Genomic DNA, 107,794 nt, shown 5'->3' on the forward strand with positions numbered 1-107,794 from the left:
GCGAATGTCAGGCATGACCCAAGGAAGACACGATTCAATTTTGGGAGTGATCCGTAATTCCCTAGCGATTCCGGAGCCGTTTATGTGTTTCGCTTAGTGGTGTAATGCCATGGTATGGCCACGTGGTGGCAATCTGAATAGTTTAGGTTCAAATGTATGACAACCTAGGAAGAACGGAGGCGGAGATCTGCGCTCTCGGAGTGCTTTTCTAGTTTTGTTATGTTTTATTCAGCTATGAATAAATTAAAGCATGCACATCCAAAACCTTAACCTGGTTGCTAGACCAAGGTTCAGGTCTCACAAGACTATATTGTGTGGCGGAATAATATTGGGAGCACTTAGACTCTGCGCAGTAAGACTCTGTGCAGTAATATCCTCACTCCAAAGTAAAACTGAAAGTGCAATAGTGAGGATATTACTGCGCCACACAATATAGTTACCCCTCTTACCTGCTTAGAAATGCACCACGTTTTATTTTGTCTCACCAAACTTGGTCGTGTGACTACTCGTGTAACTTTATTTTAATAGGGAAAACATGGAGGTGTTTGGTCGCTTCTAACTTCATCTCTGTTTGGATCCTAATGAATGGATTGGGTTAGCTAAGTGCTATCAAAGTTGCGCCGCGCGCCAGAGCCAGTGAGTGCACGCATTGAAATGGTGAGAGGTATGTATCAACTCGTCTTAATTAGGGGAATAACGTAGTTTATTATGAAAAAAACGGTGAAGTGTTCCTTTAAGGTTTACAATGACATACATCACAACAGAGATTCTGGTAAAACATCAGTCCTAGTGCTACTGGACCTTAGCGCAGCATTTGACACTGTTGATCACAATATTTTACTACACAGACTAGGTTGGATTTACAGGCATAGTTATCAACTGGCTCAAATCATATCTACAAGAGAGGAGCTTCTTTGTTGCCATCGGCTATTGTACCTCAACACCAACAACATCCTTGACCTGTGGTGGGGCCACTATTATTCAACCTCTATGCTCCCACTTGGACAAATCATCCAAAATGATTTGATTTCATATCATAGCTATGCAGTTGACACACAAATCTACTTAGCTCTGTCGCTGAACAACTAAGGTCCCCTTGATTCTCTATGTTAGTGTATAGAACAAATCAACACTTGCATGGCTCAAAATTGTCTTCAGCTGAACAAAGAAAAAACTGAAGTAATTATATTTGGTAAAAAGGAGGAAAGAATTAAGGTTGCCACTCTCCTTGACACAAAAGGATTGAAAGCAAAGGATACTGTTAAAAATCTCGGTGTATTAATCGACAGTGATCTAAATTTCAATAGCCACATGAAAATGATAACTAAATCAGCTTTTTATCACCTCAAAAATATTGCCAAACTGAAAGAGCTAATGTCAAACTAGAAAACGTAATTTCGAGGAAATTACCAGTGCATGCAAAAGCAAGACATAAGATAAAATGTGAAACAAACTTAAATTTACAAACAGTTGTGGACAGAGGAAGGTGAGGGAAGGGGGGGGGGGGGCAGTGTGTTGTATGTATGTGGCTTAGGGGCAAACCGTTGTGTTTCGGTTAATGTTCTAATGTCTGAATTGAAGTTGGTCAATAAAGCTTGACGGCTGGATCAGGATCGGCGATTGAATGATGATTTATTGTTGGTACAATAAGTGAATAACAGACACAGTCTAAGTCTCGCTCAGTAAAACTGACAGAGTCCTCGTAGTGTGAATTGCTATCAAGCGTGGCACATAGTATCTTGCGCGTGATGCTATGCGGTTGGCTTCTCGATCCGTCTCAGCGAGAAATACAATAAGGAAACATTATTATACTCCTAACATGAATCAAATGTAAACGTGGCACAAACTAAACGTGGCACAAACATGTGGAAAAACCCAGCTCTGACCCAGATACAATAGCTGCGTTTCCATTGACCATTAAATTGCGCAAATTAAGATTTGCGAAAAGAAATGTGGTGAATGGAAACACACACATTTCGAAAAAACTCACATTTTTCGATAAAAAGTTTTTGCGCTAGGGTGAGGTGGTATTTCGAGCGTATCGAAATTTGTATATTTCGCAAAACTGCAATGGAAACACTTTTTTCGCATCTAACGAGTCACGTGATCCAACAACCGGATGTTAGGAGGAACGAAACCGACGACGAAGACTGTCGACAGGAAGTGGCACCGGGAGAATAATGTAAAAAATATATTTTTTTATTCATTAAAAGTGTCTCGTGTCATTCTAAAATGTTGAATCCACACTCTGTGAACTCGCCAACACTTTCTCAAAAACGCTGCATACGCAACCGCTCAACTAGTTTTGTTTACCCATAGCAACAACGTTGCTATGCTTTGCTGGTTTAACGTGATGAGAACGGTGCTGAAAGACATCTAGATTTTAGATTCTAGTTCTAGAAACTAATCAACTGGGCTGATCTACGAAATATTCCACTGACATGGCTGTGACAATTTGAATGCATTTAGTGTAAATCTGGGTTAAATGTTGATAACCTAATGACTTACAGCACGCGAGAATACACGAGATTTTAATTAAGTTAGCCGAATGTAATGGAAACACCGCAATTGCGAAAATTTTGATTTTCGACATTAAGACAATATCGACAAAGTTTTTGCGCATATTTGTAATGGAAACGCAGCTAATGGCTCCGGCCCTCGGCCCATGCTATCACCCATATCTGGATGTTCTAAGCTACAAGGCCTTCTCTGACCTAAACATGGCCAACTGTGCAGCTAATATCAGAGCTTAAAGGATCCCATTCTATGGTGAACACATCAGAATACAGTCAGAATACCCCAGAATTCAACAAAAGTCCAACCAACCAGCTGATTCTCAGTAGTAACTCTTCAGCCAGGCAGAGCAGCTAATTGGTGAGATCACCTGTGTTTAAGTGCACAGATAGAACCAATACGTGATTGGACTTTTACTCTCTGAAGCTTGACTTTTCCACCTCTGAGTGTGAGTGCGTGTGAGTGTGCGTGCGTGCGTGCGTGTGTGAGTGGATGTAACAGGGTCCCCGCGGGTCCTTAAAAAGTCTTAAAAAGTCTTATTAATTTTTTTGGATTTTCAAGGTCTTAAAATGTCTTGAATTCTAGAATTTCCGATGAGGAGGTCTTAAATTTCATGTCGTGCCGAGTCCGTTTCGTCAGCTATGCGAATGTAGACACACTCAAATATTGTGGGTGTTAAAATATAACAACACAGTAAAAAGTAGCGTGTGCGTTCCTACAGACGGAGGTAGTGTTTCAGAGTGGCAGAGGCGAGCCAAGATTTTTAAGAATGCGACTGAAAAATATTCGAGGTTGCAATGGTGCACCTGACGCTTTTCGGGTGAGAGCATACATTTCTTTCGCCTGTTTTCATTGTAGACTATGCTTGCAACTTTACCAAACAATATAGAAGTAAACGTCCTCGGCTTGGCCCTCTCTCTTTCTCTTTCTCTCTCTCTCTCTCTCTCGTGCGCGCTCAATGGACAACCACCCCTCGACATGCACATTTAATCCAAATAAAACATTCACAATCGTGAAAAAAGCAATGACGACTAGCTAAATTATTATGAAATCCGGTTAGCATCATAGCATGCTGCACATTTTATTAAAACTCTTGCATTCAAGTTGAGTGATCATCTCATCGCCAATGTTTTCTAACTCCAAGACTAAAAGGACCTGTCCCAAGGAGAAAAAGTATACCTTGAACTTAAACACGTGGGGGAAACTGAACAGTCCAACCAGTAGACTATGATAAGCTAGCCAACTATGCTACTTTGTTTATAATATTTTGAGGCATCAATCCGACAGCTGAATTAAAGAAGTAGGCCTAGAGTTGTAATACAAATAGTAGGCTATATAATCTGCAAAGTGTGCAGTCATGAATATCAGAAATGTCAGTATATAGAAAGTAAAGGGGGGAAAAATGGGGGAGGGGGGGGGGGTCATTTAGTTTGAATGATTAAATATATAATGTGAATGATTTTTTATCAAATATTTTTATAAAAAAATCATTCACATTATATGAAAGGAGTGCGATAAAAATGTGACCTTTTGCTGTTAGAAAGCTATGCAATGAAAAATGTGGGTGCACCTAAATTTTGTGCTGGTGCACCTGAAAAAAAGTTAGGCGCACCAGTGCAACCAACGCAAAAAGTTAGTCGGGAGCCTTGTCAATTTTTTAACTGTTTAACTTGTAATTTGCAACTTGATTTGTTTACACACTGTTTGTACGTTATTTACAGCAGTGTTGTTGTAGTATTGAGAAGGCAGTTGCCTGACGTGCACTATTTGCACTGTCACTCAAATACAAATGCGCTTTGGTAAACTGAACAGCCTAGAGCGTACTTTTTATATATATATATATTTTTTTTGCCGTGGTAATGGTCTGAATTTTTATTCTTAGAGGTCTTAAAAAGGTCTTAAAAGTCATTAAATTTGTTGATAAAAAATGTGCAGATACCCTGTGTAAGGAGCATGGCTTTCTATGATGCAGTGAAATGGGAGAGTTAGGTTAAGGAATGTTGTGGAGTGCATGGAGAAGTGTGGTATATATGAAGTGCTGCAGTGAGGTGTGTGTGTGTGTGTGTGTGTGTGTGTGTGTGTGTGTGTGTGTGTGTGTGTGTGTGTGTGTGTGTGTGTGTGTGTGTGTGTGTGTGTGTGTGTGTGTGTGTGTGTGTGTGTGAGTGAATGGGTAGACAGAGAGAGCTGATAATGCAGGTTCAATTTAACTGGCTGTCAATTAAACTTGATAGGGCCTTTGAGCAGCTGGCTCTTGACACAGGTGCAAATCAGCTTAATCAGCAGTGCAGTGCGATAGACCTCTGAAGTTCGCCTACAAAAAAGCTTCCCATATATGGGCAGTTGGCTTCAATTAACTCCCGGATCTCCTTATATGGGCAACAGGGCAGCTTCAGAGGTCTATGAAAAGTCAATGGGGAAAAATATTTTGCTAATATTTCAAAAAGTATCGTTTACAGAACTGAAATATACATAGACTTAGTCTTATTTTCAAGACCTACGTAACAAAGTTTGAACCAAGTTTCTACGTTAAACGGTTGAAGCTGAATAGGACCTGGTTAGGAGAATAATAATAAGAAGAAGTAGAAGAAGATGCCCAGGAAGAACAGAACAGTGCATTTGCATGCACTGTAATTAATGTCTTTCATGCATTTATCTCTAGCAGGGTTAATTATTGCAATGGACTTTTCACAGGCCTGCCTAAAAAGACTATCAAACAGCTTCAGATGATTCAAAATGCAGCAGCTAGGGTTCTCACAAAAACAAAAAGAACTGAGCACATTACTCCAATTCTTAAATCTCTGCACTGGCTTCCAGTAAGTCACAGAATTGACTTTAAAGCACTACTGCTTGTTTATAAATCAGTAAATGGAGCAGGACCTAAATACCTATCAGACATGTTTCAGCAGTACACACCTTCTCATCCTCTCAGGTCTCAGGAGAAAAACCTCTGAGTAAAACCTGCTGTTAGAACTAAACATGGCGAAGCAGCTTTTAGCTGCTATGCGGCTCAGCTCTGGAACCAACTTTTGGATGACATTAAAAAGGCCCCAACTGCAACCTGTTTTAAATCTAGACTTAAGACTAAATTGTTCTCAGATGCTTTCTGCTAACTTTCTTTTAATTATTCCACCTTGAGTCTTTTATGTTAATTATTCTTTATTGATTTTATCTTGATTTATACTTTCTTTTTATTTTCTATTATGATCTTTTTATTATTATTATTATTATTATTATTATTATTATTATTATTGCTATTACTCTTTGCCCATCTATGCTTATTACTGTTTGGTTTTTGTTTATGTAAAGCACATTGAATGACCTCTGTGTATGAAATGTATAAATAAACTTGACTTGACTGTAGGGTGAGTCAGAGTCCGTTTACGAGGAGCCGGTTCACTCCCTATGAACTCCATTGTTCCTGCAATCTGTTGCAGTTCCGCTAGGGGCGACTGCGAGTAAGTGCAAAAACAATGGGGGCCTATGGAGCTACGTAGATGGCTAAATTCTCTACTTGTCTCTTCGCCTGATTGTTGTTGAAAAATTTAAGATTTAAAATTTTAAGATTTAATTGTAGTTTCTGCAAGCTCAATATGGATTATAGGTTGAAAGTTGAATTAATGATTACTTACAGTATGTCCTTTCAATTTCTTACAGGTTGGGTCATTGTTGCCTATAACACGCTAGCATTCTGTGAATGACGTCATTAACACGTTTGAAAGGCTTTTTAGCACAAATAAGTGATTTACAAAATATAATACTCTTTTCTCCGCTTTTTGAATGCAACATTTCCGAGAAAAGTAGATTTCGAGGGGTACAGCTCCATAGACCTCCATTCATTCTGCCCTTACACGCGAGTGCCCTCACATGGAATCAGAAGACGAATTGCAACCAGTTTAGAAACATAAAGTTTCCCCAGAGTGGATGTTCTCCCCTTCTAGACATTCTAGCTGAGTTGGACACAATGCATGCTGGATAGAAATTCTGATTGACTTTCTCCTGCAGGGCAGGACGTCACAAGGTGACAATAAACCCAACTTTGGAGATCTGTAAACTTTGGTCTGATTTTTTCATTCCATTTTTTATTCCAAAAGTGAAACGTATAAAAAATATGACAATACTACATAGCAGTACATATTAGCAAAAAAAAATAAAATCCATCTATCATTCATACCTGATTGAACTTTCTGTACTCATTGCAAGTAATTATCATAACAGTATAATGAAAATACCAATGTACAACAGAAAGATAGAAGAATGGCAATCTTGACTTTCAATGATATTTCAAAATAGCATAATTGCCTGTAGTCGCTTTTCTCAGCTATCCACTGGTCCTCTATAAAAACATACAGTATTTCACAACATTAAGCCAAGATTTGCCACTTTACAATGAATGGTATATAATGCAATAAATCCAACACAACATAAATGGCAGTGGAGATGTTGCATTCCACTTTGTATTCCTAAATATTGTGTCCACAGGTCATCTGTGGACCCTCAGTGTGATCTTAAACTCAGCGGTAGAAGAGCAGCACAGCAGCTTCTGTTATCTCTCTGGATGCACTCCATCCTGCTCCTGTTCCATAACCATTCCAGTCAAAGCCTGTGAAGTCCCCACACTGACGAGGAGCCGCTTCAGGAAAGTGTCCCCCACCACCAATGCAATACTGTTAAAAACATAAAGGGTTAGTAATGATGATGAAATTCTTAAACTGCAACTGTGCCAGATATAGCAGTCTCAAATTAGTTGGCCTCAAAGTTGGATGTGGTATACCATTTACCATGCACATTCATACATCAATGGAGGAGGCTGCCATACAAGCCATCAACCTACACATTAGGAGCTGATTGGTGTCCAGTGTCTGGTTTAATTACACCATGACAAGGTCAGAGGGAATCAGGCTGAAACTGAACCACTCCTCTACATCCTGCTGCCCAATGAGTATATTACAGATGTTGCATACTGTAGTAAATGCAACCTTGTCACTATCTATATTATCTAAGAGAAGTTGTGTTGTGGTCATCCTTACATGTTCAGTGTTGCATCCAGTTGGTTTGACTCCAGAACACATGGCCATGGCTGCCCTCTCACGGTTGAACACTCTGAAGGTGATGTAGCCAGGAATTAATTCATCTGGGAATAAAAACATTACATTATCATCAATAACCTGAATGTACACACAGACATACCCTTTACTCTATTTTGTGAAATGTTACAATTAAAACAGCTGGTCAATATAGACACCTTAAGTTGACTGTTTAGTTATAACATGAGTACTGTATACTTGAATAAACATAAACAATGCATTAAAAAAAAGATTCATACTTCTAGAATTTGGGCCATAAAAGTTCCTTGTAGTGGCAGCACTTCCATAATCATACACCACAGGAATAGATGGTCCATTGTTGGTGCCACACCTTCCAATGTTATACCTCACAGGGTACCGCTGGAAAACATATGTGAAAGAGGGACATTTAAAGGTGAACTACGCAAGTTTTTTTGTTGTTGCTCAATTCACCTTAGCTGAACAGCTTCAGAGTCATTGGAATGGTTATATGTCTTTTTTTCGGGTTGAATGGTGGCTGTTTCGCTTCTATCTAGCGACTGTGAGTGGAAAAAACACCCTTGTAACATTGGGTCGGCAGCACTGGCAAACAGAGCGTTTCGCATCCTCGTGATCATGCTCACGAAAAGACAGACTGACCGATTGATAGTGTTGTAAAATATACACACCAAAGCTGTAGGGGGAAGCTCTGCAGAAAAACCAAGCGTAAAACGAGAAAACAGCAAAGAAATCGCTGGTGTCTTTGTGAGCACAGGTGTGTGTGTGAACACATGATCTGTGGTGTTTTACGGACCTTGAAAAGGTGGTAGAGGTTTCCTCCATAGAGTGTCAGAAAACGTGTCTCTGTGTGGTATCGCAGTCTGGGAGCAATGCGCATGTGTTGCAGTGGAATATTGTTAGGAACATGCCAAACAGACACATCTTGTGCTATGATATCATAGTACCCGGGATTCTGTAAAGGACAGGTAAGTCAATTTGGACATGAGTGAAAGAAAATTTCAATTTCAATTTCAATTTCAATTTCAATTTGAACACATTTCCAACATTTTCTTTCTTTCTTTTTTCACTTCTGTCAAACATATAGCAATGTGAATGCTTTTGGCTTCAAAATCCGCTAAATATCACAAAAATGCTCATTTAAAAGATATGGGGATAGGAATGCATATGTTGCAGCGCTTGCTGACACATCTTCTGCTATATCATCAGCCAAGTACAGTACATTTTTGGACATTCCTGAAAATGTTATAGTGATCCTATACGTGGAATTTTGAGAGGTCGGTGAGATATTGTGTATAGGCCTATACTGAGAATTTGAAATGATAAGTGATGCTCCGCATCAACCTATACATGCATGCCCATTTTCATGTGCCCTGGTGTTCCAGTGTCTTGGGAATCATCGACCGAATGTCATGAAGCAATACAAATACTGATGAATGGTCAGCATTTATCATTTTAAGCTCTCAGTAAGCCTCATACAGGCTGCACGTAACTAGAGGTTACCGTTCATTTTACCTTGTAGTCATCACATGTTGCACCCTCTGGAGTCCCAAAGGTGTTCATGTTGGCCCATGTACCCTCTCCATCAGGGCGGTTGGGATTGCTTCCCTGTTCACTGGACCAGCGGTCCCCCACAGTGCATTTCCCATACATGTTGTTCTCGTGCACACTGGCTACCAGTGTCCATCCACCACCTGCAGTGGTCATGTCACAGTAGGTCTGGTACACGACCCCGTTGGAGGTGGTGAGATAATACAGACCATCTGAAATGAATTCATACAAAAACAATTAATACCCATATTGAAATGGCTAATATGTAGGTACACATTGTCTTGTGGATAAAGCTAAGGTGGAAGGTGTATTTTAATTAATAGCACAACATAAAGAGCTTGCCTTCATGAGCACCATATTTCTGTTGAATATCTCTGCAGCTACGTCCAACAAAGTTGAATTTGTCCATAATTTTCTGCAATTCATGATTTGTGTTGCTCTTGCTGATATTGACTCCCCGAGAATTTGGATTCTCAAGAAAGAAACCTGCCACAATAGAAATCACATGTGATCACTGTTGGTCAGCACTCTGTATGTTACAATTATATTCCACCAATCTGTGTGCAGGAACCAACAAACAAAACACAACTGTCATAGTCAGAAATAAGACACTGAATTATACATAACCACAAAAACTGCAGCATAAAAACCTCACAGATTGCTCAACACGATCAATGAGCTTTTTAAGCTTACCTGGCCGACACTCGATGGGTTGTGATGACAGCGTAAGCCATATCAACAGAAGAACACCTTGCAACATGTTTATGAGAAAAGTAAATTGTCCAAGAGAAGAGCAACTCGCTGTAAGATTGACAACAGTGTTGTTTGCTGCAATGTTTCCAAGGTTAACGCAGCAAAAAGGACAATGAGAGATGAAGTAAGATCTTGGTCTGAGGCTGGTGTTTAATACTCTGTGGTTAGCTATAAATAGACTCAGGAGCAATTAAAGCAGGACAATCTGATGTTTGCAAAATAAGTTATAAGGAAATAAGAAACACACACTGTACACGTGCTACACACAGATATTCACGTGTTGTAAACAACCATAAATAAAATGGCACAACTCATAGTCATAGTGATTTATGATAAGATATGCCACTCAAGAATTAGAAAATATGTGATAGCATTGCATTTGGGGTAGCGTTTTGTGTTTTATCAGCCAATTTATGTCCATTGTATGTCTATGGAGGAATATATTACAGGTGAATGCTAAAAAATTAAACAAATAGATATCCTCACCAAACTTCCCGAAAAGTTTGGAATGCTTTGGGTCTGGGTCACCCATTGTGCATGACTCATATGGTCTTATGACGTATGACTAGGTCTTATGATCATACATATCTGAAACCTATTTACAGTAACACTGGATTTCCCCTTCAAGATCTTTAGCCTATTCCCTTATAAACATATAATAAAAAGGCTGATAATGTCAGGACTCAAAAACATGACCCAAGAGCAAGACTCACTTTAACAAACAACACATTCATCTCTACAGACGTACAGATAAACTGACTCAAAGACTACGCAAACAAGAGACAAACCGACAAAGGAGGAACAGGGGGGTTCTAATACACAAATTAATTAACAGACGACAGGACTGGATCAGACTAACAAGACAATAACTGAGAACAGGTGTGAACAGAAACGGAGGGAGACTAACGAGACAGGAAGTGCAGGCCATATAAGGTAATGGGTGGGGATACACAAGACTGACGGGTAAACACAGAGCAAGTTCAAGTTAAGTTTATTGTTGCATCTCAGGTATATCTACATACAGTATATCAAAGAGCAAAAATCTTAGGTCCCCCCCCCCCCCCCCCCCCATGGCCTGCTATATGGCCTTAGAGGCTTTAAAATAGAACAATAAATAATCAGATAAATAATAATAATCATTAAAATCAGACTATAAATAAATTGCAAGGAGGATTACAATCTTAAAATCTTAAAACCAATAACTGATAAGGCTGAGTGAGAATATAATAGTTCACAGGGTGTTGAGCAGTCTGATCGCTTGGTGGAAAAAGGAGTCCCTGAGCCTGCTGGTCCTGGCTCGTAGACTGCGGTAGCGCCTGCCAGAGGGCAGGAGCTGAAACAGGGCATTATTGGGATGGCTGGGGTCCTTAATGATTTTGGCTGACTTTCTCCTGCATCTCTCATGATGGATCAAAAGGAAAAAACACACAGGACAATATACAAAATGGCCACCAGGGTGGCACAAAGTCACTCATGCAAGTCCTGACAGATAACGCACAAAAAAATACTATCAGTGCAATGCCATCACTTATTTTTAACTCTAGGGTGGTATACCTTGCCAAAGGTCACTATGAGACTTATTGCCCTCAGATGGTACCGACCAACCCTTCTGGCTCAAGAACAAGGACTCAAACCATGTGAGCAATTAAAGCAAGATAGTCTGGTGTCAGTAAGTAATTAAAGGAAAAGGAAGTTATAAACACACATGCACGTGCACACACACGTGCACCCCCCACACACACACACACACACGTGCACACACATACTCACAAATATCGTTTGTTGTTTTCCACGTTTTAATAACTCTCAGGTTGCAACAAAATTTCTCCAGAAGTAGGCTACTGCAATCGCACTTTTTCTCTCAGTCCCAACTGGGTAGTCGGCTGCAAATGTAGCATGCCTTCCCTGAAAATGTCTTTCTAAATGTCTCTTTTTGTTGTTCGCCAACTTCTCATTACAAAGCAAACATGCAGGCAATCCTTCCGCAATGGCAATGAAAGCAAATGATTCGGTCCATTCTGCCTTAAATTCTCTGATCTCATCGCCTATCTTTCTCTTTTTCCCTTTGGAATCAATGGCATGCATGGCCCGTGCTGACACCCGCCGGTTTGTTTACAACCAGGTTTACAGCCACCTGCCTGGCACAGCGCCGCCCTGAAACGTGTGTCGCAGGCTATCAAATCTTCGTTGACGGAAATGTTGAACTTTAATATTTATTATGCACATTTTTCCAACATTGGAAAACGTTAAGAATGTTTGTCCTCATACAGAAACCATATCAAAACAAACAAACAATTCATTTTCATAAATTTTTGAAGACGCTCCAGGGAGCCACCAGGGTTGCGCTAAAGAGCCGCAGGTTGCCGACCCCTGGTCTAGACGGTCTGTCTGTCTGTCTGTCTGTCTGTCTAGACGGTCTGTCCGTCCATCTGTCTGTCTGTCTAGACGGTCTGTCCATCCGTCTGTCTGTCTAGATGGTCTGTCCATCCGTCTGTGTAGACGGTCTGTCCGTCTGTCTGTCTGTCTGTCTAGACGTTCTGTCTGTCTGTCTGTCTATCTAGACAGTCTGTCCGTCTGTCTGTCTGTCTACACGGTTTGTCCGTCCGTCTGTCTGTCTAGACGGTCTGTCCGTCTGTCTGTCTAGACGGTCTATCCGTCCGTCAGTCTGTCTAGACGGTCTGTCCATCCGTCTGTCTTTCTAGACGGTGTGTCCGTCCGTCTGTCTGTCTGTCTAGACGGTCTGCTGTCCATCCGTCTGTCTGTCTGTCTAGACGGTCTGTCCGTCTGTCTGTCTGTCTGTCTGTCTAGACGGTCTGTCCGTCCGTCTGTCTGTCTGTCTAGACGGTCTGTCCGTCCGTCTTTCTGTCTGTCTGTCTAGACGGTCTGTCCCATATGGACTCATCAGATGACTCAGATCTGCCTGGCTGTGGAGAAGCAGGGGTCCATGATCGGCCAATACCACCAAGAGATCCAAGGGGTAAGCCAGACCCTCCAGACTCTGACTACCAGTGTGGATAGACTGAACATACAACTTCAACAGCTGCAATCATCAGACCATGCGGCCACTCCTCCACACTCAGCTCCTCGGGAGCCCAGACTTCCTCCTCCTGAACACTATGCTGGGGAACCCGGTACATGCCGATCTTTTCTATCTCAATGTTCATTAATTTTTTAGTTACAACCCCCAACCTTTCCCAGCGACCGCTCTAGGATAGCCTACATTATTACACTGCTGGTGGGCCGAGCACGTGAGTGGGGAACGGCGGTGTGGGACTCCCAGTCTCCAGTCTGCTTCAACGTGGATCGCTTTACCGAAGAAATGAAGCGGGTGTTCGATCAGTCTGTTATTGGTAGAGAAGCAGCCAGGGAGATTCTCCATCTTCACCAAGGTAATCGTCCAGTCTCCGATTATGCCATCCAATTCCGGACTCTGGCTGCTACCTGCTACTGGAACGATGACGCACTGTACGATGCCTTTTTACATGGACTGGCTGGGTCGGTGAAGGACGAGTTGGCCTCCTGTGAGCTGCCAGAGGATCTAAATGCTCTCATTGACCTGACGAGTCGCATTGACAAGAGGCTTCGCCAACGCTGGAAGGAGAGAGGCCTGGGCAGGCCCAGACGACCCAACTTCAGCACCTGCGCCAGCATTGCCAGAACCCATGCAAGTGGACCACACACGGCTGTCAAAGGAGGAGAGGCAACACAGAATCTCAGCCAATGCCTGCCTATACTGTGGCCAAGGTGGCCATTACCTCTCTTCCTGTCCGGTAAAAGCCAATGCTCACCAATAGTCCGGAGGGTACTGGTGAGCGCAACTTCTCAGCAGCAAGTTTCGACCCTCCGCACTCTCCTTCATGCTACCCTGGTCTGGAAGAGCAAGTCATTCACGGTCAGTGTCTTAATCGACTCGGGAGCTGATGAGAGTTTTATTGATCGTTCTCTTGCTAACCAGATTGGAACAACCATCATTCCCCTCCAGAGGCCTCTTGAAGCCAATGTGCTCAACGGCCAGGTGATCTCAAGAGTCTCTCACCTCACACCCGCAGTCAGGCTCAGATTCCTGTTGTTTTGGGCCGTCCATGGTTGGTCAGACATAACCCTCACATTGACTGGAGCCTAAATGCTATTGTGGGGTGGAGCCCTTTTTGCCATGCACATTGTCTGTCTTCTGCTCAATTTTCCGTTTTCCACAGCATCCCCAGTGGAGGAATTCCCTGATCTGTCAGTTGTTCCACCTGAGTACATGGATTTGAAGTCTGTGTTCAGCCAGTCCCGTGCCACTTCCCTGCCTCCTCACAGACCTTATGATTGTTCCATTGAATTATTGACTGGAACAGCACCACCCAAGGGGTGTTTGTACTCTCTTTCGGGCCCAGAGAGGGAGGCCATGGACAAGTATATCGGTGAGTCCCTGGCTAATGGCATAATCCGCCCTTCTTCTTCTCCTGCAGCAGCAGGGTTTTTCTTTGTTGGCAAGAAGGATGGTTCTCTTTGGCCGTGCATTGATTACAGAGGGCTTAACGACATTACCGTAAAGAATCAATACCCTCTTCCACTTATGTCTTCAGCTTTTGAGCTGTTGCTGGGAGCCACAATCTTTTCCAAGCTGGATTTACGGAATGCCTACCACCTGGTTCGGATCAAGGAGGGAGATGAGTGGAAGACTGCATTTAATACCCCTAATGGCCAGTACGAGTATTTGGTGCTTCCTTTTGGTCTAACTAACGCTCCAGCTGTTTTTCAATGTCTTGTTAATGATGAGCTCCGAGATAGAATAGAATAGAATAGAATGTATACTTTTTTGATCCCGTGAGGGAAATTCAGTTCTCTGCATTTAACCCAATTTAACCGAATTAGTGAACACACAGCACACAGTGAACACACAGTGAGGTGAATCACACAACCCAGAGCAGTGAGCTGTCTGCCCAACCAGCGGCGCTCGGGGAGCAGTGAGGGGTTAGGTGCCTTGCTCAAGGGCACTTCAGCCGTGGTGGACTAGTCGGGGATCGAACCAGCAACCCTCCGGTTACAAGGCCGAAGCCCTAACCAGTACACCACGGCTGCCCCTGATATGATAAACACATTTGTATTTGTTTACCTGGATGACATCCTAATTTTCTCAAAGACCACCCAGGAACATTCCAGGTTTATCCGTGAACTTGGTTCTATAGCTGCCCCTCTAACCAGTTTAACCTCAACCTTGGTCCCTTTCAGATGGAATCCAGAAGCTGAAAGGGCCCTTCAGAACCTCAAGGCTCGGTTCACTTCCTCTCCCATCCTGGTCCTTCCAGATCCTCGTCGGCAGTTTGTGGTTGAGGTAGATGCCTCAGAAACAGGAGTTGGGCTGTTTCTCTCCCAGCGCTCTCAAGAGGACAACAAGCTCCATCCCTGTGCTTTTTTTCTCACCACCTTTCCCCCACAGAGCGAAACTATGATGTTGGAAATCGTGAGCTTCTCGCTGTTAAGATGGCATTAGAGGAGTGGAGGCATTGGCTGGAGGGGGCAGAGGCTCCATTTTTGGTCCTAACTGACCACAAGAATTTGGAGTACCTTCACACTGCTAGGAGGCTCAATTCCCGCCAGGCACGCTGGGCTATATTCTTTTCACGTTTTAATTTCACTCTGTCCTATCGCCCAGGGTCGAGGAATGGCAAACCGGATGCTCTCTCAAGGCAGTTTTCTCCACCAGAGGCTAAGTCCGAGCCAGATCTAATCCTTCCCAGAAGGTGTTCATTTGCTGCCACCTTGTGGGAGATTGAGTCCATAGTTCAGCAAGCCCTGAACAGGCATCCAACCCCTGGTAATGTCCCTCAGGACTGTCTGTTTGTTCCTGCTCTGGTTTGTTCTCAGGTCCTTCAATGGGGCCGTGCCTCTAAGCTCACCTGCCATCCAGGAGTCCTGAGAACACTCGCTTTCCTGAGGCAACGGTTCTGGTGGCCAACGATGAGGTGTAACGTTCAGAGGTTTGTGGCCGCTTGCCCCACCTGTGCTCAGAATAAGTTGTCCAACAAGCCTCCTGCCGGGTTGCTCCAGCCTCTACATGTCCCCCAGAGACCCTGGTCACATGTCAGTGTGGATTTTGTGACCGGCCTTCCTACTTCTAAGGGTAACACGGTGATTCTTACCATAGTGGATAGATTCTCTAAGTCAGCCCATTTTGTGCCCTTACCCAAGCTACCCTCTGCCACTGAGACTGCACAGCTTTTGATAACCCATGTTTTCAGGTTACATGGTCTCCCAGTTAGAGTTGTCTCTGACCGAGGTCCTCAATTCACCTCAAGGTTCTGGAGGGCTTTCTGCAGACTGCTTGGTATCTCTGTCTGTTTAACATCTGGATTCCACCCTCAGGCAAATGGCCAAGCGGAGCGTGCTAATCAGTCCCTGGAGACATCCCTTCGCTGCATGGTGTCTCAGAATCCCTCCTCCTGGTGTCAACTGCTCCCGTGGGTTGAATATGCCCATAATTCTCTACCGGTTTCGTCCTTCGGCATGTCTCCTTTTAAATGCTGTTTTGGATACCAACCCCACCTCTTTCCATCCCAAGAGAAGGACGTGTGTGTTCCCTCAGCCCAGGAGTTTGTCAGTCGCTGTCACAGGACCTGGAGGAAGGCGAGGACCAAGCTCCTGCATTCTGCTGCTCAATACAAAGCCCATGCTGATCGCCGTCGCTCCAGAGCTCCCCGATACAGAGTGGGACAGAGGGTCTTGCTTTCCACCCGTGACCTGCCGTTGCGAGTGGAGTCTCGAAGTTGGCCCCTCGGTTCATTGGGCCCTATCCTATCTCCAAGTTAATAGGTCCTAATGCTGTTCGTCTGAGGTTGCCCAGTGTGTTCAAACGTATCCACCCAACTTTCCATGTTTCTAACCTGAAGCCTGTCAGTTCTTGTCATCTCACTCCTCCATCCAAGCCCCCTCCTCCACCCCGGCTGGTTGATGGATCTACAACCTACACTGTGAGGAGGCTGTTGAAGGCGCGTCGTCGTGGGAGAGGGTTCCAATATCTCGTCGATTGGCTGGGGTATGGTCCTGAGGAGCGGTGCTGGGTTGCTGCTAGAGACATCCTCGACCCTGCCCTCATCGCTGACTTCTGACGGCGGTACCCGGGGGCCACTGCTGGAATGCCTGGTGGCGTTCGTAGGGGGAGGGGTACTGTCAGACTCTCTGTTTTGTCTCTCTAGTGTTGTCTTTTTGTCTCCCTCTGCAGGAGCTGTAAGGTACTGCAGTCCTTCAAATACTCTGCCCTTCCCTTCTCAGCCCCTGGTTCTCACCTGCCTCCACCTGTGTGTGATCTGCCTGTCAACTGCAATCACCTCCACCTGTTTCCAATTTTGGCTTGCTTAAGAACCCCTCTGCCAGTCTGCCTCATTGTCAGAACGTTCCCGTCTTCTGGAGTGCGACGAACCTGCTGAGCTGAGCTAAGCTGTGAGTTTTTGCCTTTTGCCTGCCTGCCTGATTCTTGATCTAGTCCTGCTTCTCCTTTTTGCCCGTCTGAAGACTCGGTAACCTCTGCCTGGCTTTTTCTGTTTGCCTGCCTTTGTTTTTGCCGCCAGTGAATGAAGACTGGTCTGCTGCCCAGAAGAAGATTGGATCCTGTATTTTTTCCCCGCAACCTCCGGCGAGTCCAGTTGCCGTTTTTCAGTTTTTACTCAAGTGGACTATCTCCTGTGTTTTCGCTCTTTTTGTGGAAGCTGTTTCGGGACTATTTAATAAAGACCTTTCTGACTGTGTCATATCTGAACCTGAGTCCTTCCTGTGAAAACGTGACAGTCTAGGCTTAAAATGTATCTTTAATGTCCTAGATAGTTCTCTACATAGTGCTAGATCTTTCCTTTCACCTGTCACTGTATAGCCCTTAGAGTGTATAAGCAAAATGTGTATTAAAAATTTATCTAATTGCATTAATAAGATGTGTGGTTTTTCTAGCTTTTCTATAATTGTAGTCGAGTCGAGTCAAATCTAGTCGTGCATAGAGCCTACTGTATCAACATCCCATGGTTAGGGTTATGGTTATGGTTATTGGTATTTAGCAGACGCCTTTGTCCAAAGCGACATACAAATAAAAAACAATATGATCATTAATTTAACAGTGAACAATTTCAAAAAGTAAGGGAGAATAGCAATATAAACACAAACACACAATTTAATTTCAAGCAATAACATAATGAAAATAAACAATAAATATATAGGAGAATAGCAATGAAACAATAAAGTAATTCAATCAATCATGGTATGGTAAGGCTACATTAAGGAGAATACAAAAAACAACAATGTCAATTCAATCAATGGCCTAATAAAAACAAAAACAATGTAGATTAAAAAACTCATCAGTGTTGCATTGTTGTTAATGTGTTATTATATGACACAGCCTATATGGACACTGATCCAGAATATTGATTAGTGGTGGTGCTGCTGCTCTAGAGGTTAGAGTAGAGATCTGTCCTTTTGAAAGCACACAAGGTTGTGAGTTCAATCCAAGGGTCTGTGCCCCTGAGCAAGTTCCAGTAGTTCCCTGGTTAAGAGTGTCAGCTAAATTACATGTGTAACAGGGTGGTCAGGGCAACCACCCCAAATCTGTAGCCTGACTACGCCACCCTGGGGCCTAGCGCCTCAGGGAATCTTTAGGAGCTTGGGACCTTTACCAAACAGAGCTGCACAGGTTCTTTAAAGCATTTTGGAGACATGAATTCCTTAAATTAACGATTTATTGAACACAAAAGACAGACATTCAACAGAGACAGACAGAGCTTGCCGGAGGGGGCAGGCTAATATCAACGGTGACCAGTTTATACCAAAAACAGCAATTCTACAGTATGAAAGTGTTAAGTAGTGCAGCTCTCCACAGCAAGCAACTCTCAGTACACACACTCTAGTTCTCCAGCAGGTGACTAGGCCCCCCCCATTAACACTCTGCCTGCTCACAAAAGAAAGACAATGGACAAAAACGATCAAACCAAAAGTAACAGACAAAATAGTAAATCAAACATCAAACAAAACTAAATGAAGACAAGACAGCAGCCTGACCAACTGTAACAGTCCGGAGAGCAGGAAACATCACCACTGCTGTGGTCCGGACAGGCAGGGCACCCAGCTACAGTACATAAAATGATAAACATTAACCACAATGACAAAACTAATACAAACAGAAACACTTAAAAAGATGGCATACCTGGTGGAAGGCTCTGGTGTGCTCACACACCTTCTTGCAGCAGAGCCTACACTGTTGCTAGCCACCAAGTTCTTAAATAGGCTGCACTTGGGCCAGTTAACCAATTAAGGTCACTGCACCGCCCCTCGTTAGCCAATTGACAGGCCAGAGGGAAGACACAGGGGCAGCAGTCAGTCCATCCTACTACATTCTTCCCCCCCAAGATGTATCGTCGTCCCGACGATACACCATTTAAACGAGCACATAAGGGGTTGGTAAGGGCTCTCTCAGGCACAAGTGCACATACAATAAAATGAAGCAGGTATTGGCAGTAAGGTGAACCCCAGTGCTGCCACTCAACCCCATGACGGGGACGGGTCTGGTCACTGGACCAAACCCCAGATACAGGGGACCCCGCGGCCAGCGCGGCTACCCAAACACTCCAGCGGCATGCAGCCTGGCCTATGGGCCAGTTCTGCTACCCAGATTCAGGGGACCCAGTGTCTCAAGCACTGCTACCCAACCATTTTGGGGACCCAGTGTTTCAAGCACTGCTACCCAACACACAGAACAAGGACACACAGCATGGTCAGTAGGCCAATGCTGGAATAAGGAGAGCCAGGGGCCCCTCAGAAAACCCCGCTAATTGGACCCACCCCATGACCCAGTGATTCTCTGAGGGCATACCCCCGGTCACCTATTGAAATTGGTAAAATCATGACAAACGAATACCCTGACATCCCCCCATAAGTCCATAAGTCATGCTCATCCCACTCCAACATGAATCCTCCCGATCGTGGGTAATGGTCCTTCTATGGGTCGATCCTGACCAACCTACGGAGGCGCCGTCCGCCGGACTGGTCCAAAAGGAGGCACAGAGGATCACCACGGTGAGGGTAGGGACTTGGGATGTTGGAGGCTGGACTTCGGGGGTTCCTGGTACATGATCTTCTGGTCAGCTGCTGTCTTGTCTTGAAAATAAGGAAAACAAAGAAAACCAAGCACAACACAAATCTGCAAATCTAACAAAACAAAAGAAAAGGAATTCATGTCTTTTTGCTTGCTGCCGACTTACGCCAGAATGTAACAGGGTGGTCAGGGCAACCACCCCAAATCTGTAGCCTGACTACGCCACCCTGGGGCCTAGCGCCTCAGGGAATCTTTAAGAGATTGATACCTTTACTATACAGAGCTGCACAGGTTCTTTAAAGCATTTTGGAGACATGAATTCCTTAAATTAACGATTTATTGAACACAAAAGACAGACATTCAACAGAGACAGACAGAGCTTGCCGGAGGGGGCAGGCTAATATCAACGGTGACCAGTTTATACCAAAAACAGCAATTCTACAGTATGAAAGTGTTAAGTAGTGCAGCTCTCCACAGCAAGCAACTCTCAGTACACACACTCTAGTTCTCCAGCAGGTGACTAGGCCCCCCCCATTAACACTCTGCCTGCTCACAAAAGAAAGACAATGGACAAAAACGATCAAACCAAAAGTAACAGACAAAATAGTAAATCAAACATCAAACAAAACTAAATGAAGACAAGACAGCAGCCTGACCAACTGTAACAGTCCGGAGAGCAGGAAACATCACCACTGCTGTGGTCCGGACAGGCAGGGCACCCAGCTACAGTACATAAAATGATAAACATTAACCACAATGACAAAACTAATACAAACAGAAACACTTAAAAAGATGGCATACCTGGTGGAAGGCTCTGGTGTGCTCACACACCTTCTTGCAGCAGAGCCTACACTGTTGCTAGCCACCAAGTTCTTAAATAGGCTGCACTTGGGCCAGTTAACCAATTAAGGTCACTGCACCGCCCCTCGTTAGCCAATTGACAGGCCAGAGGGAAGACACAGGGGCAGCAGTCAGTCCATCCTACTACACATGTAATGTAATGTAATGTATAGTTTCCACCATGCTGTAACCAGTTTTGGTGACCACATGACCACATGATCAATGTGGTCAGAAAAGCTAAATTCAATGATTTGACTTTGGTCATGGAATTTAATTTCATGAATAATTTGAAACGTACTGTAATTGTGGGCAGCCGTGGTGTACTGGTTAGGGCTTCGGGCTTGTAACCGGAGGGTTGCCGGTTCGATCGCTGACCAGTCCACCACGGTTGAAGTGCCCTTGAGCAAGGCACCTAACCCCTCACTGCTCCCCGAGCGCCGCTGGTTGGGCAGGCAGCTCACTGCTCTGGGTTGTGTGATTCACCTCACTGTGTGTTCACTGTGTGCTGTGTGTTCACTAATTCGGTTAAATTGGGTTAAATGCAGAGAACTGAATTTCCCTCACGGGATCAAAAAAAGTATATATTCATTATTTAATCTGAAGATATCATGCTGTTAAGGGATGGTCTAGAGTAATTTCACTCTAGGGTCCTTTTTATTTGCACTATGACCTTGAGCCAAGCCCCCTCTCAGACGCTTTATTCCCTTGGTCTAACATTGGTCTAATTACTGCTATCAGGCGAATGGCTTAGTGCAGGCACTAAAGGAACCAATGGTATCTTGTAAATGACCCCACTAATAATGCCCGCAATGGTACCAAACTTCTACAGTACAAATAGGGTCTGTACTCATGAAACAAGGCATTGGAAAGCTTGTAAGCACACCAGGAGCTTATTTAAATAGCACTTGCCTGATGGCTTCTATTCTCTGCTGCTACCACTACTGCTGCGTCAACGTCACTCACACGTCACAACATCACGTATGTGTGTACATGTGTATGTGACCAACTGAAAAAAAGCATCTGAAGGGAGTTTGGCTCGAGGTCTTGGTGCAAAGGACCCTAGCATGAAATTACACCGAACCATCCCTTTAAGTAGGGTATTGACTTTGTGCATATTCATCATGGCAAATTATGTAATCCATCTGGTTTTGGTTATGTTTTCAGTCACACAAGGAATGTGACGATTATTAACACCCTACCTGACTTGGCACCAGGCTCTTAAATGTAGGCTACCAGCTACTCCTAAACTTGGTCATCAGATTTACGTTTTAAAAGCTGAGTACTGGATGCATTCACATTTAAACATCACATTGGTAAAGCAGGGTGTGATTTCTTTGAATGCAGCATGAATATACAGTATTTTTTATATATATGTATATTATTTTATTATTTTATGTTTTTTTTTTACTTTATTGCATACTTCTGACCCCATCAAACAGGAAGTGTTTCCAAATGCAACGGCTCAAACACCTATAATTGCACGGTAAGATAACTGCTGTTCAGTTCGATTTCTGTTATGAGTATCAATTCAAAAGTGCAATTAAACCATCATGCCTCCAGGAGGCACTCATGTGATAATACATAAATGAATTCCCTCCTTTGCCCATAAATGAATGATGTATCAACTAATTTCACCTCATTAATGGGCATATAGTCTCATAGCAGATGACAACATGACAGATTGTTCATTCTGGGGGTATGGGGGAGAAACATGTGTACCCTCGGCTATGACTTAAACCATGAATACTGTTGCAGCTGAAATGTAGTATATTAAAAGAATACATATACATTTATTGCACGGATCTTCATTATGCTACAGAATGGTAGCCTAGAATGGTCCATTCACTTCAATTTAACATTTGGTACTCTGATATTTCTTGATAACAGACCATTGCTAAGTATAACAGACCGCTACAAGGAAAATGGGTTTTGTGCTTCTTATTCACGTCTTTCATATCACTCCCAGTCCCCAAGTAGGCCTAGTGTTGTCAGAGAGGGTTAAAGCGGAGCGAGAGGCCCAAACGTAACGAAGGATCTTTAGTGTAGTAGTCCAGTCACTTCTCCCAATGGAACTTTCAAAAGTGAAAGCTGACGGTTGATCAGCTGGGTTCTAAAGATTGTTTAATTCAAGTTCAGCATGTGTTGTGAACTATTTGTTTCTCAGCAAAAGCCATGATGAAAAGGTAGCCCAACATTTAGCCTTAATGTAAAGAGTCGTATATTATGGAGTTAATTTTTTCATTTTGGCAAGTGGCCAGGCAATAAGCTGGACCATGTGTAGAATGGTGGTCATTGTTGGGACTGTCCTGCCCTGTCAGGACTTATTTTTCTGATAATGACCAGCGTTGTATACTTTATCCCTTCCATGTATTCTTTTTTATTGCCAGACTGCCAAAAGCCGAATGTGATGCGATCTAGGAAAATCCACCACATAGTGCACTAAAAAATGGTTGATTCTCTGAAATTTCACTAATTTAAAATTCTGATAGGCTACCATCTTAGCAACATTCTGGACTCTGTCTCCTAGCAAAATCCAGCACACCATCCTTCCGAAACCAACAACAACAACAACAAAAATCATAGACCTAAGTTTGTAAAACTGTACCATGTGGTGGGTTTTCCTAGATCACACCAAAAAAAGTTGATTTTATACAAATTTAATAGACAATAAAGCTGTCTTTACAGTCATTTTCAGATAATGTTTTATTCTCCGTTTTTCCCCCCCAAGGTTTGTCATGCATGTAGGCTACTGTGGTCTTCTCTCTTTGACTATAATATAGGCCTGTATTTCTTAACTGGTGGGACAGGACCCAAAAGTGGGCCGCATTTTATTTTTGATAGACTTTATTCTTATGTCAGTCATTGCCATGGACTTAGACAATGATTATGTGACTTAAATTCACTGACTGACTTTCATTTTTATTTTTATGTGCTGACTATAAGTTTAGCAACCTTTTTTGTTTGTGGAGTGACCTTGGGTGTCATGAAAGGCACCTTAAATGAAATGTATTATTTCATATTATTATTATTATTACAGTGCATGAAAATGCACTGTACTGTTCTTCCTCGGTCTTCTTCTTATTATTATTATTAGAGTGCATGAAAAATGCACTCTATTGTTCTTCCAACTATTCTTATTATTATTCTTCAACGCTTTTTGTGCTTTTAATGCGGCTTCAACGGTTTAACTTTGAAACTTCATTCAAACTGTGTCGCGTAGATCTTACTTCGGTGACTTGGGCTTTGTATTTTTCAACTTTGTAACTTTTATACTTTTTAAACTATTTAATTAAAACTATCAAAATTTCCCCATAGACTTAACATTATGATTATGACATCACCGATTAGAATCCTATGCCAGAAATCTCTCTCCCAGGCTTTTAGAATCCTATGCCAGAACTCTCAGGCTTCTAGAATCCTACTGTATGCCAGAACTCTCTTTCTCTCTCAGGCTGGCTCTGATAAGACTACAGGTCCTGTTCAACGGTTCCCTGTGCCCAAAACTGTTTCAAAATAAAAATCCTCACTACCATAATTCACTATCAAATCGTTCAACCATTTAAACTACTCAACTATTTAACTGTTCAGCCATTTTAACTGTCAGTTGTCATCAACTATTTAAACTACTCAACTATTTATACTCAACAGTTTAAAGGAGTCATAGAACGCATTTTTTGACCATTACAAATTGATCTTTGAGCCTAAATAATGTCATATGTAAATTTGTGGGGCTGAAAACGCTCCAGGAGCACTGCTAGATCGCCTGATACAAGGTCATAAATAAGCCTTGCAATGAAACAGTTTGTTTTTCCCGCCCACTCAGCAAGTTCATGAATATTCAAATGAGATGCGCGCTGATTGGTCTATTGGCCGACATGTCCTGAAAGTTGATTGGCTCAATCCACCGGTCTGAAGCTAGAGCAAAGTGAAACTACGTTTACTGCTGGTAAATAAAGCCAAAGTCTTTGATAAAGCTATCAACAATGGATTTAAATAAGGAATACAGCCGTACATGTATAAACCGAGTCAGAAGAAGGTTCTGACGAAGATGAAGTGCAGCAGATTTCCCAACAGAATGAATGTGTTAGATTGGTAAGTTTTATCAGTACATTTCTTAGTAGGCTATAGTAACTCTCCAAAGTTAGCTGTAATAACGCTAGCATTACAACGTCTCTGCCATAGACCACATATCTAGATATTAGCATCGTAAGAGCAGTTTAACAAGAATTATTAATCGAAGGTATGCAAATGAGAGGGGGTGTATCTAAAGGGGGATGGGCGCCTATTACGTGTTATCTGAGCTCTGTTCAGATTGGAGCATTTCAACACGGCTGTTTCTATTTCCCAATTTGCATACGAAAGCAGGCGTCGGACGCGGTAAAGTCTTTGGTGTTGTCCTTTAGACACTGCTCGCAGCCTAAATTCAACAGGAACAAGGTGAATGTGGTTTTGAATTCTAGGACTCCTTTAACTGTTGCTATTCCAACTGTCCGTTTTCATCAACTATGACTCCCTCCAACTTTTTCTGCTGCCTGAAACTAAATGCACTATTAATTAATTCAACTAAACTACTAAACTATTTAACTGTTTAGCTATTCCATCTGTCAGTTTCATCAACTATGACTCCCTCAAACTAAATTCACTATTAATTGATTCAACTATTTAAACTACTCAACTATTTAACTGTTTGGCTATTCCATCTGTCAGTTTTCATCAACTATGACTCCCTCCAACTGTTTCAAAATAATAAGACTACAGATCTTGTTCAACTGTTCCCTGTGCCTAAAACTGTTTCAAAATAAAAATCCTCACTACCATAATTCACTATCAAATCGTTTAACCATTTAAACTACTCAACTATTTAAATGTTCAGCCATTTTAACTGTCAGTTGTCATCAACTGTTTAAACTACTCAACTATTTAACTGTTTGGCTATTTCAACTGTCAGTTTTCATCAACTAGGACTCCCTCCAACTGTTTCTACTGCCTGAAACTAAATTCACTATTAATTAATTCAACTATTTAAACTACTCAACTATTTAACTGTTTGGCTATTCCAACTGTCAGTTTGCATCAACTATGACTCCCTTCAACTGTTTCTACTGCCTGAAACTGTTTCAAAATAAAAGTCTTCACTAAAATAATTCACTATTACTTAATTCAACTATTAAAACTATTCAACTATTTAACTGTTCAGCCATTCTAACTGTCAGTTGTCATCAACTTTGACTCCCTCCAACTGTTTCCTCTGCCCACAACTGTTTCAAAATAAGTCATCAGTGTCATAATTCCGTATTTCATAATGTAACTATTTAAACTATGCAACTATTTAACTCTTTAGCCATTCCGACAGTTGTCATCAGCTATGTATTCCACCAACAGTTTCCTCTGCCCACAACTGTTTCAAAGTAAAAGTCCTCACACAATTATTCTCTATTAAATAGCTCAACTATTTGAACTACTCAACTGTTTAACTTGTTGCTCATTCCAACTGTTAATTGTCAATAACTATGACTCCCCTCAACCTTTTCTCTACTTCACCTCTATCTTTGTCTCAATTTTCATGCACTCGTAATTCCCTGGAATTGCTTTCTCTAGTTACAGTGCATGAAAATGCACTGTACTGTTCTTCCTAGTATTCTTCTTATTATTACAGTGCATGAAAATGCACTGTACTGTTCTTCCTAGTATTCTTCTTATTATAGTGCATGAAAATGCACTATACTGTTATTCCAAGTTTTCTTATTATAGTGCATGAAAATGCACTATACTGTTATTCCAAGTTTTCTTATTATAGTGCATGAAAATGCACTATACTGTTATTCCAAGTTTTCTTATTCTTATTATTCTTCTTCTAACGTGTTTAATGCAGCTTCAACCGTTTAACGTAGAAACTTCACTCAAACGTTGTTGCGTAGGTCTTATTTAGGACATGTGTGCTTTGTATGTTTCAACTTTGTAACTTTTATACTTTTTAAACTATAAATTAAAAACTATTAAAATTTCCCCATAGACTTAACATTGGCCTCTATGACATCACAATCGGGTCGTTAAGCAATTAGAATCTTATGCCAGGTGGCCAGCCCCACCTGCAGCAGCTCTCTTTCTCTCTGGCTTTAAGCATACAGTCTCTCAGAAGACTACATATCCTGTTAACTGTTTCCTCTGTCCACAACTGTTTCAAAATAAAAGTCCTCACTGCAATAATACACTATTAAATCATTTAACCATTGAAATTACTCAACTATTGAACTGTTCAACCATTCCAACTGTCAGTTATCATCAACTATGCCTCCAGTCAACTACATGAAACCTCCATGTACCTGGCAACCAACATAGCAACCATTAAAATTAAGCGTTTATGACCGTTTCCATAGCAACCAACATGATTTTACTACAGTAACTTCTTTATTCCTGATAGTGGCCACCATGGATACCCTATCAACAAATGTTTCAAAATAAAAGTCCTCACTAGCAAGTTAGCTAGTTAGCATGGTTAGCATAGTTAGCATTGTTAGCATTTTTAGCATAACTGCAAAAAATCATCAACTAAGTTAGCTAATCAACCTGGTTAGCATTGTTAGCAAATTTAGCATTGTTAGCATAGTTAGCATTTTTAACATTACTGCTAGAAATCATCGGTTAAGTTAGCTAACCAACCTGGTTAGCATTGTTAGTAAAGTTAGCATTGCTAGCATAATTAACATTTTTAACGTAACTGCTAGAAATCATTAGTTAAAGGGATAGTTCGGATTTTAAGACACGAAGTTGTATGGGTTCCCTGTCAGCAACGTAGTGCATCAGCACTGACTTACCCCCGACAGCGTCCTGTGAGCCGAGATCCAGCCGGTTTTTGATCGTTTTTGATGCCGGACTATTTTCTTCAGCAAGTTTCTGGGGTCACGAAAGTAAAGTGTTTTTCTTCTCAAAACCATATGCGTTCAACAGAGTGATATATTTGCACCACAAAAACGTTGTCCAGCTGTCAGTAGCGCGCAGTGATAGGAATCGCGAAAAATAAGTAAGTGATAACGAGGTTTGAATTTTTCCTGGACAACGTTTTTGTGGTGCAAATATATCACTCTGTTGAACGCATATGGTTTTGAGAAGAAAAACACTTTACTTTCGTGACCCCAGAAACTTGCCGGACTACTTTCTTCAGCATCAAAAACGATCTAAAACCGGCTGGATCTCGGCTCACAGGACGCTGTCGGGGGTAAGTCAGTGCTGATGCACTACATTGCTGACAGGGAACCCATACAACTTCGTGTCTTAAAATCCGAACTATCCCTTTAAGTTAGAACTGGAATGTTTCATCTTTAAACTGTCTACCTTCACACTATCAACTCTCTGTAAACTATGCAACCACCATGTTTACCCTAGCTACACCTTAGTAACCATATCTACATTATCTATCTATTTTTGCATTTTCATGCACTGGTAATTCCTTGGAATTGCATTTCTAGTTCTTATTATTCTTCTTCTAACGTGTTTAATGCAGCTTCAACCGTTTAACGTAGAAACTTCATTCAAACGTTGTTGCGTAGGTCTTATTTAGGACATGTGTGCTTTATATGTTTCAACTTTGTAACTTTTATACTTTTTAAACTATAAATTAAAAACTATTAAAATTTCCCCATAGACTTAACATTGGCCTCTATGACATCACAATCGGGTCGTTAAGCAATTAGAATCTTATGCCAGGTGGCCAGCCCCACCTGCAGCAGCTCTCTTTCTCTCAGGCTTTAAGCATACAATCTCTCTGAAGACTACATATCCTGTTAACTGTTTCCTCTGTCCACAACTGTTTCAAAATAAAAGTCCTCACTGCAATAATACACTATTAAATCATTTAACCATTGAAACTACTCAACTATTTAACTGTTCAACCATTCCAACTGTCAGTTATCATCAACTATGCCTCCAGTCAACTACGTGAAACCTCCATGTACCTAGCAACCAACATAGCAACCATTAAAATTAAGCGTTTATGACCATTTCTATAGCAACCAACATGATTATACTGCAGTAACTTCTTGTTTCCTGATAGTGGCCACCATGGATACCCTAGCAACAAATGTTTCAAAATAAAAGTCCTCACTAGCAAGTTATCTAGTTAGCATGGTTAGCATAGTTAGCATGGCTAGCATTTTTAGCATAACTGCAAAAAATCATCAACTAAGTTAGCTAATCAACCTGGTTAGCATTGGTAGCAAATTTAGCATTGTTAGCATAAAGCATTTTTAGCATTACTGCTAGAAATCATCGGTTAAGTTAGCTAATCAACCTGGTTAGCATTGTTAGTAAAGTTAGCATTGCTAGCATAATTAGCATTTTTAGCGTAACTGCTAGAAATCATTAGCTAAGTTAGCTAATCAACATTTTAACATGAATATAAATCATTAGTTAAGTTAGAACTGGAATGTTTCATCTTTAAACTGTCTACCTTCACACTATCAACTCTCTGTAAACTATGCAACCACCATGTTTACCCTAGCTACACCTTAGTAACCATATCTACATTATCTATCTATTTTTGCATTTTCATGCACTGGTAATTCCTTGGAATTGCATTTCTAGTTATTTTTCTTCTTCTAACGCTCGCAATTCAGCTTGAACCGTTTAACGTAGAAACGTCATTCAAACTTTGTTGCGTAGGTCTTGCTTATGCCATATGTGCTTTGTATTTTTCAACTTTGTAACTTTTATACTTTTTAAACTATTAGTTAAAAACTATTACCATTTCTCCCATAGACTTAACATTGCTCATTATGACATCACGGCAGCAATTAGAATGTTACGCCAGGTGGCCAGTCCAGGTGCAGAAGCTCTCTCTCTCTCTCAGGCTCTTGAGACTACATTTTCTGTTCCCCTGTATCAACTGTATCAACATAAGTCTTCCTAATTCCATCCAACTTTCTATCCATTCATCTTCTTCAAACCATTCACTCATCCACCCATTCTAAACAGTCTGCCTATCAACATCAATTAGACGATCTACATTCAACTTTTAAACAATCTACTCTGTCTCAGGCTCAGGTATCTCTACACTCTGGCTCTCTTAAGACTAGCCAGTTAAATTGATTACACCTGTATCTGTATCAACTACTCTCAGTAGAGAGCTGTGTCTCTCCATTCTACAAGAATATAAGGCACATTCCATCCAACTTTCTATCCATTAATCTTCTTCAGACCATTCACTCATCCACCCATTAAACTGTCTATCAACATCCATTAAACTCTCTGTCTACATATCCTGTTAACTGTTTCCTCTGTCAACAACTGTTTCAAAATAAAAGTCCTCACTGCAATAATACACTATTAAATCATTTAACCATTGAAACTACTCAACTATTTAACTGTTCAACCATTCCAACTGTCAGTTATCATCAACTATGCCTCCAGTCAACTACATGAAACCTCCATGTACCTAGCAACCAACATAGCAACCATTAAAATTAAGTGTTTATGACCGTTTCCATAGCAACCAACATGATTATACTGCAGTAACTTCTTTATTCCTGATAGTGGCCACCATGGATACCCTAGCAACAAATGTTTCAAAATAAAAGTCCTCACTAGCAAGTTATCTAGTTAGCATGGTTAGCATTGTTAGCATAGCTAGCATTTTTAGCATAACTGCAAAAAATCATCAACTAAGTTAGCTAATCAACCTGGTTAGCATTGTTAGCAAATCTAGCATTGTTAGCATAGTTAGCATTTTTAGCATTACTGTTAGAAATCATCGGTTAAGTTAGCTTATCAACCTGGTTAGCATTGTTAATAAAGTTAGCATTGCTAGCATAATTAGCATTTTTAGCACAACTGCTAGAAATCATTAGCTAAGTTAGCTAATCAACATTTTAACATGAATAGAAATCATTAGTTAAGTTAGAACTGGAATGTTTCAACTTTAAACTGTCTACCTTCACACTATCAACTCTCTGTAAACTATGCAACCACCATGTTTACCCTAGCTACACCTTAGTAACCATATCTACATTATCTATCTTTTTTGCATTTTCATGCACTGGTAATTCCTTGGAATTGCATTTCTAGTTAGAGTGCATGCAAATGCACTCTACTGTTATCCGACATCTTCTTATCGATATTATTCTTCTTCAGACACTTTTTGTGCGTTCAATTCAGCTTCAACCGTTTAACGTAGAAACTTCATTCAAACTGCGCTGCGTAGGTCTTACTTAGGTGACTTCAGCTATGTATTTTTCAACTTTGAAAACTTTATCGTTGAATTTATATTAATTTTTTAAACCATTTTTTCTCCCATAGACTTAACATTGGATTATGACATCATAATAGGGCAATTAGAATCTTATGCCAGGTGGCCATCCCCACCTGCAGCAGCGCTCTCTCTCTCAGGCTATAAGCATACAATCTCTCTGAAGACTACACATATCCTGTTAAACTGTTTCCTCTGTCCACAACTGTTTCAAAATAAAAGTCCTCACTGCAATAATACACTATTAAATCATTTAACCATTGAAACTACTCAACTATTTAACTGTTCAACCATTCCAACTGTCAGTTATCATCAACTATGCCTCCAGTCAACTACATGAAACCTCCATGTACCTAGCAACCAACATAGCAACCATTAAAATTAAGCGTTTATGACCGTTTCCATAGCAACCAACATGATTTTACTACAGTAACTTCTTTATTCCTGATAGTGGCCACCATAGATACCCTATCAACAAATGTTTCAAAATAAAAGTCCTCACTAGCAAGTTAGCTAGTTAGCATGGTTAGCATTGTTAGCATAGTTAGCATTTTTAGCATAACTGCTAGAAATGGTTAGCTAAGTTAGCTAATCAACCTGGTTAGCATTGTTAGCATAGTTAGCATTGTTAGCATAGTTAGCATTTTTAGCATAACTGTTAGAAATGATTAGCTAAGTTAGCTAATCAGCCTGGTTAGCATTATTAGCATAGTTAGCATTGTTAGCATTTTTAACATAACTGCTAGAAATCATTAGTTCAGCTAGAACTGTAATGTTTAAGCTTTAAACTGTCTACCTTCACACTATCAGCTTTCTTTAAACTATGCAACCACCATGTTTACCCTAGCTACACCTTAGTAACTATATCTACTGTATCTATACATTTTTGCATTTTCATGCACTCGTAATTTCCCTGGAATTACATTCTCTAGTTATTATTCTTCTTCTAACGCACGCTATTCAGCTTCAACCGCTTAACGTAGAAACTCCATTCAAATTTTGTCGCGTAGGTCTTACTTATGCGATGTGGGCTTTGTATTTTTCAACTTTGTAACTTTTATACTTTTTAAACTATTAGTTAAAAACTATTACAATTTCCCCCATAGACTTAACATTGCTCATTATGACATCACGGCAGCAATTAGAATCTTACGCCAGGTGGCCGGCCACCTGGGCACCAACTGTCAGTTTCTCTGGCTTTAAGCATACAGTCTCTCAGAAGACTACACATATCCTGTTAAACTGTTTCCTCTGTCCACAACTGTTTCAAAATAAAAGTCCTCAATGCAATAATACACTATTAAATCATTTAACCATTGAAACTACTCAACTATTGAACTGTTCAACCATTCCAACTGTCAGTTATCATCTACTATGCCTCCAGTCAACTACATGAAACCTCCATGTACCTAGCAACCAACATAGCAACCATTAAAATTAAGTGTTTATGACCGTTTCCATAGCAACCAACATGATTATACTGCAGTAACTTCTTGTTTCTTGATAGTGGCCACCATGGATACCCTAGCAACAAATGTTTCAAAATAAAAGTCCTCACTAGCAAGTTAGCATGGTTAGCATAGTTAGCATAGTTAGCATTTTTAGCATAACTGCAAAAAATCATCAACTAAGTTAGCTAATCAACCTGGTTAGCATTGTTAGCAAATTTAGCATTGTTAGCATTGTTAGCATAGTTAGCATTTTTAGCATTACTGTTAGAAATCATCGGTTAAGTTAGCTAATCAACCTGGTTAGCATTGTTAGTAAAGTTAGCATTGCTAGCATAATTAGCATTTTTAGCGTAACTGCTAGAAATCATTAGCTAAGTTAGCTAATCAACATTTTAATATGAATAGAAATCATTAGTTAAGTTAGAACTGGAATGTTTCAGCTTTAAACTGTCTACCTTCACACTATCAACTCTCTGTAAACTACGCAACCACCATGTTTACCCTAGCTACACCTTAGTAACCATATCTACATTATCTATCTTTTTTTGCATTTTCATGCACTGGTAATTCCTTGGAATTGCATTTCTAGTTATTATTATTATTATTATTATTATTATTATCATCATTATTATTAAATTGAGAACAAAATGGGACAGAAACCCCTGTGTGCATTGTCCAATTAATTGCTGGCTCATGAAACCATCAAAACTGAAGTACCACATGGAAACAAAGTACCATTGTCAAAGACAAACCTGTCAAGTACTTTGAAAAGTGACATCAGGAGTTGAAGACATCACAAATGCCAAACATCAACATGTTCTAAACAAGTAGGCCCCTCGTAGTCCCGTGTCTGTGTGACGAGAACCATGTTGGCTTGGATGCTAAAAAGATACAAGGGTCGCGACTTAACGAACATGGGAAATTGCGGGTCCTAAAGCAAGACCTGTTAAGAGCCACTGATGTAGGCTATGGGTGCATTGTCTCTGTGTGGTTGTTTAGCCTGCTCTATATCTGGGGTAACAGTTGGGTCAGATGGTTCAAAGCTCTGCTCTCAGACCCCGACAAACCACACAGTGTAGCCTTGACACCCACAAGCCACAAGACACTGAGTGACCAAAAAAAAAGAAATGTATCTTGCAACCAGTCCAGCATGCTCCTTCGGGTTACAGTGTTACAGAACACAACTGTCATGTTGAAGTCACTGTAGTAACCAGCTGGGATGCAGGAAAAACTATCAGAACATGTTGGTCAGTCAGCGGGTCCTTTAGGACGGTCAAACACGCATGTCACATTTAACCCAAGTTTGTTACATTTCTGTCCCAGCTTGCGTGCACATCAAGCAATTACTCATGGAGACAATGGAAATAGTTTTGTGAGATTTATAAATGTATGTCCATCCATCACTTTTTGAGTTATCTTGCTAACAAACAGACAGACAGACAGACAGATGCCGGTCCCCGATGAAAACATATACCTCCTTGGCGGAGGTAAATTACTCATGGAGACAATGGAAATAGTTTTGTGACATAAATGTACATGCATGGGAGTTGTATCTCATATGGCCTATTGAAGGACATGAGGTCAAGTGGGCCTGTCCACACAGACTACAGCGAGTTGTGAAAAGCTTTGCATGGATTACATAAGGTGAGAATTACAAATGTACATGGGGGCTGCTTCTCACGTGACATTCTGGAGGATATGAAGTGAACCTCTAGTATGTAGTGCAGCAGAGTGTTGTGAAAGGGTTTGCATGAGTAGTAGGCTATGATTTGTAATGTGAAAAGCCTGCTTTTAACCATGAGACAAAGTAACATCGCTCCTCTTTGTCTCTCACACCTCACACACTCACAGACGTCATGCACTCTAACAGGTTCAAGTGTTCGCCTTGCATACATGCACATGCATACACATGCACACACATGCACACACATACACACACCTCTGCAAGCATGCTTGCATATAGGCCTACTGTATACACGCACTCACACAGACATCACATCACATAAGACATTATAACATACACTCAACCCATACAACCTTTGTGAATGTGTGTGTAAGCGACTGTTGTTCTGAGACAACACAGATAGGAGGGACACTTCCTGTTCTTGTTCTGGTGGTCGGAAATGGAAAATCTGAAGAAAAAAAAAAAAGTTGACTCTTGTCTCTCGTGTAAACACAAACTCAGACACCACAATACATTATGCTGCTAACTCACACCAAAGACATTGTAGATTGTATTGCATTTTCTGATGAATGGGCAAGACAGAAATAGCATCTGTCAATATTAACTATCAAAAAGGTCTGTTGCAATACATAAAAAACATAACTTTAACAAAAACATTTTTTAAAATCTGCTTGTCTGTGTATGAGTATGTCTGAACATGCCTACAACTGTTAACCTTTACCACAGCAAGAGTTCACAGACAGTAGCAAGAACACTATGGGGTGTGCAGGCTGCTCCATTTGTGAGGAATCATTCTGAAAGTCTGGAGCCTCAGCCTATATCAATTTATTGAAGTATTTCAATTTACTTACTTAATATCAATTTATTAAGTCATTTTTAAAAATGCAACACTGGCTGTATAACAGTTTCATCATTGTTTTGTTATGGCATACATTGCTAATTCAGAAACATGTGAACCACATGCACGAAAATGCTTCACTGGACAACAGTGTTGTTCATCAGCATCATCATTGGTGCAACATTGGATTGTTGCAGAAAATATATTGAAGTCTTACAATTTACGTATGTCCATGTTTAACATTTACAGATGCAGGATGCTATGAACATTAGCATTTCAATGTCAATGCGCTATAAATGTTTCAGTAATTCTTTGATGATTTACAAAGATGTATTTTATGTGTTGTACAATAACATTGGTCAAGATAAGTTTTGTCACTGTCAGATGATTCAACTTCATTTTAAAAGGAAATGTATATCTTTGTGATCAAGTACAAAGTACAAAGCTCACACATGCTATCTGTCTTTCCCCGAATTATTTTTCTGACATCCTTTGAAGCAGATACTATTTGTCATGCCAAATGAAAAAAAAGAAAAGAAAATCAAAGGTGTGATTCTGTCAGCAAAACTGAAGTCTTGCTTCGAAGGCGTCAATATGGTGCAGTGCCCCATTTGCCCCATTTTGTTACATAATCAGCTTTCCATTGTCTTTTTCCTTTAAGCTTTTTACCAATCAAGCCCTCTACCACTTATCTGTCTATTGCTGTGCAACATCTCTGCTGCTAATTGTGAAGTTATCGCTATCTATAGAGCACCCAAAATACATACAATGTAAGAAAGAGATTAATGGATATACTGTTTGTTAATAATTCAGCAAACACCTTTTGTGTATTTATTTTGAGGCATTTCCATGAGAACTGTGAGCATCTTTTTTTATTCAGATACAGCCGTATAAGTAGATATTATATCCATTGGGTTTATGGTAGTCTTCAAAGTGGACAAGAGACCGAAGTGCGTCAGCTGCAGATAAGAGTGATTCTTTTTCATTATTCAGGGCCTATTCTTACCACAGTTGGCTAACAGATCAGTTCAAAAATGATTATATCAACAGTCAACAGTGAAAGTGTCTAAGTGGAAAACCCAGGACTTACTTAATACCTACAAATGTTTTGTTTTTTTTCTGTTTCCTATTTGTCGTTGTTTCCACCCCTTTGAATGAACAAATTTGCCAATAAAAGAAGTCAGTGCAGCGCAAATATTTACATTTGAGTGAATCAATTACCCCAATATAGTTCATGGAAATGTTGATGCCATTTCTCTGGGGGAAATTATCATATCTTTCTTATTGTCTTATTCATCATATTATTCGTATACTGTCACAAATCTGTTCAATCATTTATTTCCACACAAGCTGCTGACATGGTTATTATTATCACAACTTCTATGTCTAACTATCTTGATGTTTCACATGATGTAGTGTAATAACCTATCTTTAGCCTCATGTCTGAAGCTCAAGCCGCACTCCAAGCAGGTCTCTCCTCATTACGAAGGCTTGCATAGAGACAAGGTAACGACCACATTTCCTGTTTGTAACTGAAAAAGACAAGTCACAGGGTAAAAATAGCAGATAGGTTGACAAAAACAACCCGGCAATGAAACAGCGGTGATACACCATGACCTGATCGAGGAGGCGAGATGGTGCCACATGTCCAAAACTAGCCCACTGCTAGCCGCATAATGACGGGTGAGATGTGAGATGCATTCTTAAGGCTTTTAAAGAAACCAACATTGATCTAGTTTTTCTTTAAAAAAAAAAAGCTTAATTTCCTTGTTAAATGGCAACTATTCAAGGGTTAAGAAACATACAAATTTATACTCTTACATGTATGAACAGATTTTCATTTTGTTGGCTGGTTAAAAATAATTTGCACGTATTCAGTATCTGACACTGAAAAAACATTATTTTTTAGAAATATAAATGATCCACAGTTCTTTGTAAAATGGAAAATACCAAGTGAGAAACCTACACATCTCAGACATTTTTAACATGATAATGTGCATTTATCAAATAACCAGCAGTACTTTCTAGCAGCAACAGTTTTCAGAGTTTGGATTAAAATACTTCGGATTTTGTGCCTGTTAATCAATTTGGATACTTATAGATGCTTTGAAAGACACATTTGTCTGAGTTATTATACTTCGGAGAAGAATGTCGATTGTTGGCCTATACATTATATTGCTATTTAACTGCAGCTTGCATTTCAGAAAATACTGTATATCTTATGGGGAAACAATTCTTCTGTATGATAATATTTTGTAAAGATTTCACATTGTTCACGCATGAAAACTGAAATTTGTATTGAATTTCTCCCCCATTTCAGAATGTACACAGGCCTATATAGGTCTATCTCTGACCGGGCTGGCCTTGATGATTTCAGTCTGTTTAAATGTTTTGTTATATTCACTGAGACGCAGAGACCAAAAAGTAAGAGGTATGTAGCAATCTCGCAAAAGACCAAATCAGACATTTAATTCACAACCAGTGCGCATATACAGTATGTCATCAGAATTTTAGAATTGTTTAAGTGTTCCAGTTTCTTTAAGGCAGCTAGTGATAGATCTTGCTTTATACTGTACAATAGGTCATGATATATGAAATAGATAAATTACTTGACATACAGATTTGCACAATAGAATATTCAAATACATATATTTCAGTGTTAGAGCTTAAAGTTATACTCTATATACAGTATGTGACAAAAGAAATCTTTAACTTTTTTTATCAGATGCTGAGGAGCAGCTTTATGACTATTCTGAGCACAGCGAGAACAGGTACAGTATGGTTGAAATCGATGTCAGAGGTCATATTGATGACAATAGATTAATGCACGCATTCAAGTCTTTGTAATACAACACTGGTCATGGATTTGACTGCTCGTGCAGTTTTATTAGATTTCACAAATATGCTTTTAGGTTTGAGGAGGAAGTGCAACAACAGGAAAATCCAATCTATGGAAATATATGCACAAATGGGGGAGGTGAGTTGTATTTTATGTGCATGCTTATGAAAAAGGGTCGAATTTAAGTGCCTGCCCTAATTTCTGTCTTGCTGAAGCATTCAAACAGTGTTTCTCAACCACTAGGCTGGGGCCCATTGATAGGCCGCGGAGCGCAATCTGATGTTTTCAAGCTAAAATATTTTTTTTTTAGTTGAGCACAACATCAAAGTAGTATATTATATGTTGCAACTTTAAACAATGTCATCAGTTTGAGGCGCTCAGTTTGACAGGCGTTATGCTGTGGTAAAATACATAGTGAAAAATGGAAAAGTTTCTAAAGTGAAGAAATGCCAACGCTAGTGATGGGCCTATATTTTACTAAACGCTACTAAGGTTCTGTGAAACACAATCCAGATCACATAAAATATGGTTTTGACAATGGAGGTGACGATGTTGAGGTCAAAGCCCAGTGTCAGTCCAAAGCCTTTCAAAACTGATGCGGCATCTGAAGACAACACACACGAACTTGGCTGCTTAGCCAGTTGACTAAAAGAAAAGAAAATGGACTTCAGCTGCAGAAAACATTTTGGGAAGCTTTTTTATAAATGTTATTCGTTACAAATATCAATACTGTAGGTGGGTCTTAAAGCAGAAAAGGTTGAGAACCCCTGGTATATTGTATATTAAAGTGATTCAATTTCATGTAAAACATCAATCTCTTCTAAATAAAGTCCTTGGTTAGGTCTAATTAGATCAGATTTGGAGGCTATTCTAATACACTTGACTCACATTCTAGTACATTTGACTCATCAGTATTTTTGTATCACTGAAGAATTTCTTTAACTTTTCTTTCTTTTTTTGATTTTTTTTTTTTTTTTAATTCTGTTCCTTACATTATTCCCATCCCTGCTTGTGCTCCAGAATCGGAGGCAGCAAATGAGATGTGCTACGAACCAATGACAGGCCGGGACCCCACACCAAGTCAAAGGGTTTGTCTATATTTTATGTATCAATCCTCATGGAAACACTTGATATAAACTGTGTTTTCCTGTAAAATGTAACAATATTCTGTTTATATATTTATTGCCGTTAAACTGTGAATAATAACACACAAGAACATGTGACATGACGTAACACGAACAGTTTAAAGAAAGCAATAGCTATCCCCTGCATGTTCATTATCTTGTGGATTAATTTTCACTCACAGGTTGTAAAAAAATGGCTTCAGTCTATGGATGCTAAGAGATGAGATGACCTAATAGCAAGAAAGAAGAAGCCTGAATAGTTAGTTTGAGGGAGAAATTTTACACAATATTACCTGCCTGTAATATACGTAGGCCTCACAACCATATCATGAACAACAATGTATCGTCAGACGTTTCTATACTCATATGAAGGATATGAACATCCCATAGAGCGTTGTTCTCCATCTGCTGTATGGGCCAATTGCTCTCTCAGATAAAGAGAGAAACATGTTGCCAAACATACCCAAGGTGATGTTGCTGCTTGTTTTATTTATTTTTATTTTTTTCCAAATGTGTTTAGTTCACTATAGCTGAATTACATGCCCCTGTCTCTTCAGTCAGTTTGGAAAAGTCCTGTAATTACCTACCTCTTCATTTTTCACACTATTCAAACAAACTATTAGATTTTTTTCAACCTGTTACTGACTCTGAACTCAAAGCCATAGGGCCATAATTTATTTAAATGACAGGTGAAGTGCAAAGTGATACATCAATTAGTGTCAATTATACCACAAGTAAGAGCCTGCGCACATATCCTCCTTTACATTACGGCTTTATGTCACATGGACGCTTCATGTCTGACCTTGAACTCCGCAGCGCGTCGGGGTTCTGTTCATCCTGTTGGGAATTATTTTCCGATAATGACCGGCGTTCTATACATTATCCCTTACTTACTTTTTCTGCCATATTTCTAGAAGTGCTGTCCATATCATATACTGTATGAAGCGTTGTTACATGAATCACATCAACAATTCCTTTGTACAGTTGTAGTGGGTGTAGCAATGTCTTGCCACATCAAAGGACAATGGACACTTCGATGTCCATCTTTTAGATATCATGTAAATATAATGGCTGATGAACAAACGGGATCTCTAGTATTGAAATGCAATTCTTATAAAATCACTACAAAACAATGTCACCTCATCAACTGCAGTTCAGTCTCGCGATATGGAGACCCAAATCAGAAAGTGAGTTATTTATCCCGTTCAAAATTGATTACAGCCATCAGATGTCTCCTATGCTTCTCTGGACCTGAGAAATGCCAAAAAGCACAAAAAGAAGCGCAAGTACCAGCAGAACCAGAACCAGAACCAGAGCCAGAGCCAGACCACTCAGACCCAGAAGGCCCAGTCGCACGCGGTGGCGGCGGCGCCGTCCCAGGGCTGTCTGGACGTGGCGGAAGGCGAGGAGGCCGTCGCCCTGCCCTCCAGGAGCAGCAGCCTCATGGTGTCCCGCCACAGCATCTACCTCAACAGCCAGCAGATCGCACAGGAGGCCCAGGAGCTGGACAGAGAGCGGGACAAGCCGACGCAAGACCTGGGAAATGGACAGGGCAACTGCACAGAGGAGTGGTGAGGGCAGGAGAGAGAAAAGAATTCCATTTTTTTTTATTTTACACTGTACCTAATTAAGTATGTAATAAATAACTCTTAAATAAATAAGCACATGTGAATGTACATCTTGTGTGTTTGAATATTCCTACACTAAAGTTTTAAACCTTCACTCAGAAATACAATATGTACAGACTCATTTATTTGTACATGATTCATATATTAAAGCATCACTCTGGAGTTTTGATCTACAACTATCAAGCCAAATGCCTGCAAAGCCACGACCAGCCAGAAGGCACTATATTGTTATGATAGCTTGCTATAACAATATAGTTTGTGTTTAGCTATGTATACTGTGGAAGCTTTTCTTGTATTTTCATAGGTTTAGTCCTGAACCACAGAACTGCCATCACAGCCTGGACAACTATAGTGGGAAAACCTTTTGGATGATGACTTGACTTAGCTGGATGATTGAAATAAATATTAGTTTTATTATTATATTATTACCTATGTCAGCATGATAACATTCAATCAAGTGAAATAATGAATGTGTACAATTAAAAATTGTACTGTAGCATATTTGTATTGTAGTCTAACTGTTTGCTGTCTTGTTGCTCAATCTTAATGCATACTGTTCGTAGTCATGCTCAGTACTTGGGAGTGCTTCTAGATGAGGCTATTGCTCTCTTTCTGTATGCTCTGTCACTGAAATACCTTGCTTAAAAGTCCAGCTTATCAGACGCAAACTAACGAAAGCGGTCGACAAGATGCTGAATAAAAAAGCACAACTTCTGGATGAAAGCGCACTGGCATACGAGGTAGCTTCAAGAAACGTCCTTCGCAAACACGTAACAGAGATCTAAGCGTGGACCATCAAGAGTGCCAAGACAGTGGATGGAAAAACTGCAATTATGTGCTTTTGTCTACTGCACACTTGCAACGACAATGACAACAATAGAAAGGGGTAGTAGCAAAATGGGGCTTTTCTCATGTACAAAAGAGAAAAGCCTTGTGGATACTATACCAACACTGCTCTCGCTGCAAAGGTGTAGCTGTATTTCAAAACCCACAAAGTAGAGAGTATAGGCCTCATGAAAAATCAATCAAAGACATTTAGATTCACCTGCAGGGAACATCATCAGTTATGTTGTTGTTTTCATAAGAATGACATCTGGTGGATCCATTCAACAAATCTATTATGGAGCATGTTGTTTATATATATATACAGTATATAAGATAACATTTCATTACAAGTGAAGGGCTATTGGAGAGCATGATGCTCTTCAGTTTGGGTGAGACTTTAGGTGACACTTGCATTACCTGATTTCCCCTGCACTGTGGCTCCCTCTACAGGCCTCTGCTCTTGGTGCGTTAGTCATTTTCACACAAAAGCAAACACATCCACAACTCCCCTCATAATTAGCCTTTGAGGGTTATGGATACAGATTAATCAGATTGTTCATTCGGGACCTTTGAAATGTGACAGAGACTTATGAGGACATTCATATTTCTAGGATATATTTTGTCCTTTCGCAAAAATAATTTAATAAAGTGGCAAAGGGAATTGAGTGTTTCAGTATTTTCATTAAGTTCAATGGTAAGTATCCCATTGAACTTCTTGAAGGATAGTTTTCAGTTAAATGTCTCTTATCAGGTGATCACTAGTCATCAGTTCACTGCTTCCAAATACTCTAGCTCGCATTCTTTTAAAGGCTCTGTGGTGGTGGGTCATGCACAGGCAGCAATGTTTGCACCAGACATAGCCAAGGGGCTGGCTCATCCAGTATCCCACAAACCCACAAATAGAATGACTTAAAGGTAGTTTGTGATTATGTCAAATCAGGCACCATACCAGTCACTGGGCATACTGACATGCCATTTTCCCATTATGACGGTGTACCATCACAATCATTTTGAAGCTGTTGCTTAAGGTAAACATTAAACTACCGCAATATTACTTGGCTTGAAACGGTCCAAATGTGGAGGTGATGATGAGAATTCATCTGTCTATTTCTCTACCAGCTGGCATGGTAACCACTAATCCAGTCCACTTTTAACCAATTACAAGAGTGAAAGTAGCTCTTCATCAGCAGTTCACATGACAGCACAAAGGGCCTCCATCTTGAAGATGTCAAAGGATCTCATTTAGCTTGGAACACAGAACAAGCCTTTCAGTGTTTGAGAGAGCAACGTTACATAAATGACCATCTGATATGCAAGGGATGAGGGCTTAATGTCATAAGCCTGAAGGGTTTTAGCAAGAGGCCTGTGTGTGATCACTGACACTGTGTAACAGAAGGTTGAATTTAAAAGTGGGAAGAGGACCAAAACCAAGCTGTCTGACAAGGCCAAACACCAGTGGCAAATAGTGGTTATACTTTAGTGACCTCTGTTATGTCTGTCCAACATGCCATGTTTGTAAGAGTATTTTATCAGATATAAAGAAAGCTTTGGATGACATTTTAGAATTGGCTCAATATGTAGATTTAAAGATGTTGGCTGTTGATTATGCCATTGAATATGTGCTTAGGTTGAACTTTCCTCCCCTCATCTTCCTACAGAAAATGTGCTATTTCTATTATAATCTGAAACCTAAAATGCAAAATGGTTACTTAAGTTTGAACTGTTGTAAACTCCTCACATTAATTCTGTTACACCATCCATTTTTGTTTCATGCTGTGTCTGCCTATTATGTTTCAATTATCATTTCAAGATTTCTCTCCAGCACTGAATCTTTTTAATAAAAAGGTTCACAGTCATTACATATATGTGCAATGTTTGAGCATTTAGTTATTTTCATTTAGTTAGCGCATTTTTGTATTTGATTAATCATTCTGTAACAACAAAAGAGAACAGTCTGTTTAACTCAAGATGAGGACTGGGAATCGCCTCCAGAGCCATTGGTGCTTGAAGTAGACATGCCTTTGGTCAGATCTGCAGCTTTAGGTTCAGGGACAGGAACAGGAGCAGGTGCAATGGCATCTGATGCGGCATTCATCAAACCAGGTACTGAGGCGCTAAACTCTGGTGGTGATGGTACAGTGACCGTGGGCAGGGCTGGCGTTACTGTGGACGGCAGCTCTAAGAGTGAAGGAGTCATCTTTTCCACAGAAACGCTGAGAGAAGGTATCTCGGTCACTACTGGTGGTATAGAAAAGGGTATCATTGGTCCTTCAACAGCTATGGGCAATGCTACCTTTGCTTCAGAGGATACAACAGGGGCTTCTGATATACCAGAGAGTAGGCCCACTGGACCTGACAGTTCTGGTGGAGCTGGTGACAGGACAAAGGCTGGTTCACCGTTCCCAGCACCGTTTGTGAAGGACGGTCCATTCATCACCGGCATGTCTGCAGCAGGTGGAACTACGCCAGATAGATCTGCCACTGCTGCTGTGGCTTCATGGACAAACACAGGTGGAGGTGGGGCATCTGTGGTGATGACGGGCGCTGCCATGTCTGGCGTGATGCCAACAGGCACATGTGTGGCTTCCAGGCCTGGCATCGCTGGCACCGCTGCCTGCTCCACTCCTGCACTGGCAGCCTGAGCCTCTGCTCGGTCCAGCTCAGCAGCCTTGCTCTCCATCTCCTGCATCCGCCGCTGCACCATTTCAGGCATTAGCTGCACGTAGGTGCCCATCAGGCGGTGGTTGGAGCGGATGAGCTTACCAGCGCAGCTATCAGTACAACGCTCCTAAAGGCAAACACAAATACCAGAAAGCAATAGGCTATAGGTCAGTATTTATATATGACATCTAGAGGACCAGAAACATCATCTATTACAGATTAATCTATTTACGATGTTCATAGGGCCTGCAGTGATACGTTGCCAAAAAAGATCACATTTGTACCTCGACCACCTAACAGATGCATAGCTGACCATAAAGCAAGGATGACTAATAGCCTAAGACTCATTGCTTCTTCAATTTCATATTAATCGCCTTACCTCGTCCATAGTAAGAGCTCTGTAATTGAAGTTGGTTGTGCATCGCTGAAAGCAGATCTCGGTCATCCGATTGTAAACTAACAGGAAATCCTTTAACTGAAAAAAATAATGTGTTTAGTTAAAACAGTAGGCTACAATTAAATGTATTCTACTGGACTTTCTAACGCATAGGCCTACGGTTAACTTACATTTCGTAGCTGCTGTTCTTGATCCATTTTAATACACCTGCAGTCCCCGATGAAATAGGTCTATGTATCTCGTTTAAATGCAATGTGGTGCCTAACGTCTTAATGTATCATTGATATAGTTGTAATTTGTAATACAATATCGCCCAAATGTCACGATAAACAACGGCAATTCTTCCCAGACGTGTGGCTCATGACTTTCACAAGTGCGACGCCATGTTTCTCTTAGACACGCCTACTTGGCTTCTTCTTAGTGTTACAGTCGGAACAACATTCTGTAAAATGTATGCATACAGCCTCCTACTGTGGTGGAGTGGGCCTACACCCACAGTAAAATAAAGTAGGCTTATTTTTTTTATAAAGTAGACAGTAAAAGAAACACATGTTTAGGCTGCTGTTGGTTAAATGCTGTTGTGCGTAAAAGAGCCCCAGTAAACTCAGTTTATGATCACATTTAAGTTTTAAGAAAGTGTGTACTAGGCCTACATGCATCAGTCTTGTTTTTATGACTAAATCACTTGGCTTCTCAAAAATACTTTCAACCAATTTCTCGAACATAAGGCTGGGATTATACTTGCCGTTAGACCAAGCGTAAGCGTATGCGCCCGTGTGCGACCTGCTGTGTCCTGTGTACAGACTCGCTGCAGCATTACGCACCTTACTGGAGGTCTTCACCAGGGGGAGACTATTAGCCTAATATCAGATGTGGATGTGGCCATGTGCCATTGTTTACTCTCATGATTGCCACCAGCTTTGATGTCGATAATGCATCTTGCAGTCACTTTCTTTTGGTAATGATCGCCCCCTACTTTCTTGTCAGTATTGCATCTCGCGGACGCGTCGTGTTCGCTTGCGACGACGTGCACGACCGACGCACCAAATGACCGCAAAATACGCGAGGCAGCCATGATGCGTACACGAACGCGTTGTCTACAGCAAGTCTAAACGTGCCTTAAGCCCTATAGGGCTATCAGTTCACTGAAAGTCTATGTCAGGGACAGGGTAGACATAGTAGTGTGCCTGTGACCTGTGTAATTTTACTGAGGGGCCCATCAGGGTGATACAGAACATATGTTTTTTGATGCATACCGGTAATATGGCTACAATATTCTGTAGTTTATTTTGACATTTCAAATTAGTGGTGTTTTGTTTATTTTAAAATAGGCTATTCTCTGATATATTTTTGCCCATCTCTGTTTGTACTGAACATAATCAAAATGTAACTATAATCTTAAATGAACAATGTAACTATAATCTTGAATTAACCAACTATCTGATTACACATTTTAATGTAATCTGGTCTGATTATAGTTACTTGGTTTTTGTAATCCAGTTACTATACAACCTTGTTAGCCACTGTAGGCCTAAGCCTACATAAAATCTGTCAGAAAGAGAGATGTAAATACCAGTTTCAAGAAGAAAAATATTTGTTTGTAAATTGTTTGTAATAAGTTGTCAGTGTAAGGGCTGGCTAGCTGGCCTGGGTCAAGATATGTACAGTACCTCATGCATAAGAGGCTTTTCAGGCAGCTCATTTGATTCCGGTGCCAGGTGTGTTTGAACCTGCCGCTATTGTTTATATAATTGGTGTCTACACAAACCTGGTTCTTTGCTGCAGTGAATCAGCATGTTACAATGCAAAAGGATTCATGTGTGTGTTAAAATTATCATTTTTGGGCTAACAAGATATTCAGTGTTGCACTGAACGTATAAGGAGCAGAATAGAAGATGCCGTTACAACACTGCTGCTAACGCTCCAAATGAATGAACTGCCTAAAGACCCTTTCGTCTCCTGTCCTCGCCTTCGCCAGGAAAGGAGCAGTGCCCTCAACACAGCTTTAGTCTCTGAACTCTGTCTTGCAGACAAACATCTAGATAGATAGATAGATAGATAGATAGATAGATAGAGAGATCTTTATTATTCACCCCAATATGCCTAGAATCAAGGAAACTCACATTCAGAAGAAAAAAAACCCAATAGGCCTACTGTAAGATCCAATAAAGAGACGAGGGAGTTGTAGGTAGTAAGAGAACTCTTTACTTCGAACTTGGCAACATCTTACACGGACATAGGTCTATCTTCTCCTGTTCAAAACCTAACTGAACATCCTGTTACTTCTTAGTCTCGCCTCGCGAGAGCACCCCCCAAGACTCACCAGAGAGCATGTACCTAAATAACATAACATAATATCAACATAAGTCCCAATACATTACAAATATGATGAAATGACAGCTATTGAATATTTACCAGAATTACTAAGGGAACTGACACCCGGAAGTAGTATATGCCAGAGCACATGCTGTCCTGCAACTCCTCATTTCCCCTTGGAAAGTCTAAACTCCAAGACTGATTTGGCTGTTTAGTGCTGCATTGGTGGGTTATTGTGGCACTTGGGAATTATTGTTTCTTATTTAACTTCCTATAATAGTGACAGTACCATAGGCCTACATCTGGTCAAAAGGAATATATTTGAATCAATATCTTGTAGTATATGCCTAGGATGAGGGAAACTCATTCACAAAAAAAAAAAAAAAAAAAAAAATTACAGCTGTGAAATGACATCTATTCACCAGAATTACTAGGGAACTGACACCTGAAAATAAAATGTCAGTAGAGCACGTGCTGTCCTGCAACTCCTCATTTCCCCTTGGAAAGTCTAAATAAACTCCAGGACTGGTTTGGCTTCTTGTTTAGTGCTGCATTGGGGGTTATTGCGGCACTTTGGAATTATTGTTCCTTATTTAACTTCCTATTTAGTGATAGTATTGTAGGCCTACTTGAATCTAGTCAAAAGGGAGTGGTAACTTTTATAAAGCTGGTTCAGGTGATAGGCTGCATTCTGTCTAGTTGTTGTTGTTGTTGTTGTTTGTTATTACAATGTAATGCAATAGATTTAAAGCAGCATTCTGTCTTAACTAGCATAATACCAGATTATACAATGATTGCAATATTTGATAACATTGTGGTGTGCCTGTGGCGAGCCCTAGCTGTTTGACCAGATAGAATACAGAGTGCACGGACTTGGTCAGGGTTAGATGTATGTCTTTCAGATGACCATCTCTAAAAGGTGTCACAACAAAGTGAAGTTGTTGTTGTTTGAAGTTGCTGAAGTTGTTGATTCTAGCAAATCCATATGCTAAGTTCACTAAACACTCAAAGAAAATGGCGGGTGTCATGCAGTAGGCTATAAATAACTTAATTTTAAATAAAATATGGTAAACTTGGTCATGCTTGATTCAATATAGGTCCTCCTGTAGCTTTGAAACGGCTCACGTGATAGGTCAGCTGACGATATGAACCGATCACAAGACCAGCTGTGACTTGTTGTTGTTGCTAATAAGGTCTGATTGTCCCAGATAATTACTGAAGTCGGAATATTTAACTTGTAGACGTTTTGGAACATCCGCGCGTTTAGTAGCTTTGTTGCTTCCTTCATTCAGCGAGCGGTCCACGAAATAAGTCAGCAGCCGGCCAGCCACCTTTCTGTCTTCCTTCCTGTTTTGTTGACGATTGCACCGCAAGAGCACATCCTTGAACTTATGTGTGACCTGCAGTAGGCTAGCCGCATGTTAGTCTTCTTTCAGCCGTGACTGTTCGCGATAGAGGGTGCGGATTTAGTGCAGCATTTTTGCGTAAACTACTGGAATAACAATCCGAAGAGAAGGAGCTTTCTGTATTTGTGCACTGTAGCACGTTGGTAGAGCTGCAACCCGTTTCACTTTATGGAGGTTTAAATGTTAGCCACCATGAATACGCTCAAAGTGTCCTTCTTTGGCTTTTCTTGTCTCTTCGTCACGGTCACCTTGATCAATTTCGGTTCATCAATCCCTCTGCAAGAGACGAATGTTGGTCAGGTGAGCTTTGTAGAGCAATTGGGTCGATTTGGTGTCGGATTCAACTGGCGCAACCTCACGTGTCCTCTGTGCAAGACACTTTTCACCGCCCTAGACATCGCATTGTTGGTAAGAACACATTTTAATCACACAACTTTTGTTTGTCAGCAGTTCTTTGTCTTAGCAACTTTGTTTGAAGTTTGAAAAACTGGAACATCGAGCTGGAAAGCCTATCCCAGTCAGCGAAGCAGGTTGAAAACAAAACTGGTAGCCTAAGTAATAAACCGCTCACAAAAAGTAAGGAAACTTGACTTTGGCCCATTATATCTCCACTTTAATAATACCAATCACTAAAGTGTTTTATGTCATTTTCATCGTTTATTAGTCACCTTTACAATGAGGTACAGCTTGTAAGCATTGGGCTCCCATGGAATGAGTAACACAAGCAAACGTGTAAGTAGTGCCAATGAAAAATGTGCCAAAATGGGCTGTCATGCTGTTTGAATTCACCTTTGTTACTTCAAGCATTGACGATTGCACTCTCCCATAGCAATGAGGAAAACAAAACATGTTAGGCATACATTCGTTCATTTTATACTCAGTGTCAGGGTCCTCAGTAGTGTGTAGAGGATCCATATGCAGCCAAAACAGCTTGGCACCTTCTTCTCATGCTGGTCACCAACCTGGCTATATTCTGCTGTGGGATGGCATTCCATTCCTCGATAAGGATCTGTTAAGTCAGCCAACCTGGTTCTGTTGGTGACTCTGGCACGTACAGCACGCCCAATCTGATCTCACAAGTGTTCAATTGGGTTGAGGTCTGGACTCACGTCACGGCAGGCCATTCTATCCTCTCCACTCCCACATTCTGGAGGTACTCTCTGATGATCCCAGCTCTATGGGGGCGAGAGTTGTCATCCTGGAGGATGGCATTTGGTCCCATATTCTGGAGATATGGAATTGCCACTGGCTCCAGAATCTCATCCCGGTATCTAAACTCACCTGGTAGCACTTGAAGCCAAAACGAGATGTCTGGCAGCTTACTGGCCATTTTGGCACATTTTTGGTTGGCACTACTCAGACATTTGGCTGTATTGCTCATTCCATGATTGCCCTATGCTTACAAGCTATACCTCATTGTAAAGGTGACAAATCAATGATAAAAATGAGATGAACCACTTTACTAGTTGGTATTACTAAAGGGGAGATATAATGGGCCAAAGTCAAGTTTCCTTACTTTTTGTGAGCAGTTTATATAAGTGGACTGCATCTTGACACCATGTAGCCTGTAACTTCATGGGAGGGGATAGATAGACTGTTTTCAGACCTTGTTAGTCACACATTGAGTCAGACTAAGACTTACAGAGAAATATAACACCATTGTGGCAAAACTGTCAGTGCATGCATGCATGCTCATGTACTGTGAAGAGGAGGGGGGGGGGGGGGGAGTGTTTAATTGTGTTAACCTCAGCTTCATGAACATTTGCATGTCCCCCACCACCACCCATCACCCATCACATCATCTTTCCTGTTCACAGAGTGACACAAATAAGGAGCGAGTGGCTCACGCCGTGAGTGAAGCTTGCATCCGCCTGCACCTGGCAGACGAGCATGTGTGCCGCGAGATCATCGAGCTGTTCAGCGACGACTTCATCACTACGCTGCAGAAGTCCATCCTGTGGCCGACGGAGGCCTGCGCCGTCCTCGTAGGCCCCAGCTGCGGCCACTTCGACATCTACGCGCCTTGGAACGTCACCCTGCCGGCGGTGCCCAAGCCGCCCATCACCCCGCCCATGCCACCCAAACCCGGTTCCCCCCAGAGCCGCGTGCTCTTCCTCACCGACATCCACTGGGACCGGGAGTACGCTGAGGGCAGCAACGCTGACTGCAAGGACCCGCTGTGCTGCCGCAACGGCTCGGGCCTGCCCAGCTGGAAGCACCATGGCGCCGGCTACTGGGGCACCTACAGCAAGTGCGACCTGCCCCTGCGCACCGTGGACAACCTCCTGGCGAACGTGGCCAAGGACGGGCCCTGGGACTGGGTCTACTGGACGGGCGACATCCCGGCGCACAACGTGTGGTCGCAGACGCGCGCGCAGCAGCTGATCGAGCTCACCACCATCTCGAGGCTCATTCACAAGCACCTGGGCCCCAACGTCGTCGTCTACCCGGCTGTGGGCAACCACGAGAGCACCCCGGTCAACAGCTTCCCACCGCCCTTCATCCACGGCAACCGTTCGTCCCACTGGCTCTATGACACCATGGCGGAGGAGTGGGCTGTGTGGCTGCCCCCTCAGGCCCTCCAAACCATCAGGTGACCAGACGACCCCCCTTTCATCCTCATTTTTATGTCTTGTCTTACGGTTGGAATGTCCCCTTCCAGTTGTTGGTCTCTGACAAATGTCAGAATCTTTCTGACAGTTGTACATTTTGTCTGTTGAAATTGTCAGCAGTTATAATTGATTGAACTCCTAGATTAACTTGGTGGAGTTGGTCCTTACTAATACAAGTGGATTTTCTTATTGTCAGTATTTGGATGTTCTTTGGATGTATTGTTTAATAGTTTTGTCACATTGTAAGAGAAAACCGTGTGTCCTCTAGTGCCTTGTGTTCAGTATCGAGTACGTCCTGTTTTGTGTTCCTCTTGTAACATGGCTACTGCTGATGTGTTCAGGCATGCTGGTTTCTACACGGTCCAGATCCAGCCAGGCTTGCGGCTGGTGTCCCTCAACATGAACTTCTGCGCCCGAGAGAACTACTGGCTCATGGTGAACTCCACGGACCCAGCGGACCAGCTGCAGTGGCTCGTCCACATCCTTCAGGATGCCGAGAACAAGGGCGAGAAGGTAGGCACTCGGCACAAGGCCATAGAACACTGAGAGAAAGAACATGGAGCCAGGAACATAGAATCAAAGAACCCTCATAAATAGAACACGGTTAGAAAGATAAACCATGGTCATCAGAGAATCCTGACAAAATGCAAACAGTAGCACATACCTCCTCAAAAGGCACTGGTTTTAATATTACACAGCCAGTCAAGAACCTTTATAGTCAAGAACCTTTATAGATGAATCATGGTCATCCAAAAGAACCATGTAAAGTTAACAAAAAAGCACTCTTTGCTTACAGTAGGCTCAATGTCTGCATGTCTGCTTGATGGTGCAATCATGCCATCTGTGTTTTGTCACTATAATGTTACAAGACAGTGGTTAGCTTTTCTGTTGCCTGAAAGGAGCCTTCAGTCTTAAAGTTAATTCCTGTTCTGACTTGCCAAAAAGGCCGTCGGGGATTAATTCAGTTGGATCAAAGCAATCTGCAAACGCCATAGCTTTACTTCTTAGTCTCCATGGTGTTAAGGCTAAATCAAAGTTTTTACTAAATCTGTGTATGATCCCTTTTATTTCAGAGTAATATGATTCAGTATTGCAGTTTTATTCTGGCTTTATTCTTTGCTGAGTTTGTGAGTTTAACAGCCTATTAAATGTTTCATTCAGTTGATGTTTTCTCCTTATTTCAGGTTCATATCATAGGACATATCCCACCTGGACTTTGTTTAGCCAGTTGGAGCTGGAACTATTATCACATAGTCAACAGGTCAGTGCCACACTAACCTCAGTTCATGGCCCTCTGCCCATTCCATTCCCATAATCCCCAAAAATATGCCTAGGAACCTTGGTGCAAAGTCATGAGGGTCTCCCACCAGAAATCACCCGTGTGTGTGATCCCTGTATCCGTGTTCATGGAATTATCAGGAGTTATCATGGTTTTACAGCTTACTTGCACAATGTACCCGTTTCTTGAGTACTTTTGACACAGCAAGACTGTGAATGATCAGTCAAATAATGTTTGTGGGTTTTGCCCATCATGTGATCCCTGATTTTAAGACTGACTTGTGTCAGCTTAAGGATTGGGTGAATGATTCTTTTTTTTATTGCCTGAGTTCTGAGTCCTGAGATTCTTTCAGTTCCTTTATTTTTTTTTAGAGTTTTGTTTGCCTTCATCTATGTTTTCAAATGCACCAATGTAACATGTTACAGGTTTTTTTTTTTCGATCACAATGGTTTCAGTTGGTCATCTGTGTGTGGATAATGTTCCTCTCTTGACCTAATTTTCATTTTTATTGATCTTAGTTTTGTGTGTGTTTCTTTTGTAGATACGAAGGCACCATCACGGGACAGTTCTTTGGTCACACCCATGTTGACGAGTTTCAGATGTTTTATGATGAGGAGACCATGTCCAGGCCACTGGGTGTTTCCTATATCGCACCAAGTGTCACCACGTTTGTTAACCTTAACCCAGGTAGATTCCATTTTAACCCATCTTGTTCATGACCTTCTTGTTTCTTTTCTCTTAATATACTACTTAATCATTGCTTTTTAAGCATTTAAACATAATGTTAACGTAATGTAAAATTATGTTAATGTAAACATAATTGTCGATTAATTTGATTACTAATTAGTTGTTCGATCGTTATAATGTCAGTCCAACCCAATACAAGATTAGCCAAATTGATATGTTTTTGTTTGTTTTTTCTTTGCTAGGCTATCGCGTGTATTACGTTGATGGAAACTACCCTGAGAGTTCCCGCTTTGTGCTGGATCACGAAACGTATATCCTTAACCTCACTGAGGCAAACAATCGGCCCAATGCCACCTCACCCCTCTCTGCTGCTGCCCCCGACCCCAACCCCAAATGGACCCTCCTTTACCGAGCCTCCAAGGCCTATGGCCTGACCAGCCTCTTCCCCTCCGACTGGCACGGCCTCATTCAGACCTTCCTGCAGGACGACCGGTACTTCCAGAAGTACTGGTACCTGATGCACAAGGGCCACGTGTCGGAGCCCTGCAAGGACACCTGCAAGACGGCCAACATCTGCTTCTTGAAGAGCAGCCGATACCAGGAGCTGGTGCAGTGCAACATCTTGAGCGGCCTCGGCCGCAAGAAGGAAGGATACGTCCGCAAAACAATGTGTTAACGTTTCAAGAGTGAGGAGAGGATAGACTGGTATTGGATCGTAGTCCAGAAAACAGATCAGGTGAATAATTTAGGATGCTGTGAAAAACTGCATGTGTGACACGGGTGTATTAATGCAGTCCTGGCTATTGACGTTTTGTGGCACTTTCTTTAAACGCGGGTGTTTAAAGATGGTTTTGTTCTCCATGGACTATGTTTAGCCATGATTTTTCTGTCTGGCATTAATTTGGGATCTATTAATTTCCTGATGTGTTGCACAAAAAAAAACTTAAACCTCTGAGTGGGCCTTGGGTTACACTGTGCTGGTCTTGGGTGTAGTTAGAGAAATAACGGATGGGTGATGTGGGCTCAATTTCCAAAGAATAAAGAAATGTAATGGGGGGAATTCATGCCTTAAAGTTCAAAAGTCTTGTGTGGTTTCTTCCACCGTCCCTGGCTTTTGTTGTAACCTATTTGCTTTGCCAATGCACTTTAGGATTATATGGCCAGCAAGCAAAACTTTGTCAATCACTGATTTATTTTGCTCTTCTGTGTGTGATCCTTCCACCTAGTGCCCAAAAATGAGCTGGGCTTCTTTTGTTCTCTTTTTTTTTTTTTGTTTGTTTGTTTTATTTTGTTGCAGTGTTAACCTACTGTTTACTATTTTGAGAGTAAGTAGTCATGAATTGTCCTTTAACAGGAATGCAGGTCTTCCAGCTGTTTGATCTCATTAGTGACTTAAATCACGTTGAAGTTGTTTAGCTTAATTATGTGATCACATGGAAAAAGTATTTGCATCATCCTGTGTGTACAATGTAAAATTTGAGTGACCTGTTGTCTTTAGAATTTTACTTTAAACTGTGCACATGAAATTGTAAGTTGACTTGACAATGACAACATAAATATCTTAATTCTTAATTGCCCTTTGTGAGTTGTTTGTCTTCTGGCACCCTTAATCATTCAAGGTATTTATAAACTCTGTATTATATCAATATCACAATTTACAGTATATTGCAGACCTATGGAACGAGTTAGGAGGGCTGCGCTGTAGTTCCTCTAATAGCTGAAGGTGTTTGTGAAGGTGCTCGTTGGTAGAAAAAAAAAAAATGATAATAGGTGAATTCACCAAGGCACTCTTCCAGAAAAAAGTTAAACATTTAATACATAGGCTTAATCATAAATGATCATTAATCATTCAAGGTATTTATAAACTCTATCAATATCACAATTTACAGTATATTGCAGACCTATGGAACGAGTTTGGAGGGCTGCGCTGTATTTCCTCTAATAGCTTAAGATGTTTGTGAAGGTGCTCGTTGGTAGAAAAAAAAATATTATAGGTGAATTGACCAAGGCACTCTTCCAAAAAAAAGTTAAACCTTTAATACATAGGCCTAATCATGAATGATCATTAAAAATGACAATAGGTTTCGGCCTGGGCTAGGCCTTAATCAGGGCAAAGTAGTTCTGCAAATTGCAGACCTACTTGTAGTTGAGCTAAAGCTGCTTAGGAAAAATGACCTGGTCATTCAGTCTTGTTGGACCATACTATATTAAGTTAGTCCAAGGAAAGAGTAGTAGAATAATTTAATGACTGATTTACGATGCACTTGATCAGTGACAATGTTTAACAGCATGGGAGTGTTTATTTGTTTATTCACTAGTTCGAAAAGGCTTATTCAGATGTGTGTAGGGAATTAAACATATTTTGTAAAAATAGATCCACAAATGATGTAACCTGTGTGGAGCTCAGCGAAACGCCTCTGGTGGAGCATGACTGAACTACAAGGGTCTGGTGAGAGTCAGGCTACAAATGATGACCAACATCCCAGTCGTGAGGAAGGTGAAAGTGTCCCTTTCCTGGTCAATGGCCTCTTTCATATCTAGTAAGTATCCAACTCATCTGATTTTTTTTTTTTTTTTTTTTAAAGAGTTAATTGGTAACAATGACTGATTTGTGTCAATGTTTTCAGGCCAGCTATGCAGTCGTGAGTGTCTTCACTCACCCTCCAAACAACTTAAGTAGATACAGATGTTTGTTAACCCAAATATGTCATGGAAGTACAGAATGTGCACAAAACGAGCGAAATATATTCATGAAGAAAACTGAACAAGGTCAGACCTTAACATTCCTACAATGTCAATCCACAATAGGACACGGAGTGCCTCTCTACACCCTCCCTTCCTTCCTCGATCCTCGTCCTCACTGATCTAGATAAAGAATGATGGGGCGGCAACAATGGGATAGTCTATCCAGTGTTAGTTATAGATCAGTGGGAACGCCCCTCGAGGATCAAGCATCAAGGATCGAGGAGAGATGTTGAGAGGCACCCAGGGTCTGAATGCAAAGTGCAGGAGGCTCCACCTAGAGGTGTCACTTGTAACTACAGCAATCCTCTCCACATTCACAATTGTGATTCTAGTCCTAAAAAACGTCCTGCTTTATAGAGATATACTGGGGCAATACAATTATAAAGAGTAGTGTTGCAATGAGTGTGCAGAAGTTACCAGATATTAGGCGGTAATTTATCAGGCTTATTTTGTCAAAATTAACCTGTGGGATTTGAAATACTGTGCTGGTTTGAGGGGAAATACTGTACAGTACATATACGTTTGATAGTATCCAGAGCAGACAGATACAGGCCCCGATAGGTGCAGATCTGATGTGGAACCTCACTGATGATGTATCCGATACAGACCTGTGTCAGCAGGTGTACAGTTTAGTCACAACTTAAACTCTGCCAGCACACCCAGGCAATGGACATGAGCAAGTAGTGTGCAAGAGGGAGCATTGTAACAGTCAATCAAGAAAAAAACTCGCACACCATTATTTGCACTTCACTGGGTAGCACTTTGTCTTATTGGATTAAACACCTTGTTTAGTTTTTCCAACAAGTTTTTTTTCTTGATTGACTGCTACACTGTCCCAAACTGACATATCCGCACAGCCTTGAGTAATTGGCACGACACCCTACCTGCCTAATAAGAGGGAGCCTGGCATGAAGATCCACCAAGCGAGGAGGGAGGAGGAGCAGCCGCACAACATTCAGGTATCCAGCCTGGCGATAGGCAGGATGAGCCAGGTGCGGGGTCACCCCATAGGAACCTCCAAGCGTTGCAAACCAGCCCTTCTAGCCTCAAGACTAACAGGTGGCAGATCACATGGCCTGCAGCAAGTATTGCAACACTGTGGAAACAGTTGGATGATGATGACACTGACCAAATTCTGGAGGCTATATGGGGAAGGGAAAGCCCGATGAGAAGCTACAAGACATGGACACCACCGTTGTCAGCATCACAGCTGAACGGTTCAGCGAGAAGGGAAGTGGGACGCAGAGGCAAGGCTGCATCAAAGGAGGCTGGTGGAAATGGTCAAAGACCAACACCTCCAGTGGGAGGGAAGGGTGCCACTGCCACCTGGTTCAGGAGAAGGTGAGAGCAGCCATGGAGGATATGAGTGCCTGCAAGGCAGTGGGAATGAAGCAGCAGGGACCTTGCTCAACCCATCTGCAGTCAGGAGGACGGTGTATGCTGTTGAAAGACCTGAAACGCCCGGTGATCCCAGCATCATCACATCACTGTCCACACTGAGGCATCAGAAATTAGATCATACATCCCAATTAGATGGGAAATGTTGACCGTTAAGGAAAATATGACAATTAATAGTTTCAATTGGTCTTCAAATATACTTCACAATTGATGCTGTATAAATTAAACTATAACCTACATTCATTCTACAGCCTAATTAACCCCGCAGTAAATAAGGTGCTATGTGCATGTGACTGAGGCTTGCACAGTACACGCCTCAACATTTACTGTATGCTCCCTGTTACAGCCTTACATGCAATTAAGCAAATTTCAATTTATTCATGTTAGTTCTCATATATTCCTGTTAATTCCAGTTTCTAACACTGAAAATTCCCTGAATTTTGCAGGGAATACTCTATGGAATACCCTACTCTGGATATATGCAAACCCTTTGAGGAGTTATTCTGTTTCTTGACTGAATGTGAGCCAGTTCCACATGCCAGCTGACACAGGAAGTGGCCTGGCTGTGGTCTGGTGCTGGTGCAAGCCCAAGCCAGGCCTGTGCAGGATCATGGTCCAGAGGAAGTTACTACTTGCGATTGCAAATGTGTTTTTGACACATTGACATCAATGACACATTAAGACAAAATATTCAAACAGTACATTTATTAATAAACACCCTCAAAATTATGAGCCATTGTTCAAGTTCCTAACAATTCAAGACATTATAAATCCAATCAAAACCTCAGTAGGCTACAGTACATATCTTCGTCCACTCAGAATTCATACTCTTTTCTGTCTTCATGGTTTTCTGGCAGTGAACTTGTGGTGGGAGTTTACTGAATCCCTTTCATACCCTCTAATGTCAGTCAAGATAATGATTACACATGTGCACAAATAACAACATTCAACTCACTCTGTTGTACCAAATACTGCTAAATAGATGTACAAGATACAAAATATAAGATTATACGTTACTTTTCTAAATCCCCTTTCACAGATTGAGCAAGTATCCCATCCCTTTTTCACAGGTAAATTACACCACGGAGAAGTCCAGGATGTCGGAGGACTGTCAAGTCGATCCAAAAAAGATGCTTTATATACTATATTCATATGAAAACATATTTATGTTGTAAGAGCTTAGGATCCATTCTCCTGAGTTGGAGTGCTTAGTTGTTCCCCCCTACTTGTCTTGTGTCACCATCGATAAGTTTACTAAAATGGGCGACGATTTGTCTTCAGTGAGGGGAAGCAGTGGCATGTCCTGTCCACTTGCACCTCATCAAGGGTCACAGAAGGACAGAGTCACACCAAAGTCCTCTTTGTAGATGTCCCACACCTTTGATTTGTGTGGATTGTCCAGTTCTTCCCTGGACAGAAACAACCTGGAAAAGTGAAAGAGAGGAGATGTCAGCTGTGAGGTCTCGCAAAAAATGCTTAGAGTCAAATCAGAGGTCAAATAAATCTTACTTATCATTCTCAACAAAGGAGGTATTGAACCAGAAGTAGAAGGGGCAGTTCTCATATCCCTTCGGAAGGCCCTGTGTGGAGGTTGGATTAGTTTTACTGCACAAGACAAATCACTGTAAACGTATGCCGATGTAATCAAATTGTTGGAGATTGTGCAACTTAAAAATGAACATAAGCACTTACAGCACTAGATTCAAACATGACCTTGATATCTCCCGAGATAACTGGGCAGTCCTGTAAACTGATGACCACGGCATTATTGCCAGTATCTGGAAACAGCTGTAACACCAATCAAGCCATGAATTAGTTAATGAAGAAAAGGACAGACAGACAGACAGACAAACAGACAAACGTCAACTAATATTAATAAAGAGGAATAGCAAGAGTCAGAGAGCAATAAATGGATATCATTACAATTATTGTAATACATTTTTACATTCTTACCGCACATTTCTCCTGCTTGGCACAGATACACTGGAACACAAGTTCTCTCCTCACAATAATTTTTACTGTCAGGTCAATGCCACTGCCTTTGCCCACACCTGCATATGGATTTATTTGAAAAAAGATTTTTGTGAAACTTGGATGACAGTATTTACCATTATTTATCACTATACAGCATATAAAAAGGACTATTTATGTTTCACTTTTATACAGTGTCTCAGGTTTTACCAAGAGAGTTCAGGTGTCTTGGGTTTAACAAGAGTGCATACTGCCTTGAGAACAGCGTATGTGTGTAAAGTCTGTTCAGCCTTCGTCAAAACTGAAGACGTGGACCCTTCACCTGCGATGGAGTGGATGCGGACGCTCTTTATCCTCAGGAACCTGTCAGGGGGCAGCTGACGGTTATACTTGGTCTTCATGACTTCATAATATCCAACGTACCTGCTCTGGAGACATAACAGAGATTCAGTACAAAATACAATACCGTTGAGTCAACACTGTAGGGACATTTCCAGTAATTGGCCGTTTAATGACTACTGGGGTTGTTGTTGTGCAACTGACTACACTTTAAATAAAGGTAGACATTAAACATATGATATCTATTATTTTGGGTTTGCCTTATCCATGACCTCTGAGGTCAACCTCCCTAAGGGAGTCTGAACTAGTAACAGCTTATCTCTCATCAGGACAGCTCTTTGTCTTTCATTTCATGTAACCCATCAAGAATACCCTGTTTTAGTCCTATGAATAATGGTAAGACTTTGTTTATAACAGACTTGTTGCTCTCATGCTCGTCTAAGATGCTTGTCTGTTTGTCCGTCGTTGTGAATAAAGCGTTGTACTCTGCCATACGGTCGGCTTGCCTGTGCGTTACTTTTTGCCTCTTTGTGGATTGATTTAATGTTTACCACAATACCCATCATTCCCCAAACAAAGAATTTCTATTCTTAATTCTGCCATATGCAGTTATTTGGCTCGGTTCTAATAGTTTCATGCTCAAATAGTTGAACTAGGTTTGAACACTTGCACAAATGTATTTTTTTATTTATTTAAAGTAACTCTTGTTAAAATCCTTAAAAGCTATAGCCTGGGTGTTCCCATCCTGCCTTGCACAGTGATTTCAATCACGCAGCTAAGGCAGTCTGGAAACTAACACCCAAATTTTCGCCTGATGTTGGCGACCAATCACAGAACAGGGGAAAAAGCAAGACCATGATGAGCTATGCACAGACACATTTGATAGACATCCGTGGCGCCCAATGAACGGATCTGGGCATTTTTTCAAATACGTCTGGTTGCCAGACCACGTCTCATTTGAGAAGTGGTAGGCGCTAGCCAGGCTATAAAAGCTCAACAACAGATGTAAAATGTAAGCATCAATGTGCACCTGAGAGGGTGTCTCCACTCCCTGGAACTTGGAGCTCATGCTTTTGTCAGTTCTCCTCTCTCCAAAGTAGTCCAGACTCTCCTGCAAATGATAACAGGAAAGTCATATTAGCATACACGTCAGTGTAAAACAAGATGGCAAATACTGTATACGAGCTTGCTAATACTGTACCTGAGCGCTCTCAAACTGATCACTGTCAATGAGCCATGTGCAGACTAGCGTCCCAGTCCGCCCTGAAAAATACTAATGAGTTGTATCATGTTGCAAAGCACACTCGCCGGTGTCTAGCATTGGACGAGGAAGAGTTTTCAAGTTAAAGAAAAAGGTCAGCTATTAAGCAGACCGTTTAATCCAAAGTGATTTATAGAGACTTGTAACGGTTGGGTAGGCTACTGAATCTCAAACTCAATGCCTTCCACTACACTATTACACAATAGTGCAGTAAAACAGGTGCCGAGATGCTACCTGCTTTCAACCTGTCCTATGGTGCAACATTTACCACTGGTATTTATTAGCTTTCAATAATGGCTTCCAGAATATTGAAGACTAAAATAATATCACATTTACACAGTCAAATCCATGCTCTTCATGGTGCTCAAGTGTAAAGACTGGCTCACCCTTCCCTCCTTTGCAGTGAATGGCAATAACATTCCTGGAATCTGCTGACATCCACTCTCTCACACTGGCAGTGTACTTCAGCATATCACTAGCGGAGACAGACACAAGAATACAAACACAAGAATGTGATCTGCAATTCACTGAAAACAAAGGGACCATAAACTTTTAAGAGATCAGAAGTCCAAACATGAGTGGACTTCTAGCACAATGCTCATGTGTTTTTAAAGACCTAGAATACACAGTAAAACACAACAGATCCTGTAGAGTGCATTTAGACAATGATACACCTGGTATTGACTTATACAAATGCATAGACCTGTATTTCAAATGAATCTGAGGAAACGTAAATACATTCAGGCTGACAATGCAGTGAAATTGTCAGTTCCTTCGCCTATTGTGCATATGGGGGGGGGGGGGGGGGGGGGATAGTAGGGAGGTGCAGGATAAGCACCAAGGGACACCCAGGAACGATTATTGATTATTACAACAATGTATGACAATGTGCAAATGTGCCTAGTGCCTCAGGTGATACTTACTCTAAAGATGGCACGTTGTGGTCGTCTATGAGCACGCGCTCCACTCTGTAGTGGAAAAACTTGTGATCATAGGCCTTTTCACCTGGCGAGTCAAACAAGCTGTGTTACAGTATGTAGTGACAAAATCAATTTTGAGATATCCATTCTTTCTGTTTATACAGTATGAAACTTTGTTACAGTTTCAGTGGTCTATGTGTTCACTTACTGCAGAGGTTGTATACTTTGTAATGATCAAGATGTTTGGTGTCAAGGAATCTTGCCACTTCCTGTTAAAAAAATAATAAATAAATAAATCACAGACACATTCCATAGTGCGCTACTCTACACAGCACAAGCGGCCATTTTAAAACACTGTGTAGAAGCATGCACTGGAATCTCCGCTTGCTATTGAAAAACGTTTTTAGTTTTTGAGGTCATCTTTCTCTATTCTATATCCATCTCTGCTGGTTTAGTCTTTTGTTCCACTGAATCACAGGAGTACTGGTGTTCTGGAAAAAAAAGTCTTGCTCACTTTGATTGGATTCCTGTAGAGAGACTGCTTCCCAGATGATGGAAAAGACATGGCGATGACTCGATCTGGAAAGAAATATGATATGAGGCAACATGGCTACTAAATAAAAAAATAAAAAAAAAACAAGCACTCAACACAGTGCTGCCGCCCTGGTGCACCACTCATAAATTACACCCACCTGTGACATACGTAAGGTCAAGGTCAAACCCGTCCTTCTGATACCGCCGCTTGTTTTCGGAGACCTGCGCAAGTTCACCAAATTCACATTTGTGAGGTAAAGTTATCTTTCAACTGACAACAGTCTAGGTTGTTCCAAAAACAGTGTTGTGCCGCAACCATCTAGAAACTAAGAGGGCAGTGTTTCATAGTCTTTCTATTATTCAAAGACAAGTTGTGCCACAACAACGGTTTTAGGAGACACAGCTCTGGTATTACTGAGCGTCTCTGTCCGGCTCCTAAACTCACCATTCTCCTGGTAACTTTCTCCAGCTCCTGCTTCTGTGAGGCCAGGCGGAAGACACGGAACAGGATAATGATTCTCAATGCCTTCAGGAAGTTAAACACTCTATTTGAGCACAGAAGATGCACAGTAAAGTCATTACCTCGGATTCACAGTAGAATGCAATTTGTCCTTATGTCATCATTGATATTGTTTAAGACTTAAGTTCAGAAAGACCAGTGACAGTACCTTGGTATGAGGCTTGCTCCTGAGAAGTCTGAGAAAGTATAGATCATAGTGATGACCAAGGTAACCACCACAATGCAGGTGTCCATGATATTCAGCTTGGAGGCGTAGTACACTTTGAATCTGCAAAACAAAATGTATGTTGAAGAATCACATGCCTTAGTGAACTATAATTTTACCTATAAATATGCACAAAGTATGCATTACCATAAAGCATCATTGTACAGTATACTAGGAGTACTGTATATTAGCACTATTTTTATATATTTAACATGAATGACATTTCATGCTGATGAAGTCTGTGTGTTTGACAATCGTCACTACACTTGAATCAAGAATTCACGTTAAAAACAAGTCAGCAAAAATATCCAGGAATAACTGTGTGATAGAAGCTAACACTTCCTGTGCATACTTCCTGTGTTGAAAGCAATTCCCTGAATCAACACATTTGTGACTTTCCTCCTCTACAAAAGCTTACTCTCCCTATTACCTCATACGTATCTAGAAAACTCTGCTGTATTTCTAAGGTTACTATAGCCATAGAAAAAAAACTGAATTCAAACATGTCACTCTCAATACAAGTAGAAGAAATCACATTTTATCAAATGCGGTCACTTATTAGGCGACTTAAAGATAACAATTTCAGGGCCAAAACTCTTAAGTGCCTTGCTTATGGGTACAATTTGGACAATTTCGCTTTGGACAAAGGCGTCTGCTAAATAACCATAACCATAACCATAACCATAACCATAACCATAACAATGGTAGAAGTTGGGAATTGAACCTTTATGGCTACTGCATGCTAGCCAAGCTCTTTAACCACTAGCACTACCGACACCCACGACCCAGCCCACATCTGAATTCCAGCACAAAGCCTGAGAACTTGAAACCTAGCAGAGAGAGAGAGAGAGAGAGACAGAGACAGAGACAGAGACAGAGACAGAGACAGAGACAGAGACAGAGACAGAGACAGACAGACAGAGAGAGAGAGAAAGAGGCAGGCTGAGGCCTTGTAGGACCTGGAGTGACTGATCCAGGGGTCCTCCTTACCCTTCCACATATACCCTGAGGAGCACATCCACCAGGAAGAAGATGGAGATGGCCAGAGAGATAGCCTCCAGTGCATCGCCCAGGCCTGCTCGGTTCTCCTGGGGAATGGCCAAGTCAGCGATGACCAGACAGATGTCCACAATGATGAGCACCACACCAAACACTCTAAGGGCACACATGTTACGTTTGCTCATTTAGTTAAAGCTTTTATCCCAAACGGCTTACCGTTCAGATGTACAGTAGCCTATACACATAAAGGCGTTTTGTTATTGCAGTGTTCAAACAGATCAGATTTATTGAGATTATGCATTATAACTGAGTAAAACAAAAATACATACGGAAGATGAAAATGTTGAGCAAAAAATGTGAAGCATTTACCGAAAACCAAAGGACATCACAAAGGGAGTAATCTTCTTTCGGACTTGCCTAAACGGAGAAGCAATAGTTATGCATTGTCATGAAAAAGGGTAGTCATTTCACATAACTTACGATTCGACCTTCACTGCACTTAATCAAGAGGTTTAGAGATGATGAGTCCATGTGCTGTGTTTCATTTGACAGCCTTGCTAGTCATTTAGGTACGGTTATCCCAGTCAAATATGTCTGACCAAGACGATATCACTGCTGAAAGCTCCATAAGATCTTTGTATCCACGTTTTAGGATGGTCTTTCAAGACATGTGACTTGTGACTATTATACCATCAACATCAATGTAAACTCTGTTTATGTGGTGAAGACAACCATCATTTGAATCATCTGTGAAAACATCTGTGAGAACAAGAGGAGTCATGGATTTACTGGTAGAGAGTGTCAGGCTCATCATTCTCCTCTTTGCCATCATCAATCTTGACTTGAGCTTCTTCTATTTCTTTATTTCTGAAACAAAGGGCAATAACAGTTAATAGCACAACACCATGATGGACATCACCCCCCATGACATTCAATACAAAGACCAAAGGTGATGTTTGTGGAAATGCATGCATGTTCTGAGGGGAAATAAAGTGTTACATGCTAAATGGAAATGTGTTGTTCTACAAAGACAGCCTAAAGGTTACAAAAGCTCGTGTAGTGTTCAGATTAGCCTGAAAGTTTTCGACTTACCCATTAACCTCTTTGGCATCCAGCCCAGGGTTAAAATGCACGGATGACATGTCGGCTGGATCCTGATGACACAGACACCATCAATATACCCACAGGACCGGTGTTAGGCCTACTTTTTTTTGGCTATTTTATTTTAAAGCAAGCAAGACTTGAGATTCACTTTACTTTTGGTAGGCTACATGAATGGGCAACCAGACTCTTGAACATACTTAAATGCATGTTAACTGTAAACAGTAACACGAATGAACAATTGAATACAAAACTAGATACTATGATGACCCACGGAGTAGCCAACTATTCATGTTTAAGGGGGGAAAGTATGTGCAAGAAAAGTGCAAACAGTAACATTGCTGAAACTATTATGCGTAAATAAGCTGTTAAAATGATCGCATTCATGCAAATCAAATGCACTTGTCCAACAATTACCAAGTGCATTTTCTACCAAAACTACAAAATGTTTTAATAATACGAATTCCATATAAAGAACGATACAAACCGGACAGTTCTAGGGGGACGGAATGCAATCCTTTTGTTTCTCTTGCGTTGTGATCTCTTTGCAGTATCAAAACGTTACTTTCCCACTTAGCATTTTCAAGCGCATTCCCTGCCTTGTGCCGACTAACTGTCTTTTGAAATGTAGTATCTGTCTTGTGACTTACCATGAGGATACTAAGGAAAAGGTTCAAAGGTTGCTCCGAGGTAGGCTATTTTTCTTTCCTTGCATCCAGTTATTCCGCCGCCCCTTCTCTGCTAACGTAGCGGTTTTGAACTTCCTGATGCGCTCCAGAAGCCACTACCTTTTCCTCTCCAAGTTAGAGTCTGAGTGGTTTTCGTAACATTGTGTATGGCATGGTACAACTCTGCATTTAAAATCGTATTCGTGTACATGCAAGTTATCATATAATGTTACAATAGATGGTAAGGAATTTGGCCACAGCTGTTTCCAATTAAGCACTGTTTTGAGCATTTGCAATAAATTTAGGACCTCCACTCCACTCCACCCCCGCACGCTCTCTCACACAGCTGAAAATCAATTTTTATCTATCAGGAGGTGTCAAAATATTGCTTGTATGATGTCCCTGGCTTCTAAGATCCAAAAACTCAACCAGCCAGCTGTGGAATGTCAAGAATGGGAAAAGTTACGACACCTTTCCCGTTCTTTGCTGAATTTAATGTAGAACATGCGGAACCAAGAGGTTCTATAAATACTGCAAGTAAAACCCTGTCAGAAAACAACAGGCTATTACATTTGCCTCTGGACGGGGAACGTGCGAGGCGCATCAAGGATTCATCAAGGTAAGGCACATTTTGTCTGATCAAATCAGGGAGAAAAATCTGAATAAATTCAAAGAAACACAGCACAGCAAATTGACCCGAGTATGCAAATTGTGGCATTTCACTTGAAGGATAATCCACCTTTTGATTCACTGTTACCTGTTAAGGCCAGTGTACACACACATATCTGATGCCACTGGTTGTGTCTCTGTTCCTGGTGCTCAACATGGTGTGGCAGTGCCATACCGGGGCCTTCCCACCACTCTCAGTATGTAGTTTTACAACTCCTCACCTTTTTGTGGCACTTCTGAACTATGACTGATTTTGAAGGTGCTAATTGATTAAATGCTGCTATTTTTGAATGTTGTGTCTTCTGTTTATTTCACCTGAGGCAAAGGAAGAATGTATGCTGGGCTTGTCAGAACTTAAGCAGAGCATCCAGATGCTCGATCACAAGCTGGTGCTTGGGGAATGGCAACTGCAAAGCCTGCGAGAGTACAGATATTTCCCGCCTCCTAAACTGCGCCAGATGATCTCTCCAAATGATACAGCCACATACAAGACAAGTGCTCCACTTTTACCGCTTGGACCTGGGAATTTACTAGTACATGATAAAGGTCAGGCTTGTTAAAACAAACCCTAGCATTACTATGTGCATGTGAAGGATAACTCTCAAGGTGTTGACCACTTGTCTAATCATGTTGTTGTGCCTTATAGATTGCTCTGAATTATATGACCGACTGCAACCACCAAGTGGCTTCTACAGAATCAAGCCAAAAGCAACCTCAGACCCATTTCTGGCGTACTGTGACATGGACGATGGTGGGGGGTGGACTGTGTTTCAGAAACGTCGCAATGGAAAAGTAGACTTCAACAGGTAACACAAAATCCCCCTAAACATGTTTTTCTCATTTGAATGTATGAGAGATATGGTAAAATGCAATTATATTTACTTTTTTTCTGAAGGGACTGGGCTGCTTACCGTGACGGGTTTGGAAATTACGAGTTGTGGAACGATGAGTTTTGGTTGGGGAATGAAAACATTCATTCTGTACTCATTGGAGGTAAGACTGCCATCACATACATACTGTACCAGGGTGGGAATTACACCAAGGCCATGAGGCCATGGCCGCCGTTGCCCTACACTTTGGCCTTGATGCCCTGTGAAAAAAACCCCATTATAAGGCCACAGTGGCCTTTATGCCCCTGACTTAGGGTTGCCAACCATTCAGTATAATACGGAATCGTCCCGTATTTGACACGTAAAAGTCTTGTTCTGTATTGAACTGATACGGAACGCTGTTTGCTCTTTGAGTGAAATTAGGTCGGGTGCTTCACCTGATAATTTGCTGCGCAATTGATCACGCATTCCCGGACTGACGGAAAAAGAAAGCAAACGCAACCAAAGTCTGCCATGATTGGGCCTCAACTTAAAGAAGTTTGAGGCTGTGTTAGTGTTTCTCAAAGCCTACAGCGGCTAGCGGGTCTATGTATTTGTGTCGAGATAACCCTGAAATGTAAAACCATCGAATTTTACTCAGTGGCCTTTGTGCCCTATCATGTGGCTTTGGTGCCCCTAAAAAAAAAAAGAAGGTGAAGGCCAAATGGCCTTGCCCCTAAAATGGCGAAATTCCCACCCTGTACTGTACATTGTAAGAACGAAGGCCTGCCATCTGCAAGGGTCTAAGGGCACAGATGACCCCCCCCCCCCCCCCCTTTCCAAGGCCAAAGAATGTATGTGTTTTACTTTGCTGTATGGATGAGGGGCCCAATTCTTAAATCACCTCTGGCCTGTTCATATGTCAAAAGCATCAATACATCCAATGCATAGGCTACTTCAAATGTATACCATTGATGTATATATTTCTGGTTAAACTTCAATGTTGATGAAAGTCATACAGTTTATTTCCCTGTGCTCTAGATGACTATCTGTTGAAGATTGATCTGATGGACTGGAATGGGGAGACAAAGTACGCCATCTATGACAACTTTAAAATATCTGATGAAGAGGTAAGCTTCAGCATCCTTCCTACACACCACGAGAGAAGAGGTAGTTTATTATGGATAGCTGAAAATAATTTAGAAGCAAAGCTATTGTGTGCCATATGGGATTATTGAACTAACCCACTGATGTTCGTGAATAGGTTTTCCTTGTGGTATTAAATCAGCAAATACATTTGAATTTGAATTTTGTTTCATCGCTGGTTTACTGTCTTTGTCTTGTTGTTGCCACTGCTTGTCTTAACCACTGACACACTTGTAAAACTCCCTCTTCACCTGTCACTTATTTCAACCCTCTGCAACATATTTGACAGACTTATTTCTTAAAAAGTTGTTGATGGCTCAAACAATGTTTCGACTGTTGGGTCAACTCCACGTGGATATATATATTAAAAAAAAACACTCAAAAAAGGAGAGAAGACTTTGTCAGGAGTCGTTTTTTTTTTACTCATCCTGTCCTGCACTTGGGATGTAAACAATTACACTTTCCTCCTGGCTGTTTCCTTCTTTCCTTACGTCCACATCTGTGTCCATTTCAACATCAGATGGTAGTTCTATGTGGTAATCCACTCAGTCTCAGTTCGGACACAGTTCTGTAATCTGCTAAACCAGGACAAAATCACTTAAGTGTTAACTGTTGGCTGTTCATTCATACAGTATATCAATATGCAGGATCAGGGAAGTCACTCCCAGTAACTTGAAGCCAGGTATATAAACTATTAGTTTCAAGTTCCATTTATTTTCCACTTCTTTGGTCTGTTCTACACCAAATCTGCAGTAGCCTACTACAGTAGACTGAACTCCCGTCTGCCTGAGCTGACCTCTGTCCGTGTGCTCCTCCACAGGACCAGTACAGGCTGAGTGTGGGTGTGTGCAGTGGCCAGGCGGGAGACGGGCTCTCCGGTGGAAGCAACATGGTGGAGCAGTGGTCAGCCTCGCTCGACGGCATGCAGTTTACCACCAGAGACCAGGACAACGACCGCTACAAGCAGGGCAACTGTGCCGAGGAGAACATGGGCGGCTGGTGGTACAACAGGTCAGCTACGATTCGCGTTAACTTATACACATAAAAGTGTTTATACAAAGAGTTATATACTGTATAGCTTTGATTTAAGGACTGGGTAAGATTTGTTTATGTTGAGTTTTGAATAAGCAATTTGATCCTTAAAATGTCTGAATGTGTGATGGGATCTGGGAATAGCTACATGTATATGCCCACCAAATTTTGTGCAGCCTGGTCTTTCGGTGTCCCAGGATCGTTGGCACAAAATGACTGAAAAAAATAAGAAAAATCTGGAATAATCTCTGACTAAACCTATAGAACCTTTCATGGTTCACATCACAGACAAGGTGTGCACATGTCAGGGTCAGAGAGCTTTCCACCCCATTGAAGTAAGTGTGTGTGTGTGTGTGTGTGTGTGTGTGTGGACTGAAACATCAAGGAATCGTCAAGTATATACTGTACACTGCTGGGCTTATCAACCAGATAGCCGCATTATATTATGTGGGGGATCAGGATCAGGCGGAGAATCATCATTAACTTAGACTAATTTATTAAGGTACAGTTCATGGCCCTAGGATAACACTGACAGTGCATACCTTGACAGCTCAACATGCCATGCCATTTTTCTGACCCCCATGCTGTGTGCACACCCAACCTAGGCTCTGGATGATTGCAAACATTGAAGGGGTCTACAGTATATGACTGCCACTTTGCTACCATGGCGGTCATAATAACCCATTTGTCATTGTTGCAATGCTTTGACCAGGTGAACAGGAATAGCTATGGTTATGTGGAGTTTGGAGATTGTAGGTTTTGATAGAAATTGGATAGCTCATGTTGTTGCTGTATTCACATCACCACTCATACAGGTTTTTAGGTGTGGGGGTTGGTCTTTAGGTAACATCCTCAAATCACGCCAAGGAATGGGCACCATTTTACCTAGACTACCTAGTATGTTGTGTTTGGTTATGTAACCCAATGGAAGCATATCTATGTTTTATAATATGATCAGCAAACACCTTGTAAAAGCTTACTAGTTTTGGAGAAAAACCTCCAACTCTTCCTAGGTTACTTATATAATGTACACTGTATTTCTACAGCAAATATAAAAACACTAACTATGTTTGAATACTTTATAATGTCATTTCTTAATATTTATCATAAAATACAGGTGTCACGCTGCCAACCTGAATGGAAAGTTCTACAGAGGAGGCGAGTACAAGGGCGAAAATGACAATGGCGTAGTGTGGGGTACCTGGAGAGGGCTGTGGTACTCCCTTAGACACACCACCATGAAGGTGAGACCACAGCACGCCATGGACGGCCTGGGAAGTGGAGCTGAGCCAGAGGGCTTGTCGGCTGTGTAGGATCCCTTTTTGCTCAGCAATACAAGAAAGGTTCACACAGAAAAACATCATTTTTGTTGTCTTTCTTCATTCGCTGTTAAATAAGCTGGAACCACAGTTTTTTTGTAGTATAGTGCATAGTTTATTTTCCATCTTTAGTACATGTCGGTACAGTGATAAGATTGTTCTTGCATGCCATTTTACTGGGGCTTGTGATGGCTAGATTGAACCAATGAGTAATATCCTACATTACATTCAGTACAATGATAATAAAACCAGCATTTAAATTTGGTCCCTTGGTCATTTTTTTTTTTTAAAAAACATCTATGCTATGTGCATGAAAAACATATCAAACAGGCAGATTTCATATCAAACATTTTCTATAAAAGTATTAAAAAACAGTCCATTTGTGCATGGTTAACTGTCAGACCACAGTGCACATTGACAGAACAGTTAAAAAAGAAAGGTCAAACATGATTAAAAAAGCAAAAAAACAAAAAAAACAAATGCAATAACCTCTCCCCAGTGTTATCTGCTTATTGAACAATTTGTACACGGAGGTTAATCCATTCATGACATTTTCAACAAATCTATTGTCCAAGTCAAGGCCCTATGAAGTTATGTCTTCAGTGGCCTTCAGATGAAACAGATTATGGTCACGAGTCAGTTGCTACAAATGCACTTAAAGTCTCAGTTACTGTTTAGATGAGAAACCGTAAAGTGCCAAATACCATGAAATAATCCACGCTAGACTCCTATTACAGTTAGTACTACGAGCATTTAGTTCCTTCCTCTATGTCCAACTCCTACTTGTAACAATCATTCAAAAATGAAAGCAAGTGACAATCAGTGATAAGAGTGAGAGAAGAGTTTTTTAAAAACAATATTCAGTACAATAAACATTCAGTAGTGTATCAAAGGGAATTCATATCTAATACTGCTAGATGTAGTACAGATTTGGCTCTTTGCTAATGTCAGAAAGGATCCTTGGGTCTCTGCAGCCCCAGCTTGTAGGTAACACTGGAATATATCTCATCTAATATGGACCCAGCCCTGATTCGAGGAGTATACTACGAAATTAGATAAGTGGTACTGTATGTTGAGCCTAAAGCCGATTTAGGTTCAAATTCGGTGAGAACAGGCAAATGTTTGTGGAAATCGCTTTGTTGGTCACCATTTTGTTTACAGTTTAAATTTATATGGTCAGGTTTTACACCAAAACATTCATATTAAAGTTCAAAGAAAAAGTCTGCCTGGGAATCTTTATATCTTAGCTTTTGTTTGTCAAATGTGAACATACTTCAGACCTTAGGCTCAACATACCACTGATCTTGCTTACAGTCCGTTGGAATGCGTCTAGTGAAATGGATCCATAATTGGTCATGGATCAGATGATCTAGTTTGGTCTGATCCAGATGTCACCAGAATCATTCCCTGATCTTGCTAAGATCCACTGTATCCCCCAAGGACTGTAAAAAAACATGGACAGCCTGATGTCACATTTTAACAGAAAATTAAGCTGAAGTTGCCATATTGTCAAAGTTGGAACCAGAGTGAGGTGTTTAGAGACCAGTCCAGCACTTATTTTCTTGATCTTATTTTTCAATTCTTTCAGATGGCTTCACTATTGATCTAGAGTATGCTATCTTTGTTTTCCCCGGTCATTGTTCTTATCTCAAGTGCGCCTGTGCATTCCCAATCCCGGCGGTGACGCCATTCCCTCTGCCTCCTCTCCCAGGTGTCCGGGGAGGTCCATCATGCGCTTCTCCGCCTCAGAGAGGCCGTAGGGTGAGCCGGCGCAGGCGTTGCTGTAGTCGCCCGAGAGCGGGAGGCTGCGGCAGCGGTCTCTCCGCTGGGCCGCCGCGGAGAAAGTGGCGCTGCGCTGTCGATGATGCGCCGCGTTCGCGTTGTTAGCATTCGTGTTGGGGTTGGCGTTGGCGTTGGCCTCGCGCAGCTTCCGCGCCAGGATGGTCCGCTGGATCGGCGACGGGCCCCGGCGGTTCCAGTTCTGCTCGGCCTGCTCGGCCCGGCTCAGCCCGAGAGCCGGTGGCGGGCTGGGGAGGAGGTCCCCTCGGTGCCTCTCACCGGGAGCAGCCGCCAGCAGTCTGGTGCTGGTGTCGGTTCCGGCTGACACGCTTCTGGCTAGCCCGCCTGTGTTGGCCTTGAAGTCGATGAGACACGGTGACGCCTCTATCCACGGCCGCCTCCTGCTGTCCGTTGCGCTTTCGGCGGTTCTGGGTTTGCCGGGGGCCCAGGGCTCGCTCTCGCGGATGGGGGGCGGCTGCTCCCACGCTCCCCGCGTCTTGCAGCTTCCCTCGGGGATCTGCCGCGGCGTCACCTGGGTCATGCTCCGCTCCCGGAAGGGCCTGGCAGCAGCCGCCGCCGCCGACACCGGGGTGGACTGCTGGTGCAGCTTGGTCTCGTGGAAGCTGGACGTGCGCCTGAAGTTGGGGTTCTTGGACAAGCCCACGCCGCTTCGCTCCACCATCTCCACCCAGTCGGCCGTCCGCTCCCTCTTCTGCGCGCTGAAGCCCGCCGCCGGGGACGACCCCAGGCCGTAGTCGGCCTTCGGGCCGAGTCTGTCGGGGAGGGTTTTGGAGGCCTTGGAAGGCGTCCAGGTGCCCTCCAGGAACGGGGACTTGATCCGGAAGCGGCTGAGGTTGGAGTCGTCCTGGCTCTCGCTGTCCTGCTGCGTGACGGTGAGGCCGCTCTGCGTGGACTCCACGGCCTCCAGCATGGTGTCGTCCACGGGGCTCTGGGAGACGTGGTAGACCTTGGTGGCCTCCTTCAAGCCCCGTTTCTTCATCTCTTTCAGCTGCTGCTGGGCCAGCCGGTAGCCGAAGATCGGCGGCACGATCTTCTGCCCCGACGGAGACAGTCTCTCCGGGTCCGGAGGGCTGAGGGGAAGAGGGAGGGGCAGGTTCTGTTGATGATGCCCCGTAGAAAAAGCCCTCTCCGGCGGACTGGACGCTCCAGCGGCGAGAGGCGGGCCCTTCTGCGGGGAAGGAGCGGCCAGGAGGCTGTCGGAGAAGCTCGGCCGCTGGAGGCTGTGTCCGCAGATGGACGCCTCGTCCGAGTTCTTGCGGCCGCCGGGGGAGTGCATGGAGCTGCGGCGCACCGAGCTGCATTTGGCCGCGCGGCACACCTTCCTCCAGACGGTGATGAGAATCGTGGCTACAATCACCGCCAGGCACAGAGAGATTCCTGCCAGACCTACTAGGTTACCCTGCAGTGAGGAGCCCGACTTAGGAGGGAGCATTGATGGCACTGGCACGGGAACTATGAGAGAAGAAAAGACACAAAATATATGGCATTATATAGTTTACTGCATTCAAAGTATGAATATATGCAATATAATAAAGAAGGTAAAAACATGCATTTATTATGAGAGCACACAAAATTACCATATTAAGAACATGGTGATCAGACTTGAAAGTTTACTCTATACATGTAAGCATATATTTTACAGTGTGTATATTTTTGAATTACAGAGTGCTGATAAGACATGAATGCTCTTGGGTGGTGCACTTACCTACACACCCCTCTAGAGAGCAGTGCGACTGCTCCTTCACCAAGCCTGTGCACCGCATCATCGCCCCACTAGAGGGCACCAGACACTTGCGTGTGCGCTCCCGCACGCCCTCCCCACAGGTCACACTGCAGCCGCTCCACGGTTGCCATGGACCCCACGTCTCTGGGATGCCAAGGGACATGAAAACAAAGCAATGAGTAAGCAGTGTGAGAAAAAAATTATATAAGATAAGCAGTATTAAGATAAGCAGCAGATCAGAGATCAATGTCAGGATGCACTGATGCTCCAAGACAATGTGTTCAGCAATTCTTTACATTTACATTGATCGATTTAGCAAATACTTGCAGTAGAGTATAAATAAATGTACATTATAATCAGTATCTGTGTTCTGCTGGAGCTGAACCCATGATTATGCACAGTTTTAGCACCTTGCTCTACTAGTGGAGGTCCTTGTTCAAATAAGACAAAGCCACTCTGGTTCATGATGCGCTTTGGCAGTTTAAACTCTCCTTAAGTATTCAAACCTCTTGGACTGATCTAGACTTGTAATGTGGGTTACAAGATGGGTGGATGGGTTAAAGTAAACACAATATAACACTGTACTATTGTGGACATCACTTATTGCCAAAAATGTGACTTGTTAAGTTGAGCCCAAACTGGTCGGATCAATATTGATGTTCTTCCATGCCATTTTATTTGGATGTGGTTTTGTGTAAACACAATTTGTTTGTTGCCTGTAAATGCTAACCTGCAATCCTCTGCACCACTGAACAGGTCTGCACAGGACTCGGTGAGCGACTGGAGTTGAGGATGAACCGGAAGCAGTACTTATTCTTTCCGGGGTCAAAGACAGAGCAGTTGAACTCGGTCTCGTTTTCCCCCTGGGTCAGCCAATTGTAGGCCAGGTGAGCAGGAAGCGTGGCTTCCTCGGTGCCAGAGGAGGAAGAGGAGGACCCAGACCCGGTCATCTTGGACGCCCCGTCCCGGTACACAAACACCCTCCCGTAGGTGAAGGCACAGGGCGGGGGGATCAGACGCACAGTAACGGCCCCCTTGCACCCACTCCTGTGGGTGCTGTCCACCAAGAGCTTATAGGGGAAGATACGGGACAGGTAGAGGGGCACAGACGCCTTGATCTCCTGCTGGGTGTGGGGGGACTTCAGGGCCACTCGGATGAAGTCGTGCTCGGTGAACGGGAAGACGCAGTCCAGGTCCACGTGCTGCGACCTCAGCGTGGTGATCTCGTGCTCCGTCTGCGCCCGGATCTTGTTGATGTTGTTCTTGCCGATCTGATTGTACTCCAGGTAGGTGACCTCCAGGAGGAGCCTGGAGGCCCCGTCGATGGTGCACGCGTGGAAGTTGTCGTTGGTGGACACGCCGATTTGGAAGGAGCCGGAGGTGCGATTGCTGGCCTGCTCGACGGAGATGTGAAAGGTCGGCCAGCTGATCTGCACCACCGGACTCCACCACCAGGTGGCCGAGCCATTGGCTAAGGCACTCTGGTCACTCGTTCGTTCCAGGAGGAATCGGAAACTGCCGGCGTAGAGGAAGCAGGAGCAGTCGAACTCCATCCTACCTTCTGACTGGTTGTAAGGGAGGTACCTGGTCAGCAAGGTGGTGTTACTTCCTATGTCCACCAGAGAGATGGTCAGGTTGTGGCCAGTGCCATTGCAGTCAATGTTGTAATCCACAAACACGCTGGCATTGCTCAGGGCAACGTGTTCAGAGGGCCACAACTGGAGTCCTGCCATTGCTAGAAAACATCAAAAATCACACTATCAGGTTATTCTTGAACCATTTTTCCCTTTGGCTATAATGAGGGTAATGAAAAAAACACCCTCCCTGCTATTCCTACTCTGCATTGTGAACACAAATGCCACAGTGTATAGGTCACTTCCTCAGAAAAAAGCACACACGGAAGAGAGCCTCACCCTTCCACTGACCTCTCTCTCTCTTCCTCACGCTGCCACCGTACCGTTGAAATAAAGCAACACTACACCATTTATTTATTTATAAAAGTCACATGGGACCACTTAGCAGGTTATCATAGTAATTAATGGAGTTTACTCACCATATCCCACAAGCACAAGGAGAAACGGTAGGTGGATCCTACCATTGGTGGGTCTCTGTGTCATTCCGATGCATGTGCTGCAAGACCCTTTAGCACCACATGCCTCCTCTGATCTGCCATCCAGGCCTGTCTGTCACACAAGGCACGCTATACCGTTAGACAGCTCTGGTTCAAAGCAACAAGACGGTCTAAAATGTGGCCATTTGTTGTAGTGACAACACTGCATTGAACCCTATATCGGGATCCAAAAATGTAATTCTAAATATGCAAAAAGCATTGGTATATGCACGTCATATCAGAGGTGATGCCTCATTTATGACTGATTGAAAATCTGCTCATCTCTCTCTACAAGCAAATCATCTCCTCTACAGCCATCACATGGTGTTTGAGCCCCCCAGTAGGCCTATAATCAAAAGTCACAGTAAACAGATACTGACTGTGAGATTAGCCTACTTGAATACAGTACTGTGCTGTAGTATAATGATCATTCTGGGAAAATACAGTTGTGATCTTGTCAAGGTTGAGATTTGGTCTACAAACTGTCATATTTTCCAAATAATCCCGAAACACTGCACAATGTATTAATTGAGACCAGTCTGTCTGCAGTTATTAAAGAAGAATTTAGCATTAAAACGTGGGACACCAAGAAACGTAATAAAGGAACTGTGATATATTTACACTTCAGTAGCCTATAATTAACTATAACAATGTAGGCTAATATAAAATATTTTTTGTATTAATTAATTTGCCAATGGAATTAAGGATCAACATCGTTATAGAGTAATTCTCTAACCAACTATCAGACGATAGAAAAAGTTGCACTTATGCACTTTCATGATATAGCAGGTTGATTCCAGAGCAAGAGCAAACAACAAGACCTTGCCGGTCCGTTATCGTACAAGAGAGAGACTACATATTCCAAACTATAGAACAAAAACAGACTAACCTTTTTTCAGGGTTAAAGTCATCCGTCCAGTCACCGTAAACCGTCAACCTTCATTTTTTGGCCAATAGTGTGATAGTCATAGACAGTCTACAATGCATTTGTGACCGGTGTTTGAGAACCAGACACGGATTATGAACACACGCAAGACATTGTCAAGCAATCTGTCTCGGTTTGGTCTTCAGACGCACTTCTCTGTCAAAGCAATCGCGCGCTTTCGTGCTCCCTCTGTCGGCAGATTACTGGCCATTGGCGTTAAATGTGGTTAAATCATTTGCCTTTCAACGTCAAGACATAATAAACGTAGCCAGCATATTATATTAGGCTCAGTGATATTGAAGTAGGCTAGTATTACCTTTTGTCTGGCGGCAATTTAGACAAAAGTAGCCTTGATGGAAAATTCCAATGAGAGTTAATAAAAACAGTGTGATACCGGTAAAATAACAAGTCTACAGATTAAAATAGTCTACAGTTGAACTTGTGGACAAATATGGTGTACATCTTAATCATAAATAACCCATGTATCAACCTGTCCTTTATTGCGATTGCTCCAGCTTTGAATATTAAAAACAGAACCAATAATTCAACACATAGCCTAACAGTCACTAACAATAACCCACTGTGACTGTAGTATATCTAATCATGACATTTGGGGAAAAAATACTCACGTGTTTCCCGGATGAGAGAGAAGGAAAACAGGAAACGCTTCCAGAAATGTAACTCACACACACACAAAAAAAAAACAGACAATCAACAAGACAAAAGGAACCAAAACAATTCGAGCTAATATTAGGATTAAATTATGGGGAGCCGCCCAGTATTGGGTTGAGGGAGTGTCTCATTGCCTCCAGAGGTCCTAAATTCTCTGTAGGTATATATTTTCTAATTATGTATATGCGATCAGTGAAAAGACCCTATAACACTAAATAATAATAATAATAATAATAAATACTAGGCCTATGTGTCACTTGCAGGACAAAGTTATTGACAAATTGTTATGTGTACACATTCAGAATACTGAATCAGTATTCTCTTAAACTGTTATGATGGTGTAAAAAAATATGCTGAAGGAGAGAAGCAATTAGCCCTACCATCACCATGTGGGGTCTTGGTTCACTCAGGGAAAAATGCTTAGCAAGGCTTAATGCTATAGGGAAATAAATTAATGAATGTGTTGTATGATTGTGTGAACTTCATTAAACTCAATAAAGGAAACATGGTATGGACTTAATTATTAGAATAAAATGTTTGGTCTCTGTCTCTATAACACAGTCTAAAATGATGGCGCCTCTCTTGAGTGTATAACACATTACTGTTCAGGGGTTAAAGGCTGGCGTCTGGCGACTTTCCCATTGTTTTCTTTTAAAGGTGGAAAATGAGTAGAGGATACTGCAGGCGGACATGGCCTCTAACACAACAGGAAGTGTGTCAGGAAGCTGATGACGGCAGCCAGTCCAGTCTCCCTCTGTTTCATGGGCACTCAGCTTAGCTAAAACAGAAAGACAATGGCCACTAAAGGGAGTCTCAGGATTAAACTTCTTTTATCAGGTTTTCTGGCCCTGCAAGAGCAGAGAAACTGTGTAAATGTATAAGTTGCAGATCGGAGTGCTGTGCAGATCAGAAAAAAGATCAGAAAACATTGTTGAAGTATCATTATTACTAAGGACTCCACTGAACCAGAAAGGCATTTAATCAAGGTTTGAATGCAGAATTTTGTAGCTGACTTCACTGCTGACAATCAGAATTGGAATCAGCTCTGCTGTTACATTTTGTGTGTGTGTGTGTGTGTGTGTGTGTGTCTCTGTGTGTGTGTGTGTGTGTGTGTGTGTGTGTGTGTGTGTGTGTGTGTGTGTGTGCGTGTGTGTGGTTCAAATCTTCAAGTTCAAATGCAGGTTGCCCACAGTGCTGAGACTTAACTCCCCATCAGTGCACCCAGTTCAGCTGGCCCCTCTCTGTGTCCCTGTAGAATACTTCCTGTGTCGAGGCCTGCTCCGTCCCCTCCTGACCAGATGGCCCTCCTTCTCTCACCTCAACCCCCCCCCCCCCCCCCCCCCCTTCATCCCTCACTCGCCCCTAATTCTGCTGAGCGGCCGGGGAGATCAGATCAGCTTCCTTGCCTTCCTGCTGGACAGTTGGTCTGCTATTGCCGCTGACCATAAGATGGAGGAAAGTCAGGAGGAGTCCTGCCCCATCAGTCACTCCACCTCCCCTTAGGTACATGTGTGTAAATGTTTGTGATGCACCTAATTGTTTGCCCAGCCAATATCTACACAACTCAATGTCCAGAAAAAGGATCTGTCAAAAGTCAAAAGACGCCAACAGCTTCATAGTTTTAATGCTTATCTAATGCTGTGACATTAGGAATTTCCTTCACACATGCTCACAGACAAACTTGATGAGACTCACTGGATGGATTACCTGCACACACACCAGGGAGCGTGTTGGTGTTGCTACAGCCAAGGTATGCCTGGATTACACTCCAAAGTTTGCCAAGCAACAAGCTTATAGTTAGCGTCCAGACACGCACAGACTGACCCCTTTAACGTGCTCAGGCCTCTCACAGTGATGTAGATGTGAAGGGGGTGGTGGTTTCCAGACATATTTGTGAAGACACCCAAGGATAATCTGCACTGAGATCCTATTAATCTATCTTTGGGATGTGATTGCATTTTGAGTAAACAGGTATATTATGGCTACAGCCATTTGTAGGAGTTCCAGCAGAAAAGGCTTCACATGCTAGAGGCTATCCAGATATCATAACCTAATGTTGGAAATGACACAATCGTACATTTTCATCATCAAAAATACTTTTACAATGATGTTTTAGCTTTTAAATGTTCTGTCCAAATGTTCTGTAACTATCCACTGATTCACTGATAAGTGGTATCTCCTCTTTTGTGACTATACTAGGCGTTTCACCTTGGTTTTACCCTGATTCTACAGTACCCTTTCATGACTAATGGAAACACAATTTTGACTAAAAACAGAATAGAATAGAATAGATCCAACTGTCAAACGTGCGTCTTCCAGGTAGTAAGAGATGCAATTATTGGCCCAAAGGCCACCTCAGATGAAACACGGAACAATAATGCTCATCAGGAGCATGCACACTCTCAATTAATTTCCACATATTTATTATATACAGTATATATTGGGTATATCTCACAATCTACATCCAGGCTGGGCTCTAGCATCCAAACTACAGACTGTAAATATGCTGTGTGTCAAGTTACCAATTGATTTATTTCACTGTGTGCGAGTGGTCAATCCTGTGTTCAGCGATTGAATTATCTTTTATCAGCAACACAAGATTCATAGGCCTGAGGGGGTTCATGCAGTGGTCAAATGACTGTTTTCTCTCTTCCCCTTTTTCTCTTCAGCTCTCTCTCTTTCTCTCACGAGGGAGCACATAAGAGAGATCATACCTTCACTCGCTCTCCTTGCTCATGAAGTTATGAGGTTTGTAAGGGCGCGCGAGCCTTTGAAACACAATATTGTTTTATCTGTGTACATTCTGTAAGAACAAAAGATGGCAATGAGCTGATTTCCTGCACAGCAAGAATATCATTGCCATTGGGGAATCACGAGCCAGCACTGAGGAAAGGGAAGTGGACCCTATAGGCACAGAGAAGACTGACTGTGAGGGGGGAAAAAACTTTCCATGATGCTTATCTAATTTAAAATATGCATAAGTATATTAGTATGTCTAATACTATTAGAATGCATTCATTTAGCTTTCGCTTTGCTGTGTGATAGCAAAAAAGGAGCAAGATCCAGTCCAATCCAGCGTCTGATAAAAGGGGAGGGAGAACTAGAAGAACTGCCATAATGCCGCCTAGTGGCATGTATAATCATTGCACCCTTATACTTCCAGTTCTAGGATCTCCTCCTGCTTCATGATGGTGTTATGTTCGCTTGATGGTGTTTTGAGCCCCCAACATTTTCTTCCAGGCAGCGCTGCCACTGTTGACTTAAAGGCACTTAACCCTAACCCTAACCCTAACCCTAACCTTAACCCATGCCTATAACCTAGCGCCTTCCAGGCAGCGTTGCCTTGAAGACAACGTTGGGGGCTCAAAACACCAAGAAACTATATGTTCTGTGTCAGTCAAATCTCCTCTTGAATCGTATTGCAGGGTTAGGTTCTTGCAGGTTGTGGGTTCACTGGCTGATCACAGGAGACTTTTGCATAGCCAGAACGCACCTGAAAGCAGTTTCGGCACTGTAACACTTTAGGGTCATTCCGTGTCAAATCACCCAATTTCAGCCAATTTGGAAAGTGACCCTCTCCAAAAAAATCTGAAATAAATCACAGGTGTTTGTAGCCTAGACCTATGCACAAATCTTAAATAGTATGTCTGGATCACTAATGGTTTAAAAACTGCAGCCCTTTGAAGCTTCAAGTCATTTTAAGCATTGTGGTGAACAATCCTTTTTGGTCAACTTGCAACGTTATTGGTTCTTTTGGTATTTCACACACATCAGTGAAACTATGTGAATGGAAGCACATTCTCCTGTTGAATTAAGAAATCTAATCAGATGAGACGTGTCTTGTGTAATTTCCCCTCTGCAAAGCTCTGAAAATGGCTATAAATTCATTATGTGAAAAGACATCATCACTTTTGAAGGCTTCTCATTCGAAAGGTATGTGCCACAAATTTCATCAGGTTTTTTTCCCACTCATATATGGACTATAAGGTCATGTCCATGCATCAACTTTGGTTGTAATCGTTGTCATATTGTCAGAGCATTTTGTTTTAATTGGGCTTCATTTTCAAAAAGCCCATTTTCGTCCTATCATTTCACCATGTGGACAGTTAACAGGATTTTTTTTAATTTTACCATATCACATTCTGTATGTGAGGATAATCGGTCCAAAATGTGGGCTTGTTGCTGAGTTTCTTTATTGGAGATATGATTTTTGGAAAATATTCTCTATAAATCCACTGAACTTGCATTGGATCTGCAGTACCACTTTGCACCACATGGGGTGCTCTTTTAATACAATGGAAGTCAATGGAAGAGTAAGAGATTCACTTGTTTGCTGCACATATCCAATCTAAACACACATTTTACGGTTCATAGTTGAATTTCTCCAAGTAATTATTGCAACATGAACAACATACTACTCATAAATAAATCTTATTTAGAGAAAATAAGCGGATCAAGCAAATTATACACACATACATGTAAGACTGACTGGTCATTATACATACAAGATACTTGATGAGTTATCTCCTTTTCATGAATGCGTCTTGGATCCAGGCAATAGCGTTTTGAGCCCTCATACCTTTTGATTAAAACTTTTATGTGATGGAAACATGCATGGTCATCTTCATCAAGTGAAATATCTGCTCTAAACTGCATCTGACGCTTTTTCTGCATCTGATAATGCACTGAATTCTTGAAACCCCTTTTTTCTTGAATATGTTCATGACTTTCATTTTCCAACTTCTATGGTGGTGTAGAAAACTGTTACAAAGATGGCAAGCTAAATCCTCTTGCTGCATGTATGATCAGTCAGTCGTATGTGTGTATATTTAGCTTGATCAGTTTATTTAGCTAAATAAGATTTATTTATGAGTAGTATGTTGTTCATGTTGCAATCATTACTTGGAGTAATTCAACTATGAACCATAAAATGTGTGTTTAGATTGGATATGTGCAGCAAACAAGTGAATCTCTTACTCTTCCATTGACTTCCATTGTATTAAAAGAGCATCCCATGTGGTGCAAAGTAGTACTGCAGATCCAATGCAAGTTCAGTGGATTTATAGAGAATATTTTCCAAAAATCATATCTCCAATAAAGAAACTCAGCAACAAGCCCACATTTTGGACAGATGATCCTCACATACAGAATGTGATATGGTAAAATTAAAAAAAATCCTGTTAACTGTCCACATGGTGAAATGATAGGACGAAAATGGGCTTTTTGAAAATCAAGCCCAATTAAAACAAAATGCTCTGACAATATGACAACGATTACAACCAAAGTTGATGCATGGACATGACCTTATAGTCCATATATGAGTGGGAAAAAAACCTGATGAAATTTGTGGCACATACCTTTCGAATGAGAAGCCTTCAAAAGTGATGATGTCTTTTCACATAATGAATTTATAGCCATTTTCAGAGCTTTGCAGAGGGGAAATTACACAAGACACGTCTCATCTGATTAGATTTCTTAATTCAACAGGAAAATGTGCTTCCATTCACATAGTTTCACTGATGTGTGTGAAATACCAAAAGAACCAATAACGTTGCAAGTTGACCAAAAAGGACTGTTCACCACAATGCTTAAAATGACTTGAAGCTTCAAAGGGCTGTAGATTTTAAACCATTAGTGATCCAGGTATACTATTTCAGATTTGTGCATAGGTCTAGTCTACAAACACCTATGATTTATTTCAGATTTTTTCGGAGAGGGTCACTTTCCGGCACTGGGTGATTTGACACGGAATGACCCTTTAGCCCTTAGTTCCTACCTTTCCCCCCTTGTGTTCTGCTACTGCTCAAACATGACCAGCAGTACCCACATAATTAATGAATGTGGCACAGGCATAGGACTCCAAGATCAATTTAACGTCCGGATCTCCTTATATGGCCAAAGATGGCAGCTTTGGCACCTTTTTGTATAGGCCTAGTGGTCTCCCTGAGCATGCATTCAATAATGTGGAATATCTCAAACTCTAGACTGAATATATTATGACAAACCATCAATCAAAAATAAACAGCAGACCATACCAAATACGGTGGCCAGGGAGGCCCTTTTCATATCTGTTCCCAGGGGCACAAAAGGATTCAATTTATGTTCTACACAGCTATATGCCTAAGCGCATCTCAATTTCTCAAAGCATTGTTTTTCACTGTAGAAATTTCAAATGAAATAATGATTTATATATAGCCTACCAGTTGGCGTACAAGGATTATCTACAGATATTAATTATTCATATACACTAATTAATTATCTCAAGATATAAATCTTTCTCATTATCTCGAGATAACAACGTTCATCCTGAGATAATGAAGTCAGAATCTGGAGAAAACAAGTTTAAAATAAATGTAAACTAATGGAATCTACGGGCTTCCATATTACCATTTAATAACTACAGCTGATCCACTGTATATGAGCTGAACACTTGCTTTTCTGTTATGTGGTGTGTGACAAAATTTACTGATTTGATTTGTTTGACGTATGTGACGTAGTGCAAAGGGAGATAAAATGTATCAAAGTAAAAGTTACATGATACATTTTAGGTACTTTGTATCGTTGTATGATAAAAGTAATACATGTATGTAGTTCCTCTGTCACTTGGCAAGCTTTCCCCTTCTTTGGCCATTATCATAGTTTTTTTCTCTGTATGCGCAGGCAGTGGGGTACATATTATGACTATATCCGGAATCGCTGCACTGGATACAGAAATCCTACCGCATGAGCGTCACCAATCTGAACCTTCTGAACCAATGGACCTAGCTAGCTAGCTAGCTAACAAAAGAAGTCATGTCAGCAGTAGATCTTTATAAACGTATAGAGCTAAGTAACTGTATTTACAACACACTTTAATATCAACTAGTTGATAGCAGCAAGGAACGGTTTTGTTGGACGGTTGCAACTTATCTTCCAAACTATTCGTTTGTTGCCATTTCAAAGGGCTAAAGATTGTCGGAGAGATTGCTAGCTCGCAAGCTAACCAGGGTTGTTTTAGCTTCGTGAATTAACCCAGCTAGGGGTGCTCATGCATACAGGATTACCAAATTGACAACACAACCAAATAACTTGGTTATTTATATTTCCAGAGGATTGGAGTAAGATGTGGTTTATTTAAACAATATCTTGTTGGTCCACAAAGTGGCTCATTAAATATTACTTTAGGTGAAGTTTCCTAGGCTGATCTATTTATCGTTTGCATCAGCAAACGTTAACTTACCCATTGGAAAGTTGCTCGGTGGTTAGCTTGGCAACCAATCTGTATGCTTAAAGTCAGGATTTCGAAATTTATTTCAGCTATTTATGCTACTTTGAACATTCATCATGGATAAGAAGTCATTTGACATCGTTTTGGACGAAATAAGAAAGGTAAGGATGCATTTCGGTTGATGTGCACGTACAACAACAATGGCAGCCATGTCTAGCTAACAATAATAATAAACCCTCTGTGCCCCGCTCAGTGTGTTTTGACAGATCAAAGAGTAAAAGCAATCGAACAGGTGCATGGCTACTTCTCCAGTGAACAGGTAAGGTTCGGAGCAGAATGACAGAATGTCCTGTAGCAGGTTATAAAGACGACATTTGAGAAATCTCACACTTGTTTGTGATTGCAGGTGATTGATATTCTGAAGTACTTCTCATGGGCAGAACCACAGATCAAAGCTGTGAAGGCTTTGCAGCACGTAAGTGCCTTAATAAACAGTGTTTTGCATCGCAAGTCTTGTTACATGGGAGTGGCAAGTCGTATGACTAGTATATCGTGATTGATTGCCTTGGGATCAATACCCTGGTGTCATGTCAGTATTTGTCATAGGCTATGCCATTGGTATATGGATTTTCTGTGTCTTCTCTGCCAAGCGTTTTGCATTAGAACAGTTTGACAGTTTGTGGCTTTGTGGTGGTTCTCAAACTGTTGAAGATATGGGTCATTCTACATAAATGGGGGAAATGTTAAAGTTATAGTAGAAGTAAAATCAGATTTAGGACATGTCCTTTTTTTCTGCAAAATTTTGCTTGATAAGCCTTGGCAACATTTTGTGACATATTATTATTATTATTAAGTGCAATGAATCATTTTACAATAAGCTGCATGACAAAGACCTGATATTACCACAGCTGGTTATGATGGGCATGTAGGCTATCTTGAATAAAACATCTGCTTGTTTTGACATCACTGTATGTGTGTCTAATTTGTAGAAAATGGTTGCCATCCCAACCACCAAAGTGGCCAACATACTGAACTGTTTCACGTTTACCAAGGACAAGCTTGTTGTTTTGGAACTGATTGCATTGTAAGTACAAACTTAAATCCACTTCTGTTACATTATGTCAAACAGTAATGTAATCAATGTTAATATGTTAGGTGCATATTGAATACACATTTTTTTCTATTATTGTATTGTTGTATTGTGTTGTAGTTCATAATGCATTTCAATGTCTAAATTGAAATGTTGTTTTTTCTTAGATAAATGTCATAAAAGGTACAGTACAATGTTGAAGATGGATTGTATACGGTAATGACCTCTCTCTCTCTCTCTCTCTCTCTCTCTCTCTCTCTCTCTCTCTCTCTCTCTCTCTCTCTCTCTCTCTCTCTCTCTCTCTCTCTATCAGGAATATCTGCGATGCTCAGAATTATCGCCCAGTGGAGGATATCTTCCGCACTTACCTGAATGAGAAAAAGCGTGCACGAAGAATCCTTGAGCAGGTCACTTCATACACTCCAATATGCCTGTTTGGTAGACAGTTTTAACCAAAGGGTTCTTACTGTATACATCTGATTTAACAGTAGTAACTAGAGGGAACCATGGCGAGTAAGTGTGACAGTAACACTACCTAGTTTTAAATGTACATGACAGAAATGCCTTTGCAAATGTAAAAAGCAAAAGAAGATCAGAACAGTTAAGAAACAACCATATTTACTGTGGGTGGGTATACCCAGTTCTAACATAGAGACAGATTGAAGACATGGAGATGTATTTGATGTATTCAGCATTATGACATTTTAATTAATTGTCAACATAATCCCAAATGAGTGTATTTGTAACTGCTGTTGGCTCAATGTGACCTTGCAGGTTTGTAAGGTTGGCTGTAAGGCTCCTGTGGCCATGATATCCTCCTGTGGGGTGATTCCAGGAAACCCCTACCCAAAGGGTCGGCCCAGCCAAGTGACTGGCAGCTTCCCGGTAGGTAGTCATGATGTGAGGCTATTGCTTTGGCCTCCTCGCTCCGTTTTCGCATAACTCCGGAGCCATAACTCAAGGTTAAAGTTGACCCGTTCAAGGATTCAGATAGCACCAGAAACTAAGAATATCCCGGAACAGTTTGTGTTTATGTCCAACGTTAGAGTCAAATGTCCAAGAAAGAATCAGATCACCACCAAACACCAAGGAATGAAACCCCATTGTTTATGCTTGTCTTCCACTGTTGCTTTGTACATAGTAGGTGTTAATGCATACATTTTGCTGCTATCAATGATAATGGTATTAGCTACTAGGTTAACATTGTTTTTGTTATGCTTATCAATGTGTGTGTGTGTGTGTGTGTGTGTGTGTGTTTGTTTGTTTTCAGAAAGCACCTTTGCCTCAGCCTCAGTCTCAGTCTCAGGCCAATAATGGCACTACAGTCAAGAAGGAGAAAGAGGAGAATACTAATACTGAGGTGAAGGGGATTGCAGGAAGGATCCTTGGACCCTTCAAACCGGTAATGCACAAACCTGTCCCTAGGCCTTACACATGCTGCTCTTCAGGAAGCCATAGGGACCATCCCATTGTGTTTCTACCTGAGAGTTATGAATGTTCTGTGTCAGTATTATTCCATATTCACTGTTACTGTATCTTGTTGTGATTTCACTATTGATTTTGTATGACTTATATATATACCCGAGACTAGATCTGTGTTTTTGGTATATGAATATGCAGTCTGTACTGTATGTCGTTGTTGATTTTGAGGACAAAGTTGTAATGCGCTCATGTCCACTTTTCCTGTGACTTTCTGCCCTGTTAGTCTCCGTCCACATACAACCCCCACCGGCCAGTGCCCTACCCCATCCCACCCTGCAGGGTGCACGCTACCATTGCTCCAAGTAAGTGTCCTCACACCCACCAACACTGTGGTCCTGATGGCTCTCCCAGCGGACAGGGAATGCCATTGGGAGAGAATTCAGCTTTGATTATGCCTGTGTTGTTGTTTTGTTCGTAAGGGTGGGTTTGTGGTTAGTATTTGTGAGTGTTTATGTGATGTTGATGTTGTGGTTTATGCGTGGACGTGTCCGTGTGTGTGTGAGTGTGACTGTCTGTAAGTGATAGTTGTTGGTTTTGTGTGTTGTGTGAGTTTTTGGTAGATTTATGAGAGTGTTAGTATAGAAGTGTTTGATATAGTGCATGTAGTGCAGATATTTGTGCATGCATATTGTCATGATGTGTGTGCTTGTGTGTGTGTGTGTGAGTTGTGTTGGCCCCTGCTAATATGCGGTTTATAGCTGGTTTTGTGCATGAATGTCAGTGTTTCCCTTACAATGTATTCAGCAGTGGCGCAGCACCACAGCTGGATTTTCAGCACCACTGCAATCTTCACATGATCAGTAATGTCACAATGTCAACCAACCATTAGGCCTACTTTCACATTCTAAAAGCACAACAGTCAACGTCATCGTTGAAATTGGGGTACTTGACAGACCCTAGCACCACTGCTGGAAAAAATTATAGGGGAAACACTGTGTGTGTCTGTGTGTGTCTGTGTGTCTGTGTGTGTGTGTGTGTGTGTGTGTGTGTGAGCGTATTATTGTGTGTGTGTGTGCGTATTATTGTGTGTGTGTGTGTGTGTGTGTGTGTGTGTGTGTGTGTGTACATACGTGTACGTGTGTGTGTGTGTGTGTGTGTACATATGTGTACGTGTGTGTGTGTGTGTGTGTGTGTACATACGTGTACGTGTGTGTGTGAGTGTGTGTGTGTTGGCTGGCGCTCACGTGTGATGTGTTTAAACACCCTGCCCAGGTGCGTACAACAACGCAGGGCTAATGTCAGTGGGCGGGGTCATCACTGCCAGCGTGCCCCCCCCACCATACAGTGCCACGCTCGCCTCCCCAGGTACGACCCCCCCCCCCTCTCCCCTCCTCTCCCTACCCTCCCCGCCCGACACCTGACGCCCAGCCGACCTTCCTGACCACCTGGCCACACACACACGCGGACTCGAGAGGCATCACCTCATTCCCACGCCGTAGCTGTAGACGCTTGCCCCATCAGCGGCTACTCACACACACACGCGCGCGCACGAGCCTTGTGTCTGGCGCTAGATTATAAACGCCACCATCCGCCGCTTTTCTTGCTCACTTCCTGCGGGTCAATCTGACGGGCAGATCATTAGGAAGCGCAGGCTTCCAGGGCCAGATTGACCAATAACTGGGTGTGTTGGGTTTGACCTTTGATCTTTGACCCTGCAGTAATCTCCTCATTCCTCATGCTTCTACTACCCATAACCCTGCTACTCCTGAAGCAGCTTGATCGCTTGAAATGGCCGCCGAAATCTAACGGGTGTATCCAAACCTTCGTTGGTGTCCTAATAACCGATGGTGTCTCCGTCTTAACAGTTATTTGGGCTGTCTAATAAAAAAATTGCACATTACAGAGTACACTAAAAGAACCCTGCGTGTTTTTGTTTTTGAAATGAATAAGTAATAAGTTAATTTTGTTTGTTTGTTTGTTTGTTTGTTTGTTTGTTTGTTTTGTCAGGTTACTCTCGCCCAGGCTCCACCAGCGTCAGCACCACGGCCACCATCTCCCCGCACACGTGTTCGGCCCCCTCTACGCCCGTCTCCTCCCAGCCCTCGACCACCCCGGCCCCCACCACCCCCATCACGCCCGTCTTCCCCGGCATGGTGCCGTCCCAGAACCCCGTGGCCCAGTCGCCCAGCCCCGCGCCCTCTCCCTCGGTCATCAAGGGCCCGCCGGGGACCCCCATGTCCCCGCACCTGCCCTCCGGCCTCGGCGGGCAGCACCCCGGCTCGGGCTCCTTCCCTGGCATGCCCCCGTCGGCGGGCACCGCCGGCTCGGTCATCAGGTCCCACACGCCCACCACGCCCTGCGGGACGCCGGGGCCTTCCGGAAGCTTCTCGCCGTCGCCGTTCCCTTCCAGGACGTCCCGTGCGGGGACCCCATCCGGCGGGCCCCCGACCCCTACCTCCAGAGGCTCGGCCGGCGACCTCTCTTCGGCACTGACCGGCAAGTCTTACCTGTCGCCCACTGACCCCCAGCTGGGCATGCCTTTCACCACCACTGCCGCGGGCGCCCCTTCACACTCGGTCATCCGCAGCTACACCCCCACGGGAGGCCTTTCTGCCCACGCCTCCGACCGCTCCATCCCTCACGGAGCCCACGGTGTCCCTCACGCCCCCAGCCCCAAGCCCTCTCCCGCCCAGCAGGCGTTCTTCGGCAGCGACCCGCATCTGGGCGTGATGCCCCAGGCGCGCGGGCACGGCGGCAACAGCGGCGGCAGCAGCCCGGTGCCCTCCGCCTTCAAGGGCCCGTCGCGCGCGGGCACGCCCTCGCTCAGCTCGCTGGCCATGCCCAACTCGGCCGCCCTGGCGCGCTCGCTGGGGCTGACCGGCCACCCGCACCCGCACTCGGCCGGCTCCCCGCAGGGCTCCATGGCCGGCCCCGCCGCCGTGCTCTCGGGCCTGCAGGGCATGACCCAGCAGCCGGGCGCCAGCCCCGGTCCGTCGCCCTTCCCCGTCCTCTCCTCCTTCCCCCCCTCGCTCTCCTCCGCCTCCCCCTTCCCCTCCGTGGCCTCCTCCATGCAGTCCTCCATGGCGTCCGTGGGCCCCCCTTCCTCCGTCTACGCGCAGGCCGGCTCCCCGTTTGGCCTGGGCCTCACCACCGCCCCCTCCATATTCTCCGGGCTGCCCCCGGGCCACAGTCCCCAGGCCTTCTCAGGGTTCGGGCCCTCGGGCCCCTCGGGGGTGGGGAGTCCCGTGCTCTCTTCGCTGATGGGGCTCCAAGGGGCCCCGTCGTCGGTGGCGAGCGTGGCCCCGTTACAGGCGGCGGCGGCAGCAGCTGCGGCGGCCGCTGGGGTCCCCAGCACGTCACCGGTGCTACCGGGCTTCGCCTCAGCGTTCAGCTCCAACTACAATCCAGCACTGGTGGGCCAACCTGGGTAAGTGTGTGTGTGTGTGTTGTTGTGTGTGTGTGTAGTTTGGCCAGAGTAGAGCTGAACTGTCACCACTCCAGATTTGTATGTCCTTGACATGTATATTTACTTGCCAGTGCACTAAGTCCAAGTCACAGTGTGTGTAGCCTGACCAAGGACATTAAAGCCATCATAGTCTCATTGCAAATGTGTGTTATTATGCAGCCTGACTAGGGTATATAAAGCCATGAAAGTCATTATGTGCAATGTGCAAATGTGTGTTGTTATGCAGCCTTACTAGGGTATATAAAGCCTAGTGAAAGTCATTATGTGTAATGTGCAAATGTGTGCTGTTGTGCAGCCTGACCAGTGGTCTTCAGGCGGCCGGAGGCGGCTCCTTCCCCGGGCTGCTGTCCTTCCCTGGCATGACTGGCTTCTCCTCCAGCCCCTCTCCCGCTACCCTCTCCGGACTCCACAACCAAGCCATGCAGTCAGCACTGCTGCAGGTACATATATACACATAACATACACCTGCCGCTAACATAAGTGCCCTCTCAACACTTTGCATAGTAAGACCTGTTGGTACAAGCTCAGGAGATATGGGATTGACAGGTCTTGTATTTTAATGGCAAAGTTTAGTTGTGTGTCTCTTTGCCTGCATGGGCCTCACGGCTCTTATTCATTTGATCTCTGAGTATTGGCTACACTAGCTAGTTAGATAGATAGATATAGATAGATAGATAGATAGATAGATAGATAGATAGATAGATAGATACTTTATTGATCCCCAAGGTGAATCCTTGCATCATACACACCATGGAGTTTTGAAATGATAGGCCAGCCTTTGATTCATCTACCGTTTACAGTGTTTTTTCCGTGGCACACGTTCCACGAACGTTCCGCATTCCGTTCCGTTTTGAGTGTTTTGTGGCCCTCGTTGTGTGCTTATCGGATCCTCATTCTGGCCTTTTGTCCCGCTGTTCCCAGGCCCACTCTGCGTCCCCACTGGATAGCTACCAGCCCCAGCCCAACGGCTTCGCCAACTACGCCCCCGGCCCGGGCACCCCCTTTCCCCTGCAGCCCGGACTGCACCCCCAGCTGGGATGGCAGTGATGCCCCCCACCACCACGCGTCTGTCCTCTCCAGATGACCACCTCCGGTATCCTCCTCTCAGTGCTAGTGACCGTTGAGGAAGCGCTATCTGTAGTCGTTAGACCACTCCAGTCAAATGTCCATTTTATCTCAAGCCATGACGCTGCTCAAGCTGCTTAAAGCATCAGCAGTATGTGTGATGCGAGGTTGTGAATAAGTATCGGAGGAGATGTAAGACTGGGCTGGACTCCTGTCCAGAGACGTGATGATGTTGCATGATGTTGATCAAAATTTATTTGGGCCGGGTTTCCCAGATTCGTTAAGAAGCTCTTAAGTGCTAAGAACTTCTTAGGAGCGTTCTTAGAACGTTATTAGAGCGCTCTTAAGAAGTGCTTAGCACTTAAGAGCCTCTTAACGGATCTGGGAAACGCGGCCTTGGTTTTTAAACTATGCCTGATGTATTGCTTAATAATATGACGGTGTTATGGACATGACATCGAATGGACATTTGTACGAGTCTGACCGGTGGTGTCAGGGAGGTGGTCTGTACATGTGAGACGATGAAGATGAGATGACGAGATGAAGGCTGCATTTCTAAAGTCTGCATCTGAGCCACTGACTGGACGCAATGTCGTGTCATTCTGTTAGCTGTTTATCTTTCACTGGTCTCCCAGGCTGTGCTGACCACACTCTTTGGAGGGACACCAAGCGAAACTGATCAGTGACATGAAATGTTTACACATTCTGTGTGTGTGTGTGTGTGTGTGTGTGTGTGTGTGTGTGTGTGTGTGTGTCTGTCTATGTGTGTATGCGTGTGTTTGTGAAGCAAGCTCTTGTCTTAGCCAGCACTAGTATACAATGGTTGTAGTATAGTGTACACAAGATAATGAAATGATATTGGAAGGCAACTGAAATTTAACAAAATCCAGCTTTTATCTACAGTATTTAACAATTGGGTACTGTTCCTTTTGCAAATCCTTATAGCCTTGTATTGTATGCTGTGTTTTAGCTGTGTTCAAAAATCGTATAATCCCACGTTCACAACCTGTTTCGAGCGTATGATAATCTGAGGCTCAAATTGATGTTGATTCATTTCTAAGTTGATGACTAATTTGGTATTGATTTTGAGGAGTGAGTGAAAGACATTTTTTTAGACATCCCCAGCATACAGCATGTCATTGTGTAGTGTGGAGATCTGCACCTACAGTACTCTCTGGCTTTTATTTTGACACACCTCAATTGAAAAAGTGCTGCAGCCGTTCCATGATACTTGACGAAATGCTGCTGTACATAACATAGCGATAAGGTTGTGTGCTGTGGAAAAGAAGAAATTATGAGTTGTACAATGGACATTTCTGTTATTATAAACTGTTATTTTACTGCTGTTAGCATGTCTTACTGCAATGGACATGCTTCTTACTTCTAACTTACTGTACACTGAAGCTTGTTTTTAAGTATGTATGGGCATTTCCATTCATCATGTTTTGAAGCTCAAATGAATTATCCTGGGGGATAGTTTGGTAGTGTTTTGCTATAGTTTGATCTGAACAATCTTTTTTCTTTTTTTTTTTACTTCACTCTTTTCTTTTTATTGTCATGGGGACATCTTTCTATGTTGCTCAGTAACTCCAACTGAGTTAATTATTTTGTCTTGTTTTTTACCGGTTAAAACATGTTTTGTTTTGTTTTTCTGTTTCTCTGTTTTAGGGGCATGTGGCCATGCTTAATTGGTTACCCACTCTTGGCAAAGGCCTTGGTCAGTCTTGTGTTAATTGGGTTTAACAAAGCTCACATCTTGAGGCAACTTAGTAGGGATGTAAAGGTACACATATTTGTACTGAACTGTAGGTACAGGATATTAGGTTCAATACTGATGTGTACTGAATGTACTGAATGCACTCCTCAACAGTAATCAGCATTACCGTCATTTCCCAACTATTAGCCGCGGCTTATACGTTGATTTTGCAAAATTTCTTCATTGATGAGATTAATAGGGCAGTTAATGTGATACTAATATGGTTTTGTTTCTTTTAACTTGCATAAAACACTGTCCTGCGGCATATACACAATGCAGCTAATACACAGGAAATTACTGTAGTAGTTTTTTTGTGTGTGGACCATGTTTCGAATTTGAGTTCCCAAATAAACAGTCAGCTGTCAGTTTAGTCGATTAACGTCAGAAAACACTTGACACCTTTTCAAAATACTACTACTGTTACGCATCAGCAATTTTATCAGTGAATTTTGTGCTAGCAGAACCTACAGGCTTACCATTCCTAAATGAACCAAACCGTGACTTCAAAACCGAGGTAGACACCGAACCGTGATGTTTGGTGTACCGTTACACTCCTACAACTTTGCCAGAGCGCTTTACCAAACGGAATACCTGTCAAGTTTGCCTAGAACTAGACATTTGAATGAGATATTCAATTTGCAGAAAGCCACATTTTCACGAACGCAGATAATTATGTAAACTAGTTGGAAGAGATGCTTTAATGACATGGATCCCTTGCTACTGCCACTCAGCAGAGCACAGTCAGGCATAGCAGGCGTAGAGTCTTTAGTGGAAGTGGCAATAAAGTCATTATTTAACAACCAATCTCAGTATTTCCACCATGCCGTCAGCTGTGTTGCTTTTCCGTGAAATTAGAGCCTGATTCATCTTTGGATGTCCATTCTTTTTACAGTCATTACACTTATCCAACTTTTAAACCACTGTCATTCACTGTACATTTATCTTCAGATGTGCATGCTGTAACGTACATCTGATCTCACGAGACCAAGGCATTTGCCAAGGGTGTCATCACCTGAGTGGCATATGGGAGGGATTGGTGTGGGTGATGTGTTCCTGAGATACCAAGTGAGCCGTGTGTGCTGCCCAGAGGGATGACTGTTGTCTAGGCTTATAGACTATGTACTGTAGCAATACTGTCCAATATTAAAAAAGGGTTTCAATGCTCTAAAGGCTCTGTGTGTGAGTGAGACATTTTAATTGAATTTGTATTGCACCATCCATGACTTTCTCTTCATTTATCCCAGAAAACACAAATGATAACATCGGCATGGCATCAGTTAAGTGATCAAGGCAATTGGCCATTTCAATAGCACCTTTCAGATAAAAAGGGACATTCATAAATCTTGGTTTCATGAATATAAGGCAGATAACTTTAACAATTTGTCCACAGTACAGCATCCAGATAAATTATGGCCCAGCAAACTAACCAGTAAAGCCACAGAGAAGTCTTAGTGTTGCACTGTGCAGGACTTAGGACTCCTGTTATGGTGAAAACAAAAGGGGTTTAACCTAGATTCTCCAAATGGCTGAATAGGCCACTCATCTAAGATCTTCCTGGCACTGCATGGTTCCTGCCGAGGATGGCAAAACTGCTGAATGCGGCCTCACCATGTGAGGTCAAAACCAGAGGACTTACCATAGTGACCAGGCAGCTATGGACCTAGGCCGCGTTTCCCCGATTCGTTAAGAAGCTCTTAAGGGCTAAGAACTTCTTAAAAGCGTTCTTAGAATGTTCTTAGAGCGCTCCTAAGAAGTTCTTAGCACTTATGAACTTCTTAACGGATCTGGGAAACATGGACCTGATCTAAAGATCTGATGGTCCAGCTGTGTCCTCAGTGCTCCAACAGCCTGCCCCCTGGGGGGCGTGTCTTCTAACTGGCATTGGTACCCTTGGTTACATGTCCAAACCTGTTTTCTGATCCAAAGCTTTTCAATTGTGTCAATTTCAATGGGGCCAAGATCAGAGACTGAATCTGGTGATAGATTTATATCCGTGCACAGTGTACAGTGAGACTACTTAATATTTATTTGTTTTTTTATTTACAATGTATGCACCTAAATACATTCCTGATTTTGTATACCATCCTATTTATGCTTATATACATGTATGTAAGTATCAAGTCCTCAGAGTCTTTCCTCTCGTGTAAACATATTTTTAAGGCGGAGATTGAAAAGACTTAGCAGTAAAAGATGTGCGCTGTCATCAAGCCGCCCTTGGAACTTTGAAATTCGGCCTCATAACCTCACTTCCTGTTGTGGAAAAGACAGTCTTTCCTCTGGGTCATCAGGAATAAGCTGATTGGTGTCCTCAGGGATGGCCCTCTGCAGGTGATGTACAGCACTGCACACACACACACACACACACACACACAGAGAGAGAGAGAGAGAGAGAGAGAGAGCCACAATGCTGATTACAAGAGACCCAAAGTGCAAAGAAAACCCATTGAGACCAACAGACTCAAGAATAAGTGGCACGGTTGCATATCAACATTATTTTGCTGTCATTATGTTTATTAATCAATTCAACTCAATTTGTACAATGTTGGTTGATCTTTGAAAATTGAAACAGCTTGTAGTATTTTCTCCCAAAGTGTTGATGGGCTTATACTGTACTGTACAGTGTACTCTGTGTCGTACTCACCAGATGAAGGTGACAGGGATCAGAGTGATGAGTGCCGCCAGGAGGAAGCTGAAGCCGGGGAACCAGGAGACGGTGGCCACGTACAGGCTGCTGAACGTGGGGAAGGACACGCCAACACTGACCATCTCCATGAAGGCCACACACGCAAACACAGCCCCTGGCATGGCAAATGTGAGGGCAGAGTGAGAGACAAGACAATAATAACAATATTTCTGTTAACTAGGAGGTAGTCAACACAAACACATACAGTTATGAGATGAACAACATCCACTTTTGCTTTTCCAAACAAATGGCTTGTGTTCAAATAGTAGGAGATGACTGTAAATCTGGTCAAAGAGATAAAAACCTTTCATGACTGCTCAAGCTGTGCGGAAAGGTAAGACATCTACCACAGCTATAACGTGGATGCAGGCGTATTATTGCATGTGGTTACTGAAGAGCCCACACATCACCAGCACCAGCTCTACTAGGGAGCCATTGGATCCTAAATCCATATAAACCACTTTGCAGAATATGCAGATTGTGGTGCAAACAAGTTCAGTATTTTCTCTTGAATCTAGTATTGTCCTTACCTTGTTCAGAGTTGGTGACCATCTTAGACATCATGGAGCGAATCAGTGGTGAAGGCATGACTGACAGGAGCAGTGGGACCCTCACTGTAATACACAGTGGTACAATTTAATAACAATTCAGGGGACCTTGTCAAGCTCTATGTCCCTATGAATCTTTTAGGGGCTCCCCTACTTCAGCCAGGGGAGTAGGTCGAAATATTAGGCCCTGCATAAAAATCACATAACACATTTTAGATGTTTTGAAGCCTGGGGTGTTGTTCCTGGACCCTTGGCCTGCACTGGTCACTTGCTATGCCCCTCTGCTCCTACTGCAGTTGACCCCAGCTGATCTTACCCAGATACATGAGCAGGGTGGTCTTGGCAAAGGCGGCCATGAGGAAGCCGAGGGCCAGCGAGCCGAGCCCCAGGAGCGCCACGCGCACGTCGCCGAGGCGGCCGGACAGCAGCCGGACGCCGGCGAAGCTGCCCAGGTACATGGCGGAGGAGAGCGCGGCGCCGTAGCCCACCATCACCTCGTCCCAGCAGAGCGGCGCGTTCAGCTCGTACAGCAGGAAGAGCGACATGCCGCCCAGCGTCGCCACGTTGTAGAAGCCCAGCGCGGCCAGCACCAGCGCCAGGAGCGGACCGCGCCGCCGCCGGGCCACGACCGGGCCGGCCGAGGAGAAGAGCCGCCAGACGCCGCGCAGCCGCGACGCCACCGTGGCCAGCCGCGAGGCGCGCGCCTCGGAGGAGGTGAAGGGCGCCGGCGGCACGGGGACCAGAGACTCCCGCAGGACCAAGAGCACGAAGGCCAGCACGAGGACGTGGAGCGCGGCCGCGGTCAGGAAGGGCCAGGTGAAGCCGGCCAGGCGGATGTAGAAGCCCGTGGCGACGGACGCCAGGCCCGACTGGACGCCCAGCAGCGTCTCCAGCAGGGCCATGCGCGCCGTCCGCCTCCCGGGCTTCCCCCCGCTCTCGTCGGCCACAGCGCCGCAGCGGTCCGCCACGTAGGCGAAGCAGGCGCCGAAGAGCGGCGAGGGCCCCCCCGAGAGCCCCCGCACGAACGCCGCGCCCAGCAGGTAGCCCAGGTCCAGCGAGTAGCGGCTGACCGCGGCGTAGGCCAGCGTGAACAGGATGTCGCCCAGCAGGGGCGGCACGATGGCCACCTTGCGGCCGTGGAAGTCGCTGTAGGCCAGCAGCAGCAGGGACATGAGCAGGCTGGGGAAGAGGAAGCACAGCTCGCTGTGGAGGAGGAACAGGGACGTCTCCCTCTGCACTTCCTGGAGCTGGGCCTGATGGCATAACACAACAGAGAGGGGAAAGGTGATGGTTATGCTTTTGATGTCTTACATCAGTGTTTCCCAATTTTCCTTGAAGGCCCCCTTGCCTGTGTCTAAGACAAGCCAGGGCCCCTTACCCAAACTCCTACCCACATACACACACAAGACATTGTTTTATTCCACAATCGGGGTCCAGAGGTAATAAATATAGCTACATGAATGTAAATGTAGAACAAAAGTATGTTTTGATTTGGTTTATACAGAGTTTTGATTAACCAACTGGTTGTGTTATTGGTATTTTATACATTTAATGTGCGCAAAATACAATTTTGGTAATCTCACAACTTCAGCCCAGGCAGCATTGTGCGGAACCCCTGCAATCTCTGGCGGCCCCTATTTGGATCCCCGGACCCCAAGTTGGGAACCACTGTCTTACACAATAGCACCACTGTGCACTGAACCCAATTGCGGTCAAAAGAATGTTGAACTTTGTGTGCAGTGATTACTAGTATCTTGCACTGAACCCAGCAACCCAGCGGTGATCATAGCACATACCGTTTCTTATCTGAAAGCCCCTCAAGGCAAAAGATGAATGAAAGAAGCCAATTACTGTAAAATAGTAGACCTGACAACCATGAACGACGAGAGAAAAAGAAAGAAAGAAAGAGGGGATGAGATAGAATGAGATAGAAGATGAGGTGGAAATAACATACGAAAGGGTTAATATACTGTTTTGAGGGAAGAGATGGATGTTTCAGTGAGAGAAATTGAAAACCTATAATTAACCTTACCTCAATAGGCCTACTACAATAGAAACCAGTTCTCCTCTTATGTCCAGTAAGGCTAATCCAAAGCGCATTTCAACAATAGCTTTCTATTTTAGGCTTTTCTTTCAGTCCTCAATCTTTTTGTCCCTCTCTCTCTCCACCCTCCTCACTCCCGGCCTCTCTCTCCATCTCCCCACTCTCTCTCTCCCTCTCTCCCCCTCTCTCTCTATCACTCTATCTACCTCTCTCTCTCTCTCCTTCTCATCTTACCCCATGCTGATTGCTCTGGTTGCCCAGGTTGGCTCCCCCGCAGCGTGAGGTGTTGTTGAGGTCAGTCGGGTAGGGAGAGCCTACGATCCTCTCCCACTGGCGCCGGTACACGTACTGCTGGACCAGTGGGTAGGTCATGAACATGCCAAAGGAATACACGCTGACCACCGGCTCGATCAGGTAAAAACGGCGCATTTTGGACAGCACAGTTGTGTGCGGTGGTTACAGTATGGTGGTGCTGAAAGCTGAAACCAAAACAGTTGTGAAACAGCTATCGGGAACCGAGCTCTGATTGTGTTCACCTAACCATAAAATGAATCACATTCTTTTGCAAAATATGACAAAACAACATTCCTGAGCCTTGTCAACTTATATAAATCAAAAGCAACGTTACCTAAATGCTTGGTTATTCAAACCAATTTGGTGACACAACGGAGCTGGAAGGCTACCCAGTAAGAGGATCACGAGCAAAAGAGCTATTATTGTTGGTCTACAGAGAAACACATCCAGCAAGTCCTTACCTGGGAGATGTAGGTCAAGGGAATGTTTTCATGTCCACTTGTCTTGTTGTAAATGTATTTTCTGACCTGTGAAGTGAAAGCCAAGTGGGAGTATTCTGACACATACTGTACAGTAGCTATACGTGCTGTGTTGCCGTCAACTGGTCCAGATATACCTGGCAGCCACCTTCACTTCCTGATTGTTTGTGAAGTCTGCTAATCCCCCAACGTGTATACCCATGAGGGGTGAATGAATGGAGAGAGAGGGTGTGTGTGTGTGTGAGAGAGAGAGAGAGAGAGAGAGAGAGAGAAAGAGAGAGAGAGAGAGGCAGGAATGGAAAATGGATAGCTTTTCCCATGGGTGTAGAAGGCCCTCACATTAAAGCGATAGTTCAACTGAATATAAAGCTTCTGACAGTCTCTCCTCATCCCAACCCCATGTGGTATGGTTTGTTGTAGTAACAGATGTACTAATTCATGACCAATTGCTTGTTAGATAACTCATTTTGTGCCACACCAAAGAGCAAACACAGAAAAGTGACTAGTCACGTAGGTAACATAAGTGGTATGACTGCCGCATGGTGTTGCGTAAAAAATAAAGCACACTTCCCAAACTATCTCCATAGCATACTTCCGGAACACAAACCCTCTCTATCCCTTACTCCTGGAACTCTTTGTAAACATAAAGGCTTATATATTCTTGCTCAGTGATTGTTAGTGCAACACAATACGAGGTACACCCGTGATGTGACATGATGTTTGACTTGGTGGTGTGGGTCAAGGTTCATTGGTTTGGTCATATGTCTGTGTCGTTGTTTGTGTTTACATTTGTGCTTACATTTACATTTTGCACTGATTTGGGATTGTAAATCAGGGTTTATTTACCCTGACTGGATCTTCCTCTATCCTCATAACACTCTTTATCCATACACACATACACACATACATGCACAAACCTTGTTCTCTATTGACACAACTGAAATGATCCATAACAAAAAGCTTTATTAAATGTCAGGCATAGTTTTCTTAACGACTCAAGCTCTCATTGAAAAGACCATTTGCAGTGAAAAGGCCATTCGCCTTCTTTTCCTTTCATCGCGTGCTTCTTGTTACTCAGGGTGATTCAGTTGTGGAACGAGCTACAGTACTTTTGAAGCTCGAAGATGCTGCAGGGCTTGTGGCAGCACTGCTGCACAATTCCATCTCCCATAACCCCCCTCCTCGAGACGATGGTCTCTCCCACCTCGTTCTCCTGGCCAGATTTTGGAGGCAGGAACCCTAACGGGACAAAATAAGGCCTTTTCATTTTCAAATGTCTGACAGTCAATGGACCATGTTAATATTGGAAATGATATTGACAAGAATAGAAAACAACACCGACACACAGAGACAATGAATTTGCCAAGACTATGACACACACACACACACACACACACACACACACACACACACACACACACACACACACACACACACACACAGTACTACACACACTATTATTATACTATTCACTGATAAAATGGAAACTGCTAGATGTGCCACTATAGGTGCTAAGTAGAATGCGTTATTCAGTCGTCACTATTGCCATGCTGGAGATCTGGCTCTCATGAGCCTCAACACATGCTCAGGGTGTTTAGAATCCCACTCTCCTAATTATTCATTTTTCTGTGGAAGTGTTCTCTGTATCTCTCTCTCTCTCTCCCCCATCCTTCTCTCTCTCTTTCTACATCACTCACACTCTCTCTCTGTCTCAATCTTCAACTCTTTCTCTCCGACCAGTCTCTCTGTCCTTGTCTCTCTCTCTCTCTCTCTCTCATCTCTCTCTCTATCTCTCTCTCTACTTTTCTCTCTGTCTCTTTCTATCTGTCTCTTTCTATACTTTTCTCTCTGTCTCTTTCTCTTTCCATCTTCATCTGTTTCTTTTGTCTTGTCCCTGATGTTTGATTCTCTTTCCCTCCCTCTCTCTCTCTTTCAGTCTCTGGTTTGTCTTACCCTGTAGGGGGTCCACAGCTCTCTTAGGATTGAAGACGAAGCCCTCATCTGCGCACACCAGGTAGAGTGCGTCCACCAGGTGCGACCCGCACAGGTGTTGGGCGGTGACGGCATCGGTGCTTGTGGTCGACAGAGCCACCACCACAAGCAGAGCAGCTGTTTGGAGCCAGAGAGCCATAGCAACGGTGGGCTGTCACACACAACACAAGCACACCCATCAAATGCATTAATGACAACAGTTAAAGTTCAAACACAAAACATACATCTACACTACATTTCATGATGAATAATCTGACCAACTCCAACACCACACACACAGAAAAGGGTGTATAATCCCTAAAGGTTAGTTAAAGGTAACTAAAGGTTAAGTTTCCATTTTTGGTATGGGTGCAGAGCTGCATTATTGCACTAAATAACCATATTTTCAAAGCATGGAACTGAGCGCAGACCAGCGTGAATAGCTCATTGAAAGGGAATTGAGAGCCTTCTGGGCCCAAATGCTTCATGGCATGTTTCTCACCTCGACATGTGCCCCTGACAGCTCTACAAACCTCACCCTCCAGTATTTCCGTTCTGTTTGAGATGATTTCACTGCATTATTCAATTCTGTGCCTGACAGCTGGCAAGATGAAGTGCTTACATTTTTACGGAAGCTCTCCCCTCAGCTCAGCCATGGGCTGAATGTTACATAATATATCCAAGAGTAGACCACCAATTAAAGTAACACACTCTTACAAAAAAAGGTACTATATAGAACCAAAAATGGTTCCATTGCATGCTTCATATATGGCACCCCTGTATGGTTCCTTAAACCATTTTGAGTTCATCAAAGGAACTGCACAATGCACAATTCCCCTTTTCGTAAATCTCCCGTGTACTGAGTACTTGTTTTGGTGCTAAAGGGGTATTCGTCTAAATTGGTCTAAAACTGACACCAGTGCAGTGCCAGGCGGTCCGGGCATACATTGGCATGTCAGAAACATCAGAACTCATTAGAAAAAATTTGAAGAAATAATTCTAAGGTAAAAGAACCACATTATGTTGCTTTAAGTGTCTGTAATGAACACTGTTGGTAGAGAACAGATAGTTTCCAATGCTTCATTCTAACCTCTTGTGCTGTAAAAGAGAATAAGTGATGGAACCTCACCTGCGAGGGAGTTGGAGATGGAGGTGTCCTTCTGGGTGAAGATGGAGATGCAGATGGCGATGGAGAAGGCTGAGGATGGACACCAGGAGCCCTGGCCTTATATATACATCCAGCGGTCAGCCTTTTCCCCCCCGGTCAGCGGAAAAGAGGAGCAGAATGAGCAAACAGCCATCAGATTAGATAAGTGCCCCGTGGGACGCAAATCGCGCGGCCCATTTGGCCCGTTTGTGTCATTAGGGCGTCGCGGCGCATTAGTCATGTCAAAGGTGAAGCACCTGAGTGCGCGTCGAGGGCGACACCTGAATGGGCGCTGGATTGCGTCGCCATGGCTAACACTCAGCTCTAGAGTGGCGTGGATGGCGCAGCGTGGCGCTGGGCGTGAGGTTTCATGTGCTGTTGGGTAGCAGTCCATGTGTTGGCCCACTGGACAGGAGATGGGCACTGGTCAGCGGGTGACCGTGACATACGCGTTCTGTTTTGGTGTTTTGGTCATCTTTTCTCTTTCCACCTACAGTGGCCTATGTGGTATATATACACACTGGCAAACACGGTTGCACTGACACACACACACACACACACACACACACTCACATACACACATTGGCACACAAGGGGAACCTCACTAACCACTACCAACCACACAGGCACACACACACAAGCACATACTACACGCACACAGTCATACTGACACAAACACACACATACACACGCATGTTCAAGTACTGCACATCAGGCAATTCGGACTGTGTATATTGTTCAGTTGCATTGTTAAACAGTCATTCAGTAACTAAGGGGAGAACATGTTAGGCTATGTATTTACAAAGAGTAACAGGAGTAAGGCATAGAGAGGACTTGAGGAACATGATTCACAGTTTACAAGGAGTTGCAGGTGTAGGGAATGAAGAGGACTTAAAGGGACACTTCACTGATCAGCATTAAGCTTTGTATCTTTAGAAAACCAGTCATGTTTTTGAATGGTCGTGCACCATTCCCTCAGTTTGCCTTGAGATGGGAGAAATGCGGACTTCAATGTTGGACTTCCTGCTTTCAATGATGTAAAAATCATCATTTTACATCATTGAAAGCAGGAATTCCTATTCATGGGTTTCATTGAAATCCGTATTTCTCCCATCTAAAGGCAAACTGAGGGAATGATGCATGACCATTCAAAAACTTGACTGGTTTTCTAAAGATACAAAGCTTAATGGTGATCGGTGAAGTGTCCCTTTAATTCCAGTAGTAGCAGCAGGTGGCAACACCATGTGGTGATGATACATCTAGTTCATTAAAGACTCAACACCCCTGTACTGTTACAACAAGTTTTATTACCTACTCCTCTTACCAAAAGTGCATACAAAGGTGTAAAGTTATAAATACAGGTTTCCATTCTTCAGTTTAATCTCTAGTCTACCGTTACTATGTGGACATCACAAGAGATGAAAATGCGTAGGAGAGAAGAAAGAGGTAGACAAGCATGCATTTGCTCATGACGTTTTAAGACATATGGATTACATATGATATGTACTTAGCTAAAAAAAAGTACATACTGTCTAGATGAAGATATTTCACATACTGTACATAAAAATGCATTCGGCAACACCCCCACCCCCCCTTCACCCCTTTCCCTTCTAGTACTATTCACTGTGTAACTAGTCTGCCCTGTATACTATATATGGCAAGAATAAACAGAGCTAACATTCAGTAGTTCATAGAAATGTCCACAGGACAAACAACTCAGTGCAGTCTCAGAACCTGATCAGAAACGGTCAGTTTACACATCCAGAAATGGACAGTGTCAGATTTGCTTGGGAAGGTAGTACAAGGTAGTAGGTAATAGATAATATAAATATATATTGTGGGTTGGTATGATTTAACATTGTATTGTTTAGACCAATGAATGGTAAATGAAGAGGAAAGCAGTTCCTCTTTTGGGGGAAGTGTGTTAACCTGGGATTTTGTTTTTTTATTGGTGATGATGGTTGACAGGTGTTTTCAAATGTCTTCATCCATTGCTGAGGCTTTGAATGTCATATTTAGAGTTCCATGAACCTATGATAACCAGAGAACTGTGATATTAACAGTGACATACATAACGTATTAGCATGGCAGTGGTTTGGGTTCTACCGAGCCCCAATGGCATTGCAGGATGCATGTATTTAAATTCAGCATTATTCAACATGGCATTTGCCATTTTGAATGCAATATGACACATTTGACTGCATTAAAGAGTATGGATTTCAGGATGTCAAGTGTAACCATTTTTCAACATTTCAATGATGACTTTCCAGACACAAACATCTGTGTTGTTTTGAGTTTCTATCTAGTAATGAATTACTAGAAATCTTTACATCTATCTATCTGAGATAGACTCATGAACAATGAATAGTCTAAAACCACACTGAAGCACGATGCACGGTTACACTAGGCCAACTTCATTGCTACACATCACAATCGTTAATAATCACCATTAGAATCAGGACTCCCATCAGAATATTAACTCCTTATGGCTGTTATCTTCAGTCACAATCATTGCTGTCGCTATTGTCGTCACCATCATCATCATCATCATCATCATCATCATCATCATCATTAGCGTCCAAACGGGTCGGAGTCAGTTCTTCGGGGGCTGCACATGTAATAGCCCAGGCATCACAGTGAGAACTGAGTGTCATTCAGAGTGTCTAGTTGGTAGTTTACCCTTCTCAGGCTAACGTGTTTCGAAAAAAAACAACAACATCAAAAAAAACATTTCACTCAAAAGAGTAAGAAGAAACATTGAATAAAAAATGTGACCCAAAAACACATTCTAATTTAGAAATCATTCTTTACAAACCATTGGTTAGACTATTGTACAGAGTTAAGAAGTCCTCTACAGTATGCTTACAAACAGTGAATGACCTGTATTACATTCTTCCTTCACAGTTTACGATCAAATGTCTACAAACTCCTGGTAGCATATACAATAAATGACTACCTCAGGTCAACTTCTCATTACAGTGCAGCAAATACCCTTTTATTCCATACAGATATGTACAACAGGAAACAGTAACCTTTTACACCACACAGCCCTCCCTACACAGTATAGTAAAGTACAACTGGAGTCTACGGTGTTACAAAGACTTCAAGAACATGGTACTTGTGTTAAAACTAGAGGTAAAGTTTGAGTTTGGATAAACTGGGTTCCAGTTGTGTCTAAGAACCACATCATTATTTCAGCCTGAAAATTAGTGTGACACTGTGCTTTGTGCTACCGTATGCTCTGGACAGTGTAAAAAGTGCTGTGTCATTTTAAAGTGTTACAGAGAATACAACTGGAGTTGTTAATATACTCCTGAATGCCACTTTCCATGGCATTTAGCTGCTCAGCTGAGTGATTGGATTCCCCTTATTGAGGACTGAGAAGTTGGTGTTGTCCCCATTCTTTAGTTGTACCCTATAGCCTAAAAATATTTCAATTGAATTGAGAAATCGTAGCATCACATTCATGAGGTGGTGTTGTCACTAACAACACTCTTCAGACACTATGAGATAATATGATTACACCAATTCAGTTATCAGAATGGAGTTGTCTTGGAAAATATGTATAGCCAGTCATAAAATGAAATTGTTACAATGATCCCATGATCGATTTTAGGACACACAAAAAAATAGGAGAATACATAAACCTATGAGCTACCACAGTCAAATCAGTCCAAAAGCTACAGCTACAGACAAATCTATCCTGTACTGAAAACCAACATGGCTGACTTGCCTGCCATGTGTCTACTGGCTACATCTACACAAGAAGAAATCTCCCTGAAAGTTGTAGTACATTAACATCTACTCTCTCTCTACTCAGGATTTCATTCCTTTATTTCCAGAAATATACATTCTCTACAAAATCACCCGCCTGGGTTTCACGGTAACAAGTGTCGGCGGTGCAGAAATATATAGCTCAATAGCTTATATACTGTAGGCTCAGCCACGGGCTGGTACATTCCTTTTGGCTATAGGGCAGAAGAGAAGCAGTGGCCTCCATTCATTGGTCGTCATATGGGAACTGGAGTTGGACCTGCATTACTGTAGTTTCCTATTCTTCAAAAGGAATCACCATGGCCAGAGGAAGTGTTTTCGCTGGTGAGGAACCAACACTCCTTCAAGTAAATGGCTGTTAAATATAGGCTAGCAGGAGCTGAAAGGACGCGTGTACTGTAGGCCTTAGGCTTCAGAGCATCACTGAAGAACTTTGAAGAGGGTTTTTTTTTGTCTTGACTACATCTATTCCTCGACTGCTACTTTCAAAATACATCTAACAGTAGCTAACTTATAGAGCCCTGTTTCGTCATCCCTGTTATTGTGTTGACTTTGAACTGTGCACCAACGACGGTTAGAGGTCATTTAAAAGTGGACCAAACCTTGTTCAGGGAAAGTGTTTTCTATATGCATTTCTGTGAGGTGACTGCATACAGAAAACGAGAGATCTGACTGACCGTTGATCTATGAGAACAATCTAACAAAGAGCACTCTATTAGGTCATACAAGACTGGAAGACTTTCAAATGCACATGCATGAAGAGTAGGAAAAACGTTAAATACATTTAGATACAAAGGCTAACATAAAGAATTGTTGAGATTATTACAATTTCTATTTAAAAGTTCAGGTATTACATCCTCGGTCCTTGGTTCCTGGTGTGTATTTGTGTAAACTTACAAAATTCAGAGAGGATGATGTCTCGTGCCAGACGACCTGAGAGGAGGCAGACCAGAGAGGAGGTCTTCACTGCAACTCACAGAGGACCAAAGCAGAGGAGGAAGTAACTATAGAGTTTAAACCGTCTGTTTAAAATGCCCACTGAGAAGTACTATAATCACCCAACGAAGGGAATAGAATATCCTCCAACTAAATTTCTCTCTTGCTCGCATTTTCTTATACTCTTTCTCTCTCTCTCTCTCTCTCTCTCTCTCTCTCTCTCTCTCTCTCTCTCATACTTCTCTCGTTCTCATTTCCCAGTCTCCCAGTTTACTGCACAATTA

General features: G+C 42.6%; 11 protein-coding genes across 16 annotated transcripts in view; 4 read left to right on the forward strand and 7 right to left on the reverse strand.

Moving 5' to 3' along the window:
* Window positions 1–7,025: 7,025 nt before the first annotated feature.
* LOC134080244 (intelectin-like) lies at window positions 7,026–9,950 on the reverse strand. Its single transcript, XM_062536567.1, has 7 exons — window positions 9,819–9,950; window positions 9,468–9,611; window positions 9,090–9,337; window positions 8,371–8,529; window positions 7,838–7,958; window positions 7,542–7,645; window positions 7,026–7,178 (listed from the first exon to the last, which is right to left on the reverse strand). The coding sequence occupies exons 1-7, from the start codon at window positions 9,883–9,885 to the stop codon at window positions 7,026–7,028; spliced, it is 996 nt and encodes a 331-aa protein (XP_062392551.1). The 5' UTR covers window positions 9,886–9,950.
* A 26,613-nt stretch (window positions 9,951–36,563) lies between these two features.
* LOC134079522 (uncharacterized) lies at window positions 36,564–40,627 on the forward strand. 2 transcript variants are annotated; one of them, XM_062535610.1, is made up of 6 exons: window positions 36,564–36,671; window positions 37,309–37,419; window positions 37,714–37,759; window positions 37,901–37,965; window positions 38,848–38,915; window positions 40,173–40,627. In XM_062535610.1, the coding sequence occupies exons 1-6, from the start codon at window positions 36,665–36,667 to the stop codon at window positions 40,524–40,526; spliced, it is 651 nt and encodes a 216-aa protein (XP_062391594.1). In that variant the 5' UTR covers window positions 36,564–36,664; the 3' UTR covers window positions 40,527–40,627. The 2 variants fall into 2 exon arrangements, with proteins under 2 accessions (XP_062391594.1, XP_062391595.1); XM_062535611.1 differs by having other exon boundaries at window positions 36,567–36,678.
* A 2,588-nt stretch (window positions 40,628–43,215) lies between these two features.
* timm10b (translocase of inner mitochondrial membrane 10 homolog B (yeast)) lies at window positions 43,216–44,862 on the reverse strand. Its single transcript, XM_062536569.1, has 3 exons — window positions 44,633–44,862; window positions 44,445–44,540; window positions 43,216–44,192 (listed from the first exon to the last, which is right to left on the reverse strand). The coding sequence occupies exons 1-3, from the start codon at window positions 44,657–44,659 to the stop codon at window positions 43,368–43,370; spliced, it is 948 nt and encodes a 315-aa protein (XP_062392553.1). The 5' UTR covers window positions 44,660–44,862; the 3' UTR covers window positions 43,216–43,367.
* Window positions 44,863–47,939: 3,077 nt separating this feature from the next.
* Window positions 47,940–54,334, forward strand: smpd1 (sphingomyelin phosphodiesterase 1). The gene is made up of 6 exons (XM_062536568.1): window positions 47,940–48,592; window positions 50,002–50,777; window positions 51,138–51,309; window positions 51,981–52,057; window positions 52,617–52,762; window positions 53,005–54,334. The coding sequence occupies exons 1-6, from the start codon at window positions 48,365–48,367 to the stop codon at window positions 53,436–53,438; spliced, it is 1,833 nt and encodes a 610-aa protein (XP_062392552.1). The 5' UTR covers window positions 47,940–48,364; the 3' UTR covers window positions 53,439–54,334.
* A 3,261-nt stretch (window positions 54,335–57,595) lies between these two features.
* On the reverse strand, window positions 57,596–65,572 carry tpte (transmembrane phosphatase with tensin homology). 2 transcript variants are annotated; one of them, XM_062535612.1, is made up of 19 exons: window positions 65,406–65,572; window positions 64,747–64,808; window positions 64,444–64,521; window positions 64,024–64,071; window positions 63,646–63,810; window positions 62,599–62,718; window positions 62,376–62,475; window positions 62,089–62,152; window positions 61,911–61,975; window positions 61,605–61,665; window positions 61,400–61,481; window positions 60,863–60,951; window positions 60,417–60,478; window positions 60,246–60,326; window positions 59,199–59,304; window positions 58,859–58,956; window positions 58,598–58,693; window positions 58,415–58,485; window positions 57,596–58,329 (listed from the first exon to the last, which is right to left on the reverse strand). In XM_062535612.1, exons 1-19 carry the CDS (start codon window positions 65,406–65,408, stop codon window positions 58,227–58,229), a joined length of 1,554 nt encoding a protein of 517 aa, XP_062391596.1. In that variant the 5' UTR covers window positions 65,409–65,572; the 3' UTR covers window positions 57,596–58,226. The 2 variants fall into 2 exon arrangements, with proteins under 2 accessions (XP_062391596.1, XP_062391597.1); XM_062535613.1 differs by lacking the exon at window positions 65,406–65,572 and adding an exon at window positions 65,243–65,377.
* Window positions 65,573–65,906: 334 nt separating this feature from the next.
* On the forward strand, window positions 65,907–70,662 carry fgl1b (fibrinogen like 1B). Of its 2 annotated transcripts, none has more exons than XM_062536573.1 (8): window positions 65,907–66,042; window positions 66,189–66,289; window positions 66,413–66,638; window positions 66,739–66,898; window positions 66,988–67,085; window positions 67,943–68,031; window positions 68,868–69,058; window positions 70,197–70,662. In XM_062536573.1, exons 2-8 carry the CDS (start codon window positions 66,212–66,214, stop codon window positions 70,390–70,392), a joined length of 1,038 nt encoding a protein of 345 aa, XP_062392557.1. In that variant the 5' UTR covers window positions 65,907–66,042; window positions 66,189–66,211; the 3' UTR covers window positions 70,393–70,662. The 2 variants fall into 2 exon arrangements, with proteins under 2 accessions (XP_062392557.1, XP_062392556.1); XM_062536572.1 differs by having other exon boundaries at window positions 65,989–66,042; window positions 66,153–66,289.
* Window positions 70,663–70,689: 27 nt separating this feature from the next.
* On the reverse strand, window positions 70,690–77,441 carry LOC134080247 (thrombospondin type-1 domain-containing protein 1). Of its 2 annotated transcripts, none has more exons than XM_062536570.1 (5): window positions 76,921–77,441; window positions 75,975–76,100; window positions 74,652–75,656; window positions 73,904–74,065; window positions 70,690–73,650 (listed from the first exon to the last, which is right to left on the reverse strand). In XM_062536570.1, exons 1-5 carry the CDS (start codon window positions 76,940–76,942, stop codon window positions 72,047–72,049), a joined length of 2,919 nt encoding a protein of 972 aa, XP_062392554.1. In that variant the 5' UTR covers window positions 76,943–77,441; the 3' UTR covers window positions 70,690–72,046. The 2 variants fall into 2 exon arrangements, with proteins under 2 accessions (XP_062392554.1, XP_062392555.1); XM_062536571.1 differs by having other exon boundaries at window positions 75,975–76,104.
* A 6,947-nt stretch (window positions 77,442–84,388) lies between these two features.
* proser1 (proline and serine rich 1) lies at window positions 84,389–94,793 on the forward strand. Of its 2 annotated transcripts, XM_062536574.1 has the most exons (12): window positions 84,389–84,996; window positions 85,089–85,154; window positions 85,242–85,310; window positions 85,825–85,919; window positions 86,239–86,332; window positions 86,700–86,810; window positions 87,196–87,327; window positions 87,631–87,709; window positions 88,620–88,712; window positions 89,355–90,774; window positions 91,109–91,253; window positions 91,735–94,793. In XM_062536574.1, exons 1-12 carry the CDS (start codon window positions 84,952–84,954, stop codon window positions 91,858–91,860), a joined length of 2,475 nt encoding a protein of 824 aa, XP_062392558.1. In that variant the 5' UTR covers window positions 84,389–84,951; the 3' UTR covers window positions 91,861–94,793. The 2 variants fall into 2 exon arrangements, with proteins under 2 accessions (XP_062392558.1, XP_062392559.1); XM_062536575.1 differs by lacking the exon at window positions 88,620–88,712.
* Window positions 94,794–96,271: 1,478 nt separating this feature from the next.
* On the reverse strand, window positions 96,272–99,338 carry slc46a3 (solute carrier family 46 member 3). Its single transcript, XM_062535875.1, has 4 exons — window positions 99,144–99,338; window positions 97,182–98,118; window positions 96,848–96,931; window positions 96,272–96,432 (listed from the first exon to the last, which is right to left on the reverse strand). The coding sequence occupies exons 1-4, from the start codon at window positions 99,336–99,338 to the stop codon at window positions 96,272–96,274; spliced, it is 1,377 nt and encodes a 458-aa protein (XP_062391859.1).
* Window positions 99,339–100,766: 1,428 nt separating this feature from the next.
* On the reverse strand, window positions 100,767–101,813 carry LOC134079797 (insulin-like). The gene is made up of 2 exons (XM_062535877.1): window positions 101,636–101,813; window positions 100,767–100,921 (listed from the first exon to the last, which is right to left on the reverse strand). The coding sequence occupies exons 1-2, from the start codon at window positions 101,811–101,813 to the stop codon at window positions 100,767–100,769; spliced, it is 333 nt and encodes a 110-aa protein (XP_062391861.1).
* Window positions 101,814–107,700: 5,887 nt separating this feature from the next.
* Window positions 107,701–107,794, reverse strand: part of mtus2a (microtubule associated tumor suppressor candidate 2a) — a 26,810-nt gene continuing 26,716 nt past the window's right edge. Inside the window, exon 14 of the mRNA XM_062535885.1 lies at window positions 107,701–107,794. This exon is cut by the window's right edge and continues 710 nt beyond it. The gene's annotated coding sequence lies outside the window, so the exon portion shown is untranslated.

This window comes from Sardina pilchardus, chromosome 5, assembly GCF_963854185.1.
Source record: "Sardina pilchardus chromosome 5, fSarPil1.1, whole genome shotgun sequence".
Lineage (NCBI taxonomy): Eukaryota > Metazoa > Chordata > Actinopteri > Clupeiformes > Clupeidae > Sardina > Sardina pilchardus.

Coding starts and splice junctions, on each gene's coding strand:
- proser1 (XM_062536574.1), top strand. CDS start 84,952: ATGGATAAGAAGTCATTTGACATCGTTTTGGACGAAATAAGAAAG. Junction 85,311..85,824: donor CTGTGAAGGCTTTGCAGCAC/GTAAGTGCCTTA, acceptor TCTAATTTGTAG/AAAATGGTTGCCATCCCAAC. Junction 87,710..88,619: donor GCACGCTACCATTGCTCCAA/GTAAGTGTCCTC, acceptor CACCCTGCCCAG/GTGCGTACAACAACGCAGGG.
- fgl1b (XM_062536573.1), top strand. CDS start 66,212: ATGCCACTGGTTGTGTCTCTGTTCCTGGTGCTCAACATGGTGTGGCAG. Junction 66,639..66,738: donor TTTACTAGTACATGATAAAG/GTCAGGCTTGTT, acceptor TGTGCCTTATAG/ATTGCTCTGAATTATATGAC. Junction 68,032..68,867: donor TTAAAATATCTGATGAAGAG/GTAAGCTTCAGC, acceptor GCTCCTCCACAG/GACCAGTACAGGCTGAGTGT.
- LOC134080247 (XM_062536570.1), bottom strand. CDS start 76,942: ATGACTTTAACCCTGAAAAAAG. Junction 75,657..75,974: donor CCTTGTGCTTGTGGGATATG/GTGAGTAAACTC, acceptor GATGTTTTCTAG/CAATGGCAGGACTCCAGTTG. Junction 74,066..74,651: donor AGTGGTGCAGAGGATTGCAG/GTTAGCATTTAC, acceptor TTGGCATCCCAG/AGACGTGGGGTCCATGGCAA.
- timm10b (XM_062536569.1), bottom strand. CDS start 44,659: ATGGATCAAGAACAGCAGCTACGAAAT. Junction 44,541..44,632: donor AAGAACAGCAGCTACGAAAT/GTAAGTTAACCG, acceptor TATTTTTTTCAG/TTAAAGGATTTCCTGTTAGT. Junction 44,193..44,444: donor GAGCTCTTACTATGGACGAG/GTAAGGCGATTA, acceptor GTTTGCCTTTAG/GAGCGTTGTACTGATAGCTG.
- slc46a3 (XM_062535875.1), bottom strand. CDS start 99,338: ATGCGCCGTTTTTACCTGATCGAGCCGGTGGTCAGCGTGTATTCCTTT. Junction 98,119..99,143: donor ACCAGAGCAATCAGCATGGG/GTAAGATGAGAA, acceptor TTATGCCATCAG/GCCCAGCTCCAGGAAGTGCA. Junction 96,932..97,181: donor CACCCTGCTCATGTATCTGG/GTAAGATCAGCT, acceptor TGTGTATTACAG/TGAGGGTCCCACTGCTCCTG.
- LOC134079522 (XM_062535610.1), top strand. Junction 37,760..37,900: donor TCTGAGCACAGCGAGAACAG/GTACAGTATGGT, acceptor ATATGCTTTTAG/GTTTGAGGAGGAAGTGCAAC. Junction 38,916..40,172: donor ACCCCACACCAAGTCAAAGG/GTTTGTCTATAT, acceptor AATTGATTACAG/CCATCAGATGTCTCCTATGC.
- LOC134080244 (XM_062536567.1), bottom strand. CDS start 9,885: ATGTTGCAAGGTGTTCTTCTGTTGATATGGCTTACGCTGTCATCACAA. Junction 9,612..9,818: donor ACCCATCGAGTGTCGGCCAG/GTAAGCTTAAAA, acceptor CTATTGTGGCAG/GTTTCTTTCTTGAGAATCCA. Junction 7,179..7,541: donor CTGGATGCAACACTGAACAT/GTAAGGATGACC, acceptor TGTTTTTAACAG/TATTGCATTGGTGGTGGGGG.
- tpte (XM_062535612.1), bottom strand. Junction 62,719..63,645: donor CTCAGGGTATATGTGGAAGG/GTAAGGAGGACC, acceptor TTTGTTTTGCAG/ATTCAAAGTGTACTACGCCT. Junction 62,153..62,375: donor AGAAAGTTACCAGGAGAATG/GTGAGTTTAGGA, acceptor GAACTTGCGCAG/GTCTCCGAAAACAAGCGGCG.
- smpd1 (XM_062536568.1), top strand. CDS start 48,365: ATGTTAGCCACCATGAATACGCTCAAAGTGTCCTTCTTTGGCTTTTCT. Junction 52,058..52,616: donor TATTATCACATAGTCAACAG/GTCAGTGCCACA, acceptor TTTCTTTTGTAG/ATACGAAGGCACCATCACGG. Junction 52,763..53,004: donor GTTTGTTAACCTTAACCCAG/GTAGATTCCATT, acceptor TTTCTTTGCTAG/GCTATCGCGTGTATTACGTT.
- LOC134079797 (XM_062535877.1), bottom strand. CDS start 101,813: ATGGCTCTCTGGCTCCAAACAGCTGCTCTGCTTGTGGTGGTGGCTCTG. Junction 100,922..101,635: donor AGCTGTGGACCCCCTACAGG/GTAAGACAAACC, acceptor TTGTCCCGTTAG/GGTTCCTGCCTCCAAAATCT.